Source organism: Anopheles coustani, chromosome 3, assembly GCF_943734705.1.
Source record: "Anopheles coustani chromosome 3, idAnoCousDA_361_x.2, whole genome shotgun sequence".
Taxonomy (NCBI): Eukaryota; Metazoa; Arthropoda; class Insecta; order Diptera; family Culicidae; genus Anopheles; species Anopheles coustani.
In genome coordinates this window covers 5,362,785-5,505,431 of record NC_071288.1, presented here as the reverse complement: position 1 = coordinate 5,505,431, position 142,647 = coordinate 5,362,785, and the positions used below count along the sequence as shown (strand labels likewise).

At 45.8% G+C, this 142,647-nt stretch overlaps 9 protein-coding genes across 10 annotated transcripts in view; 6 read left to right on the top strand and 3 right to left on the bottom strand.

Annotated features, from left to right (window-relative positions):
• Nucleotides 1–70, top strand: part of LOC131272849 (uncharacterized) — a 1,444-nt gene extending 1,374 nt beyond the window's left edge. The window contains exon 2 of the mRNA XM_058274718.1: nucleotides 1–70. This exon is cut by the window's left edge and continues 1,150 nt beyond it. Within this exon, the coding sequence (XP_058130701.1) occupies nucleotides 1–40 (40 nt within the window). The 3' untranslated portion in view covers nucleotides 41–70.
• A 524-nt stretch (nucleotides 71–594) lies between these two features.
• On the bottom strand, nucleotides 595–3,305 carry LOC131272848 (nibrin). Its single transcript, XM_058274717.1, has 3 exons — nucleotides 3,182–3,305; nucleotides 911–3,105; nucleotides 595–837 (listed from the first exon to the last, which is right to left on the bottom strand). The coding sequence occupies exons 1-3, from the start codon at nucleotides 3,207–3,209 to the stop codon at nucleotides 760–762; spliced, it is 2,301 nt and encodes a 766-aa protein (XP_058130700.1). The 5' UTR covers nucleotides 3,210–3,305; the 3' UTR covers nucleotides 595–759.
• Nucleotides 3,306–3,371: 66 nt separating this feature from the next.
• On the top strand, nucleotides 3,372–5,375 carry LOC131272178 (adrenodoxin-like protein 2, mitochondrial). Its single transcript, XM_058273832.1, has 2 exons — nucleotides 3,372–3,893; nucleotides 4,486–5,375. Exons 1-2 carry the CDS (start codon nucleotides 3,688–3,690, stop codon nucleotides 4,820–4,822), a joined length of 543 nt encoding a protein of 180 aa, XP_058129815.1. The 5' UTR covers nucleotides 3,372–3,687; the 3' UTR covers nucleotides 4,823–5,375.
• Nucleotides 5,376–59,443: 54,068 nt separating this feature from the next.
• LOC131258867 (cuticlin-4) lies at nucleotides 59,444–71,356 on the top strand. The gene is made up of 3 exons (XM_058260257.1): nucleotides 59,444–59,503; nucleotides 69,419–69,925; nucleotides 70,004–71,356. Exons 1-3 carry the CDS (start codon nucleotides 59,444–59,446, stop codon nucleotides 71,354–71,356), a joined length of 1,920 nt encoding a protein of 639 aa, XP_058116240.1.
• A 4,082-nt stretch (nucleotides 71,357–75,438) lies between these two features.
• On the top strand, nucleotides 75,439–97,366 carry LOC131261243 (signal peptide peptidase-like 3). 2 transcript variants are annotated; one of them, XM_058263222.1, is made up of 7 exons: nucleotides 75,439–75,497; nucleotides 78,143–78,556; nucleotides 93,802–94,413; nucleotides 94,484–94,606; nucleotides 94,681–95,329; nucleotides 95,547–95,667; nucleotides 95,741–97,366. In XM_058263222.1, exons 3-7 carry the CDS (start codon nucleotides 94,107–94,109, stop codon nucleotides 95,807–95,809), a joined length of 1,269 nt encoding a protein of 422 aa, XP_058119205.1. In that variant the 5' UTR covers nucleotides 75,439–75,497; nucleotides 78,143–78,556; nucleotides 93,802–94,106; the 3' UTR covers nucleotides 95,810–97,366. The 2 variants fall into 2 exon arrangements, with proteins under 2 accessions (XP_058119205.1, XP_058119206.1); XM_058263223.1 differs by having other exon boundaries at nucleotides 94,481–94,606.
• On the bottom strand, nucleotides 80,348–81,440 carry LOC131260388 (fatty acid hydroxylase domain-containing protein 2-like). Its single transcript, XM_058262091.1, has 4 exons — nucleotides 81,371–81,440; nucleotides 81,118–81,293; nucleotides 80,596–81,053; nucleotides 80,348–80,519 (listed from the first exon to the last, which is right to left on the bottom strand). Exons 1-4 carry the CDS (start codon nucleotides 81,438–81,440, stop codon nucleotides 80,348–80,350), a joined length of 876 nt encoding a protein of 291 aa, XP_058118074.1.
• On the bottom strand, nucleotides 89,985–92,426 carry LOC131261244 (solute carrier family 25 member 44). Its single transcript, XM_058263224.1, has one exon. The coding sequence runs from the start codon at nucleotides 92,359–92,361 to the stop codon at nucleotides 91,405–91,407; it is 957 nt and encodes a 318-aa protein (XP_058119207.1). The 5' UTR covers nucleotides 92,362–92,426; the 3' UTR covers nucleotides 89,985–91,404.
• A 2,513-nt stretch (nucleotides 97,367–99,879) lies between the features above and the next one.
• LOC131261230 (monocarboxylate transporter 14) lies at nucleotides 99,880–123,699 on the top strand. The gene is made up of 10 exons (XM_058263209.1): nucleotides 99,880–100,157; nucleotides 119,326–119,450; nucleotides 119,528–120,073; nucleotides 120,142–120,566; nucleotides 120,654–120,856; nucleotides 122,069–122,300; nucleotides 122,387–122,565; nucleotides 122,641–122,863; nucleotides 122,931–123,162; nucleotides 123,227–123,699. The coding sequence occupies exons 1-10, from the start codon at nucleotides 100,041–100,043 to the stop codon at nucleotides 123,495–123,497; spliced, it is 2,553 nt and encodes an 850-aa protein (XP_058119192.1). The 5' UTR covers nucleotides 99,880–100,040; the 3' UTR covers nucleotides 123,498–123,699.
• A 16,369-nt stretch (nucleotides 123,700–140,068) lies between these two features.
• Nucleotides 140,069–142,332, top strand: LOC131261235 (monocarboxylate transporter 14-like). The gene is made up of 4 exons (XM_058263215.1): nucleotides 140,069–141,665; nucleotides 141,733–141,912; nucleotides 141,988–142,113; nucleotides 142,181–142,332. The coding sequence occupies exons 1-4, from the start codon at nucleotides 140,069–140,071 to the stop codon at nucleotides 142,330–142,332; spliced, it is 2,055 nt and encodes a 684-aa protein (XP_058119198.1).
• Nucleotides 142,333–142,647: the final 315 nt, after the last annotated feature.

The window sequence follows — 142,647 nt, the reverse complement described above, 5'->3', positions numbered from 1 at the left end:
CTTTAAAAAAGAATTTGTACAAATGGTTGGGGAAGAGTAAAATGTATAATAAATTTGTCCTGATCAAAATGATATTGAATGTCAATTTCATGTTAATAGCTTAGATGTTAAACTATTTACGCTGTTTTAAGGCAGAATGCACTACGAAACGTAAATGTCTCGTTTTCTCGAAGGAACAGTTTCATTTATTTTTTCTTTAAATACATATATGTAGTTCATTCAGCGGTCTCTCTTAAATATTATGGATAAAGGTTATCGCTTTCAATTTTTTCTATTCAATAGAGAACCCAAAAATGCATCTTTATTTGTTTTTCCTATATTTGTAGCTCTTTTTATCCAGTATATCCCTAAAACATTTTAAGTTTATTCGACGTTGGATTTCTGTTATAAATTTTCCTGAATAAAAGGACCAATTGTCAGCCATCGACGGTAAATCAAGATTTGTTTTGAATTACCCATTCAAAATCTAGCCACGGGAACTTTAAATCAACCATAAATTGAAACAACAACTCGACCATGTAAATTATTTTTGGAAATGGGAGAGTTGGAGGTGGTTGTGAAGTCAAGCATAATAAATTATCTAAATTTACTGATTGAGGTTTTTGGAAACCACTTTTGGTTTTATTTAACATGACAGAATTCGATAACATAGTTAATAAATGAGCCCTGATGAAAAAAAAATTAAATGATAGATGCTTGCATCGTTAAGTAACATAAATAAATGGATTATAATAACGCATAACGATTCTTTTCCACGCATTATGCTGCTTGGCTCTCATCCAAAGCGCAAACGAGTTTCAACAGGACGCTGGTTTGCTGGCCTTTATAGTTTTGTTTCTGTAAAAAAGAACAGATTACGAAGGGTCAGATTTCATTGGCATTTGCGAACGAGTTCTTGCGGGTTACATACCTTAACGAAAGCTTTGAAATTACGCACACCATTCGGTAAGCACAACGATCGATCCTGTCCAACCAACATGTCGTTGTGCGTTGGTGGAAGATTGGCAACAAGATTCATGCTTCTCTCCTGGACCTGAAAAATGTTCGACATTCCTGCAATCCATCGTTTGTCTTCGGCAGCCATCACTCCATTCATTCCATCGGTCGAGTCGTGTGGTTCCAGCTTGATCTTTACTGACGACGAGAGCGTAGATGACTCATGATCGTCGTCGTTTCCGTCCAACTTAAAACCGGACATCGACGAGGACAACCAGCCGATGTTGGAATTTTCGACTGGTTTCATAAATTCCCGATAACGAGCAGAGATGCTGGCGCTGTTGGTTTGGTTGCTTTTTTGGGACACATCAGTGGTATCTATAGTGTCTGTGGGTGGAGTTTTGTTACTCTCAGGGGCAACTCCAGAGTCTGGCAGTGGTCTGGTATTGGTGTTTCGGCTGCTTGTTCCACGTCGCCGTTGGGAAGGAAGATTATCGTCCATGGAAAACAAATCATCCTCATCGCCAGCAGACGATTTTGAATTATTTTTTACCGCTGGAGCGGGCGCCGTGGACACCGTCGTTCTCGGTTTCTTACGGGGTGCTATTCCATCGAAGTTAAAAAGATCATCATCTTCCGCTTCAAGTAATATATTAGCACGACGACGCGTGGATGCTCGAGTACTGCTTGTAGGACGGTCCGCATCCGCGGCTGCAGGCTGCTGTCGCTTAACCGCTTGAAATCCGGAAGGAGCAATCGGCTGAGAGGAGACAATTTGTGGAGCAGATTCCACTGGAACAGTGTCCGAAACACTTGTAACTGGTGTGTCATTCTTCTGCACTTCCGTTGGCTTAGCCTTAGGAATACTCTTACTGGGTGAAGTGACTGTACCACGTCGGGGACGCTTCGGTTCTTGGAACGAATCCTTATCGGGGTGGGCGCCCTGCCCTTCGCTCGTTTCCTTTTCTGGGAAACGTTTTGATCTTCTTAGCCCTGACGGTTCTTGCATGGAAGAGGAGGCGATTGGCTCAATTGCCTTTGGGCATGTGAACTCAACATCATTTCTCATCGTACTAGGGAACGTTGCGGCTCTTTCTGATCCGTCGGTGCTGGGTTCCGTTTCAGGAATGGTGTTCTGCTCGATCTTAACATTTCTACGCCCATCAACTGTCTCTGAGTTCATGCTGTTCTTTGCCAGAATATCTTCCGTACCGAGCGGTTCCGGCTCGTTGCACACCTCCACGTTGAATGCAAATTTATACGATGGATTGCAGTACTTCTCCGTCGAAGCGTACAGAACGGCAAGCCCGATTTCCACCTCGGGTATCATGCGGAGGCCACGAGCAGTGAACTGTTTGTCCAACGAATCGAGCGATTGCGATTGCGACTGCGAGGGTCCGGCCTCCTTCAGCTTGATCGTCACTACGTTCGGCTTGACGAAGTGCGTTTTGGCGATCTTCTCACGCTGCGCCGACCGACAGATGCCTCCGGCCAGCTCAATGATGGTTTCGTATTGTTTGCCTTGCGTGGTGCTTAAGAAAATAAATTCCCTGTCCTTAAAGAGTTCGGAACGCGCCGATTTCGGTTGAAACATTTGGGGATCGTTTTTGATGTCGCTTTCCAAGCATGTCGGTACAAAATCGGACACCGGCGGCAAGGTTTTACCCTGAGCAACACATGCGCTAACCACTTCAAAGTACGCCGGGCTGACGACGGGCACTTGGGCGACTAAACACGTTAACAATTTGGTGGTAACGCTTATAGTCGGCATAATCAGGTGTGTTACTCCGCCAGCGAAGGTGGGAAGCACTTCCGCTTCTAGTTTTTGCAGTAGAGCTTTGAAAGCGTTGCTCATTGCAAGGGTAGAAGTGAGGCAACGAAATGAAACCCTTCCTACTGTCCAGAGGGAGGCGCAGCGACCGAACTGGACCATGTCTCCCACTTTCAGCAGCGTGGGCTGGTCCTTGCTGATGCACACAATTTTTGCAATGTTACCGTTCACGTAGGTCCCGTAACGGGAGCCGGTATCGGTTAGTTTGATTACATCCTTGTCCGGCAGTAGCATTGCATGCTGACGACTAATAGAGTCATCGTCCGAGATCACTAAATCCGTTTTTACTCGACCCACCGTATGTCCGAAAGGCTGTGCAACCAGATAGTAAACATGTTCTGAAAATATACCCAAGTAAAATGTAATGAAGGGTACGTTGTATAATGGGGCTGTATCTGTTGGAGTTGTAGTTACGTGTTTTTTTATTCGTCAGGTACCACATGTTGAATAATTTAACATTGAAAACTTGACAACACAAGTGGATAAGAACGAAATCTACGCACAAATAAAATTCAAGTGAATTTGATTACGAATTTTGTACCGCTCGAAATTTGACGTTTCGCTGTCACTGGTGAGACCTCGCACTCATTGTTGTTTGCTTTCCGTGTTTACGTCAAAGACTGTTGGTGTGGTAATGCGGAAGGCAATTTATTAACCAGCTGGACGTAACATATTTGTCCAAATTGATTCGCCATCAATTGGCAGTGTAGATCAGCAGTAGGAGCAAAGTGTGGTGCATTAGCTAAAAACATTTGTGAAGAAGTTTGGTTCGCGAGTGTGGCTGCATCTCATCCGGATCTGGTGAAATCTCCCGTCGCTGTCATCCGCGAGCGCGTGATATCAGAAGACGATCACCAACAACCGACGCAACCTGCTGCTTCCCTCTGTGCAATCACAGTAGATTCCAACGGAGGACAAACATGTTCCGACTAGCGGTTACATCACGCATTTGTCTGCAGCTCGTCCGAAGGGAGCTTTCGACCCTTCAGGCGCCCAATGCTTACGTGAAATTTGCACCGATCACTTCCGCCTTCACCAGCACCAGAAGGGCAGCACATACGACAAATGGCACCGTCAGCCCTGCGAGATCGTTGTCTACATCCCAGCCCAAACTGCAAAGTGAAGAGTAAGTGTACCAGCATGGAATAGATTATATGAATGCTTTAAATAATTTGTTTTAGTGCTATACTTCCGCTGGTCGCTTGCCAACTTATTTGATGGCCAACGATACCGCCTGTGTGTGCAATGTACATCGCGTAAAAGTGAAAGTTTTCACTAGGGAATGTTCAACACAGTTTAATAATCAGCACTTCCCTAAGCTAGTAAACACCCTGCTCGACCTAGACCTGTTGTAAGGTTCTAGTATCGGTGTTAGAAGTTCAATCTAACTCAAGTTCATGATTACAATTTTCATGTTTAGCCAATTTACACTCGTAATTGCTTGGGACGCGAAGAAACTACCAAGGTCATTCACATTAGGAGTGAAGAATCATTATTTATTCACTCAAGTGGTTGGATGACGAGGCTAAATTGCTATCTTCGCTATCTTTTTTTTTATGCCTTGGCAAGGCAAATAAGCTGCAAAAAGATATCAATAGATAACGTGTCTTTATAGCCTGACGTCTGATCGATGATTCATTCAAAACTGCATTCGTTTATCAGAACCCGAATCCATAAATGGTTATAATAATTTCAACCGTATATTTTTTTCCTTTCAGAGTTGAGGTGACATTCGTGCGAGCCAATGGGGAGAGGGTTAAAGTTAAGGGCAAGATAGGAGACTCACTGCTGGACGTGGTGGTGAACAACAACATCGATTTCGAAGGGTTCGGCGCCTGCGAAGGTACCCTCACCTGCTCCACTTGCCATCTGATCTTCTCCAAGCCGGACTACGATCGGCTGCCGGAGAAACCGAGCGACGAAGAGCTGGACATGTTGGATCTGGCGTACGAATTAACCGACACCTCGCGGCTCGGTTGTCAAATCACGCTGTCGAAGGACCTGCAGGGACTGGAGGTGCGCGTGCCGGCCACGATCAACGATGCCAGAAGCTAGAGGACCGTTGGTAGCTCGATATCGATGAACCAACTCAGGACACCGTTTTTCCCTTCCCTAATGCATTCTTAGAATGGCCCTCAGATTACTGTTATGTCCGTCGTTGGGAAGTATTCTTTCCTGTGTAAATAAACTCATGTGCGACGGATCAACCGAACAAATCACATTTAAATGTTAACGGAACACGAGAGTAATCGCGACGCTACGAATTGATATGATACATATTCAATTAGGGTCCCGTCGTCGCCAGCGCATATATTTTATCAATTTCCAGTGCTTGGAATCAGATTGACAATGCTAACAGAATCGCATATGAAATGATCCTAGTGAAGCAGCTTCATCGCAAGTTACACAATGAACACACTTAAGTATATCGTTTGTCAATAGTAAAATGCACTCATAGATGTGCACAACCAGGTATAGAAAATATTCATGGAGAAATGTGTAGCATATGTTCGTTAGAAAGATGTTTTTGATTAATTTTTGCTATATTTAAAAAAAACAGTGCAAAATCAAACGGTTCAAATAAATGGTTCTATTTATCAAATGGTAAGACTATGCTAAAGTTGCTTTTTACTGTTTTAAAACGTTGTTTAATGATTTTCTAGTATGTTAAAATAGGGTAGCAAGTTTATTCCCTTTTGTTTTGTGGAATTAAACCTCAAATATCGTATTCTTCAACATGCATTTTGTGTTGACCAGTCATTTCAAAGAGCAACAACTAGTTGAGTTTTGTTACTGAAATGTAAAGTAGTTCCATGAAAAAGCCATAGGTTCTTCAAAATAAGCGGGATATTTTGGGTATTACGTACAAACACCGCTTAGTCAAACAGAATGTTTTTTTAAATTTTTTTGGACAGAATTTATTTGTAATGTATTGTTTGATCGTTTTATACATCATTTCTTTTAGTTCCGAAAGTGTTACTTTTTATCAAGGATCGTTTATTCTATTACCCATCCCATTATCACTTGTTAATTTTCAAGATCAACAATTTCCATCTCTCTTGAGAGTAAAACTAACAAACCTACCACCTCAAATACTGCCCATGAACGAGAAGTTAATCTATAAATTGGCTTGACACTAAAAAAATGAAACAGATTGCCGGTCTGTGATGATCACACTCCCCGTCGCTGTGTTCGCATATGATTACGGATGAATAATTTGCTTCCCTTCTGGACGAGCCTTTCCATTTCGCGCCAAGACCATGTCACCCGTGGCGGGCCTGGAATGCTGGAAGGAAGGTCTGAGATCAGGCCCACCATTGTATGCCAATTGGATGGGGCAGCAAAAAGTTACGCCTCGCACGGGACACCCCCTGTTCCCATCCCTTTCCGCTACATGCTGCGGATCGTGGATGATCGTGACGAATCTGTCTGGCTCGCACCACCCACCGCGCGTCTACGAATTCGCCATTCCGGGGGTGACTGTTTGGAAACCGAGCTTTCCCCGGGTCGGTACCCTGAACTCCCGTCCATGGGAGTCGTCTCGCAGTAAGTGGAGTAAGCGATCCCGTGGTATCGGTCAGAGGTGAGTGGATGAAAAGAGACGCTGATTAGGCTTATCTATGCTTCATCTTTTTCATTTTCCATGATGGTGCTACGCAATGGCTAATGGGCGTTTATAATTCGTTTAGTTTTCATTGGATTGTCACACTTTCTCCCTGCATTGCTATGATTTTCCGCCAGTGTTTGAGCGCACTCTGGAAGTGGGCAAAATAGTGAATATTTTATTCAATTTCGTTAGTCCTATAAACGAATGCAATCAACGGTCGATTTAAATGTAACTGTAGCAAATAATTGTCGATGAACTGGCAGCGACCACGATATTGTTTAAGGCACACATGTTTCTCCAGCTGTGCTTCGTACATGCTATACTATAGCAGGAAAGTTTTCCTACCTGCCCAAGCGCTGTCTTTATTCGGTGGAAAAAATCCTAACCGGGCCCGCGGGTACCAGCGGCCTTTCACTTTCGCCCACAGTAATAATTTCCATATAGTCCTGGTGGCCCGTGAGCTTTAATTTAAGCTGCAACTAGCAGGAAACACGAAACATAACCAGACATGCAATGGGTTAGTGTCTCGCGCGATATGATCTACGAACGGCACCGTTTGGGGAAGCGGACGTACATATTTAAGCCGCGGATGTGTGTAGCGCTTAGTCTCCATGTCCTCGGGCCAAATGACCAAACACGGGGCGCAAGAGGGGGAGAAGCAGTTCAACTTTCGTCGAGTGTGGGCACAGAAGGCCCAACCCTGGCCCAGTTCCGTCCGTGGCCTAATCCGTATCGTCGTGCTCGAATTTTTTTAGAGAGTCCAGCGGAAAGAAAACTAAAACACTAACCCCGCTAACAAGACCGGTGAAGTCGGTGGCGAACGGGGTGTTAAAAATGGTGCGTTGCCCATATGTTCGAAGCGCTCGCTGGGTTCCGGTGATCCGTAGGGGAATGAAAGCAAAAGCAACCGCTAACGGAACCATTCTGTGAGGCACCGGGGATGGAGCAGCTTGTACGAAAGGATGCAGATAGTTTGGCCGGCTGGGAAAGCAGCAGGAAATTGACCCACTCTGGGCGGAGGGGTTTACAAGATGGCCCGGGGATGGTTTCTATCATTTCTCTCTTTTGCCGTGAACGAAAATTACGAGCGGCAGGCTGGCGGAGCACGGAAACATGGCTGGATGACAAAATCGCACCCGATCTGCACTAATCATCCACAACCAGATACCGCCCCTAGCCGGGAACGGAGAACACGGGCTTGGCCACGAAGTTGGTTAGTTGTCCTGTGGTTCCAGAGAGATGCTGAAATGAGGGAAATAGAAATGTGTTTAGCACGCATGTTAATCTGCTTGGTTGTGTATAAAGCATGACTCTTGCTTGCTTCACATTTAATTACACGCGCAGGAAATAATAGATCCAATTTGGTAATTCTGCAAACTCCTATCTGAAGTTTACACAGCTCACAAGAAAACCTGAAACATTTCGCCGAGAATTACTCTTCACACTTTTGGTAAGTAACTGCCGGACATTGAGGGACATGGTTTACGCAATGCATCGCTTTTACCGCTTTACATTGTTTTTCTCCATTTCACAATCAATTGCCGAGTTTCAACTAGGCGCAAGACATTAATACAACCGAAAGTGGGCCTCTCCGACGCTGTCGTGCTCATGCGAGCGAGAAGTGACAACTTTCTTTGCCGGCCACCAGCAGCTTTCTGGACCGGCTGGTGGTCAAGGCCAGTCGGAACTTCTTCTTTATGCTCACGAATTTCGTCCAGTTTCGCTGCGGGGAAGGATTCCCCTCGAAACTGGGGGAGGGAAAAGTGTTTCCCTCTCCTTGTTTTACTATTTCTTGGGTCAGTGCAAAGTATCTGGTCTGTTGGCCACGCGTTGGAATCATAGTAAAAGCAACATTGTTGTTTGCTTGGGGGTCGCATTAAAAGTAATAAAATAAAGTGGTAAACTGGAAAACCTATGTTGGTCACACCTCACGTCTCAGGCACTTGGTAAATCTTGTGGAACCTTGAGTACCGAGCGGAGTTATTTGACCATCAACTCGAGGCTTCAGGTAATTAGTATCTGATAAAGCTCTAACTTGTCTCATATTGGAGAGCAATTGAGACAGTTGGGTTTTCCCACCGTAAAAACTTACCTTACACTAAAATCCCTGGAGCAAAATTCGGTCTACAGGGTCGTGGAAGGGTCGGCGTGACATACGCGTCGAGAGAAAGGTCATACGGGTCTGTTGAACGCCTGCTTCCGCTTGCTAACTTGCGGCCATCTACAATTATCACTGCTCGGTTTTGTTTTGGGTTTTAATTTTATTATTATTATTATTAACAGAACTGTCGTTTTTTTTTTGGGAACCACTGAGGGGACACATTCATGGCGAGTGGGTTCCGGCCGTCCGTAGATCACAAAAGTCACACGTGGACGCATCCGGGGGGATGGTAATTGGACAGGGAATTTTCAACATGAAAACAATACCGGCCAGGTAATGATGCTCGTTTAATTTGCCCGTGACCGAGAGCGATGACGTCCTGCAACGGGTGCAATCGGTGGAAATTTCTCCACTCACGAAAAATTCGCCACGTTCGCCAAGGGACGAGACACGGGATGAGTTGGTGGTACGGGCGGTGAGGTCAATGGTGAAAACAGAGCTATTTAATTTTATGACCAATGATAACAAGGTAAAATTGTACCGCGTCAGCATCATGCCACCGGTACGCGGTGCCGGTTATGGAACGCTTCAAGAAAAGCCGAGAAATATGTGATTTTTTGTTGTTGCTTGTACCATGATTGTCCGGGTGGTAAAAGGGTCCTAAAGGGTGTGCCGGGGTGGTCGGATTGGTATTGAGTGGCGAATGCGGTGCGGGCGGTTAGCGGGTAATTTAATTTAATTTGAATTCTTTCACTTTTCCCGCTCAATGTCGGAGCTGATTGAAGCCGCTTCGGTTCGGTGTTTTGTTGTTCAGTCCAGTGAACCGAGTACATGCTTGATCGTATTCTCTTTGCTGGATATAAATTGATATACACCGAGTCAAATATTGTCCGTTTTTTCATCGAGTCGGATTGTTACAGTTCATACACTTTCTATAAATTTGCATATGCAAATGCGGCCAGGTATCGTTTGTTTTCATTAAGCTTCCAAACCAATCGATTATTTTGAGTGGTTATGAATGACATTGATTTTAACCCCTGTCTTGCCATGCCAAGAAAACGGCTTAAATGGTCACAGTGCTTTTTTAGGTTTTCTCTGATTTAAATCGATACTACGTCACATTTGGTTCAATTGGATTGATAAATTTAAAAAATATACACATGTAAGACCGTGTTTTCTGAATTTATGCTGATGTGTTTTTCAGCCTTCAAAATTTTAATTACTTAGATCAAAGTCCATTTTTCGTTTACCGTTTGAAAATTTCATTAACGGTTTTCGATCGGTATGAGACGATCCATCGTATGTCACAGAGCGTGCCACTTCCGTGCGACATGTGCGTCAGGATATAGCGCCGATGTATGTAGGCTGAAAGAGATCACAATGTGTCGGTGGAATCTTGTTTGTTTGGTGACCGAATTTAACCACCATCAGCGTTGGCCGATTTCACTCAGCGAAAACATCGAGAAAAACACATTATCACCGCGCAATGCCGGACAAAGCGGCGCGTGGTGAAACCAAAAGTTAACCCGCGAAGAAGGGTGATCCAACCGTTTTCGGGTGTGGGTCTGTGGTTGTATGTAGCGCGAGGCGCTGCGCAAGTCGGGATCGATAATTTCTTCTACAATTACCCGTTCTCATCGCCTTATTTGAATATGGGGACGAATTTAGCATGCGCTGCTGTAAAGTGTCGAAAGCCGGAAAGCCGTGTTCCGTATTCCCTCCAGACGCATACCACTGCCACACTTGACTGACTTCATCCGCGCCTCCGCGTACATCATCATCATCATCCGCCATGACATCAGCATTTTGGAGGGGTGGATAAAAAAAATCAAAATAATGGCCATCGAAAGCAAGAGTCGCGGTTCTATCGGGACAACTTCCGTGAGGATCGCATTTCTCCTTTTGCACGCTGTGCTTATTCATCGATGGCTTCACGTGCGTGGGAATGTGTCACAATGACCTCGCGACATGTTTTGCCTCCTGCTTCGGGTCAGACTGTGTTCAATTTTTCCTACCATGACCATTGCCGGAAGTGTGTTACGTCTCTGTTTCGGACCTGTTTCAAAAGCAGCCCAAAAAGCAGCGCCGATCATCTTCGGCCCGTCCCTTTACACAGGGCACGTGTTAGGTCAGTGATGGTGAAATCGAATACGTGAGAGAGAAAAACAATCTATTTAATCATCGATTTTGTTTAATTTCTCATCCAAAGCGTTGTATTGCGCGAGTCGTGCGCTAATTATGCAACTTCAATGAGGAAGTAAAAGCATGAAGGATGGAAAAAGTTAATCAATAAGGTAATTCTCACCAAATTGGTCGAAGTGAAATGCCATGCATTTTAGTCCCCATATTACCTATAACATTTAATTAGATAATGTGTTCCCTACTACGAACTAAGATTTATTAGGTCTTGCGATAACTATCATTTGCGTATAATTTGAAATTTTGTAAATCCATTCCTTTTAACGGTTACGTTTACGAGATCGGCACCACGGAAGTTATGCTCATAGAAACATAATACACATGCAATGCAGCGCTTCCGTCAACTCTTTTAGACAATTGCCGGCAAGCAACCACATCCCACACACGTGGGCCTAGGGAACCATTAATAATTCGTCCACTGCCCCATGCAGGAATGTGACAGCAAACAATGCTCGAGCTAAATGGCTCGGGGTTCGATTTAGATCTTACAAGCGCGAGACAACTATTTACTTTCACCGAGCGAGTGGTTCAGGCGTAGCTTAAAATGAAGCCAGAAAAGACATGGAACTGGGAAAACAATGCCTAAGCACTAGTGGAATGGAAGCATGGGGATACGTTGTGCCGTTCAAGATGCATTGTGGTGGATATTCGGTATCCATAATTCGTGGTCACCTTGTATCAACGCATACTGCGTGAAACCACTCGCGGTCGCGGACTTATCGAAGCGAAGGGTTTGTCATCGTGTACAACTTGGACTTAGATGAAAACTCAGAGATTTTTAATTACTGGATGCGCGACGGGCATTACGACCACGTCCGATCAGTGTCCACCGAATTGTCCCTTGGTCTATTCGGTATCGATTTATTTATACGGTTTCTTAGGGCTAGTTTACAGGTGGTTGAATAAGTGTTGGTAATGAGGCTGACCTCGTTTACAAAAGTTGTTTGTTGGTTCTATAAATGCTGATTGGATATATTGATGTTTGTCAAGAATAGTTAGGTTGTTGACTTCGATCGCGCAAAGGTTTTTGCGCGCATCGTTCCCTGTTTGTTTCATAACATCCGGCCAGCTGTGGGTTATGCTTACTTGGCTCGAATGCCCGACGCCGGCTTGCCATGGGTCATATTACTAGGGTGCAATGCTCGCGCACCATCGAGTCGCAACTTGTTTACGAGTTGCGCTGTTTCGATGCGTTGTTCGGAATTTGCTTATGCTGCATCTTTATAATTTCGGTTGAATCAAATATGAATAGATTGGCTTCGACCAATAAAAGTGTGTCTAGTTAAGATTGTGCATAGCGTATGCTACAGCATGTTAAACGCTGCAGTTCTAAAGTAGTGTAGCAAATAGATTAAGTTGTATTTTGTTTTTAATTTTACTACCATTTGAGATTATTATTATATACGAGTATTTTAAGTTAAGAAGTTAAGAAAACACATTCAAAATCAGTAAAACATTCCTTATGCAATATTTATTACAGTCAGAAAAAGACATGACATTTTGGTGCATTCGTAACCATTTTTCTATGTTGACAATAGGACCCAAAAGAAAATATGCTTGGCTACAGATTTCCTTCGTGCGTCGCACAAAAGCCATTGTACGGCATTGCGCATTGAGAAGGTACTTCCAGGTGGAAGCATTCGCAGCGTTTCCTCGTTTGACCGTAATTCAGTTGATCGGCGTCCTATCCGTCCCGTGTTACAAAATCCTGCATCGTGCGATCACCAGGAAGGCAAAAACCGTACCTTTAATCTTACGCGTCGGCCGGAATAAAAAGTCGGTAGCTGGCCGATAACACTGCCATCGGTCCAACATGGTGTAACGATTCGTGCCCGAGCAAATTGGGTTTCATTGTAAAACCAGCCTTCGCTTGTGTGCCCGATTGGTATGAGGTTTTCCTTCGGTGCCAGCCCGAGGATGAGATTTATTCGAATCGACGTTTGGTAACCGGCTCAAAACAGAGAGCAGCGTGATCGGCGAACGGTCAATTTGTTGCTAATTTTCCGGTGCTTTTGTTTGGTTTGATTGTGCTGATAAGATAACATCGCTCGTTGTGTTGTTGTTAAAGCTAGTCAGGAAAATTGTGGGTTGGCTGTTTTTTTCTCCTAAGATACATTCACTGGATGGAAATGAGTTTACATAAGATTAGTTAACCGTAGTCTGTGGGTTTTTGGAGCCAATGTTCAATTTCAACCAATAGATCAAACAATTTGAGAGTTCGGACTGTGAGAAGCAACATTTCTGCTATTAATTTAATTTTTTTATATCCGTTTCAAGAAACTAAACATTTAGTTTGAGGCAATTGGTTTTCTTATCTTTCTATTGTCTGTTGCTTAAACACTTTAACTAACATGGCTCGTTAACTTTATACTCCGCTTCTGCAAATATCGGTTGTGTAAAGACCATGTCACGTCAATTCCATTCCACCCCCATGAACGGTGACATGCGTCGGCCCGGCGCTTCGAAAGAAAGCCTCTGCATACTGACCTTGATCGGTACCAGGCCAACATAGCCAGGATAGCGGACGCAGCATAAACCGTACCGGGTAGCCAACGCCCAGCTCTGCCCAAGCGACCTGCTCTGGGCATCCTGCTTGCATGCCAATGCTGTTACTGTTTACACAACCTACAGCCACACACGCGGGCATACATCGCGAGGCGCAGCATGTAACTGCACGGAATGATCTCTCTCAAGCAAACTTTCATGTCACGTCGCCATGGCTCGGTTGGTAATTGGTGCCCCGCAAGAGCCGCGCGAGCCACTAATGCGCGAGCTAATCGATTGTTTGATTAACACAGTACCCCCCTTAGGCAGGCATGTGTGAGATGGTTTGTTACACTATCCTTTCCCCGGTTTCCACCACCGGGGCGCTTCGGTTTGGTTGCTTTGCTTCCGACTTCTTGCGGACGGGGCTTGCGTTCGCATTGGTTCAGCTGACGGGATGCATTTCATTCCGATGCAAATGAAGTGATTATGCTGCTGCGCGAGATGTTCATCCTCCTATCGACAAACGAACCAATTCACTCACGAGGAGTATCGACACATTATGCGCGCCAAACACGGATACGCACCTGAGCCTTGTGCTCGTTCTTGCAGTGGACATTGGTAGAATGTTAAACCCTTTCTCCCCATTGTTGGAACACAGCCTATCGATGAGAAGCTTAAAACTGTACATTATCTTATGCACGCACGCACGCACGAACGGTTACGCCCCGGTAGAGAATTGCGTTTGCAAAGTGCGGGACTTCGTGGACCCATTTTCGCCAATTCCATTCGATTGACACTGTTAGCGGTGCATACGAAAGTAGCGAAAGTGCATCAAGAAGAGGTGATTGGTATAAATACGGGAAAACATTTAAAAACATTCAAGAAAAAGGGAAAATTCATGGTTTCATGGTTTAATAAAGAAACGAGGAAAACATGAAAAATTGAGTAAAGATCTTTCGTGAAATGAAAAATTCTGCTACGTAACGAAAACGTTTTAACAAATCACACAAAACATTAGAAACAAACATAAAAGATAAATTTCGACTGGTTTGGATAATATGAATTTAATTTGAACAGTTATTTTGATAGAAACTTAACGGTTTAACTATGTTCGTCCGCAAAGGAAAAAGTCAAGCCAGACGAACATTTTGCCTTTTCAACCCCTCAATCCACGAACATAATAAGATTCCCGGCGGACGAGAGATGAGATGCACATTTCGTGTATATTACTTGCACCGGCACTGCACCTCCCTCGGCCGCGCGCGTCTGTGTGTAGCGCCTTTCCATTTCACATTTCCATTCATATGATTCCACCTTTTCCGAAAGGGGAAATGACTTTTTCTACTTAAGTTCGGTGAGAGTTATTTATGAAATGCATCTTTGAAAATATCAATCCCGAAAAGCAATTGCCGGAGTGTGAAAAGCTTTTTCCAGTTATTTGTCCAACAGGGGCAAATTAAAAACCAGTCACCGAAAACCGCCTCGCTTTGTCTGTGTTTAAATTGAGTTTAAATGTTTCATATGAAACTGCCTCGGCTTTTGCAGAATGTACCAACTTACTACCACAACTTTAACCATGCGCAAACGTTTTCCCAGTTACTCTCGAATACAAAGCAAGAAAGCAAATTAAATAAACTTTATGTATCCATGAACTTTTTCCTTTAGAATGTGTTTTCAACTTAAAAAGAAAATATTTGTTGTGGTAAGATTGCAAAAATGGTATTACATAAGAATCTCATTTTCAAAGAAAGACCTCTATTATTTAAGATTAAACATGTGCAATCACCTCAAACTGCTGCTTGTTGCTCGATAAACATTCGATCTCATTACATCGCAATGCGCAATGAATAAGATCCACGCCTGCTTAATTTAACCATCGTGCTCATCTTACGTACGTATTCAACTTTTGAATGATTTGTTGATCAATGAACAGTCTCTACCGATCGAACATAGGAAGCTAACGCTGTGCGCTCTGTATATCTTATTACAACCAAATCGTTCGTTGCGTACGATGCAATCCCGGCCCGCAAGGCAGAAGTAAGCCTTTTCATCAATCTTTCGGTTTTTGTGCGTGGTTTTTGTCGATGCGGCTGGGCGGGGCGGAGGCCACTCCTATGACCTGGAAACCGATCCGCGAGACGTGATTACACGTCGGCTGGCCGAAATGTTTGCGCCAATGTTGTCGGTGGTAAGATATGAAGCTTTTTTTATTCATCTCGTTCTCCGTGCAGTAATCGCAAGCGGTACGCCATAAATCATCATACCATCGAGGCGGGCCAACCGTGTAGTCCGGTGGTCAATCGGCCAGCCCTTGGTTGAAGATGGATATCTAACAGTGTCTGGTAGCGGAATGCCGAATGGAAGTGAGGTTCCTGGAGAAACCAAGTGCACCGAATGTGCATTCCTCCCGGTATCCCGTTAACTTTCGGATCGATTTTGTCCGCCTGCTATCGTAAACTGTCGAAAAGTAAAACGTAAACAGACGTGTCGAAATCTGTTCGAAAAAATCGCTTTGCGACACTGACACGAAGGCCGACCTTTGCCGCAAGGAACCGGTGGAATTCCTCCGCTTTCGATTTCGTTCCCGCTAACCACGTGTTTGATTTCGTTTTCTGTGCAACTTTGAATGAATGCTGGAAAAATAAGGCAACGATTTTCACCTATCGTGGCCCCCTTCCGGGAGATGCGACGGGGAAAACTTCCCCAAACTACGCCTCCAGGGAACAGGGGTAGCAATGTATCAGAAATTGTGACACGACACGAGCCTCCATATGCCCGTAAGATCATTATCGTTGGCTGCCGAACCCTTCCGAGGGCCGCATAATGAAAGGCGATCAAATGCGTTCGCGGGCCCGCTCGACGATCGCGGCCTTCGGGGAGGGGCAATGTTTGAGGAATAGTTCCGTGGGATTTACAGACGGGCAAACGAAATGAAAGTGAGTCTTTGGCGGAAACTGCCATGTTGTAGATGAATTAATTGAAGCCAAGGTTTTAGTGGCAGATTTAATTTTTACTTCTTTTGGAAGCTGGGAGTTTTACATTCTCTTTTTATTTTTATCTGGCGATAAGCTGATGTTTGTGAATCTATCTCAAAAGATAAACCGGTGAATTTTAAACACTCGTTAGCGTATTATCGTTCCGGTAGATTAGATGGTGGCTTCATTTCCATAATCGGATGATTTAGGGTAGACTTAAACAGGGAAAAAAAGATTCAACACAGCTTGTCAACATGAAAAGACATCTCTTTACAACAGATACATGTATATGCTTTTTAAAAATTCGTACGTTTTATAGTTTTAAGTCAGATGCATGTTTATAAAATTAAAGAATGTTTCGTTTTTAAAACACGACAAAAATAAAGCATTAGACGTTATTGTAACATTAACATCGTCGAATAAATTATCTGATGAATAAATAAATAACAACACAATCCTTCACACACCATTTGTCGTGGAAGCATACATTTTAAATATGTTAACATTTGCAACAGCTACGTGGTTCAAGTGTTCATTCCTCAAAAAGAAACCTTCTCTTAACCGTTTAAAATTAGGCAACCGTCCAACATACAACCATCAACTCCGTGGACCGATCCAGTAGCTGCAGCTCGGTTTCACTTTCGTTCGGCAGTGGGTGAATTTTGATCGCACCCAACCGTCCATCTTTGCCACCAACCACTTCGGCAGCTAACCCCGCGGCGCGTTAACGAGATCAATCTCTGTTTGGAAACACGAAAACCGGCGCCCTCCGGTGACGATAAGTCGTATCACTAGCGCGCAAACGAGCGCAATCTCGTTAGAGAGCGACCACCGCAGGCCTATCACCCCTCCACCCCCTCTCGCTGTTAGCCAACGATCGATTTTGCCTTTAGATGTAATTTTACCTCGCCCGGCGATTGGCGGGGTTTCCTTTCTGCGTTCTCTCCTTCGCGTGCGTTCATTTTGGGCTTATTTCGGGGAAAGTGCGATCTCTATTTTGGGTAATTAGAAATACAGCATCGTCACGCCGGTGGCTGGTGTGTGGGGTACGTGCCGTTTCGGTGGTGGCTTTCCAGCCGGGGCGACGTCAGTTTTCGCTCGCGTTGCGTATTAATTCGTCTGACTCAATCGAGACGCCTTATCAACCCGCCGGGCAACACGTGCGTTCGTGCGTCTGTGTGTGTATATTTGTAGCTCGGTTCGCGACAATCAGCGATGGAAACGGAGGAAAATCGAGAGAAAAAAGCCCACATCGCCAACACCTTGCTTCGTTCACCCCGTGGGGTTCGTCGCCTGGTTTTTGGGTGAAGTCGTTCGAGAGTGCGTTAATTAGAGTGCGAGCGGGAAGCGGCGCACGCCGTCATCGTGCGTGTCGGTGCCGTTGCGACTATGGGCCACCCCCGGGACGACCCCGGCCCGTTCGTACTTTGTGCAGCCCGCGCAGCCTCCGATAAGACGAATTTGCGACGGCGAGTGCCGTTGTTTATCAGCGATGCTTCACTTTCTCGAGCGTTGGGACTTGGAATGGTTGAGTTTTGTTGGTTGACAGGGGGTGCACGTACCCCGCCGGAGTCACTATCACTTTCAACCTGTTCGGCAAAACCGTCACCGTATGTTGTGGGGACGTTTCATTGCACGCAGGTATGCCAGCAGGCACGCGAGCATAAAATATGTGCTACAAAAGCACGCAGCTGAAGAAAAAGATGCATTGCGGTGTGGAAATGCGAATCAGCGATTGCTGTTGTGTGTGGAAAAAAAAATATTCAATTAAAAAATAAGTCACGCTAGATAAAATGTTCAGAGATTTGTTAAATATGTTTTTATGTTTTCAATCCCGGATTTACAGTTTAACCTTTTTTCTTTAATTCTTTCTCATGTCTTCATATCAAAAAGATATGTGCTCTCCATGGCTAAAAAACCACAAACAAAAACTAGCTCACGACAGACCGAACCAGTTATGAGGGATCATTTTCCACCGGTTTAGTTCTTCATAAATGCCTCCGGACAGCGTGGAAGTACAGTGTTTTATTGCGAATTCCTCGAAAAATGTACGCCAACATCGGGCAACCAGCCTGTCAACACCCGGCCAACAACATCCTCCGACCGGAGGCTAAGCTCAGCCGCCTGACCAGTAGTAAACTGGTGTGTTATCATTATCACTTAATGACGGGTGGCTGGCCGGGCGTCCCTCTCTCCCCATTGAGCCCATTCAGCATCGGAAACGCTGCTCCGCTGAAAGGCATCGCCTTTGCTCACCGGCATTATTTTGCCTATCGTTTAAGTGCTCGTATTCACGTTTTAAAGTGTTGTGCAGTGTTTGGACGCCCGAACCGGGTCAGGTTCGTGCGACTGGAAAATGTGCTGCCGGCCCTGATAGTGCCGCTTTTCCTGACGCTGAGTAATGACCGTTCATTTTTTACGATCTATCTTTGATTTATGATCGTACGGTTTTGTGCTGCAAAAGCCCGTTCCTGTTTGAGGCGCTTATCGTCGGCAGCGACAGTTTCATCGCGCGCCGTAAATGTTTGCCTTGGTTTTTTGTTTTTCTTTCCCGCTCACTAGTGTTCCTGGGGAAATGGTTTGACGGAAGCGTCGGTGGGAGAAAAAAAAGGAAGTGAGAAGAAGTAATCATTCCTCACGCATCTTTACGAAGACTTTTATTGCGCTGATTTTCCGTGGTTGCGATGGAACCGACGACTGGGTGTCGTGTACCTTTGGCGAAACGCTTCGGGACTGTAACCGATACCGGCGCAAAGCTCGATTCACTTTCGATTTTTTCCCTCTCCAACTCGGGGGGGAACATACTATTTACCCTGTTGGCTTCTGTGCCATTCGGATGTTGGTGTGATTCAAACCATTCATCCTCGATATTGATCGTAAACATTCAAATGAAAACCACAAATTTGCATAACGCCGGTGTGATGGTTTGTTAGACGGAAAAAGAAACATTCACTTCCGGTTGCTTCCAGTGTTGGTTTCTGGATCTCGTGTTGCGTTCGAGAAAAAATAAGATACAGTTGAACGATTTTTGATCCCCCCCGCGGTTTGGTTTTCGGGCGAAAGTGGCAGTTGATAATTGAATTTCGATCAATTTCCGGAGCGTCGGTGTGTGTACAGGGCCATTTATAGCGAGCGTACACATTTTTCTCCTCGTCCCTTTAGTTGGAGAAGCATTCCACAAAAGAAACAAGAAAAAAAAAAACCTATACCTAGTCGTAACGGTTTTGAGGAAAAATCACTTCTTACAAAACGGAAACGATTCACGTAGTGGCAGACGAAGACAGTGAGCCTCCGATTTTTGGATTGGAAAAACAGACACCGCAGAGACCGGCGAGGTTTTCCTTTCCTTCGATATGTTCGGCTTCGACGAGGCGTCACGATAACGCGCACCGTAGGATGAAATTAATTTCACTTTCTTTCACTCTCCGGCGGCTTTTGGGATGCGAGAAAACTTCAAACTCAATTTTACGAACTGCACACCGTGGCATGAAGGCAAATGCTTCCATTTCCATGCAATGAAAGGAAATTTGGAAATGTGCCTCCGGCCGAAAACTGCCCGCCGGAGGCGATAAAACGAGATTTCTACCGATTGGAGCAGCGCGACGCTCAACAAACACACAACAAACCTTTAGTAGAAAAAGAGAAATGATTTTATAACTGTTGTCACTTGTCGCCGCGGTCGCGCCAAGGTTGTTGCCGGACGCAAACGGGACAATGATTCACGGCGGATCGAGGGAATACTGACGGTTCGACTTCGATGACGAAAAACTTCCCAGTTTCTCCTTCACTCGTAAAATGATATTTTTATAGGTTACAATGTTCAAAATATATTCATAGATTTCAAATTACCCCACAATTTTGCCCACACAGACGACACCGAACGGGACTGAACGGGGAGGTGCCAGGATGTAAAAACAGATGGCGTCATTCGGCGTGCTCGAAAAAGGTGTGAAAGCTGTGATTGACTCACAACAATTGTCTGCACGGAAATGATTTAATTCTATTGTGGCGGAGCGTGTTGAGGAAGAGAGATTTTTGAGGTTGTGAAAAGAAGGAAAAACATACTAAACTTGCACTAGCGATTGTAAAAACATGGTTGTAAGATTTGAAGTGATCAATTCCAAATAAAAACAAAATGATATTGCTTACATGCTTCAAATTTATGTGCCTTTTAATTGAACCTGTTTGGATGTTTTCGTTTCTTTTTCCGTGAAAGTGCATAACGTCCATTATTTGTCGCATTCGGTGGCGTGAAGGTGATGTTGGTGAGGGCCCTCGTCGGTTTCCACCCGTTTGGGGGAAAGTATTCTCCCTACGCGCCAGTCTTCAAATGATTTTCCTCCGCCATGGTAAGTATGGCCGTGGGTTGTAAACCAGCAAATCTCTAACACCGCAGCTGATAGGTTAGACAAAATTTATCACTGTTTCAATCACCCTTTCCTTGTACGGTCGTGGCGAGTAACGGGGTTTTCTCCTCAGAAACATTCACTCATTTAGCAAGCAATCGAAACAATCACAAATTCGCGAACTGAAACGAGTTGGGAAGAAGTAACAATTAAACACGTTGAAACTGTCTCAATCTCCCCGGTTCCAGAGCCCGTCGGAGGTGGAAAAGTAGTCACTGCACGCGGTACAATAAGTGATTTGGAACAAGAAATTTCGTCGCTACCTGAAGCGACGAACCCGGTGGGAAGAGATGCGGTTTTCAAACAACCGACCCGAGATTCGAAATAAAACGGACATTAAAACAGTAACCTCTTCATAGCGAAATGGCCGAGTGTCTATCCGCTTTCCACCTGACCTTGCTTTGAGGCGACGACGCCCGGTATATTCACACCTCAAGTGGCATTTTACGACACAACAGGTATCGTGACCATTACCTCGGTTCGAGGACGTATACGTGTGCCGAAGTGTATCGATTTTGTTTTGCTTCAATTTTTCTCATAATTTTTCTCCTTGGCTTCGATCAAATAGAAAAAGAAAATAAATAAAACGGATGGGCATACAGTAATGTTAAAATAAAAGATGAAAAGCAAAAACCAAACTGTGCCAATGAACTGTGCCACAGTGCGGTCCAGCCGGTGCATGTGCATTTCGATGCAATGTGTGAAGCTCTTTGCAAGTTCCTCGACCCGCTCCCAATGCTTGCTTCCCCATTCCGTTTCGCTTTCGTGCCAGCAACGGATTTCGGAGCGATTCCCTAGGAAAAAAATAAGGCTGCTGCTTTTCCGCCTCCCTGGGAACCGTGGCGGTTTCTCCGGCACGGCATCTCGCACCTGCCCGGGACACCCCGTTTTGCCAATCCCTCCCCGAGCGAGAGGATGCAATTGCAACGTGCGATGAAGCGACGCGAGGTTCATCTTTCTCCGCTGGACACTGCGCCGGGATCCGCTTCGGTCGCCGCGGACAGTGTGTCTGGCTGCCGCCATGAACTGGTGCATCACTAACAAACCTCGCAGTGCATTCGTTTTATGTGCCTCTTTTTTCTTCTTCTTTGCTTCACTCCTTCTCCCCTCTGGCTGGTCGATCAGATGGTGCTGGTCAGTTGGCGCAACGAGGTGGTTTGAAAAATAATAACCGTTTGAGACACTTTCTCCCTTTTCGCGTCGGTGGTTTTATTGATACAGCCAGACCGGCTTCCCTTTTCCACTCGCCACTGCCCCTTTTCGGGAGTGAGGGGGAGAGGTGGGATCGTCCCCCGCGAGCGAACGATCCGTGCGATCGGTCCAAATCGATCCGAAATGGACCGGATTTTCTTTCCCGAGCATGAGGTTCTTTTTATCCGAAAACCATTCCCGCACCGCAGGTTGCTTGTTCGTTCGTTCGTTCGAGTTTTTGGTCTATCGGTGACAAGATCGAGCGCTGTCGGGGGGGAGAGAGGGTAGGCTGGAGAATGGTTTTGAGCGTTTATGATTCGAGCGGGATTAAATGTGTCCGAAGTGTAGGTAAATAAGTGAGCAAGTGTGGCGCTTGCCCGTTGGTTTGAAAGGATGTTATTTATGGCCGATGTTTTTAATGCGAAATTCCATTCGTAGCGAAAGAAACCATCGATGTTGTATCCCAATCTATAAGCGGGAAAAATAGCTTTGAGTTATATTTTTATCAAATTAGCGAACACATTTTTGTTTTACATTACATTCTACAACTTGTCAATTAAACTACAAAATTAGTTTATGAATAAAAAAATCAAGCAAAGGAAATGAAATGTAACGCATATTTAATATGAAGAGTTTCGTAGGTGGATAGACATGTTTCCCTAGGCCAAGAACCCGTTTGCGTAACTGACGATAACAAGCATTTGCGGTACGTTTCTCGGCCTTTTCGCCTGATCTTCTCCGACTCGTCCACTGTTTCGTGCAATTTGTGCTATCGATATCTTGTACAGCCCATTTGGCATACCGATGGATGAAGTTGCAATGAAAAAAAAACAAACGGTTCGCATAGCAAAGACCAAAAAAGAAACCCTCCGCAGAATGGTAGGCAAAAAATTGTCATAACCTTACCATGCAACGAAACTTTCCATAAAGTCTTCCGACCCAGCCGTGGCCGGGCTATCTTTGGACGTCTTGCAACTCTCCGTCCGTCCCTCTTTCCTTCCGCTGTGATGTACCCTTTTTTCGCCTACTACGCCATTCAATCGCAAAATAGTCTCGTTCGTCGCGTCGCGGAAAAACCGGTACCTGGTTCATTAACGTTCGCTATCGGCCATCGACCACGGATTCACCACACCGGTGTACCAATGCACTTGCAGTTCTGGAGCGAAGGGAGGGGTGGAGAAACTACGTTGTTGGACTGTTTGCAGAATGCGATGTTTAGGAAGCAAAATTGGGTAGATACATGCAGATGGTAATGTTCATTTCTAAAAATTGAGAGGAAATTCTTAAACTTTATTCAGATTCATCTTAGACGGTTGAACGGCTTATTGTTTTATACTGATCAATTTATTATAAAATAAAATGATAAATTTATCACTTTCTCTCTCTACTATTCCAGCTCATAAGAAGCAATTCCGTTTAATGATGAACTTGCTGAAACTGTTCAATCATCCATTGTCAATTTTTCATCGTAACCAATTTTCGTGGTAAAAGTTTCCTTATAAAAACTAAAAGAGGGGGCCATTTTTCAGAAGCTCTTAAACATTCCTTGTGATCGGTAATTTTACCGGTCTGTTTGGGATACGTGCCGCTTTTCAATCAATACACCGCAAGGATACCGACATAGGAAATTCCCAACTCAGGGCTTGGGCTACCCAATTTCCGTCTTGTCGGTTCAACCGAATAAATGCAAACTCGCCTCCGACGGAGAAAAACAAAAAAAAAACACACACACCCATGAAAACGTCAGTCAAGGGTAGGGAAGCAAAATAAAAAAAAAACAAAACAGAAAAAAAACCTGATGAAACGCAAAACAATATGCACGAAAACAAATATGCAAATGAATTCTACTCCGCGGGCCCTTGTTTGGCTCTCTTCCTCTTTCGTGGGATATAAAAAAAAAAGGTTTAGCTTGGGGACACTTGCAAAAAGGGAAACAGAATTGGGTCAACACTTTCATTTTGAAACGCAAGAAGCCGACCATCGACCACGGAACGGGTAACGTACATGGCGTACAACTGACATACAATAAAGAACAAGATAAGAGTGCGCCCATGCACACCCTGGGGAAATTAATGAAACGCCCCATACACGGCATTGGGTGGTTTTTCATTTGTAATTCAATTGTTAGACAAACTTGTAGGAATGTCCATTGATAAATGTGCAATTTCGGAAAAAAAAACAGTTGGCATCTTGTTTTTAATGATTGATTTGTGTCTATCTTTTTGCCCAAGTGAATGGGTTATGAAGTCTGTTTTTTATATGCTCTGGCAACGAGAAAAAAGATTTATAACAGATTCAAGATGGATCACATAACATCAGCTGGAAACTTTGGATTCGAACACACGTCGTTTGACTGGCAATCGTCTTGCTTTTTTTCTGTCGTCCACTCGGTCATATCAGAAGCGAAACAGATAATTAGCCATCTTTTGAACCCATTACGAGCAGCTGTCTTGTAGCATTTAGAGCATCAACAATGGCGAAATATAACATATTGTGGGTCTACTTTTTGCTGTTCGCTTTGGTTTGCGAAACTTAACATGATCTAGGTAGCCGATAGGAAAAGCCTAGTGTGGATGCATGGGTGTGATATAACGATGTCATACGGCGTATCAGTGCGAATCGGACGAAGCCTTTTCGTTCGGCATGCTTAGCCCGGCGTGACAATAACTCGGTCAAATGTTACATATGCATCGATGTGGGTGGGTAGTTGTCGCTATCACTTTATGATTTAGGATTGTATGTTAACGTTGAAAGAAAGGGATAATTTTAAATAAATGTTCGTTTTGCGAAAAATATATATCAAATGGTATCAATCGAATATTCAACCAAGTAATTGATAGATTTAAGAGAGTTTAACTAAAGTAAAACAATTATTTCTCGTTACCTGATGGCATCCTGTTGAGCCCTCCAGTTAATATTGAACCAGGTCTGCTTGCGAAATAATGAAGCCAACGGCTTTCACCGTAGCTGCACAACGACTTAGTCACTACCATCCTCCCACCAAGAGCCGAGGCTAACGCTGCTGACGTACGTCTTCTCAGCGTTGCATAACCCGGATTTTGCATTCCAAGCCGCTAAATCCGCAAACCAACGCTCGATCCGGTGCACTTGATTGGTCGGTGGGAAATTAAAGGCAAACCCCGGGGGAGGCCCATTTCACTTACCTTGGACGCTGGGCGGATGAGTCGTCGCTGTATGACGCTCAGATGGGTCATGTGGTGTAGATTTTGGCTGGCAAACATAGAGCTCCCGAGACATGCCCCTCTCAAGCCCGAATCGGTTGATTCATCGTCGAATAGGACGAGCCAATTGGAAGTATCCTCCCCCAAATGTCCCTTGACTAAACCACCGACCATAACGTGACCGATCCTCTGACGTCATTCTGCAATGAAGACATACCACCGCGGTGGTAGTAGAAGTTGGAAAAAACGGAAAAACTCATACACAGACAACGTTGAGTGAAGAACGGGAAAAATATGATGGCATGAAAGCGAAAGCGTAGCAAGCGGCGGCTACCGTTCCGCGGTTCCAAGAGCCACCACTATGTTGTAGCATGCTGGATCCGCGAGGTTTGGCAATGCTTGTATGCTTGCACACACACACACACAGCTGGACTGATTGCACCAGCGCCGACACGCACCCGATGGCGATCGTTCGTTCGCGCTCCTTCGCGTCGTGGAAAGCATTTCTCTTTCACCAGCCCACCACCAGAGGGCGCCTTCGGGTAAGCACCGATCAGCAGAAGCGGAAGGGTTGAGCCGGGGGGAAAAGCGGGCCACAACTTTCACGTCATATAAAATCTTCGGGCAGCCCGTTCGCCGGCGTTATTGCCTTACTGAGCGTCTGCGAGAGTGCACACGCGACTCCCGATTATTTTCGTTTCACTAAAAGTGGGTGGATTTCGTCGTCGGAGTTTTTTCGTCGGAATAATTCGGTTTTTCATTGCTTGGTGAATGATCGCCGGTGTGGTGTGATGATCAAGTGTACCGTGCGCTGTTCAAGCCGATAAACAAACCGATTGCAAACGGATAAAGTGCATCCAAGTGTGCAGAGTCGAGGATAATCCATTCGGGGGTGAAGGCGAACGGAGCGGGGTGTACATTTTTTGGGTGGTGTGGGTTTTCCGGACCCTCCGCCGAGAGGAACGAAGCAAAGTGTTCTCGTGATCCGAAGAGTGATCCTGTGTGATTCCATCGACCAACAAGGATAACGGAAATATTGTCAATCATCGACAAAAAAATTAAGCTTGAAAGTGAATTCAGCACTATACAAACGACTACTCTGTGTGTTTAATTGGATGACAATTGGTGGCTGATTGGTGCATTTGTGATCGTTGGAAAATTACAACCCAGAACGTTTAGCTGCAACGCACAGGTAAGGCTGGCACGAGGAGTAAATAAATTAATGGAGCAATAGTTTGTGTAAAAGCATAACAAAAGAAATTTTTGAGTGAGAAAACATGCTGGGTTTCATTTTAAAAGCAAGGATTGAATTATACTATCTTTACTATCTTCTGTATTGAAAAATTGGTAATAATAGTTCAAAGCTTCATGTTTAATACGCATAGAATACATTACACTAATAACATTTTTAAGTGGTTGATCATTTAAAAGAAAACCAATCAGCTTTGGGCGAGAAGGGGTTCGCTCCACATCCAGTAGGTGCATGTAACAAGCTTCCTACTGGCGCATATCTGCCGATCATTTACAATCGATGCGATCGATACGAAAATCGTGATCTTGTCTGGAGCAAACAAAAAAACAAAAAAACAAAAACTCAATCAACCTCGATCACCCTTTCTACGCTAATCCACTCGGCTCGGCGTGAGATTTTCATCCGACAACTCGCGATCCCATTTCGCCGGCGGGCGCATTAACGGATATGCGTGCGTAGAAGGAAAGGGCCGGCAGTGCAGTAGGATGCACACGATCGTATGCACATTTCGTGTTTGTGTGTGTGTTTGTGCTCCAGTTATGATTGGACCGGTAGAGAAATGCGAACAGAAGGTGGGGTTGGCGCAGGGAACGACATGACTTTCGATGGTTTCCTTCCCGCTTCCCGACCGTTCGTCACTCTCGCCGTTCGGCTGGAATCGTTTGGTGCCCTCGTTCGCTGGAGGTGTAACAATTCCTTGCATGCAATCCCCATCCCCTCCTCTCACCCATCACCACCCTCATACAGCTACTATTTCTTCCCCATATGCAGATCCGAGATGCTGGGCTGTGCTTCTCCACTTCGGTTGGATAAAGCAATCGAAATTAATAAACCGCGATATGCGGATCACGCACTAGCCGCCGGCAGGAGGAAGGGGAAGGGGAAAACGGGAATCTACTTTTTGTTTCTTTCCCCCAGCGAGACCCCATTGTGGCGGCTCCCACCCATTACGCACCGGATGATTGACTTTTGTTTCGAAGGATTTTGACGGGAACGGGAACGGGCAAGCGACGAACCTCCGCCGGGCTCTTCTCGGGATTCGGTTTTTCGGTGGCCTTGGACCGGGGAAGGTGGCTGCTTTTGCGTGTTGTTTTCGGGCGGGAGTTTCACTTACATCCCCCTTTGTGTTGTTTCTTTCTTTTCCCCTTTTGGGCCTCACTGCGCCGTCGAGACTGGATTGGATTAAATTACTCTCCATTCCGCAGTCCGGGAGGTGCAGTTCTTCCCGACTTCCCACCGGTGGAGGAGAAATGGCGGAGGTGGTTCCTCGATTTTCGCCCCCCCCCCCCCCCCTCCCCTTTGCATGTCTTTTGTTTGTGCACTTTCTTCGCCATGTGGCTGCAGTTGAGGTCGCACCGTGCGTTGCGGCATGCGCTCACTTTCCGTTTCTCTTCGCTGCGCATGCGCCTTCGCAAGTCTTTTGTTTATCGGCGCTGGGGAGACAACAAAAAGAAATGAAAAAAAAAACCACACAGAGGGGCCAGAGATAAACCCGACCCGTACGACATGCACCCGTAATGCTCGCCGGGAGGGCTCGAGAGTGCGCGGTTAATTTTCTGGGGTTCATTTTCTCCCATTTTTGGTGCATAATGAAACTGCATACGGGAACAGGGCCGACATCTTCCACGGAGCGCCCGTCATCATTCATTAAAAACAGTCTTGGGCAACAAGTTGCCGCTGCCCGGGGGGTGGAGGAAGTAAATACCGAACATAAAAAAAACGGTCTCTCCATTTCCCCCTCGCAACCGGCACAAGCCTCAGCGGAACAACAAAGTGCAACAGCTGTAAGCCGCTTCCCGTATGCACCTGAGAGAGTGCACTGCGCCGTGCAGTGCGTTCGTTCGTGCAACTTTCTGTGCACCGTGCACCGCCGCTGCACCAGAAGTAGGACGAAATTACAATAACATAATTTAGCGGTATGGTTGCGAGCGTTGGGCGCATCGGTGCCTGTCGCTTTCGATAAACGGCCCGGGGTAGGAACGTTTAATTAAACATTGCCCGGACTCTCACCTCCCAAGACCTGGGATTTTGGGGATTTTGGCATCGGTGCGGGCCCACTTGTTTATGTTGCTAGCATTATCACAATACTTAATCGACAAGCTATGAAAATGGACACATTTTCTGGCGCGCCACGATTGCAAACGTTTTTCCTGCTTGCCGAATTTTCTGGTGGCTTCATTAGCCGATGATTGGATGGCTCTTCGTCCGCGTCGGACTCTCTTTACTTATTTATTTTTTAATGCGTCGTTTGCAGTTTTTATTTCGCATTGGAGGCTCCCTGGCGCAACATGAGCTGCAAATAAGATAAATACCGGCTTCAGGGCAGGGAAAAATAAAAGGGGACGCGCTAATTAACTCGCTCCAGACATGGTTGTTTTTCAATTTTTCAACATCTCCTTGCCGCTCGCTCCGCTGCTGTATCGATGCTGGCCCCATTGTCGTCGTATTTGTTGTCATAATTTGGCGGTTCCCGTTTTCACATTCCACACAACTGGAGGTATTTAGCGAAGCATTCGATTTCGGAACCCGGCATATTTATTTTCCACTACGCTGTGTCAAATGTGCCTTTCCGATTTGTAATGTTAAAAAATAAATCACAACAATTTCATGTCCAACAACGCTCCACAATATGTTCGTGTGTGGGATGGAACTGATTTGTCTGCCACAGTTTATGGACAAATAATACTTTTGGTATGCCCTTTCTGCTATTTTCCACACCCTATCTTTTTTTTCGTTTTGATTAGAAAGTAAACAAATCGAACAAGCAACCAACAATTCCTACCGATGATTGATAGTGCTCTACGCTGGGCCACATCCGGAGCTAACGCTATTATGACCCCTTTGGTGAAACTGAGAAAAGCCACAAAAATGGCGGTTAGGTTTGTGTATGGTTCGGATCAACGGTCGGGTGTAACATTGTACCGCTTTTGAACCGGTCAGTTGTCACGAGCCAGCGACAAGTGCCATTACCACCAACGATGGAGCAGGTGGAAGAAGGGACAGAGGGCACCAAATAGGCAAGAGAAAGGGTATTTAAAAAAATCCTTCACCTTCACCCGGTTTTTGGAATCCATTCTCCCTGACCTCGATGGCGGGGCTAGCTTCAGACTTAGGTCACCATAGGACGACCACCACTGGAATGTGTACGTGTGTGTTATTTTCCGTCAAAAAGATTCGATTCTCTGAGCCGTTGAAGCTGCTGAATCCATTTATCTTTCGACGCTAGATATTTGCTCGGGTTCGTCGCTTTCGCCCTTTGGATCCGTTTCGGGTGTACGAGCGTTGAAGTCTTTTGTATCAATACTCTATTTTCGGTGGAGAAATGAGAGCATTTCGAGGACATGCTCAACCGACGGGGCACCGCGTAGGGAGTGGAGGATGGAAACCAAAGGAAACAAACAAAAAATCACGAGCAGAAAATTCCGAAAAAGTGGAAAGGCTTTCTGGGTGTGGGAGTTGAGTAAAAGTGGTAATAGATGATGATCATTTATCGAATCTGGGTTGTTGTTTTCCCGGCTTCCCCACGCATTTGGCCATACCCCACCACCACTTCGACAAAATGATCGATGATGAAAGAGGCGCATTGGTTTCCATCTCCCTCACTCACAGCCGGAGGAGGGTACGGGAGAAATTTGGCCCCTAACGAGATCGGTCTCCCCCTCTGGGAAACGGTACGGCATCCGTACGATATGCTCGTGAACGGTGCGTATCAGCTAATTTACTAAACAGTGCCGCAAAGCGAGCCAGAACTAAATGCTACGAAACGTGCTTTAATTGATTTCCGCATCATGCTTTAAATGTTGACCGGATACCGAAAGGGTTTCGTGAGTCGGGCGCCACCCGAATGACCTTCATTTGGTTCTGCACGAACCCAGGGAAACGTCGATCCACACGAAGGAAATGGAGGCGCATTTTTCGGGGTTTCCGACAACCTACAGCCGAAGACCAGCTGCCCATTACTTAGCCCGTGCGGATGGCTCGTAAAACTTAATGAATCGAATGCTCATAACGATTGCCGCCCGTTGGGAACCGATTAACATTGGAGAGTTTCATTGCTTTCCTTTTTCCAGAGGATTGTGATCAACTTTTTCGAAGGAATTAAACTAATAAAATAGGTCTGCTTGTACGTGCTTTCTAGTGAACCTTAATTATTTGGTTACTGAAATAAAGTTTATTTGGAGCTTTTCTCTTAAGCGAGACAGAGGTTTCATTTGTAAATTAAATATAGTTTGGTTTGTAATACGATTTACTTGCAAATCTTAAGAGTAGACATGGCAACCATACTTAACCCTTGAACTAATCTATCCCTACATGAATGTTTTGAAAGCTTTCAACTTGTGGTCTGACCATCGATGAAACCCTTTCCAACCCAGAAATGATTGAGTTTAAGAAATGAAGTGTTTAAACGTAGCCACTGGGACAACGCTCTTCACCTTTACACCCGAGGCTAATTTCCACACCTGCGTGTTAATAGGAAATGTGATCGTAAGCGGTCTCACACAGCCCGCATTATATCGATTGGAACATTTTTAAAAAAGAAAAGTTCTTCCACCGTTCCCATTTTTTGTCCTAAATTCGGTTACATGAGTTTCCATCGGGTCTCGCGCCGACCTCCGGGATGCAGCCGACACTGGAGCCCGAAACTTTCCCTACCAACGTGCTAACTGTGCCCGGTGGCAGTTGCACTCTAATAAATTCTTTTGGTTTTCCACTCCGAACGTTCGACACTATTGAGGGTAGCGATGTAAAAGCTATACGCAGAATTTTTCGAAAGTTTAGCTGCGTAGAATGAAGGCAGATTAAAGCCAGGATGGCTTTGAAATATTATTTTTCCAATTTGCAAGTCTTTACTCAACAATTGTGCTCTAATTTAATACCAATTCTGAGCAGCTCAGTTTTTCTTTCTACAATGAACTGAACTTATTCGCCAAACCGAGTCTCGTTGCAAAAACTTTCACTTTTCTCACCTCAACAACACCCCGATCCTCCCGTACGCCCCATTGTGCTGTCAGTTCTCGTGCAAAACGTGCCCCCATCGGTCGTCATCGGCCCTCGTCGGTGCTAAAGAATGGGGAGTAAAATATTACGTTGTACGGGCGGACAACCTCCCAACGAGAAGGAAAGAAGCAAAGTTCAACGCTTCCGACACGATCTCCATCGGACCATGACGCCACCGGTTTTTGTGCGGCAAAGGAACATGTGGCGGCTTGTGGCTGAACTAAGGGAACCCGATGGAAAGTGAAACTGAATTCTGCTACTCAGAAGCAATGGGACGAGTAGTAAAACCGAGGGGGGGGGGAAGAAAATCTCCGAAGGAAATATCTTCCGCGCCGATCTTCTGCTTCTCAACTTTCTTACCAGGCCGCGGCAGCCTGTTTCGTCTGTTTTGCTTTCAAGATCCGCCGCGATTCGTGTTCTCGCTCGGGGAAGGCAATTGTTTGGTATGTGTATGGGTCTGTGTTTGTGCGGTTTCCGGTTAGAGAGCTCGCGCGCGTTTTAGTTGCACTTTCGCTTTCGAAAGATTCAGCAGCTTTTGCGGGGGGTGGGTTGTATGCTTTACGGACATCACAAGCCGGTGAAATAAAATGTAATGTAATAAAGCGACGTCGAGTTGCGCTCTGGAAAGGTCGAATAGTGGGCAACCGGTATTAAAACATGTAAGCGTAACTAATGTTGAGCCTGTCGGAAAAAGAAAGAGGCAACATAAAAGAAGTAATAAAAAAGAAACAGCTAAAAATCAATCAATGATTCCAAAAGAGAAGGTCGTGGGTGGGTTAACATTCTTGTCCATGACGTCGTGCGGCGACGAATGCGCTACCGAATGCGTGCTTTTAGCGGGTGAAAGTGTAATACTTAGCACCCACCAGCATCACACATTAGGTCTTTAGCGCTTCGGATTTGCCTCGACAAATGTCGAAACACCTTCCGATGGCAATGACGCCATCGTCGATCGTGATCCGTTAATGTACGTCGTTTCGATCTGCAGTGTACTTGGGGTTGCCTTTCGGATGCGTTCGTATTGCTACACGCCGAGTTCCGGTTCGGAGGGTTGCGGTGGTCCACCCACGATGTACGCTGTTGCCGGCCGAGAGGAAAATGCGGAATGCAAAACAACTTTCACTTTTGGCCACGATCGCGCGCCAAAGAAGGGATGTATTAGCACAGCACTATTTGTTGCTCCTCAGAAGCAGAGCGAATCGTTTCGATGGTACTTTTTTCAATTTCGTTCCATTCCGTTGCAGAATATAAATCGATAAGCAACCGATGAACAAAAGATAAGGAGGAAAACAAAACGAATTTGGAAAATTTGCGTCAACTGATTGGGAAATGAAAATCCCTTCATTATTTTTTTCCCGGTAAAGAACCATTCAAATAGATTGTTTCTTTTTAATCCTGGCTTTGGTACGGAAATTTTCTTCCTCTCTACTTCTTTTCCCTCTTACCTCCTTGTAAATTGAAAAACAACAAATGATGCAGATAAAATCTTGAAAATATTCACGATCAAGACTTCATGATACGAACCGCCATTGAAGTGAAATGAGCGGAGCGTAAAGTCATGCTTCTATTGGATCACCTATAGTTTGGTGGTAAATGGGTAAAATGAACGAGAGGAAGTATAAATTAAATGCAAAACGCACATAAATATAGCTTTGCCCGTAATGGCGTGCACAGTTAAACGTTCGGATAGAGGAAAAATCACAAACGATGCGATCGGGCCGGCTGATAATCGGTCAGCTGGAAACACTAGATCCACCCACCCACAGACGGTGAACGCGCGAGGCGAAGAAATAGATTTTAATAACATTTTTTCTTACCGAAACCTTCGTTCGGAAAGAAAAACTCACGGAACCGGGAAGTGGGTCAGTGATGTTTTATACGATTTTCCCTCAGCTCGCTCGCTGCGCAGGGTTTACTTGCACAATTACTTGTTGCATTGGCATTGTGGGGATTATTAGTGCCGTGATGTTTCTATTTATTAATCGTAATTAAAGCCGCTTTTGCACCCGGTCCTATGACCGACGGAATGGTTTTGCTTTCTTATATAACTGCATTTTTTGCGTCGCAAGCTCACTTAGAGCGAAGAAAGATTTGATAGAAACGGCAATTAGTAAAAACTGAGGAAACCCCCGAGCGCTTGCTACTAGTGGGGAGTTGATTTTCGATCTTCGATAGTGAGAAAGTAGGTTGGAAAGCACGAAGCCATGATAAGCGGGTGGGTTGACTAGCTGATCGTTGTCCTCCGATAGCCTCTGTTCGGTGGGTGGAAAATTTATGTTTTTGAAGCGGTTTGTTCGAGTTTTAAGCGGATGGTCATGATTTAACGGTTCATTTTTTCCACTTCAGTAAAAAACTTCACTTTAAATCGTCTACAGTTTCATGAAATCATGTTCTTCCATTTAATGTTTTAATTTACTCCTTAACCCCCAGTCGATTCCGCCGTTGTTCAGAATTCATTAATCTTCGTTACTCTTCTCTTCACGATCGAATAACACATAATTGGTCACATCCACATACAGTGCTCAGCGTTCAGTAGCAGGTTGTTTTGATAATTGCTCTATTGACTGATTCGATCGTGTGGTCCTCTAACACAGCAAATCAATCATTCCTGGCTTTTCCTGCTTACGCTGTTTTACACCGGACAATTGTAAAGCTGCGCCGGCAATTAATATATTTTTTCTTCTAAGATCAAACATTTGTGAGAAAAACCATTCAGTTTCTTTCTTTCTTGAGGCAGAAAGATAGCCAATCTCCTTTCTTTATCGTGATTGTATCGAAATAGGAACATAAAACTGTAAATGTGACTATTCGGTGTAGTTTCATTGCCTAATAGCTCAGAGTGCTCGGCTCTTGAGAGGAGATTCTCACAAAACTAGTGAAAACTGATAAGCGATCTAATCGGACATTCATTAGTGGATAATGATCACCTTTCACATCGTTGGTGTAAATATGGTCGCAAATGGCACGTTTTGATTGTGGCATTATGCTTCGGATAAACGGTCGAAAAGCGATGATCTCAGCGTTTAGAAATTTAACTAATAACACCCGAGCGATGCCCCTCAAGTAGTGGGAACGAATTTATTCATTCATGTCCCCGACAACGACACATTCGTGCGCTGGCAGGGTTCGTCGCTTGGTGGAGAAAATATTTTGATTTTATTGAACGATGTTTAGGGTTCGTCGCTTGTGTTGTGGAAGTCTTTTCAAACATTATTTGGGTAAATGATCCTTCTCACCACCCCAGACACATTCGTTTGCAACCAGAAGAAGGTTCGCCGGTGTGATGTCATGTGGATGCCCTTTTTATTGTAGAAATGTGTGTGCCCCAATGGCATGTGCTGTTCTCATTAAGAGTATAACGTGTGAAAGTATGTGTATGGGCATGTGTGTGTGTGTGTAACCCACACAACAAACACAATGGTTGTCACTAGACACCGCAGAACTGAGCATTCTTCAAGCCGAAGGTGAAAGTTTGGCATTTGATCGGCAGATGAAGTGAAAAAAACCGCAGAATCATCATGCGACGGTGAGCGAGGGAGCGTTCGGGCGGGTGGCCGGGTGCGGGTGGACCATTTAAAGATACCCCGGCACGCTGCCGTCCATCAAGGAACGTGACGGGAACCATTAGACGGGCTGAGTGATGACTACGAGCTTCACCGGGAGAGTATTGATATAATTTTCCACCTCGGTCGAGCTCCGATGCGCAGGACGATGCTCCAGTTCGTTCGCGGTTCGTATGGCCTTTTTCTAGCGCTGGAAGGGTTTCCACCTGTACCGACACGTCCGGAAATCGACGTGACAGGACGGTTGGAACCGGAGAAAGTGTCGGAATACTGCAGGCAGATGGTAGCTTCGCATCGTCAGATGCTGTTTGTGGGTTGTAGCTCCTTCCCGGCATCTCACGGTGAATTCTTCCTGCTATTCATTTCGCTCCCAGCTCACCCATCCGCTTACACCCAAAGCGACAGAGAAGATGTATGTAAATTTTTCTCATATTCGTTTAGTTAATGAATATTTTTTCAACTCTGGCAAGGGACAGATCCCAGGGAAGCCCGTCACGGTCCCGATCATTACTCATCGGGCACAACGTCGATCGTCGATTGATTGGCACGACTAATGGACTGGGCACCATTAGTGTGTGTCATACTGGGGCGAGAGGATTTAGAACCGAAGGTGCAAACATACGATTAGTACTTTCATGTTCGACTATCCCTGGCGTGGAAGAGTCGTTGTCTTTAAAGGAATGAACTCTTATGGTATTCTCAAACATTTATCTTAATCATTTCCACGTGAAGCTATCTAAACGGATATTAATAAAAATGTTTATAGTTTTTACCAGCAGATGGGCAAATCAAAATAATTAATAGAACCCGATCTGTTGGTAGAGGACGATAAATTGCTGGATGATTTTATTCTTAGCCATAAAACGGGCTCCTATCATCTGACTTGCTGATGATGGCCACAAACAATTCCTCCAAGCAGTTACAATCTTGCCCCGCTCAAGTCATTGTAAAACGCTACAAACACTCGTAAAACCAATGCTTCGTGGTTTGGTCCCGTATTATTCATGGTTGGATTCAAATGAAAACGAAAGCGCATCTTCACTTTCCATTTCTCATGGCTCTTTTTCTTTTGTTCTCATTCTAGGTAATAAACTCGGCAGGAAACAGGTCCATACTATGCTGATTCATGTTGAGTCTTTCCCTGGCATAAATCGCGCGCAGACATTGGACTGGTATGGAAAACTTAGTATCTAATTTTACATCCATTCGTCGACCACTTACAGCAACAGCTTTTAAAGTGAGTTAAAAATTAAAGTTCCACACACATAAATTCCAAGGTCGTTGAGTTTATTCTCCCCATCCTCCCCCTTAGGGAGGGGTAAAGGAAAATGTTCATCGCACTTTAATGACCGTCAGGAAAAGGAAAAACAAAGGCTAACCAAACCCCAGACGAAACGGAACGTCGATCGTAAATCAATCAATGCGCAGCACGGGAATGATTTGGAAACGGCGTGCGTTTAACAGACTCGTGGATGGCAGAACACGTAACAAATTAATGGAAAATAATGCCCCGGAGATGGGCGCTAGAATATAGAATGCAGGAGGCGTTAGCAGTTTGTTCTTTTACCCAACCCCCGGATGGCTTCTTCGGAGGGTTTCGAAATCGAAAGTTGTTTACTTTTCTTTCTGATAGTCAGATAAATTGATTCTCGAGTTAGCTTCCAATCGGTTGGATAAAACTCTTCGTCGCAGCGGGTGTTTCCCAAAATGAATCTTCCAAACGCCACCCTGTGGGGGTCAATGACACTGAGATGGGTAGAGGTGAAATGATAAATAATAGGTTACAGTTACGTGGCTCCCAAGTCAGTAGTATGCTTGTGAAAAGGTGTTTTTTAGAAGATAAAATAGGGTATGCTGGAAGAATTTATATCAGAAGGAATGTTTTTAAACTTACTTGTTTTAAGCTGGTAGTTAATGTAGAGACCTTCGAATTACTTTCCGAACAAACCGACCCACCCTGCAAAACCTTAGTTCGAACGGAAGATGAAAGCGTTTAAGTGCTATCGGAAAAGCCATCAACAGCGTGTAATAATCTCCAGTAGAATTCCACTGTACGATCGCATGCCGCCACATTTTTCAACCCGGTTCAAGGTTGAACGTGTGATTATAGCACATTACCGAGGGGCTTACTCATAATTTGTTTTCTTCTGGATTTTCTAACCTACCGACTTTCCCCTTTTTCTCCCCAACCTTTCTTCCTGTCCCTCCGGGACGTTGATCATTTCGGTTGCTTTCCATTTTCTTTCCCCCCTAACGGCAGACGGATGGAAAGAAGCCAAATGGGCGAATGCGATTCGCGGTGAAAGATGTTTAGACCCTTCGAGGTGGGAGCATTGGTAGGGAGGGGCCATTCAGGGGGCTGGAAAGCACTTCCCATTTCTCATTTGACTCGGTTTATTTTCCACTCAGCGACCGGCGTGCGAAGGGAAGAAAAATCCTCAATCCCTGGTCCACTTCTTGATACATCTGTGTGATGGTGGTACATTTATTCGTGGTTGCGCCAGGTCAGTTCCTGCCCACAAAGAAAGAATGGAGCCAATCCAGCGCCATTCTGTTCGTGGATGGAGCGAAGTAAACCCCCAAATTTACGATTTGATGAAACAAAATACTTTCAACCAAAGAATCTACCAACTTGAAAACTCTTCACTCCGGCTTGTCGAGGTGAAGTTTAATTGCCGCTGACAAATTATCAACCATTAGGTAGTTCTGGACTTCGATCCCGACCAAAACCCCATTGGGGCTTTTGCGTTCGCTGTGAAGAAGAAGTGGAGGTGATCTTGTAAGTCTGCCGTGTGTTGACGTAGACTTTATCTTGAAACTCCTGCTCCATCGGTTGTTGTTTCAGCTCATCCCCAGAGGGTATGAATTCCTTTGGAAGAAGGTGGGTGTTATGTGGCGGCAAATGCCAGCCGTCGAATCAGTGGAACCCGGACGGGAGATATATCTTAATCAGAACGCCACAGATCGATTTCACACTCGCCCCAATCGTTGGCTATTATTTTATTAACTCTCACTTTTCAACATGGCGTTTCAGGCGAGTTCTGACCATGTCTTACCTTTCCCTCACTTTTTCTCTTTTCCACTGTAACTCGATAAGTGCTTTCGTGAAGATGGTTTGAAGATAGGAACTACATGTTACTAGAGGGTTTGGGTGCATCTTCTGCCTTTTGATGTTAAGATGGAGCTTTCGATTGCCTTCGATGAAGGCTGTTTCCCTGAAGGATACCCTGGGTGCTTTGTAACCCTGTTGTAATTTTTCTGACTAGAGAATTCTTGAGATCCCAGCTCTTCATCTCGCTGAGAGATTCGTTAACACGAATTTGGTACGCCTTTAGGTGCCATCTACTTTAACTTGCCAAGCTTGGGAAAGCGTGAAGGAGTTTTGTGTTGTGCACGGCACGCGCGCCCACCAGGTTCAAAGCCCTCCGAGGCGAGGCGGAAGTCGGACGACCTTCAGCTTGCCTTTCCCCCCTATTTCCAGGCGGAAAACCATGTTCCCCATCCCTGGCGCGTGCGTTTTAGAATGCCTGCGACTTGCACTTTCCACAGCGCTCCAGGTTGAACCTGCAACGGCTCACTTTCGCCTCCGTTGCGTTCTCTTTGCCGACAGCCTTCCCCCACCGACTAGTAGCGTCGTTCGCAGCGTTCATTGACCGCCAGCGCGGACAAGAGTTTTCTCTTTTGCGCACCGATCCATTGCGCCAAAGCAAACAGGTCCCGGGGGCCCGGGCTAACGTCACGTCGCGCTAGAGAAAAAAGGGTGGCAGTGGGCTTCGAGTGCTTCGCACCATAGCCCCGCACCATTTTCCGCACCACCTGCCCCCACCTCGGAGCAGTTGTTTATCCGCCCGGTGCGCGGACCTACTCACCGAGATTCCACGTCCGATGACCACCACATTACTGGCGGCCATTGGAAAGATCGTGTCGGTGCCGGAGAGAAGTGACAGAACCGGGACACGGGACCGTTGCCAGTGGACTCGTCGTACCACTCGTACCGCCGCCGGCTCCCCTTTCCTCGCTGGCGTCCTGGCAGCTTGTCGAGTCATGCCAAGTCAAGTGGTTGCGCTCGTCTTTCCATCGAACCCTTGGGAGTACTTAGCCCGAAGTAGGAGGGGAGCCTGATTTTGTGACGGCCGGCCGGACGGGGCTCGAAAAGAAAGTGAGCGTGAAGCGTGCCCCAAAGAGAGTCGTCGAGTTGTTCCGATGTCCGACCTCATCGAACCTAGCTCGAGCCACACTAATGGGCAAACATAATCCAACGTGTCAAAAGCGACTCCCTCGCGGTCGCTCCACCTTTAGTACTCTCCGGGGGGAACGAACAATTTGTTCACTGTGTAGGAAAGATGGAAACACTTGTTAGCGGGGCTCATTTTCCCCCCGAAACAGTTTCCCGTTTAGGAACCGTTGAATATTTTCCTCCCTGGGGACGCTTTTGTGCAGAATTTTCACGCCCATTCTCACAAACGTCAGTGACCGGGGGAAGGAGAGGGAGGGGGGAAGGGACTTTTACCCCATCTTTTTCCAACCTTATCACCAACCGGGCATCATAATCTTCATCATGCTCACCAGCAGCGTCAGCATCATTATCGACGTTGATGGAGCGTACCACATGGCATTGAAATTCAATCTCCCAAACCGAAACCAAAACCTCCTCCTCCTCCTGCCACCAGTTTCCTCACCGTCGGGGGAGCCCTCTATCGTAAATCGCTCAAACGAACACGCGCCGCGCACTAATTGCGCACCGGTTTATCGACGCTTTCTTCGCCCAACAACTTTCTCGGCGTCGCCAGCGTCCCTCTCGGGGCCGATCGACAGCACCAGCACCAGCAGCAACTTCTTCTCGCACTTCTCCATTTTCCGCCTCTGGTCTTTTTTTTTTTCTTCTGTTGTTGTCGGTATCTTCCCGCCTCGTACACGCCGGCTTTTCGGAGCGCATCGATAATATATGTGAAACTTTTCACGGGACCTAATTAAATTAGCGCAGCCTCGCGGTGGGCCCCACCCAATTACCAATTGAAACCGAACGAACCGTGGGGCTGAGCGGGTTTCGGGGATGAAACGACGGGACGATCATAAGATACAAAACAAACGGAGATGGTGGAAAAATTGTAAGCGTTTCGGGTGAAAATGTTACCACCATTCGATGTCGTTGTCGGTGGAGTCAAAAAAGCGTTGCGAAGTGAGAGTTGTGCACCTTTTGCTTTAATTTATACCTTTTCCTTCGCTTCCGTTTGGCTTTGGTTTGGAAAAGCCCAAAAAAAATCCCGCAAACCTGGTAGAGAAAACTGTTTCTATAAATAAAAGATTCACACCTCAGCCTGCACAAGCGGTGACAATTTGCTGGTTTGTGTCTCTATTTTACCCTGGCGTGTACTCGATTGTGGTGAACATGTTCGGCATGGCTTGCGCGCCTTGTAAAACATTCAAACATGAGTGCTTGCAAATCGAAAGATCACCGTGCGAAGTTTAATCGTGTGAAAGTGTGAACCTTTCGACGTGATGACAAGAATAACGATTTTAGTCGGGAAAGATGGCGGAAGATTGTCCGGATAAGCACCGGTTAATCAGTTATTCTACGACTTTTTGGGGTTTTTGTTTCTTGTTACGGCGTCTACTTCCCCGAGTGTGTTTATTTTCCACTAAAGTTGCTCAATTGGGGAAAATCATTTTTTTACTGTTTTCGTTTCGTACTTCCCATTTTCACAGTTTGCAAAAACCTTACGGATTTTCCAGCCACCAATTAATGCATTCCTTTCCAGTGATAACGTTCCTCGAGGGATAATAATTTTCCGTCAACACTGTTGCCACTAATTTCGCCGTGTTTCCAGTGGCGAGCGTCACCTTCACAGCGATCCTCCCGTTGGAAGGAATCCATGTAGGTGAATCGGACAAGTGCGAAGCGAAATGAAAAACCAACAAAGTCCAATGGCGGATGGTGGGCCAGTTTTCTAGCCGGCAGCCCGGATCGTTCATGCGATGAAACTAGGTGAACCAGATAGGCGTAGTGCTTCCGAGTGCTGATTGTCGTGCCGCTACCGCAATCCCTTTCCCCCGACCCATCTCGTCTGCTCCTTCCCTTTATCGTTCGTTGAAGTTTCCTTCCTTCGACTAGCTCCAACGGGCCCGCCTTAGGTTCGGTTTTTCCTTCCGGAACTCAATCAGCAGCATCAGCGTTTGCCTCCGACGTTCGAACGACCCGCCAGCGTCCGATGTGCAGTGCGTGTGTTTGTGTGTGATTGGAGAAAAAACGCGCTTCGATGAGGAATGATGATGAGGTTTTAATCATTTTTATTGATACGGATTAAGTGCATTTTTTGCGTAACATTGGTAAGAGCAGCGTTGATATTTCCTCAGTGTTTTATTGTACTCATCGCTGATTGAAACTGGTTTTCGTGATCACACAAAAAGCATTCATAGTGCTGAGGTTGTAGCCCAAAATGGCATCATTCGATTACTTCTTGTTTCAAGTGGCGTAAAAAAAAGATGGAAAGAAAGATAAGCTGAATAAGGCTACCGAGCGTAATATCGAACCATATAAGCTTGACACATTTTCCAAAAAAGGGATACCATAATTCATTTAAATTATCGAACAGAAAACTCATTACTTAAGTTCGATGATGACGGAAAAGTATGAAATATTAGCCAATTATGGAATGTCGTGATAGTTGCTTCAAATTAAAAACAAACGGGGCGTTAAAAAATATGTGACCATTTGTATATCCGTTCAAACAATGAACCGGTGAAGAACTTGTGTTGACATAGATAGAGAAGAGTGTTTAGACCATCAGCCATGCATCATAACAGTAGCGGACAGTAAGCCACTAAAACGAAGGTATTATCGGGTGTTTATCTTTACTGCAAGTCACCTTTACTGCAGTGGAACCCATAAAGTTGTTCAAACACACACCATGCTAGCTTGCCCTTTGTTTCATGCCCGCCCAACAGTGCACTTTTCCCGGCCCGGGAGAATGGCTTATCGGAGAATGAAAGTGAAATTACACCACACTTTCGCTAGACCGCATACAATGCGGGAACGTGACATCGCGAAACGGGCGCATTTTCCAGTGATACCGTATGTTAATGACACATAGGATAGAAGCGGTAGGAGGGGAAGGAAAGAAAGCAGGGATAGTGGTACTTCACACGGTTTCCAAACAATGGTGGTCCCGGCAGGGTAGTCGGCGCATCACCGGTTCGTCGTCTCCGGTCGCATCGACGTCCTTTCGGTGGCGGTTCGGGTTGGGTTCATTAACCAGCGCGGGTTTTATCACCAGCCCGAAACCGACGAGCAACATTTTAAGTATGTTCATCGCATTTATGCTTTCCCAACACAGCGTGTCGGCGTGCGCAGTGTGTTCCACTTTTATGCAACACATTTAAGGGACACAAATTGATTACCTCCCGCTGGGGAGGTCGCGCGAACGAGCGCCACCGGGAAGCCATACTCGTGTTTCACGCTGTTTTCGGGCGCAGCAGGCGTGGTGACGAAAAAAAACACACACATTGTTCGCTGTCATCGTACCGTATCGATTTAATTTGACGGTTGCGTATCACGTTTCACGGGTTCGAGGCAGGGTTAAATTTGATTCATACGCTTTCGTTTCGCCAACTCGCGACGGCACGACGTCTCTGTTTACGCAAATATTGTCACTGGTAGCATATCTGTGTTTGACGTCGCATTTTTAATTTGCACACACGGACGACGATTGTTGTGCTCAAATGACATTGTGTCATCCGGTGGGTGAATCACGACGCATCGGTTATATCACAACCAGCAGACCATGGCCCAGCGAGGAGAAGCGTGAGGGAAAGGCTGTTTTTGACTCCGATTGAAGACGAACTATTTTTGTTCAACAATGTGTCCTTCTTAGTGCGAAACGGTTTTGCATCGTCGCTTGACTGGAAAATTGCACGTACAATCTAGTGCCGTGTTGTTATGTCAAAAGAGGCAAAACCCAGTAAGAAACTACAAATCATTAGTTGGATTTTAGTTTGGTCCATCGTAATAACCTATGATACATGATACTCCTTAAAATCCAATCGAACAACACTGATTGGCATCGAGCCGATGCGGAAGTGAAGCGCCACGTTGGGAAAAATATCCATCGATAGTTTGTTTTAGAAAGTTTCGAGAAAGAAGTGTTCACAGCGTGAATAGCTGTTGGTTACGAAAACCGTCGGAAACATCCAACTGAGTCCTGCTCCAGTTTCGATCGCTTCGGTTGCGTCCCTTCCAACATGCCGCTTCCGGCTTTCCGTAACTCTCAGCTACCAAAACAAAACCAAAAAATCCACATATAAAGACATTGCCCACGGCGAAACGAAAACTAACTGAATTAGCTCGCCGTGTGATCGGTGAAACCTTGAAATCGCCCGTCCCGCGGGGCCGATGATCTCCGGGCGGGATCGCATGCGGGAAATTCCAAAACCGGTGGCCACATCGTCGCCGGACATCGGAATGCCGCGTCCCGGGGGTTTGCTCCCCAATTTTCCTCCGCGCAGCAGCAGCAGCAGCGTCTGGACGTGGAAGGGAACCAGTTCGGCCGGTTGCAGCACGGCGAGGAAAGTTGTGTGTCCCTGAATTTACTATCACTTTTTTTAACCGTTTTTTTTTGCCGGCCCGAGCGAAGCCGTTTTCGGGCTGGGAGTGATGGATCAGTCGACCGTGCGTCAAAAATATGCGCCCCTCGGTATTGGCCCCAAAAGTTCCCAAAACGGAAGCCCGCACGTGCAAGACTAATGAACTGCGCCAGGAAAAGAAACGCGCCACGATAGGGGAAATCCTTCGGGAACCGGGGAAACCTTCATTTATCATACGGAGTGAGGCACTTGAAGTTGAACTACATTCGCATTCGGCTCGACTGAAGGCAATACGGAATAATTTAAACATGTGGGTGGTTTCGGGGGAACACGTGCCCTTGGACAGCTTAATCGAATCCAAAGGTTGAGCGGATCGTATATAAACATAGTGGATTGATTAAATGCAAATGTAAAATAAATATGCTGCTCTCATTTCCTAGGTCAAAGAAAGCTTAGTGTACAAATTGAGCGCTTTGCGTCCACATAATGAAAAAGGTTGTTCCAGCTTCCATGGTTTCGATGATTTTGAAGTCAAGCGCATTCAAACGTGATCGCCTTGAAACAGGGGAATTTGTTTCACAATTCAGCCTACCCCCGGGATGGTTGAGGCAATCGAGCTGCATAAAATCGTTAAGGTTTTTCGCATCAAAACCGATCATTGTTTTCCTTGTGAGGGGGTTTTGCCTCCTTTTCAGGTGTTCGTTTTCTTTTATCACTTCTTTTCCTTGCGTTTTGCTTTCTTCATCCAAAATTTCACTGATAGTACCAATTGTCCGCACAGTTTCACCTCCGATGGATCGAACCCGTCGGCCCGAAAAAAGGAAAAGTTAATTTTATTTCGGTACCGATCGGTCGAACCGATGCGTCGAAGTCAATGAACGATAGATTTCAATGCCGAGCGACAGGCGAGGAGGCGCACCTCCAAATAATAGCACGTGGAAAACATAGCAAAAACAACCGTTAAAAGAAAGACGACAGCGGTGCGCGCCCGTGCAAACGAGCCACATTAACTTTCATCTTCCTTTATTTTTCCTAAACAACCGCCACATCTACTCGACATTAACGGGCGCGTTGCCGAAAACTGAAAGTGAAATTTCTTTCTCCTCCCCTCGGGTATGGACAATTTTTACCCGGCGGGTGCTCTGTTCGGGGAAAAAAAGGGGCGGATGAACCTTAGTTTTCCTACCAGCTGTTGAGGAAAGTGTTTGCCGGAGGAGGCAGCTAACGTTTGCGATGCTTCTGTTACGGTTGGGAAATGAAGTACATAATTTGGCGGAAAAAACGCCGAAAGAGTGCGCCTAATCACGCGCAGTGTCGAAGAAAACAGTAGCATCGTAGTTTGCATCATAAAATCCATCACGTACGCTGCACGGCCAACAGCAATAATTTTAGTTTCCAACGATCAACTGTTGAGGGTTTCCGTTAATGGAGTAGAAAGACTAGACAAGAAAACTATTTTTTGCACCAGTAAACCCGTGGGGTATGGTACAAATTATGTATGATTTATTCATTGAGGTGTTCCTATAAAATGTAAAAAAATTTACACAAAACTGTTACGGATAAATTATCAAAATTTCACAAAATGGAAAAATATGCAGGAAAAACCAATACAACATAAACTTGCCTAGATTATGTAAACCATGCTCATTGAAGAAGCTCTCAAAAAACACGTTTTCGTTTGGTGCTCTTCAAAAGAGGCGGAGAAAGTACAAACCCTTCGGTCGAGTCTTACACATTCTTTGTTGTTCCTTTCGTGCTGATGCTGTAAAGCTTTTACGTTATCTAAGATAATTCGGTAGAGACGGTAGTTTGGCCGTATGCTACAGACCAAAATGCAATCATTGATTATTGATGTAACTGTAAATGCCATCTCCTTTTCGGTAATGAAGCAAACTGAACATTACATGACGTGGCCTTTTTTTTGTCTGCCTTAATTCGAACCTCGCCTGCTACGATGGGCTACTGCACGGCGATAGGACGAGTTTGGCGAGGTTTAACATCCAAACGAGCCACAACTCCTGCCGCCCTGCAATTGTCTTTCCTTCTGTTTCACCAATCCTTCGCCACCGATTTAATTACAAACATTAATTCTTTCGAAAACTTTCGCTCGCAAGCAGCGCCCGATCCGGAAACGTCAATCATACGCCCGACGGAAGGCCGGAAACGATCGGAAAAGAAGCAGTCATATAACGTTGATCCGTTCGAATTCATCCTAGATCTGTTCTGTGTGCGAGTCTTTCTGCCACATCTCCGGGCAACGTTGACGAAGATGGTTCGGAAGTGGTTACTTGTCCGGAGGCGGAGTCCCGTCGTTGAGCAAACAAAATTAGAAATAATTGATTACACCCTTACCAGCGGTACGCATGTCTCATACGCTGCTCTCGTAAATTCCTCCGTATCCAATCGCCATTAGGAGTTCTTTTCTTAGACAGCGTTTTTTTTTCGCCCAACTTCTTTCGGTCGTTATGCATTCGTGTCACAACATTGTATTGTTATGGGAAAGGTTCGTTGTTTGCCTCCGAGTTAAGTCTTTCGTTGAACGGAGAGCGGACAGACTGTAAGAATGTAACTCTCAAGCGGCCAGACCTTTGATTTCCGTCTCGCGTTCTATGTCGTTTCAAGTGAGAAAAATTCCACCGAAAACCACTTCGTGTAAAGTGTGATAAATAGCGTAAAGTTCGTAAAGTACTTGCAGCCTTCTAGGAACGGAAAATGGGTCGAATGGGAATCAACCAAGTATTTTCTCCCGATAGCACCGATCACTATGAACGCATCAATGATTATTGTCACTCATATTTTTTCTGTTAGTTTCTTCTCCCTTTGCAGGTAAGCACATGAATCTGATCGGGAAAAGAGAAAGCATAATCGAGACGATGGATCTATTGGAGTGTCTTTAGTTTCGAGAGGTACTTGTAATAGCATTATTATCGGTATGGAACGACAGTATTTAAGGATAACGTTTGATAAATTTGTGGAACTCGTTGAAGCGTCGAAGCATCAACCAGAACGAGGGGAAAGAGTGGTGAAATGCCTGTTAATTATCTTCAGCGTCACAAATGCTGCAGCAAACTTCATGAAAAACGCACATACTTACAGCGATGAATTAAGTTCATAATATTAAGCTATTTAGCCACACACCGGACTTCCATCCGAAGCCAACCCGTCTCGAACGTTGGCTTCCCCGTCGGAGCACCCATTAACTAATTGCCATTTTCTCTCCGAAAGGCGGTGAAAAGCGTTGGTAAAGTCGCACCCTCGTAACACCACCGTTTCCTACCGGGCTGTTAACGGGCAAACCGTAACGGGATGCTCAGTGAAGCAGCTTCCATTAGAGCAGAAACATTGTGCACTTTCTAATGGTTTTTTTGGGTTTTGGGCAAACGTGGGCCCAACGTTTGGTGCTAAATTAAACGATCCCTCTCCCGGTCGACGCAACGAGCGTGCGAAAAACGCAACCCCCAGAATCCACGATCTGATGCTTAACGATCGTGACGCACGCAAGTGCAAAGGGCGGAGTTTGTTTTAAACTTTTCCGATTTGCGAAAAATCTCCCAGCAAATCTGCCGTTTTCCCTGGGTGAGAAATCGGTGGAAATTGAACAACCGTTCAGATGTGAAAAGCATTTCGTTCGGTTTTTTTTCTGCGTACATCCTTCCGGAACACTTTCGATACACTTATCTCGCGTTCGATTTATTTTTATCTCTACCATCGGTTTTTGCTACTTCAGCGACCGTTGCTTATCGTTGGCGCCTTTAACGTTGTCGGTTAATGATGGAAAGGTCAATAAAAATTGAAAGTTTTCCATGCGGAGTGTTGGGAAAATAGTTTAGTGCCAACTTTCTTCTTTGCCTATATTCTCTTTGAATCTCTTTGGTTGGTTTCCTACGGTGGTTTGCGGTTTTCCGTGTTTGATTTATACTAGCGCTAGTAACACGAAAATGCAGTCACGTTGCACCGGTCGATTGAAAAAAAAATCTTGTTAAAAATATTCCTCATAAGGGATGCTTGAGTCATGCTCTATTCATATGGGATATTTTATGCAGAGATTGATTTGGACTTTAATTAATGTGAGTTTGGCTACAATAATGCAGATAAACATAGTTTTACTGGTTTTGAAAAAGTACTTTATTGGATGTGTTGTTTAATTTCATTTAACATACTTCATTAAACTTTAATCTAAATCATGAAAATAATATTATTCTATGAAGCAGAACACAAACATTTCCTTAGATAAAACTTAAACTACAAAATAAAAAAGGGATGTTCAGTAAATGAACTTTAAATAAATATCAAACCATTAGAAGAAGCAATCTACCTGCAAATAGTAGTGCCTGCCTGTGTGCATCAAGGTCTTCAAGATGTAGGCTCAAAAATGATTAAAAATATGGCATTGGGGCAGGAATTCAAAGAACCCCACCAAAAGGTTGAGAAAGAGGCGGGTTTTCATCTCTCCAGATTAATGTCTATGAATGGTAGCACGAGCGGCACATTTATGAAGATTTAAAAGGTAAAGCGTGCAGCTCAGATGAGTTTTATAGTCATCAACGCCACCATTTGTCTTCGGAGGATGACCTAATTGTCGCACTTTATCATGTTTATGATTACATTTTGCCCGTGATTTCGTGTTGGGTGTAGTGAAATGTTTTTGGTTAATGATACCGATCACTTTTCAACAGAAAAAAGGTAGCTTTTAGTTTGGGTAACTATTTGAAAAGTGGTATAAATATTTTCGATGTCACTAATATTAAGCAGAATGAGCTTAAATTGTGACACAAAAGTAATTTACCTTAATGGCACATTTTTCTCTCCATTCGAAATGTATCCTTCCGTGTGACGACACTCTGTTCCGTTGCATCTCTTCACTCTCGCTACCACCATTAATCGTTGAAGGGAGCATCGAACCATTCGCCAGCTCAAGTTCGATTAGAAACGAACAGGTTCCGTCCGATTCCGATGGCTAACGGATCCGGTCTCCCTCCCAGCCCCTCCTCCATAGAGATGGCCGGAATCGATCGAGAGTGGCGTACAAGAAACGAAAATCTCGTCTCCTCCGTCCACTCAAACGCCCGGCGGCGTTGAACGTTTCCCCCGATCGGGCAGGCCGCTCACGTCGCTGCACTAAGCGCGCCCGTTGTTTACAATTTCACCTTCCAAATGATGTTTTGACGAGGCGCCCGATTCGAGCCTTTCCTTCCGAATGCGCCCGTCGTCAACCTCCTTGTGTTTTCTTGCATTTTTTTTGCCTTTGCTTGCCTCGCTTTGTCTCTCGCTGTCATCGAAACGGAATGCAAACAAGAAGGAGACAAATATAAACGAAACGCAAATAGTCCCTGCTAAACACCCCATCTGGGATGGGTTTTTGGGGAGGGGGAGAGATGAAATGCGCCCGAGGAATAAAAAGGCCACCTTTCGAGTCCCATTATCAGTGGGTCAAGTTTTCGTTCGGAAACAGGTTTTTCAGCGCTGTCCCAGAGGAATCACGCCGGCATGGGACGGGGGACCGCTGGTATGTCCAAGCCCGGGAAGCACTCCTGAACTAAACCGTGTACGCGCGCGCGCAAGGAAAAGGTAAAGCGCGGGTTGATGGGTGCCCATTTGTTGCTTTTTTGCTTTTGGGAAGATTTGAAACGTGCTCGAGTACATTACGCTGAATATGTCGCTGGATGCTTCAAGTGCAGACAGCCGTGTGACATATGGTCGAGCGCACTTTAAATTCCATCCGCGAGCCATTTCACTGAAACCGACGAGGGTGCAACGAGCCGTAAGGGATGATCGTGTGACCATTTGTCTTTCGTGGTCGCTTCTCTCGTCCGAAGAGTGATTGAAATGAAAGTGTGACTAAAACCTCCTTCTCATAGCTGCTCGCATTCAACGAGCCTTGCTTAGATTATTATTTTGTGTTTTTAATATGCTCCTTTCTCGTCAACATTTAGTTGAGCCCATTTCCGAAATGTGCCGCTTCAAGCTTTAGTGCATCATTCTATTTTAAACACTGACAGCATCTATTTGTCATTGGCCGCTCGAGGTGCTGCATGGAGAAATGCAGCATCTTTCTCGTTTTCGGGGGCGCTGCTTAATGGCACAACCTAAACATTACACCACATTTTTGGTTATGCTTTCAAATGCTCCTAACCACGGGAGAAATTTGATTGATACACACCCAAACACATTAAGGCTAGCGGTCGACGTTGCATACGAAGAAAGGACGGCTCCCAAAGCGTAAGATCGGGATGAATGAACACAATTCTGGCAGGGGTACCCTTTTTCCGTTCTAGTTATTAAACAGTAAAAAAGGAAAAACAGAGAACCCGCGCCTTGTCTCATTGACCGCCAAGAAAAAAAGAAAAGCTCCCTTAAATGGCCCTAATCAGTACCGGTATTGATCGAAATGTGTTGGCAACACAAAGCGGTGCCCGCAAAAGGATTAAACCGACCGATCATCGGTGGTTTGATCAACCGTGGAATCGACCGTAAACGAATTCATCCTGCCCAGGCGAATGTTTTCGGAGTAGAGAGAGTGGAACAAAAAAAATACGGCTGCCATCAAAAGGACTTCCCCCAGACAGTGTGGATGTGGTTAGGACAGAAACAGAATTGCTTTTAATATATTTTTAATTACAAACAGGGGAAAAAAAATCACTCACTTAAACGAATGGCGGTTTGAATAACGAAGAAGGGTTAGGAAACAAAATCCCCTTTTCAGGAAGGGTTTCGAAAACTTTGAACCGTGCGGGAACGTGCACAAATTGATTTAAATTCCTTTCTCCAGCGATCAGCTGAACGCGAAGAAAGAACGAACGGGCGAGTGGGAGAGAGAGAAACGTGAACCGACACGCTCAACGACTCGTCCCACAAATCGTCCTGCTCGAGCGAAGCGAACGAACTTGAGGTTCGTCGCCTGCTGGACGTATGCCGCGCGTTGAAGTCTTTTGTATCCTTTCGGCACGGAACCGCCCAACCGAGCTGAGCTTCCTCAAGTCGGTGTAGGGAATCGATGCGCAGCGTCACGGGGCAAGGTGTATCGATCTCGGCATGACGCGGGTGTGCACACAATAAATCAATCACCGTCATCGACGGGAATCCTCGCGCGCCCAAACGCGACTTCAAGAAGCGACGGTTAATGGTGTGTTGATCGATTCCCGGCGGGTGGCTTCGTGAGCCGGTGTTGCCCTTGGCCCACCTGCCACGACGATCCTTCCTACGACGAGCTACGAGAACATTTGTTGATGAGTAGTGTGAGAAATCTATCCCTTTCGGAGACCGATTAGATGCTCCCTGGGAGGGTAAAAGGACTACGGTCCGATCAGAAGTCTGCTTCATATCGACGCCTCGGTCGGTAAATAAGTATCATACTAAGTAAACCAACTGTTTACTAGACTTTCTCCCCGTTCCAGCGCTAACATGATCGCATCATCGTGGTACAATTTCACTTTCTTTGCTAAATGTTTGTGACGAGCGGGACAACCTGGCTCCCTGCCGGGGAATGGGTTGTTTATTGGCATTCCATAGCCACCAGACCGATCGTGGCAACAATTGTGGAAATGCACGGAAAGTTCGGCCGGGTTGGTCGGGTTTTTGCAAACAACATTCACTTCGCGCTGTTTGTCACTCGGAAATCCGGAAAATAAATAAACCAAAGGCATAAAATATCGCCGGCACGATCGGAATTCCGTTCGGCATTCAAACAGAACGATCTTCTGGTCGCAGCGTAAGTCCAGCATCCCGGCTATCTTTTACAACCCTGATTCCATACGGTCGAGCAAAGGCTTTTGGCGAAACACACTGTTTTTGTATCGGTTAAAAATACAGAAAACTTTCTTTTTCAGTAAATTGCTATCATAAAGAACCGCAGTTTATCGAACGTTCGAAAAAAAGTAAAACTTAAATACAATATTTATCGAAGCGATACTTATGACAGCCGCTGATATGTTTTTCTTTGCCGATTCGCACTCTGGGCAAGTTTAAGTGTAACGTAAATAAAGGTATCATTATTTTCGCATTACTACGACGTTGTTCTCTCGCCTCCCTGCATTGCCTTAAATGGTATCGGGGAACGGAAACATGAGCCCAAGCAGGGCCGATACAAGCGCATGCTTTCCATTAAGCTTCATCGCATGTCATTAGTTCTTATCAAGTCCAGAGGGATTTAACACAAGAACTGCACACCCGAAAATCGAACCAACAAAAGCGCTAAGAAAATGTGAAAGAAAAACCAAACCCGCTCGGTTCAATCCCAACTGGAGCGAAATCCCGGAAATGCATTGGTTTCACTTTTCAATACCTGCAAAAGGTCCATGGTTTTCGGCGGTGGAATTGAAAAAGCATAAAACTAAAACCAAAGGGGAAAGTATCTCACAGGAGGTCGGAACGGGAAGCAACGAGGGGTAGCAAAAGGAGCGCATGGTGGGCGCAGAAAAATCCGATACCGAAATCACCTTCCCGCTGCGCCATCGGCCGCTGCAGCGGTTCCAAAAATCAACAATCATCATTAGCCGCTGCTGCAAACGGCCTCAAAACGTGTGCGCAAGGGCTGGCCGGAGATCCGATGGGCGGCCTTTTTATTTTCCCTTATTTTCCCCATTGTCCATCCCCCACGCCCGCGGGGGGTAAAAGAACCGGCGGAAGGGACGTGCGACGAGAGATGCGGTGGTCTTGCGCTCGGTTGCGTGGAAACGCACGTGAATAAAAACAAACCCGAAAAACGGACAGACACAAGCGACGAACCCCTCCGCTACAACGTCGCTAAACGTCGATAATTAAATGACAGCTTTAATTTTTCGCTGCCTTCACTTCCGCCCGGCGTTCGGAACGGCGGTCGGGCGATCGGGCTGTACTGTCCAGCTGCAGATCGGGATAAATTAATACTGACAAATAACCACTGCCCAGCGCTTTGTGCGGCAATGCGATGGGAAAGGGTTCCGCGAGCTGTGGCTCGTTTTCGATTTCGGCCCGTTCGTTTTCAGTGCTGGTTTTTATCATATTTGCTTCAATTTACTTTGCCGATCGGCAAGAAATATCACACCTTTTGACGTGAGCGGAGGATTCACAAGTTGTCGGCAAACGCACAATCCAATTAAAAAATACAACGGAAAGTAGGTAACATATTTCAAATATGTTCCTACTAATATAAAATTCCAAACAATTCTAAATGCATTTCTTTACGAACCTCACTCACCTTCAATAGACACCGAATCTGATAAGCTTAATATGATCAGTTTGTTTCAATTATTAATTGGAAAATTACTCTCCAACCAGCTAAGGAAGGAACAGGTCCGCCAGAAACGCGACGAAAGGGTTCGTCGCCTCTATTATTATCACGCTCCGGCGTCTCCGCTGTACAAAATGAAACTGCAATCGTTCCCCGATCAAAATTTTACAATTTAATAGCATGTGATGATAAGAAAGATAAAATTAAAAAAAAAGATCAGGACAACTAAAGTTAAAATAACAATAATTACAGCCAACCCGAGCGCCGAAAAGTCGATTGAGTTACTCGGGCGCCCCGGGAACCCGGGGCCGGGCCTTCTTCTGGGGCCCCGGTGCGTAATGATCGGCGGTGAAATAATTATCTTTAACCGGCGCCCGCTTTCATCTTGCCTCGCGCGCGCGCTCTGTGACCCACATTCGCCGACTGGGGCAGCGTTAACTCCCGTTGATAGCTATTTTCCTTCTTTTAATATTTTATATTTTATTCCATCACGTTGGTTTTTTTCTGTTGCTATTTCGGCGAAGGCTCAGCCCTGCACGGTCGAGCAACGAAACCTAAGGGCACAAGTGGCGGCTCGATCGATGTTGATCGAATGCATCGGAAGAAGAAAAAAAAAGGCTCCCTGGGGGAAAGTGATATCGAGGCGGAGGTCAAGAAGGCAAAAGGGCGCTTAATGAAGGTTTCGTTGGAGTGTGATAAATTTCTTTTCCGGCAGACGGTGTGAGCACTATGAAACGAAACTGGGTGAAATGTTGACAGACCAAATGGTCGAGCAGTTGCTTATACTAAATTCAGTTTCCACTTGAAAGAAAAATCAATTGATTTTCAAAATAAACGTAGTTGATCGAGAGGAGAATTTTCAAAATTACCTAGCAAATTTTTGTTAAAGCCGATGGGATCTTCGAAGCTTCTCGAACTCCTTCCAAACGTATCATCATTACCACCTATTGAGCAATTTCTCCAATGGCCCACATCCGGAGATGGTTTTGTGAGCTCATCACGTTGCCACCAGCAAGGTCCTTCGCTTTCATTGTATTCATAATTCATTCCTCCAAACGACCATCTCGCCATCGCCATCTCACACAAGTGAGTCACCGGAACTGCAAACGGATCTAAGTGCTAGATTACCGATCGGATTCCGACATGGCACGGTGCGATCACGTAATGGAGTGATGAAACTCTTCTGCCCTAGTCTCATCCCTTCCAGCCCCGAACGGCGATCGAAAGTGGGTCAGCGTGCCTGCCCAGACCGCCACCGCCGCATCCGAAAAACATCGCTTCACTCGATCGATCACGCGCGAGGGGTTTTCCAACGACGCACAAACGGCCTGCGTGTGACCGCGAAGGGAGTGTCAGTCTGGTAGGGAAAAAGTGTATGAAGAAGGAGATATATGAAATACCATGGCGTAAATAAACTTTACTATTACCAGCGGCTCATCATAAAAAGGACGAGTAGCAACTCATGTGCAAACCTATTTGGTTAGTCATGCGTAGTTGTTCGCTACAAGTTGTCTGGTTGTAGGCAAAACAGAAAAAAAAACACACGAACACGCAAAACAGGGGCACCATTAAACGAAACGGAACAAATAAAACAAAAACCCCATCAATCCCGGACACACTCGCCGAAATCACCCACATCCGGCTGCGGTATCCGGCTTCGGGAAATTATGCAAGCGCAACGAAATACGCCTACCGCCCGCAAGTGTTGCCATTTACGTAGACACGACTTTTCCCGTCACCGGTGGTCGTCGGTGGCTAAAAAAAGGCAAAAAAAGGGTAGACTCACGGCATGGTTGGAGGAACCGTGAGCAAGGGAGGGGCACTGGGGGGCGAAAGTCAGCCAACTGCAGCCAAGGTCCGTGCGGGAAAAAAGAAAGTGCCCGGCCTACGTAAGCCAACCGTCGGGATTGGTTCTCGGGTTCGCTCCTGATCGATCCCGGATGCTTGCAGCTGAAGTCACTTTTGATTTTAAACCGACATACCAACATCGTGGTGATCGGCGGAGAGGGGGGCTATAAGGATGTGTCAGGATGGATGACATTGAGTGCCGAAACGGTATCGCCGTCTAGATTCGCTCACTTCCTCCCTCTCTCTCTCTCATTTAAATCCATTTCAAATTTCAACTCGCATGCTCTTTTTCACTCTCTTTGGAGCGCTTCTGTCTTTCCCTTAATTATTTACATCGATTTTTCTCACTTCACAACACACCGGGCAATCGGGCGGACTTCAAGCAGCCATCAAGCTCGAAACGTCCCTCAAACGCGAAACTTTCTCATTTGAATGATTTATCAGTGCGCAAACATCACCGTACGCTTCATCGTCGTCATCATCATCATGAGCATGATCATAGGAGGGAGTCTCGTCTATTAATAAAAAAGATCCCTCAACACTGACATAAACCTCCCCCAATCCAGTTAGCTGAACATTGGGAAGAAAAAAAAACGCAGATGGATGCAGAGAAAAAGCGCGTGGACGTCTATCGCCTTGAATTTCAAACTCGCACTCAACCCATCGCGTCTCCGTGAGCGACTTGTTCAACGCCATGAAAGCGTGGCCGAAATGGCCGACCGAATGCGCAAAAAAAAAACATTTAAAAAAAGCCCCAACTCAGTCATGCTCCCGCAGCTTCGCCCCACCGTTCGCTCCGAACTCACTCGATGAAAATGAAAGTGAGAGTCCATCTGCTGGGCGGCGCGGAATAGGAGGGCGGGGGGGGGGGGGGGGGGAGTTCGGGAAGTTCAGTGTTCGAGAAAGTTTTTCTGCCCCAAACCAGTGCCCAGCGTGTCGTGACGCTTTTTTTTCCCCAAGAGCGGGGAGCGCACGATGCGTCCGCCCGTTTTCGCTCCCTTTCCGGCGAAACGGCACGATGATCATTTCGAGTGAAGGCCACCGCGAGCCCTCGCTAAGGGTTTGCTTCCAGCTTTAACCGAAAGAGGGGAAAAGAAAGCGATGCGATCTCGCGAAGGAGCGTTGTAAAGGGGAAAAAGAAAGCGAGCAGATCAGCGCACTCGCATGAGCGGCTTCTTCGATCAAAGTGAGTGGCGCTTTGGATGATCGTCTACTTGGAGAAAGAGGAACTGAGAAAAGGAGCATTTCTTCAGGAAAATGAGTGGGGAGGGGTGGGGGGGGGGTAGGGGAGTGTATATGATCACGATCATCGCGCAGGTAGAAAGCGTGCACGTACTGCTGGCAGAGTGGGGAAAATGGAAAGCATGCAGCATCTCACACTCGGCCCCGGGCACTCATCGGCGTTCAATCTTGCAGCTTGGTTGGCTTGGCCGGCTGGTGGTCTGGACCGGTGCGGTTAGTTGGGCACTATTTTCGAAACGCGACGGTCGCACTGCGTAGCCGCATCCTCCGCCCGGTACATCGCGCACACTCCGCGAGGCGTCGAACACGTCTCCAACGGATGGTATTTTTTTTGTTTGTTGCAAACGGTTCAGGTTCGGTCCAGTTCCGGTTCGTGCTGCGGTTTTCCACCAAGCGTGGTTCGTCCAAAGGGTGCGTCAACGAGGCTTAGGGTCCTTTCGAAAATTGTTTTCGTCCATTGACCGATCCAAGGCACGAACGAGTGAAGTGAAGGTGGCTAACGCGTGTGTGCACTAAATAAAACCACAAAACCAACCGTACCCGTCAGTATCACCGATTCGTGATACGTGCTTGTGCTTTCGGAGTTAAAGTGTAAGTTTAAGATGGTCGTTTTACATATTTCAACTGAAACTAAACCATATGGAAGGTGCCTTCGCCGGAGCAGAAATTGATCGTGGTACATTTCAGCTAGCGTGCCTTTGCTACCAAACCAAACGCAAACGGTCCCGTTAAGCCCGCGTAATGCTGCAAAAATACGCCGGCAAAAATCGGCCCCGCCGGGCGATCGCCAGTGAAAACGATTCCCCCAGTGACCCATTTACTAGCGCGCCGCATCGGGAAAACCGTCTTCACGGCGAGCGGGTAGCAATTTGATTTTATTTTTATATATATGCTTAATCCAACGAACCGGTCGAAGGAAAGCCTACCTCCCAACAAGCGGCGCGAGCGCGTATGTGATGCGTATCGGGTGGGTGATCCGTTGGAAAAGCGGATTTTTCCCAAAACATACGCGCATCGCGATCGGCAACGCCACCTTGCCTCGTTGGCATCCCGTTGGAACGGCGGAAGGAGTGAGCGGAAGGGCCCGGGGTGTATGAGGAATGTCCCATTACGTTCCATTTTCCGTTTTGTTTGCTCTTTTGCGCCAGTCGTAGTGTGCACCTGCTGATGTTGCGATGACTAGGGGTTTTCCTTTTTTTTATATGTGGTGGTCGTTAAGCGGAACTAAAACGTAGTAAAAAAAACAATCACTTTGTCGATAAGAAGCGTGAAGCTGGTGGATTACCCGTTTTCTCGAACCTTTCCGGAAGTAAAACAAATCAGTGATCGTTTGGCAAAATCAACACACACACCGAAGCGGATTGGAAAGAAACGGGATAGCTCCGAACCGGGTGGAAGTGTTATTTTCGAACCGAAATTCATTGTGACCGTTTGCAAAATAGGATTGCTCTTCGAGAAATACAAAACCTCACCTCACCTTTGCCGGAACAAACAGTAGCAACGAGCAGTGAAAGTGCACCTCCTTGTTCGCTGTGTTCACACGAGCTGGTTGAAGGGTTAGCGAAGTATTAACCGTGGAAAAGGAAACCCACAATCTTGGTGCCCAATTATCGTCAATAATGATAACAAGTTTCGTGGAAAAGCATCGGGAATTTACCACAGCTTACACCAGTGTGTGCTTGTGCTTACACTTGCCGTACGCGTGTGTGTGTGTGTATGTGTGTGTGTACACGTGAACTATGAGCATTCCTGTTGTATCCATCTCGGGATGGCAAAAGCAACAGAAAAAACGAAAGAAAGCCAAACATTTTCTGCACCGTGAAAGTGACGCACTCGGATGTACGGATGCTGTTCATAATTTCATACCGATCAATCATCGTTGTAAATATTACAGACACACACGCGAAACAACGAACTCACTAAAAAACAAACAACAACAACCTGTGAAACAAGAATGCCACGGAAAAGCGGACAGAGGAAACGGTTGCCAGCCACGTGAACTATGCCGCTCTGGGATAAAATCTGGGAAATAAACCGAAAAGAAATCTGGCCACCGATCGGGCCAAATGATCGATCGATCGCAATGAGTGTGACTGTGAAAGTGAACGAACGACCGGTGGCACGGTTTTTTTTTTTTTGGTTTTTGTTTTCAAAGCGGAACCGGATCTGCTCGATCGCGATCGGGGTTGGTGTTGAACGGGTTGGAACGGTTCGACCGGACAGATGGGCGACGGAGTGGTTTGGAGAGAAAGTGGTTTTTTATGTTTGATTGGAATTACTTTTACCCAGTTTGAGTGCGAGAGTGGAATTAAATTGAGCGCAATCCATAAAATCCATTTTTGTAAATCGAAACAATAGGAAAGTTCGTTTGTAAAATAAAGCTCAACTGCTTGTAAAACATCGTTTCGAAAGATGTCCGGTGGGAACTTCTACTCAACCGGCAAGCAGTTTAAGTACAATAGCTCAATTAGCTCTTCCCAAATGGTGCCTTAATTTGACTACACCGACCAAACGAGCCGCAGACAGCACTTTACGGTCGGGTTCCAATCAACACGTTCTCACTTTGCGGCGCGAGCAAAATGAGCAGCTTCCGTGCGCAAAGCATCTTCATCATATTCAAATTCCCCCTCTCCCCCCCCGGCCCTAGCATAAACCGGGCACAGGCAGGCAAATAAAATCCGCCCCGTCATAAACAACACGGGCCACCAACTTGCCGACCCCATAATTCAGCGGCATCTGTTCCTCCTTTCTGCCTCGGGCCCAAAGCGAAGAAAAACGGTTGGCAAGCTTTAACCGGGGGGGTAAAAATGAGCCACCGGTGGCTTCTGTTCAGAACAGTTAGCGGGACCACATCGCATCGGGCTAGTTGGCCATCGTCGACGGCCGATCGTTGCGCAGTTGTTGTTGGCCTCCCGTTGGTTTATTTTTTGTTTTTCATGCTGCTCGTCTGCCGGCGCAACGTGCGCGAAAAACGGCCCGAAGTTCTTTGGCTAGCCAAATTACACCGGTTACATTACGTAATTTGTCATATTTTAAAGCGTCCTGCGGTTCACCGTGGTGATTTACCGTTTTTATTTCTTCAGCGACGTGCCAGATCATGGCGTGAACCATTAATTTTGCTCGTGTTTTGGCACGTTGGAAGCAAACTGGCCCAAGTCATTCACCAAATGAAGACTTTAAATCCATTCCATCGCGTAAAGTTTTGGTGATGAAAATTGATTAAAATTTGCAGCTGTGTGACCGAGAGCTATGGGGGGAAATTAGAGCAATCGTTTCCAAATGAAGGCTCAATTTTTCAATCCATGTTTCTCTCTTTATTCTTATGTTTTCACTAGCACATCGATTCTATTTGGTGTCTATTAAAATTATTCAAACTTATGGCTCTAAATACAGCTCACACGACGCGAGGATTAACACAAGAGCACATTTAAACAATAAAAAGGCTTAGCAATCTTAAGCCAATATCAATGTCATCTTAAAAGGGATCAAATTATTACTTCGTTATTGATGGGTTTTCGGGAAACGAGTCACGATTTCTCAAGTTATTTCTCAATCGCATCTCATCGAAAAGTGGTGAATTTTAATTTTTCGTAGTACATATTACAATCGATTTAGGCGAGTTTGAGATTGCATTAGATCGTTTGATTAACATACCTTTCATTTTCTCTTTCCCTTCACAGACAACGGATACACATACATCGCCATACAAACAAAGAAAAAGAAAAGTGACGATACCGAATAACGAAGCGAAATCTAGCGACGACAAGGGAACACATCCTGTCCGGCAATTTTCACATTTACCTGAAACGAATCGAACGATCGACAACGACAAAAACGATGGCAAACCAAATGCGATCCCTGGTCGCAACATTCGTATTACTTTTCACAGTACTTGAGGTAAGTATATTTGGTACACTATTTACAAACGATCTCTTAACTGTATCTTAACAGAAGGGCTGTGTTTTATGCGCTTTACTCGAGCTAAAGTGAAGCAAAATTCCAGAACATCAGCTATGAAGCATATGTTTGAAGGGATTGAATCGAACCGACACCATCCATCACGTCTCTTCAGTGCCTTAGGCCACATTTTAAAGACCATATCACGGTTGTTACGGTGGGAAACGTTAGCGTGTTGCTCTTTCTTTCTTATTTTCTACATGAAATTTATCTATTTTCTACCACTTCGGTTGGATTTGCGAGAGCAGAGAAAACATGAAGCAACAAAGACTAAACCGTTGGTTCAAAAATGCGAACAATCAACAGTTACGGGCTCTAGTCCAGGGTCTCGGGTCTGATGTTGGGTGCAAAACGTTACACCGTGCCCTTTTGGATGGCGTTTAGAAAGAGGAAATTAATCATTTTTATCGTAGATTCGGATAAGAGAATGTAACAAAATGTGTTATTGCACATACATCTTTTCCATTTGATTTTCAACCCCAACAGTGACATGATTGAAATTGATTGAAATGATGAATTTAAATTGAATAATTTCAATCTAATGTGTTCACTATTATACAACATTAATAAGACGGTACCTCTGCAAACATAGATCTAGGCCAACGCGTGCCGACACGGAAATAGTTTATTCGATTTTCAACACACTCGGACTCGGCTATCTTGATCGCAACGTTACGTAGCGGTCATCAGCTGTCTTTACCAGTTTCTTAACCGTGGAGAAGGGGAATACGAATAAGAATGCGTATCCCCAGAGTATTTCGAAGCGTGGTAATGGAAAAAAACCGCAACGGCCAATGGTAAGGATAATGATAACGATTGATTACGCTTACGTGATCAACGCGGGCCTTACGTGATCTCTCACTTGAAACGTTGACGTAATTTTTAGCCACCGGTGGTGTAAAAGTATGACTCGTGAACCATCCATGTAGGCAATGATATGAATTTTGGAGGCAAATTTTGTGGAACATGACTTGTGTGATGACACTTACCTCACCGGCATAATGCCACGTTGTGTTATAAATCGTGCCGTTCGAGCCGAACTTAACGATGAAAGGTTGTACCCGGAAACTTTTCTCCGCTTTTATTACACTTGCTCCACAAAATTGAGCCATGTCGTATCGTAAAGCCATTACAATCCGTGTCCCAATCTGTACTGAATCATTGGGCAACAAAAGGAAAAAAAGAACAAACGGTTAGCAATTAGTCTGTGCGAGGTTTTTTTTCGAATGCTGTTCCACAATAAAAAGAAGCGTACAACGAACGGCACGGTAATATAAATGCAGCGCTAAATAACGAAGACGGATTAGGTTGTCAGGCTCGTTATGGAACAGTGTCAGCAGATGGGCATAGTGAAGAGCGAACTGTGATCGTGAAATAAAAGCCATGGGAAAACAAGCGCGATGGGAATGGCGGTGGAAAATCGGCCTCCCTTGAAGCTGCACTTTCCAGTGTGTTTGCTCCCATCGCGATGCGACAGTGACAAAATAATCGAATAGGGCTCGGAAGGGTTTTCCGAAAAGAAAGTAAGATAGCTCAATCTACGAGCAAAAACCCAACAACCTTCTCGCCAGATCACGTCCGATGCATCCAAGTCGCAACGCATTACGGTAAAACTGCACATCGACAGTCGGCACACCGTGTTCCCTATTTGCCAGTTTTGATTTCTTTTTTGGTTTTCGAAAGAAAAACTTTCTCCTTCACGTACCACCGATGCAAAACAGATGGTTTTATACATTGTTGTGTTGTTTGTTTCCCGTTTTTCGAGTTGTGTTTTGAGCCGACAATGTTTGCCGCGAAAATGTGGGTGCGAATTAACACTGCACTTCCTTCCCCTTTTTCCATTATTCCCTTTCTTGCTCGGCTTGGGAGGGGGACGTTCGGTTGAGGAACGCAAAACTCCCACAAATTTTGCGCAAAGTGGAAAGCCGCTCGGAAAACACCGGTTGGAAAGCTAAGATATTCGGACCGGTGGAGCTGGAAAACCCTGGATCGTTCCCATGCCCTTCCGTGCAATTTGGGAGAGTCGAAGCCGGGGGAGAATGGGCAATAAAATATATTCTCCCACGGCGGGAAAACCCTACGGAGTGGAAAACAACAGTGGAAATCTTGGAATAGGCGTTGAGTTTGAAACATTTCGGTCGAAATGTGTTGGGCATCTTTCGTTGCGGCACACGGAAGGTGTCAGCATCGGAAACTGTTCGTGCTTGTGTCCTCCAACCTCACCCGGAGAGTATAATTGTTTATGTTCATATTCGTTTTGTTCATTTCACGTCCATTTTCACCTGCTTCGAGTATTGGGTTTTGCACTCTTCTGCTTCGTTTTCTCCTTCATAATTTCTTAATAACTTTATCCTGTGATTATCGTCTTTTTGTGTGTTGCTGTTTTCCCTCATCTTTATCATTTATCTTAAAACGAGCCAGCGCTTGGGCAGCGGTAGATAAAATTATCTGCGCTTCCACCTGCCTAGGTGGTTGCGAAATTTCTCTTTCCGTAAGATATTTAAAACCGTTCCCGCTGTCTCCTCCGAGAGATTTGGAGAGATTTTTCCATCTCGCGGTACCACGCGACTTGGCGAAGGGAAACCGGCGGCCAGCCGTCCAATTGCGATGGAAGCGCGAACAGTGTAGCAGACTAATTTCTGCCCATATATAATGATTGTTCGGTCCGTTGCGGTGGTAGTTTGGTGGCTTTTGCCGTGGCTGTTGCGAAATGTTGCTCGCGAGGCTGGATTATGTTTTGTTTTTCACCGCTAAGTAGCGGGAAATTTAGCGTTCGATTTGGTGTGGAAGAAAGTGCCACGCGACAAGTGTTTTGTTTGGTTTTTGTACGTTTTGTTGTTCGTTTCCTTTTCTTCGTTCGGTGATAGGTAGTACTTATATTTTTATCTATTTATGGGGTTTGTCGTACCTCTAAAAATTAAAATTATATTTGATTCAAATCGAAACTAAAAACCCTTTTTTCTTTATAACGACTCCACCGACTAAATAATTTTATAAATACGTATAATAAATTTGTATATTCAGAGCAAAATTTCACACTTCCGACCGTTACGTTGTACTTACCAATCGCGCCTTTCTTCACGCACAATTGTCGATCGGATAATTTTGCCAAAAATACAACGCCCGGCGGCTGTCCGGGATAATACCGATTGAATGTCAATTTCCCTTGAGGTCGTAGGTCCAATTTCGGCTTTTTGCCCCATCGTCCGCAAAAGAAAAAAAGCAATAATGGACACATGTCTCCCTTTCCCATCGTCGTTGACCGATGAAAGGGAAAAGGGTTCAACTTACCTCGGCTGGCAATGTTTCTGTTGCTCGGTGGATGTTCTTTTACTTCCCACTCCCTGGCTCTCGGTGTTGGTGTCCGGTTTCAGTGAAAGTGTACTTCCCAGAACGCCGCGGAGTGGTACCTTCGCTCGGTCGCATTGTATTGGGATCCTTCGCAAACTTCAAAGGTTTCAACAACGGGAGAGGGCTGAACGGCTGGGCTTTTCCGGTGGTTTCCCTTTTGCACCCTTTTTTGTGAGCATTTTTGCCAGTTTGCTGTAGTTCATTCCGCACGGCTCGATACACTCGGCTGAACCCGTTATAGATGATATACGATTACATCAGCGTGACCTAATTTAATTCTCCCGGCCGGTTCAGCTGCTTGGCCGCGTCGTGTTGTGTTTCTTACGGTCACCTAAAGGTGTCTCTTTCAAGTTCTCCCAGCTGTTACTTCCGTTGTTGTTTTTAATCGCAAAAAAGCCGCATGTGATAATTTGTTTCAATTTACCTTTCTTGTTCAAATCAACCTTTTCGTTAATGATAAAATTCCGATGGATAAAATGTATCAATTCTTAACGGTGTTGGCTTTTCCTTCTTCTTTTACCAATTTACCGACCAACGAACAACGGCTAATCGAAACCCCCATGAATTAAACACACATTAGAAATCGTTGCACCGAAATGCCGATCGATTCGAGCAGTTCCGCCCGTTGAGCAACATGGACGATGCGCCGGTTGGCTTTCTAGTGCGGACCCTTTTTTCTCTCCTCCGCCTGTCTGTTTTCCCCCCGACGAGTAGGAGAAAATTTGAAAATTGCATCCAATGAGCGATGATTCACTGTGCATTGTTTTTCCCCGACTTCATCTAATTGCAAATCAAAATGGAAGAAGAAACGAAAACGTCGAGCTACGGAAACAAACATAGCCCCTGGTTGAAGCCAACCAACGGGAGCTGGTGGGCTTTTTTTTTGTTGTTTTCTCTCCTGGTTTTCCACACGTGAAGATCGTGGAAAACCTGCCGCGTTGCGCGATTGAGCATTGGATCCCATCTGGTTGGATACGTTTCACATCTACGAGCTGACGATTTGTGAATCGTGCCGATTATATCTCCGTCCGCGTGGCTGAGTGTATTTGACAGTCTTTGTGCGTGTATGTACATGTGCAGCATAAAGGCAGCTAGGCGAGTAGAGAAGGGTGGGATGCTTTCGGGTGAAACGCCTTGCGAGAGAGTACCGCGCGGAACTTTCACTTTGCTTTCCACTTGACGTGTGGGCTCGTAAAAGGGAAGATTGTAAGTTTCTCCAAGCGCGCCGGAGCAGAATCACCGATGTGTGCGCCTCAATGCCGGCCTTCTTCGCGTTACCGCTCGGGGGGTCACTTACTTCCTCCCTGTCCCCTATCCCTGACGGTGGCGCGTGCGGAAATCGTGGATTAGAACAGCGAGCTGGTGGTCAGATGATTAGGGAAACGAGATCTCTTCAGCTCGCGTGGGCAAAAAAGAGGAAGAGTGCAACCTTCACACCTGCCGTGCGAAACTTTCCATGGAGATGTCATTCCATTTCACCGGTTTGAAAGTTATGATAGGAAGAATGAGAGATGAAGTATCAAAGAATTTATATTTTTGATATTTATAAATATTTCATTCAAGAGTTTTGTGGTAGTTAAATAAGTTTAATGGAAATTGATTGCTGTAAATCTACTTAGCATTTCGATATTATTATTATTATTATTATGATTCCTACGAACCCGTCATTTATACTATGTATTTAAACACGAAACACCCTGATTCGTTGAGGGCAGCAATAGAAATCGATTTCTTGTGGCGACCTTTTCCCTCACCGCAATCTCCGGCGGATTAAATGGCGCTCCTTTTTCCCGGCTACGATAGAAAATACCATCCACTCGATAGAAAATAAATCCAGCCAAAATTATAGGGTTTGCAATATCCAAAACCCGTGCGCTTCTCGCCGGAGGATAATCCACCCCATGAACAAACTATTAAATCATTCACCGGCAATTAGCGAGCCTAAAAAAAAGCGCTCGACGATCGATCGAGCGCTGGTTTTCGACCATTTTCGAATATTTTAGGTTTTCCACCGCACCATTGCGCCCGTGTGTGGTTCGCGTGTATTTGTGTGGTCCTTCTGCGAAAGGGGGTGCGGTTTGCCGTTTTTGGGCCGGACCACCCTTCGAAGCTCGAAGCCCAACCCTAGGCTCGGTTTGCTCGGTTTTCGCCATTTGACCCAGTTCCGGCGTCTGATGATCTTTGCTTTCGTTGCTTTCTGCGGCGCAGTTCGAAGGTGTTTGATACACGAAATTAATTATTAGAGTTTGAACACACCCTGTAGAGAGTGGAACGACCGGAATCACTTTTTCTTCCTCCGTATCGCTGACGAAACACGATCGAGAAAACAGCTTAATTGTACCCTGTTTCACCAATCGGGCCGTATCTAAACTGCGCCAATACTCATTCATATTGCCATTAAATGTGGGGCTGTGTTTCTGTTTTTAATCTTCATAATAATTTGATCGGAAGTTATTTGAGGTTAGTGAATGTCGTAGCACCTGGTTGCCAAATACTCTACTAGTTATATTTCAAGCTGGGCAAACGGTTTACCTAATGTCTAATAGAAACAGGTAGCATACAAATTCCTTTTGAGTAAAGTTATGCATCATTATTTATTTCAAAAAAAGTATCCTTCATTCTGGACACACTGGCAATAAAATTGATCTGCCAATTGTTTGCCAAAACGAGGAGCAAATGAACTACGGGAGAAAGTTTTCTCCTTCAAGAAAGCCTTTTAAAAAAGCAAGACAAACTTGTTATCATCTGCCACATGGCATTATTAATGACAAGTGACGTATTAAAGAAATGCCACAGGAAATCTAACACATTGTTGCACCTAGTTAGAAGGACCGGGTAATTGATTTGCATGCTTATGCTGAGGGAACCTCTTCCGTCCGGCAATAAAAGTCCAATATGTATGCTAATCTACACTGATTGATGGCCCACCAGGGGTCGGCACAGTTTCACACACGGCAAGCAACAATATTATAGATTTATCAGCTTTACCACCAAAGTTTGAAATCTTAGTAAATTAAACTATGATTGAATAAAATCCTATGTCTCATGGATACGTATTTTATTCGCAAGTTTTTGATTACCGAACCCTGACTTACACAACCTCGATCGATCGATCAATTACGCCTCAATCGATCTAGCGATGAAGACGCGCCTAATTAACACTCTCTCCTAACACAGTGAGAGTAACCACTCCGTATTCATTAAGGGGGCCGCTTAGTGCAGCCTCCAAGAAGCATACTTAAGACCTTGGCCATAAGTTTACCCAAACAATGACGATGGCAGGCATTTGCTGCTGTTGGTTTATTTTTACGCCGTTAATTTACTGAAGTGTTGCTGGACTCTGGTTCCACAGCATCTTTCACATCGCATTCATCACATCGTAGAGGGAAGTTGTAGCTCCAAGAAGCATACTTAAGACCTTGGCCATAAGTTTACCCAAACAATGACGATGGCAGGCATTTGCTGCTGTTGGTTTATTTTTACGCCGTTAATTTACTGAAGTGTTGCTGGACTCTGGTTCCACAGCATCTTTCACATCGCATTCATCACATCGTAGAGGGAAGTTGTAGCCCGTTGGAAGCCGGGTTTACTAGCGGAAAAACTAGCTTCGATCGGAAGTGCAAACCAGTTGTACATTGTCAACCTAATTTGATGCTGCTTTAATGCTCTCCTACTCTCACTCTCACTAACGACACCTGTGTGTTCCTTTTCACCTCGTCGCTTTTCCGCATGTAATCTGATAGCCCAGCATAGGCTGCGGAGGTACCCTTTCGGAATCGAACCGATGGATTTATTTATTTACCTATCGCTTGCACGCTTGCATCCTAACGGACCTCACCGCAAGTGCGTTCGAATCTTCCTCAACCCAATCGTTGACTATGTTGTGTGCGAATTGAAAATGGAGAATCTTTGCCATCTCTCGTACCTCGTGCGCGGTTCGGTTTGGCGAAACGCGACGCAATGGTGCGTATCCGAACCGATCGGGAGAAGAAAGTGTAACGACGATACCGAGTGCGGGTTTCTAGGGCACTACCGTCGACGTCCGCAATTATGACCATACCTGTCCCTGCGTCCTGGCTGCAGCAGCATGTGGATTTTGTTTTTCCGCTACAGATGCTCTGCGCGTGGCAAAAATATTGTGAAAAAGAAGAACCCAACGCCTGCCAATGTCGTTAGAGCCGATCGAAGCGCTACGGAAACCGGAAACACGCTAGTCGGAGGGTACGAGCGAGAGGAAAGCGAAATGAGTGATCCATCGTTTGACTCCGCACGGGACGAAGCGGTTGGCCACAGGACGAACGCAGCGAAACGGGAGCTTTTCGTCTGCAGAAACCACTTTTTGCACCGGTTGTGCCGATGGCTAACGAAACAAGATTTTCCAACCAGCCCGTTGGCCTTTAAAGTTACTGGTAGGCGGAAAACGGGCTATTCGGTGGATTTACGGCCTGCTTAACAAATTGTCGTGTAATGCTATCCCGGCACTCTCACTCACTAATTTTGTTACATTTTCTTCCTTTTAGCAGGGCCCCAGCAACATGCATTAGCTTTTCCGCTTATCGTGAACAAGCATTATATACATTGAAGAAAAATTAGCCAATTTTCAGCACATTTTATCGGTGTGGAAAGGAGAAAGTCGTTCGCCTCCCGCCACATGCATGTTTGCACAGTTTGAGCTAGCGTTTTGTGCATCTTAAATGGATTTACAAAACCATCGAAGGGCAAGACTGATGGAGAATTTTGATTTAGTATTCACACGAACGCCCTTGACGAAAGCCTCCCTCCGCTAGACATCGGGCGAACATCGGACGGATATAAATCGATCAGCACGTGCAATGAGCTGCATTGTTTTCCACCATCAATTGCATTTCTACCGCCGCTTTTTCTTTCCGAACACAATAGCTTGGGTGTATGTATGGGAGTCTTAATGCTAAAACTATGCTTTGGAGAGTGTTTTGATGGGGTTCCATCCTAAATACCTCTCCGCGCCCTTTCGGTGGCCCCCTCCAACGGAAAGCACTTTCATCCTACCCGAGGCTCCGTAATTGGGTTATCAGTCACGCATCTTTAAGCGCTACAGTGTTCCTTCATATGGGCCGCTTTTACGTGAATGTGTGGAGAATATACCGAGAAGAGGGAAAAATAGCTCGCACAAAAATAATACATAAAAACGGATTTGGAAAAAAGCATCTCATACATTTTATGACCAGGCGAGTAACAGTGAAGAGAAGTGGAATTAATGTTTTCCGAAGCTGACCTACAAATAAGGTGCGGCGCTCCGAAATGTTTAGTTTTTCCGGCATGAAAATAATTAAATGAAAAATTAATCAGTGTGCTCCAAATCAATAGAGAAACGGTTCAAAAGAATAGAAACGCACAACACAAATACATTCGTACACCGGAAATGTGCACAGGAATCATGTGGAAAATTCTTTGTAGTGATCACAGGACAATTTTATTGACTCTATCGTTTAATCGTTCATCGCAACGTTTAAACAATAACAAACAATCCAACAACGTCCCGAAGGTAACTGGAAGAAAAAAAAGGGGGAAAATCGACGAAGAAATGGTTAATGTTTCGCAACTCATCATCAGGGCTCGTAGGGACGGCGGTGACGGTAAACGAAGAGAAAGCGTTTCCACCATGTGTTCATACGGTACGCGAGATCAACAACGGTTCGCAAAGGGGAGAATCGTGGTTTTTATTTTCCATCGTCTTCCTCTCTTATGTTTCTCGATGCACGCCAGAAGGCCGCGCCACCGCATCATGTTTGGTCGAGCACTACGCGTCGGTTTCCGTCCGCCAGCTCGCAGGGAAAATCTGTACCGGTTTCGTTTAATTACCGTTTTTTGTAGAGGAAAAGCTCCACATGCTTCAGCACACAGTACGCTCGATTCCATGCCGGCGCTGATGGTGGCATTTTTATTAGCGTGCGGTCAGTGCAACCATGGTTGTGAGCCCCTGAAGGAAGGACTGATGGCATATTCACGGAGGCTCAGTGGACACTTGCTACGCATTGAATGATGGACCGTCTCCGATTCATCTGCGGCTCAAGAAAAGGCACCAGGCTGCCACTCATAATGCTACCCTTGGGTCCGTTGTTTGGTGAGCCGAAGGAATAAATTAAATCGACTTAATTCGCGGGTATTGATATGGAAACGGTACCAACAGTAGAAAGTGCGCGCAGTCGATCAGTTGGAGATGGTCCAGACGTCCATTGCGTGTTCGATTAAAGGAATCTACACTTCGTTGCCTAGATATTGAACGTTCCGATATTAACATATATACCATTGCAATATGTGCGGTAGATTAAATCTTACACGAAGGTTAATTTCAATTTGCGTAATGTTCAATAACAGTACAAACACTTGGGGTGCTGGACACTTGGCATAAACGACTTCCCTAAGATAAACTTATGTTCACAAAAGCTCAAACAGTCATGCGGACTTTTAACCGAGTGGAGTAGAGTTAAATTATTAATGTATTTGTTTTCTTCCTTAACCCAGAATGTCCACTGTGATGCACCTTTGGTCGATTCGGCAGCCCTGCCGCTGGAGCACAGAGCCATCTACGGTCCGCCAGCACCATCACCAGTATACGGTACGCCTGGTTTGCTGAGTGGCGGCGGAGGTAGCGGTGGCCACCTGGGAGGCGGCGGGGGCGGTGGCGGTGACGACCCGTGGCCGCTGTCCGCCTCGAACGACAGCCCGCAGATCAAGCATCTGCAGGTGCAGTGCGAGAAGACGCACATGCGCGTCAACATCGAGTTCGACCGGCCGTTCTACGGAATGATCTTCTCCAAGGGTTTCTACAGCGATCCGCACTGTGTGCATCTGAAGCCGGGCACCGGTCACCTGAGCGCCACGTTTGAGATCTTCCTGAACAGCTGCGGCATGTCCAGCTCGGCCAACCACAATGCGGCCAGCTTCGGTGGACCGACGCCGTCCGGTAGTTACGTCGAGAACACGATCATCATCCAGTACGATCCTTACGTGCAGGAAGTCTGGGATCAGGTAAGACCCACTGACCGAAGACTACCGGATCATCGTCTCTAATGCTGTGTTTGATTTCACCGTCCGATTTTTTTTTAGGCCCGCAAGCTTCGCTGCACATGGTACGATTTCTACGAGAAGGCGGTCACCTTCCGGCCGTTCCAGGTCGATATGCTGCACGCCGTCACGGCGAACTTCCTCGGCGATAACCTACAGTGCTGGATGCAGATTCAGGTCGGCAAGGGTCCGTGGGCCTCGGAGGTGTCGGGCATCGTGAAGATCGGCCAAACGATGACGATGGTGCTGGCGATCAAGGATGATGAGAACAAGTTCGACATGCTGGTGCGCAACTGCGTCGCCCACGACGGCAAGCGGGCCCCGATACAGCTGGTTGACCAGCACGGTTGCGTGGTGCGGCCCAAGATCATGAGCAAGTTCCAGAAGATCAAGAACTTCGGTCCGTCGGCGTCGGTCGTGTCGTTTGCCTACTTCCAGGCGTTCAAGTTCCCCGACTCGATGAACGTGCACTTCCAGTGCGTGATCCAGGTGTGCCGTTACAACTGTCCGGAGCCGAAGTGCGCCGGAGGCGACTATGGACTTCCGGCCCTGACCGGCAATGGCATTTCGGGCGAATACGGTGCACCGGGAGCGCTGAGCGGCGAGTATGGACCGCCGCACCTGTCGGAGTACGGAGTTCCGCCGGCGGCCTACCCAGATCCGCGTCACCCATCGGACGCTTCCGGAGCCTACTCGGAGAACCAGGACAGCGTGGTGCCACCGCCGCAGGCTCAGACTTCCGCCAACTCGGCCGAAAACAAGTCGGACGGTCCGATCAATGGCAACGACAATGGTCAGTCCCAGTCGCAGTCCTCCAACCCGACGTCGAACGACATTCACGATCACATCAACATGCCACCGCCACCACCCCCAGGCCAGACGTCGTACGTCACCGTCACCAAGCAACAGCAACAGCAACAGCAGCAGCAACTGAAGAAGGACGATGGACTGCCGAGCGAAAACAGTGGCAACCTGGTCAGCCTCGGTGGACGGCCACGTTCGGTCGAGGGTCTGGACGATCTGCGAGGTGTGCGCCGACGACGGGACACGATGTCCGTTGTGATTCGACCGCGCATCTACAAACGAGACGCCCAGGAGATGACGGACGTCAACACGGAGCGCATCATCCAGGTGGTGGCGCCCGGCGACGTCAACTTTGCGCTCAACAACGCGTCCGGAAACGAAACGGTCGTCATTCAGTCGCAGCGCACCGTTGACCCGGAAACGATCTGCATGTCCGTGCCGAGCTTCGTCGGTGGACTGGTGATGCTGTTGCTCGTCCTCGCCGTGGCGTCGCTCGTGGCCGCCTTCCTGTTTGTGCGCGTGCGACACTTCGATCGGAAAGGTACGTCCGTCTGCCGGCCCCACTTCGTACTGTCGGAGCTGTGGACCTAAGATGTCCTCTGTGGACCAGCCAATATGAAGGCGAACCATATGACTACTATCCTCCCCACCGAAACGTGTTCTTATTGTCCTTTCTGTTTCTCTCTCTCTCTCTCTGTTTCTCGTTTCAATTTCTTTCAATCTGCGCCATCTGTTACTCATTCAACGCACCTCCATCGGGAATTTCACAATCAAACGGCACACTTCCACTACATCGGCACGCACTGGCAAAACCGGAACACTGCAGGCAATCCTTTCTCCGGACACTAAGAATCAGTCTGCGCAAGACGCATCGGTGGGTAATGTGTTGGCACACTCGACACCAATGCAAATGCTCACCATGATACCAGAGTAAAACCGCTCCACGTTTGACCGATCGACAACTAACAACGAACATGACGACGACGCACGGAGCACACGATCACCGATCATCTCGACGGAGCACATCATCATCGGGGACAGCTACTCCTATTCCAAATCCCCCAGCCCCCTCCCCCTCGAATCCTTCATTTCAACCGAAAGTCATCCTCAATCCTAAGGCGTTACATGTAAAGAAACCCTGTTACCTGGACACATATCATATGCAAAAAAACATGCCAGGAAGTTGATCACTCACTCGGAGAAGTATTAGGTTAGGGCTTCTGGAGATCGTGTATTCCATCTCCGTGGAGATCATTGAACCGAAAGGGATCAACAAGTAGGTCAACAAAGTAGGCCACCTGCAAAAGTGGATCTTAATAGAGGGACGGGGAGGGGATAATCTTGAAAGCAAACTAACCCTAGTGCACCCCATTCGTTCTGGCGTGGCCAGCTCGAAGACACATTCTAGCACTCCTCCGTAACCTCATCGTTATCATCTTCATCAAGTCCTCCATCGCTCGACGCGCTAGTATTCAAACACTAACAAGATTGCCTCTTAACTTATTGCGAACATTATTATTATTGCTACGATTATTATTATTATCATTATTGTCATTACCTATTGGTTACTATTATCGCGACATCCCCCTGTTTCTGAGCTAAGCAGTACGAAACCAAACGAACGTGTATTACCATACCACCAACACTTAATTTATTGCTATCCCTCATTCTGTCCACCCATCCTCTGGCAATCAGAAGCGTCCTCATTCGAGGTTCGACCCTCTGGGAGTACCTCACCGACACCCCACCCGGTACATGTTCATCGTACGGCCTTAGGTTTGTTCCGTTAGGCGACGGAATTTCCCAAATTGAACTTTACTGTTGAAGTAGCTGTGCAGTTACCTATGAGGTGTGCATGAGCCAGCCGATACATAAGGTTCTAGATGAAGACGAAACCGAAAAGGGAACCAAGTAGCGAATTCCACTTCCGGCGGCGAAGCAATTACAGAAGTATTATAACGATATTTGTCCAATGAGTACACCTCGAATTGGCAGGACTAGGTGGACAATCATTGCACCCTCCGCCAGGAATCTCTGCTGTGGTCCCTTTTTCGTTGAGTCTATAGTTTTAAATGGATCCTAGTTAGCATCATAGGGTGTGTGCGTTTCACTTGGGGGGACACTGGGCATTCGCACTCGGACGCCGGGGCGTTTCTTTAACAGGATCGTATCGCGCCCTATTGAAAGTGTATCTTTGCTTCAAAAGAACGTTTATTTATTCACTTCATTTTCCATCTATTTTTTTCTTCGCCACATGCGCATGCTTTAGCAGTGGTCACGTTTTTGCTTGATTTTTCCCTTTTTTTTATCCCTCGAAGCCATGGCACAGTCGTGGGTGGCTTTCACTGTAAGCACTATTTTCATCTTGCCTCTTGTACTATGGTTACTAGAGCGTTCGCATAGGAAATTGTATAGAATTTGTTCAACCGATCAGATATCGCTACTAGTCTGAACGAAGATATCTTGGCTCGGTTGGCGTCTGGATACATTTTGTTTCTGCCTTGATGAATATAAAATATAAACATTAAAATCAACTCACAAACTAAATTAGCTGCACAAGACCGTACGTCGAGGTATTGATCCCATATATTTGCATCGCCCTCCCCAAGGAACTCATGCAGGATAGAAACTAAATGCAGCAAAACAAAGATTAAGCTGGCAGCAGAAGGTGATCCGTATTTCACAGGACGAACCCAATGGTGGTTTGTGCAGTAATATAGTATTTGATTGCGTTTGAAATAAAAAGAAAAAAAAAAACAGTAAGACATAGGGCAAACCTGTCAGGACCGTTTTTCAAAGCAGTAGCGACGACGTAGGAAAAACGAACATAGAGGAAAACAGCATGGAAAGACTAGTGATGACTTGTTTATTTTTTATAAGAAAATTGTATCTGTTTGTATTGGGTGTTTTTTTTTTGTTCTCTTCTCTGAATCTAGTGGAAACAGGCAGATAACATGGTATGTTGTTGTGAGTTAGTAAGCTCGTGAAATCAGTTTATTGTAATTGGAAACTTTGTTACAGTAACTTCCTTGCGGATAACAGTGACGTGGATATTATTGTAAATATTTATTGAAAGGAAAGATAGTTGAAGAAAATAAAGTGATTAGTAAAGATGTAGATGGCGGCTTTATTTTGTATTCACAAGCTAATGAAAGAATCATGCTTTGATGTTTCAATTACAACAGGTAAGTATTTTGGGGTACGAGAGAACTGACATTCCACGTACTCAAAGGAAAAAAGTCTTGTAAGCCCTTCATGGGGCAGGCGTGACCAAAAATGTCGTTACGCCAAGAAGAAGTATTTTTCAAAAATTTACATTGTAGAGAGTTTGTATTCCATAATTATTGGATGTTATACTTGATATTTAAGAAGTAGCTTGGGCAACAGTTTAATGTTATACAACGAAATGTTACGGAATATTAGAAAAAATAAATGAATTTCACTGAAGGCTTTAACATTTTTAAGAAATGTTGTTTCTAAAGGGAAATTTACAAATTTATTTCGACTTTGATGAAACTACTTGAAACGTGTAACCGGACATTCAAATGTAGATGGGTTTTGCTTGTACCATAATTATAGCTGATGTCAAGTACAGGCTTTGCCAGCAAATGCCCCAATGCCTCCTCTCATATGATGATTTATATTTAATATCGTAAGATACTTTCGTCCCTATCAAACCTATGTAGGGGTAAGCGGTAAGACTTATCATCATCATCAAATCGGTTGAAAGAATCAATAGTTATTAAAAAATTGGCAGATTTTGGCTTTTTAGTTATCGTAGTTTATTCACCTTGTTCCCGGTAGAGTGCTGTCTCTTTTCCACACAATTAGTTTTCTCAAAAACTAGAAAGTATGGATGGATCCAATGTTCTACAAAGTTGTTTATTTTGAAAAGACCTTTCATTTGAGGGGTCACATGTGCAAATCGGTTAAGCGATCATGAAGTTATTACCAAATTTGTTATTTCAGCAGAAAATACGAACCAAGGTATCTGTACCTTCGTCCCATTCAAAAGTTTATTTCATAAACTTCGATTTGAGGTGGAATCTTTGTTGTATCAAGATGTTTGTCTTCACAAGACCTTTCATTTGAGGGGTCAATTGTGAAAATCGGTTCAGAAATTAACAAGTTATGCGAGATTTGGCAATTTTAGGCACTGCAACCAGCGGAAACAACGACGGCCAGTTACTCTGGGTAAAATGTAGCTATCTACTCGACTCATAGGTACCCTGGGTAAATTGTAGCTAACGTCTCGACGCATAGGTTCATCGGCAATAATGATGCAGTATATGAAAAATAGTTTATCGGAGTATATGTTTGATGGGCAAACGATGTTTTAGGAAACCAAATATTGTGAATTTTCGAAATATTAAGCAATATATTAGTAACGAAAGTACCTGCTTGGTAATATTTAGAGTAACTAGTTAGTATTTTTATTATCCATACCTAGCTACAGTAGCTAGTTATACAGTTACAGCTCCCTTTACTACACTAAACCAGTCGTGTTTGGTGTTTGAGCGCTGAGACGATACAGACGTGTCTCTGCTGCGGTGCGTTGAAAATACGAATCCTTCGAATCCTCGGTGAAAAGAAAAGGCAATTCGGTGCAGTAAAGTGAGTTGAGGGTGTATGCGGGACAAATTTGGCTTTGCAAGTAATACAGCATATTAGGACCCTACGATGTTTTCCCCAGTGCATAAAAATGGATGATTTACCGAGTGTACCTACATTAGTATGGATGTAAATGCGTGTGTTGTTTCGCTTTTCCCTGGCACGATCCGTTGTTTCCTTTCCTTTTTTGTTTGCATTGCGTATGACAGCTGGTCCTTCAAGCAAACAAATGGGACTGGCGCTGCTGTATTGTTTCGCAGAAGAAACAATAATGATTCGAAGGCATTATTCACTAGAGACAGTGCGCAAGTGTAATTCGCGCGATGCACGAGAGTTCCAGGGGGGGGGTCCGCGACAGCCGAGCGGTAGCGCTGGTTAGAAAATCGGCCCATGAGCGCCGGGGCTCACCACCTCGACGGCGTGGGTTCGAATCCCAACCGAGACCGGACCCTCTCCTGTACGAGAGGACTGACTATCTACGTACAACAGGGAAACAAGTCTCGTAAGCCCTTAACGGGTGGGTAGGCATGACCAAGAGGTCGTTACGCCAAGAAGAAGACGAGAGTTCCATTGCCGATACCTGGTAGAAGTGGCTGGGTGAAATGTTTTAATTTGCAATGTGGGTGCAGTGTTGTTTACAATTTCCCGATGCACACAGTGCACGCTACTGAATAATATTGGCCACTAGATCGATCGGTATACCTGGCAATGCATTTAGTATTTAGGGGAAACGACATCTTTACCACGGAAGCTGTCAAAAAGCATCAATTTCGAAGGTGTTCGTTAATTTGTGTTAAATGTAAACATGGTGTACACATGAAGCTATGGCCAGTTCAATGTTCTCGCCAAAGGCACATAGAAGAACGTTTTTCGGTTAAGACGACTGCATATCACCAATCCTGCCTTGCATTTTCCAACGGAATAGGGAAGCAATTTGGAGCATTGGCACCCCCTGGGGGGTGCCTAGCAGTTCCGTTTACCTGTGTGTGTGCGTGAACAGCAACGTGTGTGTGTGTGTGTTGTGTGTGTGGGCTGTTTTGGAAGCGAAAGGAAGGCAGAAGAAGGTGGTAACGAGCGAAAAGAAAACTGCCTAGCTGATGAAAGCGGCGCTGGCCCAGAAAACCGAATGGAGGAAGAAAAAGTCGTGTAAAAAGTAACACTCACAACAGTGTGTTCGCCGATCACCATCGCGGATGGGTTTTCCTTCGAACGCGTACCAAACCACGGTGTCCAACGTTATTACATTCCGGGTTTAGATCTCTATTAGATATACTTTGGATAGTAGCAGGCAAGGCAGCATGTTTGTGCAATACTTTACTAAATATACTGCTTGTGAAAGTTTTCTCCCATGTAAGGTAGTCAAATTGTTTTTTCGTTTGCTCGTAATGTAACCGAAGAAAAGGTCACAGTAACCGACGAATTATCGACGACTTCTTTTCCTCGGTGCTACGTTGATGAAAGAATCCCTTCAAGGGTGTTCGACAGTATTGTGAGACGTTGCTCGAGTGAAAAATATAAACAAATGAAACAGCGAAGCAACTGACGAGGTCATTAAGCTGCTTTACTGGTGCTTCCAATATTGTTTTGCCGAGGTTGTTGTTGCGCCTGGTAGGGTTTTGAGTGGTAATGTTTCCAGCGAGCTTAAGCACGCTTCCGTGTTATGTATATTTTCCAGCATCGGAATGGGGTGGGCGAGCTGGGATACTTTTTTGTATGCCTTTTCGAGCGCGTGGGAAGCAACCGACTGACCCGCACGAACACTGTTGATCTTTAATGTTGCACAGAAACAACGACGACCAGTTTTACGAGAGCATAAGCCTCACAGCATGGCGAGAGAAAGGCAACACTGGAAAAAGAAAAAAATCCACGACAACGGCATCGACTACTCTCTGGTAGATGGTAGGCTTTTGTGCAACCGCGAAACTAGTATGCCTTGACGGGCGACTTCATATTCGCTCGATCCTTGCCTTCTCACGGAGAAGAAACGCCAGACGAACGTTCGTCATTCATGTCGAGCCGTGAATGGTGGAGTAAATTCAACGCCAACCGTCGTGCTATTCGTGGAAGTTCCATTGAACATCGGGGGAGGGTAGTAGGGCAAACAAATTGGCCAAAGTTTGTGCCCCCCGCTTCTCCCACCGCAATCCTTAAGCCCCGTGTACTAATTGCTCGAATAGTAATCCTCACGAAACAGCAACCCCCGAAAGCTGCTTGCTGTGGCAGGGTTGTTGATGTTTGCTTTGTGAGTTTAATTGTACCACAATTAGAACTGCCGACATGTTTGCCCCGGAGACGTTTTAATTCATTCACGATCTTTGCTGAATACTTTAAAAAACATGGGAATGGAAGATAGAAAACATGTATTCCGCGAAAAAACTGTTTTCTTTGCTGTACGCAGTTTTCCTATGAATGAGGTTGTCGGAACCGATCGCAATATAAAACAGCTTTCGTAGCGGGTTCCTTCATCCCCACCCAGCCCTTCCTTCTGCAAACAAAACGAATCGTCAAGTCAGAAGAAACACCATTTTGCTTCGATTATTACCCAATCAGCTGGATCAGCGCGAATTGACATCGGTACGGTGGAGCCCATTATCCGTACGCCGTGTGCGCGAGTGATGACGCGAGTTTGTTTAGTGGTGTGTGGTGCAAAGGAACGATAGAAATAGTGGGCCCAGGCCCCCCGGTTTCGTCGATGCATTTAAATAAAGTGAACCACGCGAAATTTTAAGTAACCTTAAGCTTCGTTAATCTACTACCCTGTGTTAGTGTGTGAAGGTATAGGTAATTAGAAATGTACTAAGGCTTCCCGAGCAGTGTTAGAAGTGTACACCGGCGCTAGTAAATAGTGTTTGGCTTAAAAGTTCCCAGCGGAACAGTTTCATTGTGGCGAAGGTTGGAGTTGAGGCCGGCGAACACGGTGTGTTAAAAGTAAAAAGGAACCACAATCCTAGACATCATAAAATAGTTCCCCATTTTTGCGAACTGCTTCACCCCGATCGGAAAAGGTCCCGAAGCCATCCAGCCTTCCAGCCAAACGATCATCAGCTGGCCTGCGACGATCAACAACTGTAAGAGCGTGAACTGACCTGCGGACCTGAATTATGCTGCTTCGGAGACGGCAGCACGGGACGAGACAGTCGATCGCCGGTCAATAGGAACCAGTTTTTTCGGCGACCAATGGTAAGCATCGGAGAATTCCTATTTTGACCGTTTTTTTATTATTGTCCACGGCAGGCCGAATGGGGTTATCTCTAAGCCCGAACCGATTGACACAGATCTTGTACTCAACGATCACTTTTGGGGTTGCGTTTTCAAGGTCTGGCGGTGAAAAGAAAAGCATCATCCGTGCGAATTTTGGTTTCTCTCTCTTTATGGTTTTTTTTCTAATTTTTTGTATGATATTTACGCAAAACGAAATTCGTGATTATTTGAATATTATGATGTTACACACAATCAGTTTCAATCCATTACGATATGTTCACTTTCTATCTCAACGATCGATGGTGAAAGATGGGGAATTTAAATAACTAAATTAAGTATAAGTTCCGTATGGTAGGTTGGTTTTATGTGCGAATAAAAAATGAAAGTTCCATCCATCATTAACCATAATGTTAGCAAAATGATTCACTTTCATTCGTTAGGTATTTTTCTATGATAAGTAATAAGCTCATTAAACTTAAGAAGAATTTTTATGTACGCTGTTGGGAGAAAGAGTGCACAAAACATTTCCTACTTAATTCACCCCCATTAACGCCCACACTTATAGGAAAAGTGAACGCCGAGTGAGGCTTACTTACCCGCACACACTCATTACCATCCTCCAGTTTTCCAGTTCGGTACATGGCCACGCTTCCTCCTATGTCTTTCTCCGGTGTGCATTTCTTTGCAATGCAAATTAACGCATGCTGTACGTGGCGCCGTTTTCCACCACCATCATCGCGGTCCCCCATCGGGTTGGAAAATGGAAAGTCATACGGAACGCCCGAGGGGCCGAACACACGCTGTGTTGGGTGTGTAATAAAATCTGAATCATTTTTCAATCGGCCAGTTAGTGGGGGGGAGGCTAGGGGCGTAAATGATGATGCCGCCCAGTGGAATACGTGGTAAACAAAATAGAAAAGTGCACTTTTTCGTTCATCGGAACAAACCGGTCCCGCCCGCCCCCTTGCGAAAATCTTTTCCGGGGGTTTTGGGGAATGGCGGTGGTCGGAAGTGCATGCAACTGCTCGCATCTGCATCGCCGGATTTAAATGCACCGGAGAGTGGCACCTTTGGGGCATTTACTATTGGAAAGGGAGCCTCCCTTCCCGCCCGTAACGATGTGATCGTATTGGAATCGGCCAATTGGTGGCACGTGGAGCGATATTGAATGTATTAATTAAAAGAGGCTTACGCAGCCAGCGTAGGTGTGGGAGGGAAAAAGTATCAGGTAGATGAAGTTTTCCTTCAGTTCCGTGACAGGTATGTGGGTTGCAATATACTTAACAAATTCCCTGAAAGGAAAGGATTTTGGATCCTAGAGGTTGAGGAAAATTATAGACTGTTTGCATTAAACCACAGGGTTTATGCTTGACGAAAATCGTTAACGACTTCCGTAAACATTCCACAGTTGGAAGTATAAGGAGACCATCTCAATTCTTTTTGTTTAGCGACGAGTTTTGTTTCTCTTTAAAAGAGACTTGATCGGATACTGTTTTAAACCTTTAATCAGATTATTAAACACTTTTACTACAGAAAACCTTCAAAATAGATTTAAATTTGATGTTTTCAATGAATTGCAGAATCAGCCTAACGATGTCCGATAACAAATGGAATGAAGCAAACGATTCCGATACTCATCGATAATCCATGATAATAGGACAGATAAGGAAAGAGCGTGCTATTTTAAAAGCCCTCGTGTGTGGATTATAAAAATATGGCATCAGGAAAAAGGGAAATATTTAACTAAACGTATATTTCCACTTTGCTACACTACTTCATCTTCTTCTTGTGGTGCTGTTTCTTGTCGTCCGGCACCACTTCGCGAGCCGATTTGCTGCTCAGCAACATCTGGTGGCGCTGGTAGAATCGGGACGACCGGAACTGTGAGTCGGTACCGTGTAGCCAATCGAGCCAACCGAACACACCGTAGCACTGGTTGAATCTGTTGGAAAATGGTGGAAAATTTGAGGTTGCTGATGGGTTTTCCGCCCAGGTCCAGGTCCAGGTCCGATACTCACTTCATGTGATGGTAGTCGTGCGCCTCGTTGCTGCTGAGGAACGGCACATGATACCCGGAATGGCCGGTGATCGTGTCCTGTATGACGAACGTCAGCCAGATCGCGGTGGTCAGGACGTGGCTGCGCATCAGCTGGGGCCCCAGCAGCGGGGGAAGCAGATTGCCGAACACGTGCTCGATCGGATGCGCGTAGATGGCCGCCCAGGCGACCGGTGCCGTGAACTCGTGGTGCTGCTTGTGGATCAACCGGTAGAGGTGCTTGGAGTGAAGCAATCGGTGGCTATAGTAGAACCCAAGCTCCCAGCCGGCGGCCGCTATGGCCAGATCACGCACCAGCTCGTACAGCGTTGGGAGGGTGCGTACTTCCATCGGTGTTCCGCTGGCCACCAAGGCACGGAAGCCGAACAGCGTTATTGGAACGCTCAGTAGAAGCTGGTTTATCAGCACCGTACGAATGATCTACGAGGCACGCGAGTTTTAACGGTGATGTGCGGATCGGTTTTAGCAATTCCTATAGACTTACCTTGCGAAGGTCCGACCACTTGAGGGGTTCATTGATTCCCGGTTGATTCTTGTACTTCCGTAGCCGAGCGGGCCACTGGAAGAGATCCATGAACACGAAGAACGATCCCAAAACCCAGTAGAGGCTGTGGACGTAAATCGATAGGCCCCAAACGTACAGCATCTCAGGATCGTCCCCTAATGAGAGGTGCGACGAAGGAAGAGTCAAACTTAAGCCAACTGATCCAAATCGCGTCGCCCAATTCGCGACTTACCGACGACGTCCAAGAAATCGTCCCATCGCTGTTGCAGGTAGCCGCTGCTCTCACTGACGTTCAACTCCATCCCGGGGCCACCTTGGGACACTTCAATCTGTAGTACACCCTATATAACACTCCTTTGACGTACCTGCTAGCCTGGTTCTAGTTTTCAACACCTCTGTAGCAAAGGACGATGCTTTGCCAAGCGCGTACAACTAAGCACTGATGGACCTACACTTTACGGGCTCATCATATTCCGCGTGTTCTGGTGTCAGTATGTTGTTACTTTGCTTTTCCTCTCACTGAACCGAGTTGATACGCGCTACGTTTGGGTCCGGTTTTATTGGTATTAACTTCCACTTGAATTATTCCCCGCGACTAAGCCACTCGCAGCAGCGATAAGATAAGAAACCTTAGCCCTTCCCCCGGGGGAGCAAAAACGCTTGCATGATTCGAGGGTTTCGTCTGTACCCAAACAAACGCATTAAAAACTGCTCTAAATAGAAGCAAAAGGAAGAATTGTGCATCGCCCTAGCGTTCTTTCTTTGCTTTTCTCTCTCAACCACCTTACATTTGGTGAAAGGGTAAAACATTATTTTATGTTACTGTAAAACATTATTTTATGTAAAAAAACGGAATAAGCACGTTCGTAATTGGCTACCTTTTTTTGTATCTAGTTACAATCTAGCTCAATTTAAATAAAAGTGTGTGTTATAGTTTAATACTCGATTTATGATTGACTTCCTATGCTCTCTTCCCTTGTCTTCATATCATTATATCTACTTTATCTTGTTTCAAAAATAACATTGTAGCAAGTCACTCATATGTGTTTAAAATATGCTTCCGGAGCATTGAAATACTTTTCTTTTCCGCTAGCGAAAGTGAGACCGAAAGTGGCAACCACCGGTAACGTTTTGCGTTTCGGACAGTGGACCAACCCTCGTCTTGAATGGCCCCCAGTGGACACTACTAGCTGCGGCCGGAAAGCGTAACGTAACCGATTTGCATTTTCATCCGTTCCAATTCCGTTGGCGTCCACCACCGTACGTACGAATGTTTTGATTTTGCTTGACCAGCGCCGGGTCAGGCACACGGGGCAGTGGGAAGGGAGGGGGCTGGCTGGGTGGATAAATCTGGCAGCATTTATTGCCACGCTCACAATCAATCACTGTCAAATCGGTTCGCGTAGTGGCCCTTTCGATTGTTAGTGGCCGGGAAGGGACTGCGCCCTGCGATGGGTTGGTACGGATAGCGAAAGTAATGTTGGTTGGTTGGAACCCTCGGAGTGGATTAGGTTACGCGTCGCAGTGACTGGGAACCCTATGAAACCATTTAGTTCAGTTTTGTTCCCATACAAACACTAACCGATCGCGAAAGTGTCATTTAAGTTTATAAGTTTGTTCAAATGGCTTAAAATTTTAAGTTCGCAGACATGAATTTGTTTCATAATTGGGTACGATTTGAAGTCTTTACGGGAGCAACCTAACTGCCCAGCGATCAGTTTCTTCGCAGAGAAAATAAGGCTGCAAGTCTGCAAAGTATAATTTTGCCTTCCATTTTCCCTTTTTCTTTTAACAATATTATTGCGCAGAGTAATGTTTAGATTAACAAATAAAACACAAGATATACAGATAAGGTGAAAACGTTATACAGTTGTGAATGCGAAATGGAATTTAAATATTTTTACAAACGTTGTAGATAAAGGTAATGAATGTTTTTCTATCTAGCATCACTCTTAACTTTTTTATTGAATTTGTTTTTTTTTCTCTCTAGTCATTATGGAATCTTACTTCTAAGTGCATTAATATATGGTTTTAACTTTGAGTAATATGTTTTGTTGGAACCCTGCGCCGCCTTAAAGTTTTTCGAATCAGTCAATAGTGATTAAAAATGCACAACAACTATTTACTGATTCTATTATTCGATTGCGATTCGAACCTTTGCCCTCCAGAAGTTGCGAATATGAAAATGTTTGCTTTGCGCAAACGCAATCGGATAGTGTTCAAGGTGAATAAATAAAGAAGCTGTTGCTTGGTTTACGGATTTGTTGGCAAATTAAATTTCTTGTTGGACGTCGTGTATGTAACCATGAGGAGCAAGTATTTTTTATAACTAAGCTCATATATATCTCCGCTGTTATGATGGCAGACAGAAGCAAAACAAATAGCCTCCCACTACAAGGAAAAGCTCAATCCATTGATCCTCATTTCATTGAGGCAACCACCGTTTTTCCACCACCAGACGTTTCCGGTGTTAGGACTGGCAACATACACAACCGTACGCCACGCGAATATTAGCTTCGTTCGTCCGTATTGTAGGCGCACGGTTTTTGTTTTGTTTTTCTTTCCATTTCTTCATGGCGCATTTTCCGCCGCTCCTCGCATTATGCAACTTATGCTCCACATATTTTGACAATCATTTCCGTCTACCGCCGGGGGGCGAAACATACGCTGCGCCCCTCGCATTGACCCCCCCCGTCTAAAAGTCCGTGTTGGGGGGAGAGGACTTCTCATATGCCCTATCGCCCAGAAGCAGTTGGGTTTAAAAGGAGGTTTTGGTTCGTTGTCTGACCGCCACGAAGGAAGGCAAAGAGAGGGAGGGTAGTAGGTGAACGGTGGCCCGTCATGTCGATTCCCATTCCATTTGGTGTGGAACGCTGGCAAGATGGGACATTTAGTGGGCTCGCTTCCCTTCAACCCGATCCCCGACGGTCCTCAACGGATCGAATACTATTCGTGAGGTCTGGTGGTGGTGGTGAAATTCGATCACATTTCTCCCGGGTTCACCGCCTCGCGCTGGGGGGGGGGGGTGAAAAAGGTATCACGTTTTCCGTGTGCCGTCGACCCGATGATGGACCTCATGTGCTCCTCGTGTGGATGGTGGTTTTTTAGCCGGGTAGTCATTTCCCCATTTTGCTAAACGATTCCGCGGGAAACCATGATATGCCGTACCGCGTGGAGTTAAGTTCGGTCCAGTTCGAATGTGAAAGATCGATAGTTGTTTTTTTTTCTCTTGCCGTTTTCCGTTCGAGTTGTTCAGGCTTTACAGCGGCCCCGACCGTAAGGCAGAGGCATTTTAAAATCCTTACTGAACACCGGAGCTACTCCGGGACAAGCCTCTTATGTCACAAGCGTCGTCGCGCGTTATGTAGCCCAAGAGCTGGTACATACGTACTTTTGCATTTCAATTTGTATTCGTACTCATGTTGTTGTTTCGGTTTTTTTTCAACAAAATACAATAAAAGACGTGGTGTAGTATTGGGATTTAATGCTTTTAATTTCGTTTGTTTTGCCAGTACGAGTTTTCGTTGCTCCTTTAGCGATTCCACGACAGGCTGAAATTTGTTTAACATAAACTGGAGCAGATACAACTTCACTTTCCGACACGCGTGAACCGTGAAATGGCAAACAAGCATCCTGCGGAGAAGGAACGGAAGGGTACGGGGGGGCGGCACGACTACATATACACTATGTCAGCGCGCTGTTCATTTCACTCATCGGGTTTTGCTTCCGGTTACGGTTCCGAAGCCCGCGGAAGCGGACTGGTTCGAGCGGCGGGCCCCAATGGAAATTAATCGAGGGGCTGCTTTTGCACAGTAGAGGCAAGATCAGACGGACATGATTGCGATGAAAGAGAAAGTTCGTGCCCAACCTGCTACTAGTAGGGGAGGAGACAAGGCGTCATGGGCCAGACTCGCGACCAGCGCGCGACCGGATTCAGTTTAATTTCGAACTGGTTACCCCGAGTGGTGGTCACTTTTCACACGCCGGTCTGGTCGTTGGTTTCCTCTAACTGCTCCTTTTGAGGGAGAGAGAGAGAGGAGCGTTGCTGTGGTGTGGTAATTTTTTCCCGTCTCTTGAAAGGGGCTTTTCAAAATCGAATGTTGTTTTAAGATTTGTCTGTTGTCCTGAAGCGGAGCATAAAGACAGGATTGATGTGTTCATGGATAAGTGAACATTCATTTCACCATAAATAACCAAATGTTTAGGGGCGATAAAGGTCAACAAATCCATGTTGCCCATTATGCGCATTATTTCTATACTTTTAGAATGGAAAATGAAGTTGACAAACGGAGAGTTAACATCCTTCAAATTTGTGTTTCAGATAAAAAGTCTTAAAAATTATTATTGTGAGCAGACCTATATTCTGCACTGAGCCAAATAATTTAGGACAGCATGTTTAATATTCCTTAAGGTCTAAGCAGGCCGTTTGGACTGACTTTATGTTTCGAGGGCGCAAACAGCTTTTGTTCAAATGCAAAACAAAATGGTGGGACTCCGTCAGATGATCAGGGTTAATGTGGGTCCCCACAAAAGGGCAAGGTTGGCAAGGCTGGTGGACACTCCACCGGGGTTAGTCCAGCGCGATCCAAGCGGAAGATACGATTCGCTCTTCCGTCACCCAGTGCTCGTTCGGAACGAATTTGCAACAAAGTGGGTTCACTGATGATCATCACAAGTGCACGCATTGCTTTGAGGCACTTTTGCCCCGCAATCGCTTTTCCATCCCCAAACTTTGCCCGTGCCGGTTCATGGTAGCATAAAATATCCAATTAGCAGCATTTGCATAACGACAATAGCTTTTCAGTTGTGTCGGAGTGTCTTTGTTGCTAATGTTTGTCGTAGGTGACCTAATTATGGCACACGGAAGAATGGCAGAAAAATCAGTTCCACTTTATTTCCTGGCATTAGGAGCTTAACTGGGTTTATGGTGGATTACATCGTGCCCTCCATATCCCGGGTCGAATCTAGCGATCAATAGCATCCGTTTGTCTGTGTGTGTGTGCAAATAATGTGTGTCGATGACATAAGCGAACCGGAAAAGGCTGGTGGCTCAGGAAACACTATTCGCCGCAAATGGGGAAGAAGAATTTGAAATTTGGATCCATTTTTGGTCGACACCAACGGTAAGCATCACCGGCATCATATTACGTGCACGCGTACGCCGGGAAGTTGCCATACATAACCCTCCGGTCGGTGGTAAGAAATAGAAAGAAAAGTCCCGCCGTTATTTCTTTCCTCGCGAATCGTGCAAACGATGTGTTAGGAGTTTCCACTTCCCACTTGAAACCGACACACTTTGCCTCCTCTCAACGATCGTTTATGTCATTCTCGTGTAAGAGAAATTTTCCACCTGTTTTTGTATCCGCGCCATCGCGGTTGATGGACTTCAATTCCATTCAAACGTTGTTCATCGACGGAAAGGGGGAGGGTAGTTTAAAAATATACGGAAGGATTTTTTTCCGGTCGTTTATTTTCACTACAATTATATCAATCATCATCGAACGCGAACATGACTAATTTTCTCGGGTGTGAAATGGGATTGAAGAACAACGAAACCACAATTGTCGACAGGTGTTGGCATCGACGCCCGCCCGAAAGTTTGACGAATGGCCTGGGGGCTTGCAGCGATGCGTTAAATGGTGCCTGAAACGTTGGTGCCATGCAGCATAATAAACGTGACATAATGTCGTGGAGCATTGTTACCGTTATGCTTCGAACACAGTCGTATTTAACCAGGCACCGAGGTAAAGTATGCGCAGCCAACCAGTACACGAGGAAATGATCTGTAAACGTGGAAGGACGTGATCCAAAATAATTTAGATTATGGTTGAAAAATGGAGCCATTGTAAGCACCTCAAAAGCACATGGCATGATGAAAGGGGCTGGTGTTTACAACCAAATTATTTTCCGATTTTGAAACATGCATCTCACATGAGAGAAATGAGATTAATTGTTTGGTTTTAGGTTTTAAAATTTGAAATAATTTAGGATTTGATTTATTATTTCTAAATTTTAAACTAAATTTCATAATATATTTTTTTGTTAATATTTCCAACATTATTTACAATTTTTGCTAATAATTTCTCATCGTAGGATAATGGCATCCCATAATGACCCAAAAATATTAAAGATGAAATTCAACACCTATTGAAATGAAACATAAAACTATGTCATCGAATTTAATTATCGATTCCTATTTTAACACCACATTCAAATCCGCAGTCCGATTGGCTATACATGTTCGGGAAGGGTCGAATTGATCTCCGGCAGTAGAGTAGCTATTGTTGCCTTAGTGTGTCGTACCTGGACACTTAAACGCAACCACGGTGAGGCAATCCGTCGCTCTTGCTCGAAGAGAAGAAAAACGAAAAGTCAATCAACCAGACCAGCAGATAGGTTTTCCTCGTTCGCACAAGCTTTTCTCTGACCTTTTTCCCGATTGGTTTTTCGCTTCGTCGCCTGTTCTTCTTGTGCCACCTTTTCGACATATCTCCCCCCATTGTGGCGGATGGATGGCGAAGGAAAAGCCCGAACTATGTCATACCCGGCCGCTGGATTTCCTCAACATCGCAAGGGAACCGCATTGTGTTTCGTCAGTCATAACTTTAAAGTGGCACTGTGCTCAATCTACCTTTTGCTTGGCGTTGTTTCCTCAGTCAGCCACTCGGAAAATGGCCAAAGTTGTTCGACGTGCGAGATGGTAGCTAGTTTACTACTACTACTACTGCTTGTTGCCGGGTTTTGTAGTAAAACATCTTAACCAACGTGTTCAATCCGTCATATTATACCCCAATCGCGTTCATTCCTTCCGTCTCGGGCTGCAAATGGCATCGTAAAAGAAGAGCCGAATTCTATTGTTTCACCATTGAAGGAAGGGGGAGGTGCACGCAGTTTGCGTGGTGGGGTCATCATTTTTCCCGCCATCACACTTCCATTCTTTCTGGGAGAGGGGGTATTCTGTTGATCATGATGATGATGTTGCCGCCACCGTTGTGTGTGTTTATGAGTGTGTGGCAGTTTTCCATTGCAGCATTTCCCAGCGGAGGGCCATTGTGGGAACCAGAGTGAAGAGCAGAGAAGCTGGATAAACAAACCTGCACAGGTTTGGCACAGATTCCATACCAATAAAACAGAGTGTATCGGAGAGTAAAGTAGCCAAAGGGAAGACGTAGAGAGACGGGTGGAAAACAGATCTCCACCGTGACCAGGGGCAGCATTGTATTTGTGTGTTTAAGGCTATTCATCTCTTGGATTGCAGCAACAGGCACCATTCGCTCTGGTGGCCGGTCCAATCCGTTTTTCCTATTTTCCCGACCACCGGCATCAATCCGACCGGGGGGTTTGCGTGCGAATTTTTAATGGTCATTTAACGGGTTTGTAGTGCGTTGATGCTGGGGTAGCCATTTTAATGTTGGTGCTGTACGAAACGCTAGCCGCTGTATCTAAGCAGATCGTAAATGGACCGCGCTGATTGGTAAAGACCCCGCCAAGAAAGGGCGATCGACTGAGCGATTAGTACCATTCTAAAGATCAAAACATGCTGACGGGGTCAATGGGCAATATTGTTGATGCCTTCGTTACGTTACGTTACGTTACGTCTGCAAGAAAGGCCATCTTTGATGTATTATGTGAACAAAAATTCTAACCTGAAGATACCGCTGTTGTGTTACTGAAATCCTTATTTCTTCCATCAGCAGAACACAAACTTTTAAATAACTTCTTTTTGCCTGCCAAACTTTATTCATTGCATGTTTCTAAACAAATCTTATTTCTCCTCATGAAAAACTGGTTAACATTTTTGTTTAAGTTCAGATTCCCCCAACGGCTAGACTTTGGGATATTTTTCATGTTCTTTTCGTTGCTATCCCGATCCATGGCCACAGATACATGCCGAGTGCCAGTCATTGGACTGTAGGCCACTCCCTAGCAAGCAAGAGCACCCGTTGCCCTCGAACAATGATGAACAATCCATTTCTGGTGCTCTGGTTTTGTTTTTGTTCCATCCTAATCAACCAGCATAAAATTGGGCCCTTTCCCGTGTCGTGTCGCCGTCTTATAGTGGGGTGGCCCCGTGACCCAATCTTCCATCGGTGACACGAGCGGTAGCAGCAACACGAACCGAAACGGGAACGTTGGCGCGTGAGAAATGGTTTAGATTTTTCCTCCCTCAAAACGGATGGGAGAATGGGTGGTGTGGTGGTGGCGGTTTAAGGTTGATCCATTTCCCGCTAATCTTCGGTAGGTTTTCCCTTAACCCAACGGGTTGCATTCTGTGTTGTTGCACGCCCTACTCGTTGGCGTGCCCTTTTTTTGAAGGTTCTGAAAGTACAATCTTGCCCTGCTCATAAAACCGTCCGCCTTTCGTCATTTCGTGAGGCTTTTGTTTTGTGCAAGAGGTGCGGACTTTTCGCTGCCCACAGATTGTTTTACTGCTGCTACGGGGGAAGCAGGGGGGGCTGCGGTGAGTTTGCGAATGGGCGCCTGATTTCGAGATTCAATTGCAGATCTCCACCGGCAATTAAACGCTAGTAAATGGATCCCGAACAAGTCCGAATGTTTTCATCATCGATGGACGGAATGGATGGATATGGGCAAACGTTAACATAGAGAGCGCAGGAGGGAATAGGAGCCAAAGCCTAAGAATCGCATTTCTTAACGGTGGCGAAGAAAACAACAATGCTACAAGAATGAATCTTTTCAACGATGCAGTTGCAACAGCCACAACGAAAGAAGAGTTTGTACTTAGTTGCTGTTTTGTTTTTCCTATTGTTGTGCCCATTTTTCTTTCATCACTGCCACAAACAGTAGCGGGGAGAGAGATGGTAACGCAACGAGTTTTTACGGCTCTACACTTTACACCAGCGTTTTCCTCGAGTTTTTATTTTTGCTACATTTAACCACTCCGTCGCTGGCGGCGTTTCTTGTACGAACGTCCAATGACGTGGGAGAAACTGAACATCTCCTACGCTTTAACATAAATAATTACAACGAAACAGTCGCGAACTTGCTTTGGATGGGGCGCTTTTAAGTGTGTCCTATATAATTTCTTCGATTTCTGCTACGCGGCCTACGGTTGGTCTCGTGTCTATTGCTTGCTTTCTAACGTTTAACAAATGAAGGGCTTTCACTAGCATAAACCTTTCCCAATCTGTTCATTACGTTTCTACCGTCTGATTAACCTGTATATGTGCTGATAATTCATCAGTCGACCACAGGAAATCGATGCTAATCGGTCGGAAGTGTAAGCATCAAAATTGAAATAAATATAATATTGAATTAGGGAACTATAGCCGAAAGAATCCGCTGTTAATAATATCTCGCCAATATAATGTGACTTACAATACACACTAAAGTAGTTCATAAAATAAGTCTAAACTTAAGTTATTTATTGTGTACAACTTTACAAGTTGGCAAATATGTTAACACTTATCAGCAACAAGTGGTAGTTACTTTTCTTCAGTAAGTCAATTAGCAACATAATATAAGGAGGTAACGGTATGCAACTGGTTTAGTTTATTACAACTAGCATGTTTTTTTTGTTTTTTGGTTTACGTGTAGCGTTTCTTCGTGAATGTGCTTTCCGCTATTCAACAATGGATGTAAATTTGATTGTTTCGACCTAACTTTTCCACCACTTTGATGGAACGTTGAAAACTCGTCTTGCAAATATATTATTGAAGTTTACTGTAAATTACAAAGTGATAACAATTTCTTCATAAGGTTGCTCTGTATGTTTTCGTGGTTAATTGAATAAAAAAAATGTAATGAAAGGTTAAAGAAATGTTATGGTTCTCACGTTTCAAATTAAGTTCGGGAGGTGTTACTATTTCTGGTCCGTTGTAAAACGTAGCTTTTCTTGAAACACACATAATTTCAGGTTTCTATATGCCCTACGCTGTTTGACAGCTTACATTACGCAATCTATTGCACATCGATTAAACCTATCTTTAGCTATGCACAGTCAGCCTCTACTCAGTGCTGTTATTGTTTCTTTTTCTCTTATTGTACCACTGCTCACAGTTTGCTGGAACGGCCAAACTAAGCTGCACGTCTAGTCGAACAATTCCCTTCTATCCTTGGCTATAACTTTATGTTCCTTACGGCTACAAATCCCTGGTGAGATATACACACACTCACAATGGTGTAACGACTACGAAAGAATGAACGTTTGCTATGCTGCTAGTGATGCTTATAGCGTTTTATGCTGTACAAAATCGATCCTTACGTTGCTAGAAATGAGCGTGCACGCCTAACGCCGCCGACGCGTTACCATCTAATCATGTGCCGGTACTGCTCGTTGACCGAAACCCGCTTGATGGTTTCGTACCCGAGGATGATACTGAAGGAAAATGCGGCCGACTGGACCAACCGTGCCGTCAGCCCCTTGAAGAACATGTGGAAGTGCTCCTCGTGCCACAGCTCACGGAAAGCGACACTCATCGAGTCGAGCCGCTGCACCTGTAACCGTGCCCGGACGATGTCGAGCGGGTTAGTGATGATGGTGGTCGTGAATCCCCCGAAGCTGCCGGCCACGCACTGCACGAAAAGGTGTGACACCCACGGCGGTACGATCTTCAACAGCTCGTCCTGGTAGAGGTGATAAAAGGCCCACCACATGGCCGAGTTGGGCACGTACGCCATCAGGCTGGCGGTGTAACCCCGGTAGAACCCGCGTACTCCATCACGGCGCATTATTTCCCGCGCAATATCGCGCGTTATCCGTAACCGGCTGCTGCTCTTGTCGAAGTTGATGCCAAGCGGATTGACGGCGCCTCCGTGGGCGCCCATCCCGAGCACCATCGCGTGCTGGGAGATGACGTCGAACGGTACGATGATGGTCTGGCCGACGAGCGACGCACAACCGCCGGCGACGAGCGATTTCATGCGCTGGTTTGCACCGTACTGGCCGAGCACGTGCCGGACGCCCTCGTACGTGCTGATGTAAAACACCCCGCTCACGATCTGCACCGAGGAGATCCAGAAGCCCCGGTACAGACCCGGCACACCCTCGGCACGGTAGATTTTGATACCCGCATCGATCATGCCCTTGTACACGTCGTTCCGGAACTGTACCTGGAGCTGTGTTTTGATCACCGTCAGCGGAAACAGGGCACAGCGCACCGAAAAAGAGCTCAGCATCGAAAGGGGGAAGAATTTCCGCTTGTCCATCATGTCCCACTCGATCGTGCGCAAGAACGGGCCGCTCGCGTTCCCGTCCACCATGGTTGCTGGGTTGAGATTATAAATTCTTTGAGTACACACGCTAGCGTCAGCTGATGATCTTCCGGGTTCTCTTCAAAGGCCAGCTGTATCGCTGACTGATAATCACTGTCTAATATTTGCGCGTTTGTGTGTGTTCAATTTTTGTGCACAAGGTGTGACGTCACACCGGGAACCAGGCGTATGGTGAAATATTTTGCGTTTGCATCATTATCACGGATTGCGTGAGGGAACAACGCCGTGTGCCGTAGCTCACCGTCCTCGCCGCTAAGATGGTGGTTGACCTTGTAAAGGCAGTGCAAGGCAGCGACAGGTTTCACCGTCCTTCTACGACTCCTTTGTCGCTATTGTTTATGCGATTCTTGCACTCGGCGGATGTCTAAACGACGAGCGGACGTAAGAATCCTGTGGACAACGGAGAAAACAAAAGAAACCATCAGTCATGCATTTACCAGCAATGAGTAGCATTTCCCTTTCGACGGTGACATCGATTACTTCGATCTGCTCATAATTTCTACCGTATCATCGCGAACACAGATAGTATTCTCTCGGATACTGTTTATGTAATGTATGTTTGTTCCGTCCACCACCTTGTGGGGTGGAGTGCGAATCCGTTTCTCTTTCACTCTTTCCCGCGTTTGCGCCACACTATGGTGATGGTTTCTTTTTCCTTCGTCTAAGTCTAACTGTTCACCAACCATGGTTTTCCTATCGTGCACTTGTTCGTTTTGAAACGCACCTTTGTTTTATGCTGCTTCTACACCTTCCACATTGTCTAGCGCTCTTCATTGCACACGGGATCGAGAAAGCTGCTTTTTAGCCCAACTTATGCTCTACGGTTTGGTGCCACGAGTCGCAGGAGTGCTAGATTTACGAGACCACTAAATCGAGCCCCTGCGACGCGGATGCGTACCTTTCGTTCTGCATATTGTGTCCGCACTTGCAATATTATTGTAGAATTAATCTTTTTTCGAGTATCACACTCCACGGGTGATGGAGAAAAGGTTTGTTCGAGACGAATGAAATAACATCACAAACGCTAGTCGAATCAATGACAGCTGACATCGAAGGAGAAAAAAATGTGTTGACGGTGCTATCTCTTTCACTTCAAGGCAATATGTAGCTGTCATGTTGGTGCTGCAGGGCTGTGCATGCGCCGTGCAATTTATGGCACGAATCGTTCGTGTGCTATAAAAGTGTTGTTTGGTGAATTCAGCCCTCTCGCAGGCAAAGTTTTGATGTCGATACGAATTATGCAAAAAGTAGCATAAAAGTGATTCATGTTTCAGGATAAAATGTATTTCTTCAAGTAATGTTTTCTACTATTCAGTCTATGTCGAAGACGTCTTCGTGGGACAAAAAGAAACATGTTACATTTGTTTACATTCCAAGTTTTTTTATGACTATTGACATATCAATGTTATTTTCTTCTCTTTTCCATAGATAACACATCTACCAGGTGTAGAGATAAACTAACCAACCATCTGCCACAGTTTAACGGATTTGAGGTAGAAAAAGCGTCCGGTAAGATGAATTTAGGCGTGTAACTATTCGTTATCCGGTTGTGTGCACACCGGACGTCCGGGGAAGAGCCGTAGCGCGGGGACAATCGTTTTCGGGAACCTCTTGTTCGGTTGTGTAGTGCAAGCACTATAGCAAGCAACAGCAGGCACACACTTATCGAGGTAGATAAAAACGACGCATCACCGCGTATCCACCGCTCTCTTACCTGGCTCGGCCGTACCGCCATGTCGGAAGGATTTGGCAACGGCCATCAGGAAGCAGCAGCAGCGGCCGCAGCAGCAGCAGCAGGACAACTAGTGGACGACAATATTCTGGTGCACGGTGACGGCGACACACACGAGTATCAGTGGGCGTACGGAACGATAATGGACTCGTCCCGCGTTTCGACATGTCTCATCTCGATGCTGCTGATCGTGTACGGTAGCTTCCGGAGTCTCAACATGGAGCAGGAACAGCGGGAAAAGGAAAAGAAACGACAGAGCGAAAGCATGAACAATCTCATTACTGGCGAGCCGGTTCAGCAGGAGCAAAGTAAGCGGCACCGTTTGGATGTTGGCAAACAAATGTGCAATGCAAATGTTTCCCGTGGTTTTTTTTTCAGATAAATTCGCCACATTGGACACGATGCACGCACTATGTCTGCCCCTTGGCGCATCAGTTTCATTACTGGTGATGTTTTTCTTCTTCGATTCGATGCAAATGTTGTTTGCCGTCTGCACAGCGAGTAAGTTCGAATGCTACAGTCAACAACTCGATGGTCACCTATTAACGTCCACAATTCTATCCGTTCCCTTACAGTAATAGCCACCGTTGCCCTGGCATTTCTCCTGCTGCCGATGTGTCAGTACATCATCCGACCTTGCACGGATGGTAATCGGATATCGTTCGGCGTGTGTGGCCGTTTCACGGCGGCCGAACTGTTCAGCTTCTCCCTTGCCGTCTCCATCGTGTGCATCTGGGTGCTGACGGGCCACTGGCTACTAATGGACGCAATGGGCATGGGGCTGTGCGTAGCGTTTATCGCATTCGTGCGGCTACCGAGCCTGAAAGTGTCCACGCTGCTGCTGACCGGTCTGCTCATCTACGACGTGTTCTGGGTTTTCTTCTCCTCGTACATCTTCAGCACAAACGTGATGGTGAAGGTGGCCACACGGCCGGCCGACAACCCGGTTGGCATTGTGGCACGCAAGCTAAACCTCGGTGGCATCGTCAAGGAGCCGCCCAAGCTGAACCTGCCGGGTAAACTGGTGTTCCCGAGCATTCACAACAGCGGACACTTTTCGATGCTCGGTCTGGGTGATATTGTGATGCCCGGCCTGTTGCTTTGCTTCGTGTTACGCTACGATGCGTACAAGAAATCTCAATCGACACAAACGGCCGAAACGGGCGTACCGCCACCAAGAGGAGTCGGATCAAAACTTACTTATTTTCATTGTTCCTTACTAGGGTAAGAATAACATTTTTCTGTAAATTTTCCAAACGACTGAAATTTCGAAAACACTTTCCTAGAGTTGTTTCAAGAAATTATTGAAGGTATCTTATTTTACACATCTTATGTTTATCGTCAGAGGAACTAGTCCTACTTTTGCAGAACATTTTCAATGTTATGCTTTAGAATTCTCGTTTCTCAAAACAAGAAATGATAAGAGATTCCTTTCTTTCAGTTACTTCCTCGGATTGTTAACCGCGACTGTCAGTTCAGAAGTATTTAAAGCGGCCCAACCGGCGTTACTCTATTTGGTACCGTTTACACTGCTACCTCTGCTTACGATGGCGTATCTAAAGGTACTATCATTGCAACTCTACTGAGCAACAACATGTCCAAGTTACAATTTCCAACATCTCTTTTCCCCTACAGGGCGATTTACGGCGCATGTGGAGTGAACCGTTCATCATACAGCAAGCGTCGAAGCAGTTAGAAGTATAAAACACACTGAAACATTGTTACTGGAAAGCAAACAGACAACGGTACGCGATAGTATTAAGTGATCAGACTCGAAAGTGGATCGTAGCAAAGTGTACGAGATAGCAAAAGTGCAAGCAAATAAACCGACCGCGCCAATTAGCTACGGTATGTCATATGGACGGTATATCCGGCACGTCGCATAGGAGCACGATCGAACAAATGCAAACTATGAACATAAGATTCATCGCAATCGAACTGCAGCAGCATTGATCGATTGCCACCAATTTCCACGCACTCAATCTCTCGGGGGAAGGGAAACCCCTGGAATCACCGGGGGGTGTGTCACGAGGGTGTTTAGGTTACTAAGAAAACAGACCTAGAGGGAGGCGGGCGGGCGCGAGCATATGGCACCGGAAATCATTTAAGATAATTCGAAAATATTTGAATGTGATTAGGCATTAGCGATTAGTAGATTGTTTGTGTGTATGCTGTGCGTGTGACAAGCAAAAGTAAAAGAAAAATGAGTACAGGAACAAAATGGCGCCGAACAAAACACACATGGTCCCTGAATTGCAATCAGATTTGAGCTGATGCACGGAGAAAAACATATATCCCATGTGCAAGGATGTAGGAATGTGAAAGTGAATTAGTAGGAAATAGGTTATAACTCATTTTACATCATATGTACACACAACGTCTATACCAACACTCGAGTCACGTTTCGGCATGCAGTGCACGCTTCCGTTGACTGCCTTAGTTTAACGATAGATTCATTTGTGTTCCATTGAGTTTAAAACATATTTGTCTTTTCGATTGCCGAATTATACTCTCTCTTTCTCTTTCTCTCTCTCTCTACGTTATGTATTATTTGGAAAGCAAAATTGTATGCCGGAAAAGATTGATTTGAAAATTAGATCGTCCTATGTTTAGTACCGTGCGAAGTGGGAAGCCGAACTGACAGGAAGTTTAAGCATATTCATCTTCATCTGCTACATGCTTTCATTGTCCGCTTGAACCAAGTTCGAGAGACTTTGCGACGAGACCATGTTAAACTTAACTGAAGAGAATTGTTAAGTTGCGAAATAGATTTTGAAAATGCTATGTAAAGAAGCGAAATATCATGATTCAGAAAAGGACGATTTGCTTCCCATTTTTACATTTCAACAAAAACGATTTGCGTTTATCGGCTCCCAAAGAAAAAGTAAACACTGGAAGCAATCTACTATAAGGTTTACTGACAAGTGTACTAAATAGAAGAAAATCACAAAAAAGTCCGGTATCATCAGTTTAGCAGTAATTGATAGCATCTTCTTTTTGCTCTCCCAGTTTCATTGTAATGATCCTACTCCTAACGTAAATGTCCGGTGGTATTGCTTGCTTTGTGTTCTATTGAATTCAGTGCGCGGAACAAGAGAACAGAACCGAACTTCGATATACATAATGTGATAATTTTTTTCTTCTGTATAATTTCTTATCTCCGCCTGTCTCGAATGTATACTTTATAAAGATTTTTTTCTATAATCAAAAGTACTGTTAATAATAGTGAAAAGAAATATAACTTTTAATTTTTCCAGAAAAGAATTTTAACAAACGTGTGCGTGGTTGTTTTTTTGAAAAATTGCTTAAACCATGTTGATGACGATGTTCAGAAACGACCCATAAATGATATTGCGTGAGAATGAAAGGGTATAATGGAACAAATTATTTAATATCATTCCGATTTTTTCCTATTTTCGAATAGTTTTTACAGTTTTTCTTTAATAATTTTATGGAACCCTCATTACCAAAGTTTTTTCCAGTAATGATTATAGCAAATCATCATCCAAGACAGCTGATGATGATCAAAAAGAAAGCAGAAATTAGGAAGGTGACTCCATAGCACTGCCATGGTAGCCATTTTGAATTCAATTTTTGACATTACCTATTACTGTTTGGTTGATAACATAAGCTCGATTAAATGAAATTCTCATCAAGGACTCGACATGGTAGAACTTCTTGCATACCAAATTATGACTACGAAAAAGAAGCCAATTCTATTGTACATTTCATTTTTTATTTCAAGATTTGATTGACGAAACCACGATTTTCACACGCCGATTGAAACAATTATTGATCCGGGGTCGTTTAAAAATTAGATTTTATCCAAAGGCATCAAAACCTTCTTTTGTGGCCGAACTTACCTCTCCTTTATATAAACTTTGGGTCCAAAACATGCGATGTGCTTTTTGACAGATCCTTTTCCGAGGATCCTTTTGAAGGGGAAAGCCTCTCTTTATCCTTGTTTTTACTCTCAAAAACCACAAAGACCTTTCCTTTGAGATGACATTCGTAAAAATCGCTCCGAGTACTAGCGAGCTACAAACAGCCGACGCGTTAGGCACTGCGGTAGTGTCCATTGGACTGGGTGGTCGTGTTTCGTTCGTCGTCGCGGTCGGTAGATGGTTTTTGTGCACCTGGAGGGCAGAAAGAAAAACAAAACGATACTTACAACCAATATGACGCGAGTGTCGCAACCTTCCCAACGATTCGTGCCGTTTCCGCCGTTAATCCTTTAATCGGTACCGTCTCGTAAAATTTACGCGCCACAAGCACACGAACTACTGATATCAACTATTATCGCCACGCGGATATCGTGTTGACATATTTGCCTCGAAACGAAAAAAAAAACAGCGGAAGCTCAACCGCGAGGTAGCCGGCACAGATGTGATAATCAAAGTGACAAACCCCAAAATCGGCAAAGGGGAACGGGTGTGGGATACCTATCGCGGTATCCCGGCGCTATCGCTTCACCCTATGATGGGGCGAGTTTTTTTTTTATTATGGTTCTTAGCTGGACGGACAAGAGACGCTGGAAAGTAGGTTTTTCGGTGCTTTTGATAGAGCAGTTGCAGTGGTCCCGCTGGGTATCGATGATAGAATCGAGACTTTTGAAAACAAAAAATACAATTGCAGGACGTAAAAGGCTAAAGTACGGAACAACACAAAACAGCAGCATAAAAAATATCAGTTAGTGAAGGATAATCGATTGATGGTTCTGGGTCGGTCGGTTGCACTGTTTCTTGCCCTCGAATGTTTGTTTCACGTCGTTCGTTTGGTAACGCGCGTTTCCACCGAGAGGTGTTGTGATGTGTTACGGGGTGGGGTGAGGTGCATAGGTCCAGTCTGTTTTGCGTTCCTCGGATTGCAGGTTATCAGATTTCAGGTTAAAACGGCTTCGCATGCAGTCTCGTTGCAAGAGTACGGCGGTCTTCCGATCGATTCGCCTGCCTGCTGAGGTAACGCTGTCTGTAACGCTATTTACGCCCCTGAAAGGTATACAATCCGCAGTGCATCTTGGTTCGCGTTCAGCCACCACCTACCAACACCAACCAGGCGGGAAAGCAGCAGTAGCCACCCCAGACGGTGGAAAATTGTATTTCGCTAGTACAGGTGGTATCAAAACGGGAATCCTTGCCAGCTAATTCACCGTCAGCCATTTAGTGTGTCCCCGTTCTGCGGGTGTGTGAGTGTGTTAACAGGGAGCCGCGGCTGTGAAACGTTAGATTGCCCGCGCAGGTCGATGGTGTTGGTAGTGGGTGGCAGCCCCCGTTTGCTACCCCCTATCGTCCAGGATGCTTCACTCCCCTCGGAATAGCGCGTTCATCATAACCGCCCGGGAACAACTGTGCGCAACTGTGTGCCCGTGTGCCTGTGGGCCAATCTGAAGAGTGAAACTAAAAAGCCCACCAGCAGCAGCTGCCGCCGCGTCCCGAACCCTTTCTCTGGTGTGTAATTGTGTTTTCATTATCGGTGTCCAATTTCTTCCCGCAGCCATTATTTGCCGCTGGCTTAGTCGGCAGTTATTATCCTTCCCTTGCTGGGCTGGGCAGTTGCAACTGGGGAGCGAAGCATCGCAGTAGCTTGCGAGTTTTGTACCGCAGTGAAACAAGAAAGCAAACACCAGCATCATCACAAGAGAAGTGAATTTCTTTCCGTGTGCACCGTGTCGTTCGGAATAATTTACGCAACCACGCCGTGGGAAGTGAAACAGTGACCACCGAAGGCACCGATATGTCCTTCGCCGGAAGCGTACGGGGATAAAAAGGAAAGTCGTGCTGTAGCAGCGGGGAGCAGCCAACTACAACGCACGCACCGGGGACGACGCGCATTCCACCTCGCATATCCTTCATCCCAAGATCGAACGGGATTCGATTTTGAAGTCTCGCTCCCGCCACTTGGAGGCGCCAACTCGGGTGCGTGAGCAGGGCGAAAAATGGGTCAAGCCGCGAGCCAGGAAGATGCGGAGCAGGAGGGACAGGCGGAGGGCGCGGAGGAGGACGACGACGAGGACGGAGGCATCATCCCGATGCGCTCGGATCGCTTTCTGGTGGTAAGCAGCCCAGACCAATTCATTCATAAGTTAAGACGTACATTTCGTTTTGTTTTCTTCCGTTTTCGCGTTCGAAGCAGTTTCCCGCTGGTCCTTCCATTTTTCCCCTTTTTCACTCGTTTCGGTGGCCGTGGCGCGCGTGTTGCGTGTGCCTTTTTTTTGTGTTGCCTATTTGCGCATACACCACGGAATGCCATCTGTGCCGGCGAACGGACGGCGTAGTAAAATGGGGGAAATGGACGAACGCAGCAAATTTCCATCCGACACCAGCGGCGAGTGTCCTGGCTTGGGTCAGCATGGCTGGGCGAGCGGGTGGTGGGAAGGGGCGGGTGCTAACTCATCAGTAGTTCACGAGTTCGCGTCGTAACCGGACGCGTTAAACAATGCTCCACTAAACGCTTTTCCCATAACCGCCGTTAGAGACGACACGCGTTCGTCGTGACTTGGTTTTCCACTCACTCTTTGCCTCCCTTACCCCCCTTGCTCTGTGCTTACCATACGATGTATACATACAAATGTAGTTCTTATCGCGATTTTATGTTTTCTTCTATTCGTGAATAGCTATTGCTTTTTCTCAGTTCCACTTGATGAAAACAAACCTAGCGAGAAGAATACGTTTTCTGCTGCACGTGCAACAGTCCGTCGATTAAATGATTCCCATATTAGCATAACTAGTGTTTTATATATGCATGGATTAAAATGTGTCTGGTTAGTTAAAATGTATCCTTTGTTTGATAGTGTTATAAATTCATTCACTTCTCACTTAATTCTGCCATAACTATATAGGAAATATTTAAAGCAAAACGAAGGCAAACTAGTTGATTTAACTAGCTTGCAACCGTTACCTATAATCATTGGTGTCTAACACAACAATACAGAGCAGTGAAATATCGTTCAAGGTACTTGATTTGTACATGATTTTCACTTCAATGAAACATGGGCGTATTTTTCCAGTTATTTAAATTGGATGAAACTATCAACAATAATTTAATCCTTTTAAAGTGATGCTAATGCAAATAAATATGAATGTAACTAATATTCTGTATCATTTTCAATACTGGCATTAGTTTTAACCCATACTAATCTTCAAAAATGTGATTAAGATATGATAAACGCATGGTAAACCTTTTTTTCATAAAACTTATCACATTTATCGTAAGGAACAATAAATGTTTAATCCATCCATGAAAGGTCTGATTGTAATATTCATTACTAAACTTTTCCACAACTCGATCAATGTTAAACTGAAGACGAAACTGATATTTTTGATTTCCCAATACGCTTAAACAATGGTCCAAAATAAACTCTTCTCTGATAGCTATGGGCATGGAGCATTGAAAAACTGGTAGTGCTGTTTTGGACAAATATGTTGAAATGTTCGATATTGATTGGTATTGATCAAAACGCACTGCTCCACATCCAGTACAAGCCAATGTCGAACACAATATCACTCAGCCAACTTTCCTTTACCCAGAATGAATAACTGGGAATTTTTCGCATAATGGTATAAGCATCCGAGTGTCACAGCACATCAGAAGATGGTGGACGAATGGTACGAAACGATATGGTACGTTGCGTTTCTGGGCGTCGTCATCGCCGTCGTAATAGCAGTTTACGATGGGGGTTGAATTATTAAATAAATACTTTTCGTCCTTGTTCGTATCTCAGCGGGGATCTCCCTCGTGCTTGTCGTGATATCGTTGGTCACATTTATGATTTTGCGTCGATCCTTTCAACTATAAACGAAACAATATTTGATATTCAACGAAATTGATATTTCGTTATTTTAGAATAAAAATATTAGAAAAATACGATAGGTTCAAATAGTTTATGTTATAATTACTCCCTATTTTTAAATATAACAATAAAGCTGTACTTGGAGTGCTTTATAAACAGCCTCATATCCCTCAGTGGGCTTGGTGTGCAAACAAGTAGACAAACAAAGTGCTGCTCTTACAATTCCAATCCGTATACGTACAAAGAACCGGCCTTCAGCATCAAGCGCACAAATAATTATCAATCTCCAATGACGTCGAACGATTGGAACGATTGGGTGAACTTCATAATCCGGTGTACAAATATTTTCATCGAAATTCCGCCCCGCAGCCAGCATCACGTTAAGCGCAAGCCCATCGCGGAGGTTATCAACTAGGGGAGCAAAGAACAGCAGTCACTTAGCGTGAAATTCGGGGCTCGATCAACTACACCAACAGCGAATTGATGATGTATCAACCTCTTTTTTCCTTTCTGGTGTTCACAAAACACATTTTGAGGTCGCAGGCGGATGTTCGGTGTTAATAAACTTTTTTTCAAACGATGTCTACGAAATTAGGCCTCACAAATAAGGGGGGCGATACTGGATGAGGAGGTACCCCGCTGCGTGGGGAAGGTGTTAACTTGTTATATTTTTATATTTAATTAGATGCTTGTTTTCTTATCTCGTAGATAGGTTGTGGAACGAAGGTAATATCGCACATGGTCTACGGTCGACTCTGCAGGGGTTCTCCATGAGGGTGACGGATCTTTGTGCAAGAGGTAAAATCGATTGTTGCTTTCGCCTAAAGATCCTCGTCTTCCAGTGGAAGAAGTTGGCGAAAGTGGCCAGAGTGTTTAAGGGTGGAGAACAGAGCCGGTTTATTGGACACTTATCGAGCAGTGACGGTTGAGAGTCCTGTTTGCCTTGCCAATTGGAACGCGGAGCTTTCCATATGCTGTTGATACGGCTGGACCGTAAAACTCGTTTCTTGGCGAATCAAAAAGGAGAGGACCGTTTGATTAGAGGCTGGTTCAGCGATCGCAACCGTTTAACACATACGTCGTCTAAATCAACAATTAGCCATTGTGCCGTGGTGAATGCCGAGCGCGTGTGTATGTAGAGTCTGTGCGAATTCCACCATCGTGACGTGTGGTATTGATGTTTGGCGAACAAATTAATAGGAGGTGAGCGCCATAGTTACACTAGTAAAAAATCGCTGATAGTGCTAACTGCCTGGTACCATTGGGAAGTGGTTGAGGATCCTTTAGGTCTGGATCAAACTGTCGTTGGGCACCATGGGCTATATTCGTAGCAGCATAGTTGCCAAGCCTTGCAATTCGTGTTTCTATTTGGTAATGCAATTCATGTCCATAAAGTTGTCTAAGTGCATTGCGACCACTCACCGTTTAGGGAGGTTCTAACAATTATTGACCTGGGTAATCTTAATGGTCTTTTTGGTAGTTCACTCCTTATTTTGGTAGTATAATTTATTAGTATTTCCCACCGTATAAAATACGGCAACCATCATAAATTACTAGCAGAGTGATAAATACTTGAGCTATTTTCCAACCGACAGTACTATCATCGGCAAAACAACAACCTCTCACATCTTTTGGACGGTGACGTAGTCGATCCGATGGGCCGAGGTGGCGTTTAATGGCTGTTTGCATTGCGGAATGTGTTAATTGTCGAATTTTACCGAGCCAGTAATGTTGATTGATGTCGTTAGATACCGATGACGATTTTATCATCAGACCAATGTTACGTAGTTGGGTCTACAGTAAAATATATTCACTTTGGATAGTTGTTTTTAAAACAATTACACTTGGTGGGTATGAAGAATGAATTCTGGACTCAGTGAGTTCGAATAGAAGAGTCGTACGATGGAGAGGAAAAGTATAGTCAAAAGCTAACTTTACCTTAGCTGCCTAACCTACCTGAGATACTCAATCCTAGAAATCTTTCCGATTCTTAAGGCACGAGAAACTGGTGCTAATTTGTACTTCGTTTGGAACGATTAGGCAGTTAGCAACTTGACACGACTCCTGCTGTATTCTTTCAAGTTTCCATCCAGGAACGTTCTATTTCCGTTGGTAGTGATGCTGTTCGGCACGCGTCTTAATCTAGACGCTCTGATTAGCAGTTGCGAGGTGCTTGTTGTCTTAAATGAACCAGCCAAAAGCAGCCGCGACTGGATGCCGATGACATGTGGCAACGCAAGGTGATAAGCACTAAAATTCAGCGAAGCTTTGAAGAAGGATGTTTTCAGCTAATTATATCGCTAATGGCGGTATGTTGCTTTCAACATTCGAGTCAACGTTGCTATAAACATCCTGTTTCGAAGCTCGTATGCCAACTACTAGGTCATGGACTCAATAGATGTTAGTAGCGTTAGCCTACTGTGTGACCAATGCGTTACGCGTTAGTACGCTTTAGTAACGGCTCTAGAAATAAATCCATCGATCGTCTCACAGGACCTAAGCATGCTGTTCTATTTGATTTTTTTTTTTCAAATTTAGATCAACTGTAGTAACTGCAGCAAAATCACCATGGACGTCAAAGCGCCGGAATCTTAAGTAACTTAAGAATTTAAGAAAAACAAATTTATACAAGACTATATTTTGTGTTACTTGTTCTATACTAAGCGGGAACATATTTATTGTGGCTAATTTTTGAAATGTGATTTCGTGATTTTTTTCGTAACTCATAGTACATTCGCTAAAATCCGTGATGTCATGATCGTGACGCATTAGACAACACATACACGGCAACATAAACAACACGGTCAGAACGCCGTGTGTGCTGTTTTAGTATACAGCTCCATCGTCTTCGTCGTGGTCATACACTACCACCAGTGAGCGAATTATAGTACGCTCTTCAAATACTTTTCAAACGCCGCAGTATCGTGCTGTTGGTGTGCCCTAGAGGGTATCGCTTGCAATCTCTACTACTTGCGTGCGCGATGCGGGTGTTGTGTTTTGTTATTTATACCCAGACTACTAGCCGCACCGTCGGATTGTGAGTGCAGAGTGATGATGGCGCGGAACGGGAAGCAGAAAAAAAAGAAAAATGGTCCACCATAAAGCTAACCTCCAACACTACGGCTCCCCACATCGACGACGACGACAACGTCCCGAGGCGCGTCCACTAAGAGAAACGGTTGGCGGCAAGATATAGTGGACGAACGCAGTTGGACATGAATGGTGGTGTCCAAAGCCACCCTCCCTCCCTATGTCCACACGTTGGTTCCATAGTCCATAGACACATCAAGCATAACTCCACCATTCACGCATACATTTTCGCTTCACTCTCTGCGCACTTTTTCTCGCTCACTCGCAAGCGCGCCTCTCTTTGTCCCACGTCCCGATCGCCGTTTCTGTACGTGGGGCCGCCTAGTGGATGGTGAATTTTCCGCTAAATCAGTTTTTCGAGCACCGTCCGCCGTGATCGTCGTGTGCCAAAACAGTCGTAACTGCAGTGCGCTGGTACGGAAGGCTGGTTTCGGGAGAGCACCAGTGTCGGATCGTGTGTGCCCTTTGATGGTTGGTGGTTGGTGGAAGCTGACCCGCCTTCCGAGTGTTGTGCGGCCCAGTGTGCCAGACGTGCGATGTGCCGACTATATACCGTCGAGTTCTAGATGGATCTCCGGTCAACTCACTCTCTCACTAGTCGCTTATTTGTTATTACACTCAAGACACTATGCTTTATCCTTCACGAATGTGGTTTTAACTTTTGAGGAAGAATTTTCCTGCTTCTGCTCAAACAGTGGACCATATGCTGCGCAGTAGCGGCCAGTCCAGTCAGTCAGTAAGGGTGGAACGAGGGGCCGGGTTTCAGAATAAATCGATCGGTTTTCCGTCAGTCGCCGTCTCGTCACCGTGGAGGTGTTTTAGCCACGCTGTTGCGCACCGCGCGTGTACCACAGTGCGGCGTGTGTTTTAATCCTCTTGGCGAATATGGTGTCCCACGAGCAACACGGGTGTGTCATTATCCGCCCCCTTTAGCAATTACGGCACACTGCTCAGGCCGTCCGTTGGTAAACATTTCGGTTTCCAATTTAACCGAACCGGTAGTCAGTTGCCAGTTCTCGCCGTAAGCTCATTTACGACCCGCAGACCGGGACGGTTGCATCGATCGTCCGTCGGTTTCCCATTTGCAACTGCACTCCAGTCGGCGCGTGTTTATTGTTCCTCGACCCCTCGAGGGATAGAATAATCTGTTTTCCGTCTTTGTGCATCGCTTGTCTGGTTCGGCGTTCTTGCGACGGAGGATAAAGAAACCGCTGGTACGCTCGCCGTCGTTCCGTGTCGTTTCTCGCCATTAAAACCCTTTCTTTTCAAAAACACCCGGTGGTGAGTTTAACAACTGTCTCGTGTGTTTGTGAACTTGTGGTGAATCACCATCCGTCCACCATTAACTTCCCTTTCGTGTGATATCGAATCGTTGTTGCCGGGAGTGCGCGGCGCATAAAAAGCGGATAAAAAAAGAATCTTTCTCTTGCGAGCGGCAGACGCAGCAGCAGCATCCAAACACATGAAAAATAAAACACGGATCTGGCCGCCCGCGAGCTGCCTATCTTCTGTTTCAGCGATCGACAGCTCGAAGAGCGTTGTTGTTGCCGCTCTATTGGCAGCAGTGGTATTGGTCTCGGTCAGAACATTGCGATCGACAGCGGTCCGCGACTGGTGTGATCTCGTGGCCATTGTGTGGTAGTTTGGTGGCCCAAATCCGTATCGGTAGGCTCACTCTTTGTGGTATGCTGATCTGCTGTGCGCTGGTAATTCCGGGAATTTTTCCCTGACCTCAGCATTGTTCATGTTATGATAGCTCTCAACGCGGGCAATGACCACCAGAAACGAAAGATAGCCTGCAGTCCCCGGGGGTTTACCACTTTTACTAAAATTAGAAGTCGATTCAAATATGATGAGTATGATCGTGCGTTAGGCAATAACAATGTTACATGCGGCAATTTTGGTGAAGGTAACGAACTGATTACGCCTCTTCTCGCGCCCATCTTTCTAACAGAATTTGACAGATAGCCTCTGGTTGAAAACTCCCCGACGACTCGAAACAACAGCTCTGGCAAACAAAGCAAACAAACAAGCTTACCAACTGATATGCCTTGAGCCAATAATATATGCCACCATGCTCTTGTGCATACACACGAACTCGTACACCGTCTCGGCCGGGTGCCCCAAGCCAAGTGTTGAGAACAGCTGTTCTGGTCGCGCGGTGTTGGTGAGGACAAAACAACACTAACCGGGGTTCGAAAAAGCGTCAAAACATGACCGTTTCAAGCGCTAGGACGCACGCTTTGACGGTGGCCTAATTATTGTGCATGCAGCGTACGACACCGATACAGATGGGGTGCTACACTGGGTGTGTTGGTGCGACGGTACGCAAGTGTGCTCCTCCTCTTAGTAGAGCAATACACTACTTGTTGTACACTACGTGTGTCTTAGTAGCTGCGCGAATTACTGCATTCGGGAATCACCCTGTGCCGGTGGCCGGTTTTACGTCTTTATCATTTTGCTATCTCGCGGTTATTTAGCGGGCTGTAAAATTGGCGCAATTTACTTTTTGTTTGTTTCGCTTCTCTACTAGATTTTTGTGTTTCGGTGTGGTTCCTTTCTTACGATGGGCTTATTATTACTGCCGTGTTGATTCGAGCTGTTTGTCACCAATAACGCTGCTGCTCAATATTCGACGCACCTCGTCGTTCACCGAATTAACCTTGCACGCATTATGCATTTGCGCCGGCGTGTTTAGTCATCGGCCAGATGACCCCAATCTGCTGCCCCATCCCAAGCTCTTTGTTTCGTGTGTGGTGTTTTCTAGCCCCATTTCCCCACACCGCAATGGAGCAAACACCGCGGGTAGCTTTAGTAGAAGCTCACTAAAAACCCCTAATTTCGATAAGCATTCGATACGACATCGATCGTGACCCCTCCCGGACGCCCTTTTGTGACGACGCTAACCCTGCGTTCCCCCGGTCGGTGATGAAAGTGGTCACATTTTTGCCGTACCTTGCCGTGGTGTGCACTGTATGTCAAACAATTACACATCACTCGCGTGAAGTACATTGCGATAAAGGCCTGGAGCTTGTTTGTAGACGGAACGGACGGCCGTGGTGTCACCGCTGAGGACGCACTTAGGCGCGTGACAATGGCGATATAAGTGTAACTTTGACTCAGCGGTTCTCAATCGCTGGGATCAGTACAATTTGAAGGCTCTTTACAATTCGGTTGATCGTACCTAATACTTTATTTTGCTTACTAAGCACAAAATAGATGATAATAACAATTTCTTCATAAACGGTTCGCAACTTTCTGAAGCGATGCAACTACTTTGTTATTTTTAAATGGTATGGCTTCCCTACGAGTAGACTGACTGTGATCGATCGACGGTATCATAGATCGATCGTCAACCGTTCGTAAAAAGCAACTGAATAGAGTGCAATAATTGACGTAACTTATTCAGATTAGTACAGCTTAGGACACGTATTTAAAACTACGATACAAGATCAGATGGATTTAAATTTTTAAATTAAAAAAATGCAGTACAAGAGTGACGGGAAGTTTGCGAATCTCTGCTCACACGCCGTTGACGGTTCGCTGTGCGATAAAGTACTACTACTAGCTGTAGCAATAGACACAGTTGGGCCACGCGCTATTCCATCACAACGCACATCGTGGTGGCGTCGTCCTGAAAGTCCGCTTCAGACATTTCTTTACTCTCCACGGGGGGGAATTTCGTGCATTTCAGAGCCCAGTGGTTCAAATCTACGTTGTCCCAGCGCGGTGACCATTTCTCAATGATCAAGATTTTGAACGCTTAGTAGCGGCAGTGCACCTGATGACGGTTGGAGGTTTTTTTTTGCTTTCTTTTTCTGTTTGCCAATGTAATCGCAACGTGATTAACCGTTGGGGAGTTCCAAACAGCAGCGACGCGGTTAGGCTGTCGCCGTGGTCGTAAATCATGCCGATACACTCCACTCCACACCCTACTAAATTATACGCCACCCGGTCAACGTGAGCAGGAGGTGCCGTGTCGCCGGCTGTAGGATTTTGCTAGATGAACGCTCGGCAGCCTCTGGGCGGTAATTAGTTTGGCTTCGAAAAAGGAATGCCGGTTTTCAACACAGCTCGTTGGGATTGAGTGGTTCAATCATGAACGATTTGTGGATCTTGTCGGTTCCCTTGACACTGCCACGCTAGGGGCCGATATTATTAGTGCAAGACATTCGTGCCAGTGCATCTAGTTCTAGCGTGCCGGAGTTTAACTATTTTAGGATATTCAAATCAATGTTCGAAACTATCACGGGCGGTTTCGATTTCCAACATTGACAACCGTCCTTGACTAGCGACTCCGCGGCGCTTAAGGAAGCATGAATAATGTACCATCTGTTGCTTGGCTCCAGACACGAGACGCGCCTTTGGAGTTCGATGGTAAAGGGTATGCTGCGTCTCCGCTATTGCCAAGTTCACCGTGGTACGATCAAGATCAGTACCCACTAACCCCCTTTTTACCGTGCGACATAAACACAACTTCAAGTTCCCGCCATATGGATCTGCTGCGTTGAATACTGGCTACCTTTAGCTATGAGCGAACACCAAACGGCGCCTTCAAACTGCACCGGATAGCATGTGCCGGGTGTTTCGGGGGGGCATTTGTAGTCCCACAACACCCGGTGAAGGTTGCTGGCCCGAAACCGGTCCTAAAGCCAACCGTCACCGACCGTTCAGAGGGGCGAGTTGTGCCGAGGCTAATGAATATGCACACCCCCACCCCCGGAGAACGGGGCCCCATGGGGCCGGTGGGGCCTTCAAGGGTGGCCCATGTATGTGTGCACCTTCGAACAGTGTGGCGTGTATATGTGTGTATGCGTGTGTCGCGTTCATGAATGAGCCTCCCGCGTGTCGCGCTCCGATCGCGCAAAAACACAACAAACAGGCGATCCTCGCGGTATCGCGATCATAAAATAGTAAACAGTGTTGTGGGTACCGTGGTGCAGGTCACTACGGTTACGGATTGAGCTCCGCGTACCATCGAATTCTAAAAGTTCAGTCGTTGTCCAGATCGTTTGTGCCGACTGGTTAGTTCTTAGTCCTCGCCGCAGGCCAATCGAATCGTATGCAGAACATGGATGAATCAATACGTCGAACCTGTCATCCAAAAAACCGAAGATCACATGATAGTTTCGTGGTGGAAGGCTACGTTTGGAGTTCGAGGCCACTGGCTACGCTCTGTGTGACCGCCCGTCGCGACCGGTAGAAGAGCCTCAATAATCATTCACCAAATGGACAGTTGAATGGCGAACACTCAGATTAATCTGAGCCCGGTGTGGGCAATAACAACAACATCGCAAACCACTTCTGGTGCTAACGGAGAGTGAAGTTGGTTGCTTCTCGTGAATGGCTCTCCAAACGCGAGTCCCGAAACGATGCGATATCCGTTTATCAGTCATAGTAACGCGCTATGTTGACCCTCGAAGCAGCAAGACATGGACTGGATGGATTGCCATCGGCGAGATAAGATACGGCGAATAATTGTGTCATTAAAGCTGTAAGCTTCCATGTCCGAAAAAGTGGCTCTGGAACTCGCATACCAACCAACCCATCTGTTGGGCATTATGACGACGGTGGCGTTGACCGTTGGTGAAGAATCATGAAATGATTGTGTGGTTTGAGATGGTGTTGCAACTTTAGAAGGAATCCCTCCCTGTTACCTGTGGCCTCTGTTTCGAGGTGAAGGAGAACTACTACGTAAACTTCTGCAGTTAGTATCTGCTAGTTAGTATTGCTACTTGGGTTGTTCTGACTTTTGGCTGGCGTCATATGCAGTTGGCAAGCTTTCTCTCTGCTTTAGTCCATCTCGTTGCCACGTCGAAAACGCATGTGTCCTTGTGATGCCCAGTGCGTCAAATACGAATCTGAATGCCTCGACACTGAACTTACTTTACCAGCTGGCCATTCGATTGGCGTGATACGGTAGCCCATTCATGCGTGAGACTTGGACACGTGTTTTGGTTCGGTTAAACGCTAATGGAATGCAGTACACATTCTTGCCACACGATCCATTTAAGAAAACGCTGTGCCAACTACCTTGTGCGCCCAGTGTGTGTCAAGGTGGTTGCATGTTTGATTTCCGTTTTTTTTTGTGTTTGCATTACTGACGATTTCTTCGTTGTGGGGTTTCGCAGCGCGTTTTTTCGTTTCTGTGTTCTTATCTAGACGTGAAGTAGTGGATTATGAATCGATTCCTAAGCGGGAAAGGCTTCCAGAATCCGCCTGGATTATCCAAACACCGCTCGGAGTGATCTTACAACGGAACCAGTGACTATTCTTCCATAACCTTTGTTTGATCGATGTGCCAGTGAAAGTTGAATATCAACAAAATTTAAATACCTTACTGAAATTCTACAGATTAGTGTGCTCTTTGGCGTCGGTGAAGTTCGAGCGTTATTTCGTGCCCAAAAGTGATCAATGGTGACGTTCTGTGGTGCAATAACTTTTCTGTGACGATCGTCAATAACTCAGCGACAAACTGTGAGCTTCCAAACACGTTAAACGGCCTACTGAGCTGATTATAGTGAGCTCTCCAAAAGTTTTGGCGGTCTAGGCTGAACAAGGCTCACCTTAGTTGTAGTAACCGCAGCTAGGCGTTCTTCAACATGGCCAGTAAAAAGGCCCGACGGGTAGGTGTTTTACTTTTAATTTTCTTTTCCGTTTCGTTTAGTTAACGCACTGCTGCGGGTGTTTGAGTTTTAAAAAAACTTAAACTTTATTTCCTACAACATATGTGCGGGTTAATACCCAACTATCGTGTTCGGATGCTGGATACCAACTGATGATCGGTTCGCGATCTGGATCGTTGGTTCACGGTCTTCTGATTCTAGGTGGTCCGCGTCGCTGCGGGAATCTGCAATCTCAGCATAATGCGGGCGGTCCGCGTTGCTATGGGAAGCTGCAACTCAGCATAATGTTGTGGTCCGGGGGCCGCGTCGCGATGATCGAATGTTGACTCACAATGTATGCTCTGGCGATGTCCACAATGTATGCGATGGCGTTGTCCACAATGTATACGCTGGCGTTGTCTTGACTGTTTTTCTCGCAAGGCATGGAAATTCGATGATGAATGTGTGAAAAATCGAATAAAATTCCACAATTATAGGAATCTCTAGAGGACGGTCTCTAGAGGGACAATAAATTCCACCATCGATCGATGGCGAATGCGCGAACCAAAACACTCTACCTTAAGTCTTCTTCGTGAATAGTAGTAGGATGTGGGATTAATCTTCTCAACAGCTAGTACTCGAGTGCGAAAGGACTGTTTGTTCTCGAACCTCTGAAGGGGTTAAATTCCTGCTAAAGGCGTTAAGGCGCGTGGTCGTATAGTAGATCACTTCTCCTTTCATCGCACAACAGGGAAAAGGTTCCAGTTCCAGTTTACCAACCCTACTCCCTACCACAAAATTGCCGGTGTCTGCATGTCTGAACATTGTCGGTTGAATATTCTGCTGGAACGGGGGACAAACGGGACGCAACCGGTGCCGGTGGCGTAGGGCAACGTTGCTAACATTGACCTGGATTTTAGTTCACTTTTTCATCCCACTCCTCCGGTCGGTCGTAAGCTCACTTTTACGCGCGAACGAAAGTTGCCCGGTGCTGGCTTCAGCGGAATGGGTATGAGTTCACGGTGGTTCGTTGCATTACGCCATGCAGAGTCCCCCATATCCAGCGTCCCGTCGTCGGCGGCTGCAGCGTCGTTTACTAACCTTGACTCGACTCGTCGATATCATCGGGATATGGTTGTCATTTGGAAAGGCCGTCTCTCTGTTGCCGACGTGCGTGGGTGTAGTGTGTTTTAAACATTATTGTTTCTCCATTTGTTTCTTCACCGCTTTGTCACGCGAACACGTTCTTGTCCGATGCACTCGTATCGCTGGTATGGAGTGGCAAGATGAATGCATTCGAGGACATTGGGGAGCTGGCTAAAGTTGAATGGTGAGATGAAGAGTCTGCGATCGATCGAAGTGATTTGTTTGAATACCAAATTTGTGGAGTATTTGAGCCATTCTTTTTCTTCCTAACCGCGATCCTCTTAATACCCTGTGGTCTAGTGAAGTATTATTCTTATAAGACCTGAACGAACTTTTAACAATTTCGATTCAATCCACAAATCGTTCCGACCATTTTCTAAGCTCTCGACTTTTGAGAGCTCCATCCAACGCTGGCGGAAACTTTGATGGCCTATCAGCAAAACTGCGTCCTCCGTCCGCCTTCTACCCTACCTCGCACGGAGGAAACGCATGTCGGCCCAGTTATCCGATAAGGGATGACGCGTTTCTATTGTGTTGTGGAATCATTCTCTGGTCAAATTGTGGATGGGCTCGGGATGTCGGTCACCATCCGATCAGTTATCGGCAACGGAGCTTCCATAAACAGCGGCATCAAAGTTCAAACACCGAGAAATATACGCAGCCCCTCTCGGAAGTCCGTTACAAACCCTTCGCACGTTGAACCGATGCGTGGTGGCCGAGTTCAAGTGTTGGTAGAAGCGATCCCATCCTTCCGATGGTGGGTTTCGCAATCGATTGTCTCGATGGGCCAATCGGAAGAATGGTAGAATTTGTGCCACTTCCATCCATCTCCGCTGCATATATCTCTGGATCTGGTTGCTAGAACCCCCGGGAAGGAGGGAGGCTTTCGTGGGAGATGTCGCCCCGCCTCGTTATGCTGCCTTTCGCCCACCCGTCAGCGTTTACACTTAGTCGACCCTCCACTTGTACATCGCGCTAATCACTCACACACAGCTGCACTGTCCGCGAGATAGAGCGATAGAGAGGGGATGAGGGTAGTCGCAGGGCGCAGCAAACGTTGGAGCGATATGGCGAATGGCGGTGGACCGATTAATTGGCTTTTAAATAATTTCCAGTACGAAAATTCCGCCATTCCGCCGGCGGTGTCAGTTGCGTGCCGATATCATCTCGCTCCACACACATACACAACGCTCGGGTTGATTTGGCTCGCGAAGTGACTCGTGTGCTCTCGCTGAACCACGCGGAGTTGAAGGAGGATAGTCCACGACTTGACTCCAATCAATCGTGGTACAGTGTCACACTCGGTGTGTTGTTGCTAGCAGCAGCAGTCGCAGCAGCAGTGGCTTAAGTCCAACCCTTCGGACCGTCTCGCCCTTCAAAAGAGAGAGAGAGAGGGGCAGGGAGTGTTTGCGAAGTGCAAGTGCACGAGAAAGATTCTTATTTAGTGCCCAACTGCTACCGAAGACAGTTGGCAGCTACTTCCCGCCAAAGGACCGGTTCAGACAGCAGCTGCTTGTTGGTGATCGGTAGTGATCTAGGCTTCAACCCCTGAGGTGTGGCGTTATGTGCAAGAAGTGCTCCAAAGCGCGGTGAATTTAAATCGTTCTCAAGTTCTAAAGTTTTATCAATTCGTCGTGAATCATGTCGACGAGCAAGGCGAGCAAAAACACGGTGAGAAAAAGGGTACTCCGATGGCCTTCTACCGTCGTCGATGCTGGCAGGGGCAGCAGCAGCGGTAGTTTCACGCACGATCGCTCGAAAAAGATCGGGCGAAAGTGATCATTTATTTAATTGGAAGCGATTGAGATGTTTTGCTGGAAGTTGGCCAAGTTTTCTGCAGTCAAAGAACCCATTTGGGGGAAGAGTGGTTGGATTCGGCTTTCAACACCCCAAGGTCCACTCGCATGTTACGCAACCGGGTTAACGCTTCGTGTCTAGGAAAACTCTTCATCGATTGATAAGCGTTGTGGAGTTGGTATATATGACATTGACGATGCACCGAATTAAACACACTTGGAAGCGAATTGGTCTTAGAATGGGGGAAAACTTCTCTGACCAGCTTCAAACTGTTGCATTCATGTTCGATTTGATCATGGGATCTTACTGCGCTCCTAACAATAGCGCCATAAACATGTCGCTCCGCTCATGGACGGCTGAAGTTAGCTGAAGGGCCCGGAACGTTGGATCTTGAATGCGGTTGCGCAAACAATAAATAGAAGAAGACAGAAAAGATAACTGATAGAATACCTACGGTATAAACGGTCCAATGTCATCGCGATAATGATGAGCGATAAAAGCAATAATAGTGAGCATATTAGTGAAGAGCTGCTGACAGCATAGAAAATGGATCGCACATTATTCGAACGCTCATCTCGAGTGCGAATCTTATCGGGCACACGCGGGGTGTCCGCGGCCACTTCACGCAACACCAGCATACACACAGACATATAGTCCGAGTCATCAATCGAAACCCTTCGATGGGTTGGCTGGCTCGTCGAGTGCGGGTGCCACGATAATCTCGATCGCCCTTCCCGCGCCGATAAAAGAGACCACTTTGTCTTCTACCCCTCTCCGTTGTCAAGCAAGGATGGTTCACCTGTTGAAGTGCCTTCCTGGACATCGAGCTTTTGATCGATGCTGCTGCTGCTACTCTTTCACTTCGTCGAGAAGTGGCAAGGGGTGGGAGTTTTTCCGACCTTCGCGCCGGAAGATAACTGCCCACACGTGATTTACCAACGGCTGGCTGGAGGCCAGTGGCACATGCTGAACGAAGGTGCACGAGGCACGAACGGTTGACAATTTATTTAGTGTCAGCATGATTTTTTGCTATGCTTCATTTGTTACCTTTATTTCCCTACTTCACGCACAACAATGCACATCTGATGTGATCTGACGTTTTGATTACGTGCGTTGGAGCGGTCCCGGCATGTAGCATATTGCAAACTAATCCGTCCAACCTGTTCCGTCCGGTACATCCCACTGGACGGATGATGTGTTCACTTGGATGGATTGGGTGGAAAATGAATGCACCCCACCGGAACAAGGGGTAGGTTGAGGCATCGATCTGATTGATGTGATGCCTCTCACGTCGCCTCGTCGCCAACAATGTCCCCGGCTGATGTGTAATTAAAACATTTTTCATCTTAGCTGTAGCTGACTACCCTCGCTTTTTTCTTTTCTTGTGAAACTGTTGTGAAAAAAGGCGCATGACCAATGATCGTAAATGGGAAAATCAAGGGAAATTTGTCCCAGCAAACATTTATAATGTCTTTTCTCGGTCCCCAAGACAAGAAAATTCGTGTGCAATGAATATATCTGATATGAAAAGTTTAACGCAAACGTGCCAATTTCTCTAGCGCTGATCGTAGCAACCAGTTTCTCGGGTAAAAAAGCACTTTTCGATTCAAACAAGAACCAACAAAGAATCTATTTTAGGTCTCTTTCTTAAGTTTCGTACTCTAAAAAAACCGCTTGCTTTTGTTTGTTGCGGTTTGTAACAGAGATAAGAAACGTTTAAAAAAGTATTTCACATCCAAACTATTTCTTTAGTTTGTGCTATTCTCGTATTCAATGGAGTGTTTATCTCTCAGTTATAGCGAAATTGGTATACTATAAAAAATAACACATAATTTCATTCATTGTGACGTTTCATTCACTCAATTCTTTTTTGATTAATTTGTTTGTATGCTGCCAATATGTATCAGGAAACGTGTTGGTGGTGCAAACACAGACGGCACACTTCTACTGTACGCATGTTGTCGGATGACTCATTCCAGCTGCGATCGAACACCCCATTCCATTGTCCTTGTTTCTAACGACACTCCGTCTGTGCCTTGTGCCAGAATGGGGCGGAAGTTGCAGACGGTGCAGTTGCATGTTTTAGTTTTTTTTTTCTTCTCTTGCCTCAGCAACGCAGCTGCACATTTGCACTGCACTGGATGGCCAATCGACGTCGTTGGCAGCGAACGTGGTCTCCTCCTTCTCCATCAGTGATGTTTTGGTCGAGAAAGCGAGACGATAAATCGCATCACTAGTGCATCATAATTGTTGTCAAGCCCTAGTCCCCAGACATGGACCGCGCGTCCATAATGCGTGTTAAACCTATTAGTCACACCATAGGCAGTTGTTTCTTCATTCGTTTGGTCATTGACATCATGAGGCTCATGTTTGCTTCGCATACCATCGCTCGATTAACAGAATTACATTGAATGAGCTTCGAGCTGGGTTTTCTCAACATTCGCTTACGATATGTCACCTTATCTGATGCAATTCCAAAGCAATCACTTGAGATTTGCAATTGTTGGCAACGAGTGAAGGTTTTACTGTCTTGAACTCATTTGCCAGACATCATAAAGTATATATATACCTTCCTCTCGCTACCCAGGATTTGATGCGCTTACGAGAGGTGAGAACTTCATCCGGTGGAGAACGCAAGAACGAAAATCAAATGAACTATGCACTCACCTGTCATTGAGGACAATGTAATCCGGCCTAATCGCGCTTGTACCGTTAGTGGTATTTCGTTTCGTTTTGTATTTTTTTTTAACTGCCAATTCCTCTACCATGTCTATTCTGAACCACCTGTTGAAGATTAGTGTGTGATGTTTTTGCTCCGGGGAAGTGAGAAGGCAAAATTCCCTTGGATATTGGGACTCCCGGGAGCTGCGAGGAACCACTTACTACTGTTCTCCCTGATCCTTCCGGTCCTCGAGTTGAGTACCCATCTTCCGTCTCTCCGACGGGTTCAGGGTTTACTTTTCGTTCGAGAGATTTGTGTGTCTATAAATACCACTCGACAGTCGCGCACAAAAAAACCCTTGTAGATAGCTGGGTTTGGTCGCGTGCCACCCGCATACCACCGCAGATAGATCGGAACAACGGTCGGAACCACCAACGGTCGTGTCCATCGGCTGTCCACCGGAACCGCCGGTGCCACCGGTGTCCCAGGATAGCCATCAACGGTAGCAGACAATGCGGCAACAGTTTCGATCAGTCCACGACTACCTTTGAGGTGACAAATTGACAGCCGAGTAGGCCATTCGAAGCGCCCCAATAGAACCACGTACTGGGACGAAATTTTCCACACGGTCGGGTGGAAAGAAAGGTGGATGAGATTTGTTTTGCGTTTGGAACATAACTTTCCTCGGTTATCGATTTCTTTTCCAATGGGTATTTTGGAGCGAGGTTATGGAGAAAAACACATGCTTTCGAGAGGGAACACAAAAGCTTAAAATAAATGTTGTGAAACATTCAATCATGTTAAAACAAATACTAACAGAATAAAATACCACAGCAAAGCGATTATTTTTTCAAGAATTACATCACATAGTAAAACATTTGCAGGGCATTACCATAATTAACTAAGCCGGGAGTTTAGTGAAATAAAAAATGGATTTATCAATTATTTCACGCTGCTATGATAGTTTGCGTTTAGTTTGTGGTCCATAAAGCGTTGTGGAAGGTGAAAGTTTCTGGAGTACGTGCACGATTTGTATCGATGTTGAATTGGGTAGGATTTTCCTGAGCTACCAAAAGGTCATTTTTATTCCCAAGAACGTGTATCACATCAAGATGGTATAGTAGAGTTCGGTTTGTCTGTCATAGAATGAAATGGCTTGATGCTATTTCGTCATTTCAACCATCGGAGGCTGTTTCCCACCGCACATTCTCGTCCGTTTGGAATCTTCCCTGAATCACCGACAATTCGCTTAATTGAACTGTGGTGGCGAAATCGTGCCGTTTGACAACTCACAGTGCCCGCTAACTCATGAGCATGGAACAATTCGATTGCTCCTCGGACTATGTGTGTGTGTTGTGCAACGGATCTCCTCGAGAACAAACTTGGGACTTGGGAGCGGGAAAACGATGTTCGTCGTTTCCATTTGATGCAACTTCATTAACATCGGTTACGAACGTGCCGATGTGGGTTCAGCCGGGAATAGGAAGGCGGGACAAATGCACGGACACGAGCGTCTCAAATCGCCATGATCGGCATTTAAAAAATAAACAGCGAAATGCTATCCTGCTGGTCAACCATATCATTAGGGAGGCGGGTAGCACGGGATGTACGACACTTCACTCGTCACCGACCGAATCATTTCTGTGCCACACAAATTCATTAATGCTTGTTTGTTTCAACTAAATTTAGTATCAGCGAATACAAAACTCTGTTTGCGAAGCGGAAGAAAGTCGTACGTCGGTTATGTCATAGCCTACTCCAACGATTGCGCCGACGTTAGTGGAGGAGGGGAGGTATTGTTTTGTGTCTCTCAAGTGTCAAGTGTCAGGTGGATGATGATGGATGGATTAAAGCCAATCGGGTCGGTATCTTAGGATCCTCCCGGTCACTGTTGATAAGACCTACAGAATGGGCGCTAATCACATCGACGTAATCGAAAAAGCATCATTGAATATTTTTCGGGAAATTTGATCGCCCAACACGGCGTGTAGGAACGAAGGGCAGCGGTAATGCATTAGGGTAATAGGCTACTTGGATGACATGTGTTTCTAGGGGGATGCGTTTTAAAGTTGGGTTAAGTAAATACAATCTGGACTAATGTGGAATCGTTTTCTGCACCTTGGTTCCACAGACGGACAGCGACATTGCCTGCGAGGAGGCGGCAAGGCTGACTGCGGACCAACAGGAAGATCCTTCGCCCGATGACGATGAGGGAGGATGCGAGTACCATGACATGCCGCCGCCACCGGACGGTGGGTAAGTATCCTGGGCACAAAACCTGACTGCCGATACCAGCCTACTGACTACCGTGTCGTTCGTTCCGTCATTTACAGATACGGCTGGGTGATCGTGTTTGCCTCCTTCATGTGCAACATGATCGTGGACGGTATCGCCTACACGTTCGGTGTGTTCCTGAACGAGTTCGTGGTGTACTTCGGCGAAGGCAAGGGCACGGTGGCGTGGGTCGGAAGTTTGCTGAGCGGTATGTACCTGAGTGCCGGACCGGTCGTGTCGGCGCTGGCGAACAAGTACGGCTGCCGGGCGGTCTGTATTGCCGGCAGTATAATCTCCAGCGCAGCGTTTGCCCTGAGTACGCTCAGTACCTCGGTGACGATGCTAATGTTGACGTACGGTGTGATGGGTGGCATCGGGTTCGGGTTGATCTATCTGCCGGCCGTCGTCGCCGTGGGGTACTACTTCGAGACGAAGCGTTCGCTCGCCACCGGTATCGCCGTGTGCGGGTCCGGCTTTGGCACGTTTGCGTTCGCCCCGCTGGCCAACATGCTGCTGGAGAACTTTGACTGGAAGAACTCGAACCTGATTCTGGCCGGTCTGATCCTCAACTGTGCCGTGTTCGGTGCCATGATGCGTCCGCTAACGTAAGTCGCCATTGTCGCTGGGGAATCGAAACGACTTGGATTTCAACATCTCACTATCCCTTGCGCAGGTACCCGAAGGAGGAAAAGGTGAAACCCCTGATGCAGCGCATGTACGAGGAAAAGCGCCTACAGATGGAGCGGGGCTCGATCGGTGGGTCCTACTTCATGGTCCAGCTGCCGGACGGTACGATGGAGAAAAGACTGAAAGCCCCGCTGAACGCCGACCCGGGTGTCCACTCGAGCCTGGCGCTGGACCAGCTGGCGGCGCAACAGGGCGGAATGCACCCGGTCGCCACCCTGCCGACGATTTCCGAGTTCAAGGCGCAGGAGCAGAACGGCAGCAGCGGCTCGTCGTCCGAGTCGAGCCAGATCGAGATGAAGAAACCGCTGAACAAGAAGCGCAACACCAACTCCGAGTCGGACGCGGCCGACTACGGTTCGGACAACCTGCCACGCAATGCCTCACAGCCTGCCTTTACCAGCCATCAGTCGGGTATGGGTTTTGAATCACGCATTCAACTAACCTGATCCTTATGAAGTCCTCTCTCTTTCTCTCTCTCTCTCCCTTTTTCTCCTATAGGTATCCCCAAGAACGGCTCCGTGCCGACGTTCGATCGCGTCCGAAAACACTCGACCGGAGAACGGTTTAAGCCTTCGCTGGCGGCCATCAAGGCCAGCTCGCGGGGCGATGTCGGTAGCAACGGTGACGTACGTAAATCCATGCACCTCAGACTCTCACGCGGCTCTGTCAACGGAAGCAAAAATAATAACGCTGAGGAATTCGTTAGTAGCTCAATTTTGTTTACTTCTACCCTAAAACTTTCCTATATAGTTTTTTTTTATTTTGAAGTCGATTATTAGTCCAATTATTTTACGAGTGGTCAACCCTAATATTTCTTTCCTTTTTTAAAAATAGTTTGTTGGTTGGTTATAGTACGGTATATTCTGTAGAATGGTGAATAGCCCTAACAACAATTGCAACCCTTTTCACTTACATTCGTGCTATCTTAATGATGGTCACGACTTATGGATCCTACAGGATAACCAGATAGTTCTGCTAGTTTTTTTTAAAAATACTATTGATCTACAACAATCTGATCTTTAGCTTTTCAGTATCAACTAACAACTACCGATTAAACCCTACTATCTAACATGACTTAAAATTGTTTTATGGAATGCGTTTAATAATTGGATACTAATTGGATCTTAATAGAAAGCATGAGTGAAACTTTATACGCTTCCATAGCATCAACAACTTAACCAAGGGGTTCGAAGTTACCCTTTTGGGTTTCCGGTAATATCCTGGAATGGAAATTCTATATGACGATCCTAATTCCCTCGTTACCTACCTCTATCCTTCGATTAGTAGAATTGGACCGACCAACGCTACCGACAAGTAACAAATCAGCGCTATTATGGAGCTAGTCCTTTTTGCCGGTTTGAGTAGAACGTTCATCCGTAATCTGCATTCGCATTGCATACGCAAGCATCCGGTTTCGCACATAATCACAAAATGGCCAATCAGAGGGCGCTCATTTGCTACGCTGCGATTGATTAACAATGCTTTATCATAACGATCTGAAGAAAATTCTTCTCTTTATTATTTGAGTCCGGGCAGCATTAATCGATGCAATTGGCATTACATCATAGGTTTACGTTTTGTAGATCAAGAAGCGTTTCTATAACTGACCATCGAAACATTTCCACTGTCATCGATTCATGCTGGTTGGGACAAAGTTTACGTCCGTAGAAAAAAACTAGTTTTAATTAACCATCACCAAATTTATGATGTAGTCGAAATTTAAGTTTCATTGTTAGCCCGTAGCAATCGTTAGTAGAACACTCCCATTGGTTTTATTTCACAGTTTTCATTTCTTTCGGTTTCATTTCGCCCTGCGCTTCATTTGCATTCATCTTTAGACTTCGATGTGATTTAAGATTGCAGAAAATAACCGTTGTGTTTACCCTACCACACTTTCGAACACACACACACAGGACGACGGCAGCATGTTTACCTCAAAGGCCTCCCTGAAGGCGGACAAGCCAGTTATGGTTCGGCCACTTTCGCGCAAGGATATCTTCTACTCCGGATCCGTCACCAACCTCAAGGAGTTCCAGTCGCAGAAATCGCTCACAAACTACCGCAATTCGGTCGTTTCGCTAACCAAGTTCGAGAAGGAACATCGTAACGACGTCCGGGACGATGTGGAAAAGGGACGAGAAGAACGTAAGTGTGGTGGGATGAAGTATTGAATCAATGTATCGAGCGTGCGTGATTGATGTATTTTTTCTTCTACTCCTCTGCCTCGCTAGAATATGACCTCTGCCCGTGCCTGGTACTGCCAGAGTCGTTCAAGAATGCGATCGGTGCGATGATGGACATTAGTCTGCTGCGTGATCCCGTCTTCATGATGATTGGTGTATCGAACATTTTCGGCATGGCCGGACTGTACGTCCCGTTCGTATACCTGGTCGATGCTGCCGTGCTTGATGTAAGAAATAGTCTACGGTGTGGCTAAGTTGTTTTACTTAAATGCAACCTTTCCATTCGGCATTCCGCATTGTAGGGAATTGAACAAAATTCAGCGTCGTTCCTTATTTCGATCATCGGCATCACCAACACCGTGGGAAGGATCGTGTGTGGTTACGTGGCCGACTTTCCGCAAGTGGACGCCCTATTCCTGAACAACATTTGTCTAGTCATTTCCACCGTGGCGGTCGCACTGACGCCTTTCTGTCACAGCTATGCGGCGTATGTGGTTATGGCCATCGCTTTCGGAATTGCCATCGGTAAGTAGTTATCATAAGATGGCCTCATAGCGGAACAAAAATTATATCAAACGTACCCTTCCCACAGCCGGTTACATTTCACTGACGTCAATTATCCTGGTCGACCTGCTGGGCCTGGACAAGCTGACCAATGCGTTCGGTTTGCTGATCCTCTTCCGTGGTGCCGCCACGATCGTCGGTTCGCCACTGGCGGGTGCCCTCTACGACGCAACACAGTCGTACTCGATACCGTTCTTTGTCGCCGGCGGTCTGTTCGCGCTATCGGCCATCACCAGCTTCGCCGCACCGGCCATGAAGAGGTACTGTAGATTAAGTAAATCGATAGAGTAAGACGTAAACAATTCACCATCCTTTTGTTTTTAGATTCCGCAAACAATCGGAAGCACCAGTGCACGTGGAGGTGCTGACGCCGATCGACGAGGAACCATCGGAGGACCTGGCCGACGACGATCAGCCGATCACCATGGTACCAAAGATTATACAAACCGCACCGAGCCCGTCCACGGAGCAGCCAGTTACTTCGAATATCACCTCAACGACCACGATCAACAACGACGATCGGAAACAGCCGCAGTCGAACGGAAGCGCCAAGGAAGCGGACAAGGAAGTGAGCCAAATGGAGTCGGTGGTCTAGCGCTATTGAGAGAACGACAGAAAAAAAGGATAAACAAAGAGAGAGAGAGAGAAAAAGCGATGTTGGATAGATTTTTACCGGCGTGTTTACTAACGTCCACGTTGTCCATTAGTGGCGTTTCGGGAGTTCCAGCCATCCTTATCCCCGCAAAACCAGCCGAGGCGATGTAAATGGATGCTGCTGGGTAAGGTCGAAAGGATAGGCAGAAGGATAAGATGTGTGATGTTACGGAGCGGAAAAAATGGTTTCGGTTAAATGTCCTACCGACGAAGGGGGTTTGAAGGCATGGACCTACGGGGGTCAACCCAGGGCCTGTGCGGGTCTAGGTTTTTCAAGTAGCTAGTGTTAGATTTACTTTATATACACGTAATGGTTATTTTGTTTTGATTATGTTATTTTTAATTGAAACAAGAGAGTTTTATCAGCGCAAAAGAGATTCCCTAGGAGCGTGTGTGTGAACGACGAGGGCGATAAGGTGGAAACCAATGAAACCGGGGAGGGTTTAGTAGTTAGTAAAAGCGATAAAGAGTAATTGATGGAAGGATAGAATCGAACAAACAACACAAACTTGAGTGTCATAGTAAGATACGAATGGAGGTTTAAGAAATACGAATGGATGTTGTATTGGACTGCACGTGCAAAGCATAACAAGGAAACAAGAGGAAACAAATCGCACGTAGAACGGCGGCAAAGTGACTATTATCTAGATGTATGTTTTGTTTTGTTCTAATTTTTGATTTGTTACTTTTTTTTATTCCGATCGCGGGCACTAGTATGGTCGGTGACCAGCACCGAGGGCTGTTACACGACTTGGAGATGAACTTAGTCGGGTGATGGCAATGGGGCGAAATGTTTCCGCCCGTTTCCGCCCGTTTCCGCCCGTTTCCGGATGTAGTAAGGGTTCTCTCAGTAGGTGTGTGTTAAGTTTTACCACTTCCTGCCCAGTGGCAAGTCGGGTAGTATCGTCGTTAGGTACGCGCTGCGCTCGGTACTTAGAATTTCCAAGAAAGAGAAACATAGTACGAAACGGTACGCAAACGCATGGAAGCAACGCTTGACTGGCTGATTTCTCAACTGATGATACGTACCGAAGAGGTGAGCAAATCTCTACTCCTTTAAGCTTAGCCAGCCATAGCAAAGAAAACATATATAGACGCCGCCATGAACCACAAAGTAACAAAAAGGCATTCGCCAATAATGCGACATAAGTGAAGATAAGTCAAAGCAAGACCCTCCCAACAGGAACGCAAGTCAAAGGAGGATCCCAATTAGTAGCCGTGTTGTGAACTGTGTAATAAAGAAAGGAAAACAATTGAGTATTAGCTTCTTATGAGTTGTAAATAGGAGTGTGGGATGGATGGTGAAAGAATGTCGAATCGATAGGGTTTACAAATCCGTGAGGTATGGTAATGTTCAAACACCACCTGCCCCCACACAACCGTCCTCTTGGGTTGGTGGTGCTGCGTTCTACAGTGGCGCGGAACAAAGGAAAAAAACACTAAAGCCGCTATTTTCTAGCTTACTTACTCGTGCGTTAAAGAAAGGTACAAAAAAAGAGTAAAGGATGTGCAGATTTGAACCACCATTAGTTCAGTGATAAGGAACGTGTCGCGCGCATTGCCAACAAGCTACTTGCTCGCTTAACCATATACACACTCTCCCACGTTCAGTCACGTGGTAGAGCCTTTACAATGCTAGAATACTATTGATTCTTTGGCAGGATAAGAGAGTAAGCGAAAGGACCCTTTTTGCCGACTGATCATTACTAGACAAAGCAAACAAACAGCATATTCTTTCCTAGAGCATCTCATACTGTGCGGATGTACAAATAGAACAACGAGCTTTTGCTTCACTACTAGCTACGGTTTGCACATAAACATTCGCACTTACACACACACACACACATACACACGAAGAACAGAAAAGCATTGGAACAATATTGCCATATATGATCGCGAAAGAGGAAGAATGTATGATGAAAGTCTTATGTTTCCCGCTAGTGTAAAGAGGGAGAGAGAAAAAGAGAAAGCGAGATAGATCCTGGCGATGGGATTTAGGTTTGAGCAACAAACTTTTGGTTCAATGTTCGGGACAAACACGTGTTTTAAAATCTAATTTCATAGTCATAGTCATAGTAGGCATATCTTTAAGAGGAGCATCATGTGACGGAAGCACACGTTTTGCGTTTCACTATGCTTCCTATTATCGACGATACGCACTCGCACATGTCACTTAACTATACGTTTTATAATGTAACTTTCCAAAACAATTTTAACCCGCGGAAAAACTCCCGATTTTCGAGAATATTGTAATTCGTACTTTGATACCTTCAATACCACATATCAGGAAGGCAGAACACTTTTGAATGCTGCTAGTGAGAAGTACCTTTTTTTGTTATTACTTTCTACTATTGTACAATGTATTTTCCCATTCTCACTCTATCGATAGGCGGGTTTGTGAAAGGTAGTGAAAGAATGAAAGCAGTTCTTTGTGTACAGGTTCGCGGTACCCGATTTTGCGTATGATAAGTAATTATATTTAAACACAAAATGTTACGAGTAAGCCTCCGAGTACGGGGAAGTGCTCCGTGGAGGATTATTTCTTTTATTCCAAATTATCCGTTCAGATCGTGTGTCAAAAGTTCGATGCTCAAACTATTGTGCCAGTACTATGGTAGTGAACCTTTAAAATGATTGTTTTCGCAGTTGGCAGTAGCTCCAGTGAAGAACGAGCGAGAACACGCAGAAATGGAAAAACTCAATTTAATGACGAAATCAGTGCAGTATTTGTAAGCGAACAAACAAATGTTGTTGAAATAAAGTTGATAATAATTGCAAACATTGATGGTCACATTGTTCTGAAATTCGGTCGTCGTAATTTGATTCAATATTCTTCACTTGACTTTTCGTAAAAATCGCATTTATTCTTCAAACCGTGCAGATTTAATATCGCAATCAATTTAACTATAATTTACCCCCAAGGGTTATCTAGCGGGTGAAAACTGTTATACGACGATCAAATGCATACTTTCAGGGGCTACACAATTTTAAATTTGTAACATCTTTTCCAAAAACCGTTTTCGAAACAAAACCACAAAAAGACGTTGCTTGTATAAATTTTAAGACAAACTTTTGGGTGTAATATTTCACAAAAAACGCTTTAAGGGGATTGTCCACACCATTGCCAAAACACGAAAGTTTGGGTATTGTTTACAAGATCTGCTAGTGTGCCAGATGTAGCTCTCCGGCCAGCAGTTGTGTCTGATATTTGGCTGGATCTTTGAACTTCCTGATAAGATAGGCCATTTGGTCTGAACGGTGAAGATGGCAATTCTGTTTTGGACGCGATCACATGCAAATGATGCAGTCTGAAAAGCAAACAGAATTTACTGTGTTTTTGGTGCAGACAGCGTTCAAACAGCTTCTTGGGAGGTTAAGCAAATTGCGAGATCGTCACCAGATAAGATTCGTCAGGGCCTTTATTTCTTGTCTCTATACAGTTGAAGATCGTTTACCAACTGCAGGGTAAAATCTAAGCTGATCCTCACGGGGAACCGTTTCAAAAACAATGTTTTAGGATAAACTTTAACATCTTGTTAATCACTTTCGATTTCGACATTTGACGACATCACTTTGTGATGACGCATATGGAGCACGTAAGTATTTACATAATTGGCTGAGAGTGTTTCGCCTTTCTGCTACCGAAACACCCGATCGACTCAATTCCAGCTGAGGCCGGTTTTACCCAATTACTTCGAAATTGCAGCGAAAGTGCATCGCCAGCACGATCGATCGATCGCACGATAGGCGCCGACAACGCGCGCCGTGAAAAATGAAACCTCTGCAGAACGGCCAACACCGGTCTACTGACCTCTGGTGTTGGCCATCGGGTCTGTTTTGCTGGAAGTAGATCCGGCCGGGTGGGAGCACGGTATGTTCCCTTCCACGGTCCTGGAGGGAAGGGGCTGTTCGGGCACATGATCGTTAAAGGACGGGCGAAGAATGAGAAACGGCCCGAACGGTGGACTATGGGCGGAACCTCAGTGCGGGAAAAACAATGAAAAAATTGCAACAACCACCGTGAAGTAACGGGGTAGAAGGTAAAGTGAACGTGTCGAAATTTATTGCGCCGAATTTTTATGACTCCAAACTAACCCGAACCAGACCGAAAACACGCCAATGTAATGAAAAAATAAAACAAAAAATGGTTCACTTCAACTGACCCTAACCTCAACGGTCCATAATATCTGCGCCAGCACAACCTATCACTCATGGCTGTCCACTTGATCCTTCGGATCTTCTCGACTCTCGCGCCACGGCTTGATCACACACGTACCAACAGACCTGCAGATGCTGAAGCTGCTAAAAACAAGATAAAATGTATAGAGAACATACGCAAAAAATGGCACAATCCCCGTCCTCGAAAGGTTGATTTTTTGGAGCTTGCTGTGGCTGTGCTTCATTGTGCTCGCCGTGGTGATCCGTTTCTTTTTTAGTGCTCCGTTTTTACCTCCAGTTCCTGCCATGGTGCGGTCACGGACGGACATTATACACCGTTCACATTACGTAACACACCCCCTGGTAGTCACCTTCATATGAAGTTTCTGTCCTCTATCCGTTTCCACCTATTTTGGCCGCAGGATTTCAACAAATTTGTGCAGTTTTGTTTTATTATCCTTTCGGAACGACAGCGGAAGTCGATCGGACGGCCAACCGAGCTCTATTTACCCTTCCAATCGAAACTGTGGCCACACTGGAATTGATTGAAACGGCACGCCGCGTGCTAGCAAAACGAGGTTGCTGCTAATAACTGTTCAAACGATCGCCACTAGAACGGTTGAAGGTTTCGAAGATCTTTGCACGTTTTTTCGCACGCCTCTCCGTCGAAAGCGGCTTCCAAATGACGTGGTACTACGTCTGAGATGGTCATGTTTCGCTATTCAAAACCACGCAGATCGCACTCCACTCAACACCTCTGATGTAGATCATCTGGTAGATTTAATTTTGTACTGTAGTTCCTGGATCTTATTTTCTAATGGCGCAATATTCATTATTCCAAAACGATAGGATGTCGAAATTTCACAAGCTAAAAGCATATACATTCGTATAACAGTCCTAAAACTGATGGTCCACAATAACCAGAATGCAATAGAACTCTTTTGGATTTCATTTGTAACATCCATATAAGTATGCTGCTATAATGCTCCTACTATGAAATTCAACACCCTTATGATGATCCTGAATGAAACTTATACAAGAACTCTTACTCCAAATAATATTTCACAATTGAAAATGTGAATAAATTTCTCTTCCAAGCAGTAGCATCAATCAAGAATCGTTGTGTAAGATGTTTCACACTAAGTTATGTTAGATTTACATCAAATCTAACAAGTGGAGTAAAAATAAACTGATCTTCTAGTCGCTTCATAGCTCGGTAAACAAGTTTTGCTCTTCGGCATACGATAGAAAGGCGTTCTTCCACTTCTGTTTGTGAGTAAAGCAATGTTTGTTTATTACTGCGCCGGTTCTATCGCGTCGACCGGTTTGGGGACTGATAAGATTGAAGAGTAACTGGCACCACCCGGCTAATAATGTTATTGATTTAGAGCAATAGAGTGCCTTTAGAGCCCAGGATTGGTTTCTCGTTATTCCCGATTTTTGACACTATCAGTGCACCGGTTCACTTCCGCCATGGACGGTTCCGATCGTACCGACGGAATGCAATCCTCATCCCCTGAGGGCGATAGCGCCATGAGAGATCGTGTTGCACCACTCGTCGGGAGGACGCGCTGGCACCAAGCGCCCGATCGTACCGTGTCAGCTGAACCGACGCGGCGATCACGCCCTCGTCTCGGTCACCGGTTGCTGATAGTGAACCGAGAAGATGGACCCAAATCTGTCCGTTATCTCCCTCTCGGGAAGCGAATTAACAATGCACACCATAGGCACAGCGAGGGAGACGACTTTCTCCTAAGGCACGGCAGTGATTGTTAGCATAAGTCGACTGATTGTGTGCCGCGCGCTAACGAACCCCCTGCTTGGACCATCCCATCTAAGCGATTTAGAGCCAGCGGCTCCATGTTGCTTACTCACTCGAACAACAAGGAACGATGCAAGATAACCTCTTTCTTTACCTTCCATTTTTGCTCACCACTTAAGGATCATACAATATGAGGCGAGCTAGGCGACAAGAAGCTTAATTCAAACGCATCCAAGAAAGTAGTACTCTTGACTGAAATACTTAGTTTTACATTTACGTCAGTTATAAAGTGTACAAAATCAGGTAAACCTCTTCCAGCTAGAATGTCGTGCACCTGTACTTAAGCGAGCAACAGATGTAACGCCCTGTCAGATGATGCAAATATACTTTACTACGCGTGGACAAGCCCGCTCGTCGCTACTAGGACACTCTATAGACAAATGGATTAGCGATGACAAACTAAACACTATGCCTTTATGCATGGAAACGGTGCAGAAGTAACCGAAATGACATCTGAAACACCTGTAACCTGGTGGACGGTGGAGTATAGCGTATATTCTCATCGTCTTGTTATTGACACGTCCGATATGACGGTATTTTATTTTCTCATGAAACCTTAATTTGGCCCTATGCCAATACTGAACAATCCCCGAAAAAAGTTGTACGAAAAATAAACAATGGCTCTGAAGGCGGAAGTTCGATTTGCCTTCCAAACCGACACATTGAGCCACGGTCAAGTCGGGGCTTGTGGTTGACAAATGTTTGTGTCTTTTTCTGTATTATTTCCCGACAAATTAGCATTCATTCCTATGGTGTTAATTCAACACAAAAGTTTGGCCAAGGGGTTTGGTTCGCGGGCGATTTAAACGCGTTGCGGTGCTGTGGATGCTGGATGTTTTACGAGGTCCAGAGCTAAAGGTATTACTCTGAAGGTCGGTAATGGGCGGAATCATGAGTTCCAGCTAGAATTATTACACTTTGAAGCATTGATCGTTAAATGTCGTGCCAAGGTCCGTATATGCGAGTGGATTGATTGATTGGAAACAGAAATAAAAAGGCTCTTGGAGTAGGCCTTGGGCTCAAGTTTTCAAAATCGTAGTATCATGTTTGGTAATTACATTGCTTTCAGAATCTGTGAGTTGTTCATCCCTGCTTTAGATTAATCGGTATTACTGGTTCCCACACAAACATTAATCTCACATTTTATGTCGTCACATGATCTCGTACGGTGTTCGGAAGTTTCCTATTGGCTGCTGATTCGAAAGACCTTCAACTGTTTAATTCTTGCAGTCAAATACTCACTTACTTTTATTTTAATTGTTTCATTTTATTCATGTTTTATTGCTGTGATATAAAATGCCGTATTCGTGGCGATCTTACGCACTACGTCGTTACGGCGCAAAATGATTTGTAAAATATAAGGAAATGGAACGATGCTACAGTTCGCACCGAAGGTGAATTATTTTTAGTTCTGCCCAAGAACCCAGATTTTCCCCTTGTGCGTGGCTCGAAAAATGATTCTTTTTCTGTCTTTTTCAGTTGTTTGCCCCGCGGTGTGTAGAGTAATCTCATTTTAAAATGACTTCCTGGAGAATGTTTCAAAGTTAGCGGCTAAACGTTTTACAAAACAGAATAATTCACGTTCGATAAAGGTGCAACCCGTTACGACTAAAGTCGGTGGTGGTGAACAGGCTTTCGGCATTCAACTTTCGCGTTTTAGAATTGAATAAAAATACTACGCACATTTAGAACACCAAAGATATACGCATTCCCCCGGCGATCTCCCCAAAAGGGCAAAGTAAAGAAGCGTGGCCACGTCGCGCAACGCAGAAGTTAAAAATAGCATCACTCCTGCGGGGAAATTCCTCATGCAGCTGCACTTGCACCGAACTGCTGGGTCCGTTGCAGCGAAGCCGGCTTAAGATGCGGCCCAATGCCCGGTTCCGTACGCACTGGCAATGACGTTGCATCGAAAAGGCGGCTTTTGCTAAACGGGAACGCTGAAGCTGGTCTTTCGTCTGCTGGTTGGGTTCTAGATGAAAAGTACCCAAGAGAGAGAGAGAGAGAGATGAGAAGAAAAGTGATGAAGTCGAAGAAGCATAAGGAATGAAGAAGGAAATTGCATTTGCGGATGCATTTGGTCGGCCGTACGGGGACTTGGCGGATAACTGATGGGTGCCAGTACATTTCCATGACAGTCGGGACCAGACGCAGCATATACCCAACATCGAGGAAGATTGTTTCGGCCACATGGTTTGGGTTTGTCCCGAAGTTCCAAGAATTCTGCGGAGGATTTGGAACAATAAGGGATGCAACAAATAAAGGAAGCAATTTGCACAATGTTAAAGACATAAGGCGCAGGCGCTTTAAAGGGCCTTCAGGGACGCACTTGAAGCTGTAGCATTTACAGCCTCTTTCAGGTCGGGGTTTTGCTAGGAAAAACCCTTCCAGACCTTCCTGGAATACCAAGTGGAGGGTCTTTCTTTTTACGTGTTCAAAACTTCTTATTGATCGAGTTTAATCACTATGAAGATGATGGAAAATATTTTATCATCAATAATGAAATACATACATACATACATACATAATGTCCTGTCTAGCTAAAAGATGAGTTGCTTCCTTTGCAATTAATTAGCATTTTGATTAAACGTGAAACAACTTCGTTGGTAGCATGTCCTATCAAGATATTGATAGAAAGAGGCAAGTAAAATGAAATAGCAGAATCTGAAACAGTGATGAATGAAAGAACAAATACACAAACGCATTCTCTCGCGAAACATTTACGCAACATGAATACTGCATGAATGGTTCTATCCCTCGAGCCAAGCCCATAACCCACCGTACAAGTGTAGATGAGCTTCTAGAGGTGGAAACACTATGCACTTTGTGAGCGATTTGTAGTTCTTTTGGTTTCATTCCTTCTTGTCTTTTATGATCTGGCGGATTTTGCCGTACTGTGTGTGTTCTTTTTTGCCAGCGCGCAGTGTTGCTATTGCGTGTTCTTTTTCCCGTTCTCATAACTTTTACTTCTCTATGCCCATCTTTAGCGCGCTTTTCATCTTCGCGTTTTTCCTCCCTCCCTCTTCGTTATGCTTCCTTCTAAGATCGTTCTTGTCGTTCGTCCATTCAAGGCACGTTTTTATTTTATTTTCTCATGTTTTTCTTTTTGTTTCCTAAGATTAGAGCCGACCGGGACCGATATTGACAACACCATGCAACATTTTTTCCGTTTCTCGCTACACGCTTCTAACAATTTATCGGTTCTTTCATTTTCTCATCTCGATTCGCTGTTGCTTGCTTGCGATCGTTGGTTTCCTTTTTTTTGCCGTATTTGCACACTACTCTACACCGGGCTTGCACAGGCAGCCAAAACCACATTCCTAATGTTGTTTTTGTTTATTTGCGAGCATTTTATTTTTCTTTTTTATTTCTTAGCCACTCTTTTTTTTTACTACTTAAGTCCTACACTGAAATTTGCAAATGGACTGCATGATCGCCATTTTCGATCCACACTTTAACTGCTTCACGATCGATAATTGACACCGTTGTAGCAACCTATGTTTTATGAATATGTTGTCGACCACTTGGACTATGTTGTGTGTTGAGTAACTTTCGCATTATGTTCTGATGTTTACACCTCTGGTAACGTGATGGTGTCGAACCGATCAATCGTTTCACGTGTAATCGCTCTTCATATTCAAATGTGAACAAGTTGAACGATTTAAAAATGTTGTAATGATTCGACATGAGGCAAAAAACTCAATTTCTTGTTTTGTCTTCTCCTTTCACCGTCCTTGGCATCTGATCTATTTGCGCTTAGTAAACAATGGCCATTTAGTGTGCTTCAGTTTGTACAGAGTTTTCGGTAAGTTTTCACAACGATGTTTGCCTCTTCTGCCTGGTGTTGATAGTCAGTTTTCGGTGATTACTTCATTTATTTATTGATGTTTTTACTCGTATCAACATTTTCAAAGCAAGATCTGAAAATTTGTGCTACTTTCAAAAATATTGTTTGAAAATTTGAATGTTTTATAATATTTTTGATATTTTCAATCTGGACAAGCGTGTTTTAAGGAACTACTTGGGCTATTACATTGTTTATCTTATTTGTTAATGCTTGTACTAAAGTATGCTGCTAAACATTCCGCTGAAAGTAGCACCACCTACCGCAGACCTCAAAGCCGAGGGTCCACACGTTGAGTGGTTCGCTCTCTCGCGCCATGGTGTGCGTGCCCTCAACCGAAGTCAGGCAACGTGTTGTCGATAATCTTGGCAGCGAAATTCGAATGGGCACCGTCGCGCCTTAAGCGCCAGTTCTCTTGCGGCAGCCAACGGAGCAGCATCTCTGAACACGCGCGCGCGCTACGAACATCGCGACGGAATTCCCTTTGCCTCTGCAGACGTGTACAGTGAGAAAGTGCTGTTGTGTTTCTGCGCCTACAACCTCGCGATCGCACGCGATCGTTGCACAGCACTGCAGGAGGTACCACTATATACCAACACACCCCGCGACAAGACGATCGATCGTCAGTCTGCCAGCAACTCGGAGGACGAGTAGTCGAACGTCGACATTGTGCGCTATCTCACGCGGCTTAATACAGTTCGAGTATAACGTTTTTGCTGAATTCGAAGGATTTACTTCGATGACGGCCGGTGCTTCGATTAACAAAGTGATCCCCACAGCTTAGGCATTGTACATTTGGATTAAAAGCAGAAGTATTTAAAGGTGAATGATTTTCTCAAAATCTTTGAAATGTTCCTACTGTCTATCCTTTTTTGGTAGTTTAATCTGTAAAGCCATTTTTATCTGGTTTTACACATAGACGTTCCAACATAACCTCTCATTTGCTTTTATGCGCAGCCCCTCTGCTTCAGCAACTCCTTCTTAAAGGGCCTATGTTTGGGGAACTCAAATGTCTCTGTTATCACTTTCTGGCCTTTCTTATCGCCCAAAAACGAATGTTTTTCTAATGCAAACACACTGCGCACGACGTTCGAGAGTGGGAAAATATATAGAGAAAGAGCATAAAAAGTAGCTCGTTTCAGACAGTTCCGACGACGAGCTTCAGTTTCTGTTCCGCGTGTGGTTCCACTGCTATGAATTTGTTACGTTGTTTCACCATCTGTCAATATGCAAACCATTTGTGCTTATTAAAAACAAAAAAACAAAATCGGTGGTATTAGTGGCGACATTTTAAGATCCGCTCGCGAACCGATCGCATAAATCGTGAGTCGGATAGGCGACGATCACCGCGACCCCGCGAGCAGCTAAAAATGTGTTTTGTGAGAAAAATTTAAATAAATTTCCCATTCACCGGTTCGGTGACTATCACTTTGTTTTCTGTCTCTTTGATGGTCGCCATCGATGCCCATGCCAAGCAACCCTTTCATTCCATCGTTTTCATTCGTCAGTGCTAGTGACACCCGCCTTTTTACGTAGCGCGTTGGAAGCGGAAGTTTCAAATGAAAACAAACGAATTTCGAGTAGGCAAAAATTGTGTATGCTAGAAGCATAGCGATCGTGTAGGGAAAAGTGTGCAACTGACGAGATTTTTCGGTACAGTTGTAGTCTGGAGTTCTGCCGGGAGTGGTGGAATGTTTCGTACGTGAAAATCCGTCGAATTTCTCCCGGCCTCACATCGCGGTCCAAGGGCAATAAACCTAAAAAGTAACTTCAAGTGGTGTCAACCGCGACCAGTGAACGTAGCCGTCGGAAAGTTCGAGACAGACGGCACATAAAACTCCGAAAGCACAAAAAACAAACGCATTCCCTTCGACCCCTCGTGGCATTTGATCGCCCCAAAATCGTCGAATCGCTGATACAGCAGCGAGGGTAGGTTGAACATTCTGTATGCTACGGTCCGTTCGTTTGATTCTTTTTTTTTTTTGGTTTGTGTTCAATGTACGCCTGTATATGGATTTCGCCGTCTGGAAATGGAGTTCTGAGACAGTAAAAGATCTTCAACACATGTGGGGCTCGCATGATCGCATCGTCGTCCCGGCTTTGGGGGGACCCGCTTAAGTAACAGAGCGGACCTGTGTTTATTTTTGGGCGTGAAAGGAAAAAGATGGCGCGATTGCGTGGGGCATTGGACCAGAGTCCACACGATCGACAATTTACAGCTCACTGCAGGAGCAGCAGCAGCAGCAGCTCAGGAAATGGAATTGGATTTAATTGCTTTTCAAAATTCGCATTTCATTTACCACCGATACATTATGGAACAAACCCATTTTTCAGTCATCTTGCTGTCGGTTGGGTCCATCACCTCGAGAGCAGCTGTGCAAAGTGCCGTGTATCAATGCGAGACACGGTTTTATACCAGACAAATCTGTCATATCACTCAGTCAATAGACGTCGTCTGAAGACTTACTCCAAGAGAACTTTTGATGTCGAGTTTCAGAGTACTCAAAGTATCTCTATTTCTTAATTCAGATGGAATGCGGAGATGTGTTAAAATACTAACTAGGCAATGAATAATTTGTATTATGTAGCATAGTTTCTTATGTTCGATCGTCTCTATCTAAGTCTTGAGTAAGATGTTTGCGCCTATGATCATTAGCTGCCAATACGTGCGATACGCGAATAGATTCGAAACATTAAATTATATTTGATTTGAAAATAGATCCTTAAAAACAGTGATTCAAGAATTCGCTACATCCAATCCCGAAGTCCTTTTCCAGAATTTGATTGAATGATTTATATAAGTTATGCACTTCGATGCTTTCGTGACGTGTGGAAAGATCTCCTTAACGTTTTCATTGCTCTTTCCCATTTATAGCACATAGATCATCCGCCCAACCTGACGCTGTTGGCGGGTCCAGAAGGCACGGTTTGTGAATGGAATTTCCCTTTGCGTGCAACATTGACCGATCGTTCGATGCTTCCTCCCAACCCGCCCCCCGCTCTCCCTTACGTAAACTGACCGACATTCGGTCAAACCTATAGACCCTGGAGGTCTTCACATTCGCCTCGAGCAGCAGTTGGCAAGCTGAGGTCAACCGATTGCTGTTGTTGCTCACGTTTTCTACCGTGCCGGTGCTCTCTCTCTACCTGCCCTCTACCGGGAGGCCCCCATTGGCCAGATATTGATCTGGCGGCGATAAGCACCGGTCGATGCTGTACCGTACACGCGGCGCCCTTCTTATCAGTGAAATTATTCTGCAGTAATAATCATTAGCAACATTTGATTCCGAGGCCACAGGCACACAAACATTCATACTCAGGTGCTGATTTCCGATCGATTGATCGAGAATCATGCTCAACTTTCAGCTTGGGATTAATCCGTCACGTCGGCTTAGTGCAAAACTGGAAATTGGACATCGAGAGGCATTCCGGAAAGTTCACCAGGTGTCACTGGAGGAGTGATAGGAAGTTTGAAGATACAAGATTTCGAAAATGGAGATATAAAACAGGTCCGGCTGGCATCATTCCACGGTTAGCAGTAGTCGCCTTTCTCGAATCTATTTATATCTCCACAGGCGCCGGTTTTATCTGGATTGATCTATCTTGGCGGTTCTTCTGAGCCGGTTGCGTTGAGCAAAGCCTCCAACCCGGAGGTTCAGCAGTCCAAACAGCGTCCGGAGTGCTATGACCTACAAGTAGGCAGCGTCCGGCAGCGTGCTGTCATTGGAGGCCGGCGATGTCGGTATCCATGGAAACGCAAGTGTATCGCGGGGGGGGCTTGTACTGTCCGAACACGCACAGACTGTGTTTGTGTGAGACCGTGTAACGCTTCGGCGTATCGGTCGGGTGTTCGATGGACGCCGCCTCGGTCTCGGTTGTAATTGACTTCAGGTGCCTGCAAGTGCCAGGTTTCTCGCCAAGGTACGACCTTGACTTTGAGACTACGGTCGAATGTTAAAGAGGGGCGGAGAGTACTACAAACAATGAAGAAGTAGAAGCAGTAACACCCTCCCCGCCCACCAGCTCCTCACCAGGTTTGGGAAGCAAAAGTGGTTAAACAACTTGGCCGTCTGTTGATCTGCGCGTCTGGTGCGCCAATCGTCGACCGCGATGTAATTCGCGTAATCGTTCAACAACGTGCTAGGTATTAGCCGGGCAGCCCATGTCTCGGCGGGTGTTCGATTGATCGCTAACATACGATGTTGGGCATCGACGTATGGCCGGTGTGTGTGTGTGTAGATAGAGAGGATACCGCACGGAACACGATCGGATCGACTAATGCGCACACCAAAAATTCGTGTTCCGTCTATAGCGCCACAACCATACCGCCACGCATGACTGGCCACACTCGCAGCTTGGTTGGGCCGGACTGGCGTTCCAACTAACAGATACCGAACTGAAAACGGTTGGGCGGTGGAGGCGCGTGCTGGAAATGTATAAAACATTCGCTAATGACACGATCGCCGCTAATGGTCGCTCGTTGCCTGCCACCAAGACACTGTTGTTGTAGGTTGATGGGTCTTGTACTGTTTGGCAGCTGAGATTTTGAAGTTCCAAAATGTTCACAACACTGAGTCATTTTTAATAAACTGCTTCCAGACATGGTGAAGTTCGGATATGAAACTCGTTTCTGTGGCTACAAAACTTCTGGCATTCTGTCGGTTCCGGGGAAACCAACGCCCACGTTCACCTCCTTCACCCGGTTGCCTAACAACAGGAGTTCGATACTTTTTGGGGGGAATGCAGCCATTACCTTTTTTGGCAAACCCTCGGCCAACCGTTACCGCCACGGATGGACCACTGCAAATAGTGAGCCACTCTGAAAATTGGAAAGGAGAACCTCGTTTTTCCTGTTTGTGCAATGTTGCAAGGCAGGTTCTCGACCAGACCACGCATGGCCGGAATGTTATGCTATACGTCCATCACGTGTAGCTCCAAAAGCGACCATGTTTAAAATGTGCATTTCAAGTATTTCATGGAAATTTGAAATTCACTTGGAATTTCTTTCAATATATCATGGTTGGAAATTCGTGCTCCAAAAGACTTCATTGCGTTGTTACGCGGGAAACCCAGCAGTTTGGTTAGGTGATCTACACGGTGCACGCTTACCTACGACTAGCCGGATTCAACCAGATTGATAGTAGTTCGCGTTCGCGAATTTGGAAGGATTTCTCCAAATCGCATGATTCAGCAACCATTTTCCATCCTCGTGCAAGTGACCTCCGAAACCGTCCTGCGTGTGTGTGTAAAAAGCAGAAAAACAATGATTTCTCTTGATTACATGTGTCTCTGCGCCATTCATTCGGTCGATGATGGTGGTGGTTATTTATTTTTATTTTTTCGTTCGCTCCAATCTTCCAGAAGAAAATACTTGTTGTTGCGCTCAACTGTTGTTTGCGCCTACCAACCACCTGGCGGCGGCAAAAACGGGTGGGCAAGAAGCAGGCGGACAGATGGACGGACGATCGGTTACGCACGACTTCCGTGTGACGCCAGTTAACGGCGCAAAACGGTAGACTAGCGTACCAAAAGTCCGCATTGGGGAGTGAACAAGCGTAGGCCTTTCGTTTGACAGCCCGAAAATGGCTTCGCGAAAGACTAGGGGGGAAAGGAACCGACCATCGGAGGTGTAGAAGATGGAAGGTGTAGACGAGTTTTTATCACAAAAATTATAAATATTAAGCAACCCCTCCCTTCCGCATGCCCGGGGTACCCGTCCGGCTTTGGTCCGTGTCGTGATTGCGATAAGATAAAAAGAAACGTGTTTGAGCTGCCGTACTGCACTCACGTCCAAGAAGTTGAACAATCTGGAAGAAGGAAGTCATACGGGGTGGAACCGGTGGCCATCTGCCTCTTCGTCCGCAAACCTATGCGCCTCATTGGCAGGTGGTAAATCAGAAAAAGAAAAATAGCCAAAAGTCAACTCACCCAAAACTACCGCATGAGTTGGCGGAACACGCGGGACAAGCACCATCACGTGAAGCATATCGCACGTAAACGTGTCGCGGGGAAACCGGTTGACGGTCACGAGTGTTGCCTGAGTAATATCTGGTTGTGTTTCAAATTATTGATCGAAATTTGGAATAACCCAGAGCATTTCGACAGCCCGTCATTAGTCACCAATGAGTTATGAGGTGTGCTTTGAGCTATCAAGGAAACAGATAGCCAACGGGTTGGAAATACCTCTGTTTCCGGGAACTATTTTTCTGAGTTTTGGAGCATATACCGTATGATTCAGCTTAGGGTTTAAGCCTCCGGTGAAGTATTCATGGACGCTCCGTCAATAGCTCAGAAGTCACAGTATGTTTAGATACTGATATGTTTGTTACCTAAATTAAATCTACGTTGGTTTTATGGACGTGGCATAGGTAGGGGGTTGTTTTAAGTAGTTAGCAAATGTGTTGGCATAATTTCGCCTCGTTGTTCAATGAAACATTAGAACCAAAACCGTTTCATTTTAAATGCGAGTCTTCAGCAACGGTTGATTTGAGATCCAAACACCCTGTTAAATTTGTTACGCCTTCGAGGTATGCAATAGACAATGCGTGTACTGAGGAATTTGAAAATTGTATGGACTGATATTTAATTTTAGTCACTCTTTCCTTTCTCGAAAGTAAGAACTAAATATACCGAATCGTTTATACCCTCTTTGTCAATGCTGATTGCTTACCGTTATATATGCTTCCAGATGCCACCTCAAAATACGATCGAATTGACGACCAAGCCGGACGGAGAGAATGGAGCCACCGGCAAGCTTCTGGCCCCCAACGGCAACGGAAAGGTGAAAGAGGAAGACCCGCCGACGACGACGCTGATCGTGCCCCCGGATGGTGGTTGGGGCTGGCTGGTGATGGTGGCCTCGTTCTTCTGCAACGTAGTAGTCGACGGTATCGTGATGAACGTGGGCAGCTTCCTGCGTCCAATCCGGGACGAGTTCGGTGTCAGCGAGGCCGAAGTGGCGTTGGTCAGTTCGCTTCTAAGCGGTTTCTACCTGCTGACCGGTCCGTTTGTTAGTGCGCTGGCCAATAGGTGGGGTTTCCGGATCGTGACCATCCTGGGTTCGGTGGTGGCTGCGTTCGGTTTCTTCGTATCGCAGTACGCCACTAACATCGTGTTCCTGTACGTGACGTTCGGATTTATCGGAGGTGTGGGCTTTTGCTTCATCTACGTGCCCTCGGTCATCACCGTCGGGTACTACTTCGAGAAGTGGCGTGCGGTGGCTACCGGAATTGCTTTGTGCGGCTCGGGTGTCGGCACCTTCATCTTCTCGCCCGTCAACGCGATGCTGATCGAGTCGTTCGGTTGGCGCGGTGCGCTGGTCGCTCAGGCCGGAATCATACTCTCCTGCATCGCGTACGGTGCCATCTTCCGGCCAATCCAGCCAACGGAGGTGACGGTCACGAAGGACCCGGATACACCGGCCGACAAGGGTATCCGGCTGGGCGAAGGCTTACCGACGGTATACACGCGCCCACTGCCGGAAGGTCGGTATGCGTACTCCATGCCGAACAGCTCGCATAACACCTGGATGGGAGCGAATCCGAACTACCAATACCCAACGGCGGCCGAAATCTTCCGCCAGGGCAGTGGCCACAATCTGGATCGGCGACCGTCGCACACCTCCGGCCAGCTGGTCAGCCACAACCTCCAGAGCACTACCAAGAAGCTGGAGAAAATTCAGAAACGTCTAGCCGGCCAGATGACACCAGACGATACGATCCACGCGCACGGATTCCCAACGGCGCACCACGAGCTGAATCCGGTCGGCGAGGCGGACGAGGAGGAAACCGAGAACGGTACGCTGCTAGTGCCACCCGAGCAGCAGACCATCACCGTGACGACGGCCTCGACACGCCGGCATACCGTGTCCGGTCGGCGACCGAACGAACCGGCCAGCTCCCGGCACGGTTCCCGGCGAACGCTGAATGATGGCGCACGTCCTATGTATCGTGACGATATCTTCTTCACCGGTTCGCTAGCCCGTATCCCGCAATATCAGTCGCAGACCTCGCTCGGATACCACATGTCCGTGACCCGAATGCCGACGCAGGCCGACGTCGAGGAGACTGAGACGGAGCAGTGCATGGTATGTCCGGAAGCCGTTCGCCGGACGCTCGCTACCATGTTGGACATGTCCCTGCTGAAGTCGGTGTCCTTCATGATGCTAGCGTTCAGCGGGTTCCTCACGATGATGGGCTTCTTTGTGCCGTTCATCTACGTTAAGCAGCGTGCTACCGCCGGCGGCATGGCCGAGGACGTGTCCACCTTTATCGTGTCCGCCATCGGTAGGTTTTTAGGTTAGACTTCACGTCGGCTGCAAAATCCGTGACGCTTTTTCCTTTCCACCGCTAGGTATCTCCAACACCATTGCTAGGGTTGTGTGTGGACTGCTGACTTCCTTCAAGGACGTGAACGCCCTGCACCTGAACAACGTTGCCATTACGCTCGGAGGCATTGCCACGATGATAAGTGGCATCTACATTACCGAGGCTTTCCAATTTACATACGCCGGTATCTTTGGTATCGCGATCGGTAAGTAAAAAGATGACACCAGCACCCCAATGCCCACTGGATAACGGCGACCTTTTCCTCCACCCCCGTTTTCAGCCTGTTTCTCTGCGCTGCGTTCCATTCTCGTGGTCGACCTGATGGGATTGGAAAAGCTGACCAATGCCTTCGGTATACTGTGCCTGTTCCAGGGTATAGCGGCGTTCCTTGGTGCACCCATTGCCGGTAGGAAGTTACTTCAACATGGGTTCCCTCGCTAGCCAACTAACCAACTTCTTTACTTCTCATTCAGGATACTTTACCCAGCTAACCGGAAGCTACAACGCCTCGTTCTACATCTCCGGCGCCCTGATAACGCTTTCGGCCGTCCTCTGCTACCCGCTCGGCATGGTCAATCGATGGGAGAAGCAGCGTGCCGCCAAGAAAGACTCGCAGAAAATCTAGACACGTACTTTGAGGTTTCCTTGGATCTACCCGTTCATAACCTAACCTTCGATGAGAGCCGATAGGACGAAAGACATAACTTCTTCTCGTAAATAACACGGACAATTGGAGCGAAGGAGTCTAAATTCAGTACCGATCTAGACTGGATACGTTCTAAATGATTGGTTTGAATTATGTGCTTCAGGTTGATGGCTTTTATTGAACTTGTATGACTGTAATGCTAGAGCTTTGATAAGTATCAATCTTTACAGCTTTATCTTTATGAGAACTATCTTTATAGCCGTACGCATGTCCTCTTAATGGCACATATTTAAA

Excerpts from the sequence above, each read along its gene's own strand:
- LOC131272848 (XM_058274717.1), bottom strand. The coding sequence starts at position 3,209 with ATGTGGTACCTGACGAATAAAAAAACAC. Across the intron at positions 3,106-3,181 it reads CCTGACGAATAAAAAAACAC|AACATGTTTACTATCTGGTT; the intron begins GTAACTACAACT and ends GTATATTTTCAG. Across the intron at positions 838-910 it reads ATTTCAAAGCTTTCGTTAAG|AAACAAAACTATAAAGGCCA; the intron begins GTATGTAACCCG and ends TCTTTTTTACAG.
- LOC131272178 (XM_058273832.1), top strand. The coding sequence starts at position 3,688 with ATGTTCCGACTAGCGGTTACATCACGCATTTGTCTGCAGCTCGTCCGA. Across the intron at positions 3,894-4,485 it reads CCCAAACTGCAAAGTGAAGA|AGTTGAGGTGACATTCGTGC; the intron begins GTAAGTGTACCA and ends TTTTCCTTTCAG.
- LOC131258867 (XM_058260257.1), top strand. The coding sequence starts at position 59,444 with ATGGCAAACCAAATGCGATCCCTGGTCGCAACATTCGTATTACTTTTC. Across the intron at positions 59,504-69,418 it reads TACTTTTCACAGTACTTGAG|AATGTCCACTGTGATGCACC; the intron begins GTAAGTATATTT and ends TCCTTAACCCAG. Across the intron at positions 69,926-70,003 it reads TGCAGGAAGTCTGGGATCAG|GCCCGCAAGCTTCGCTGCAC; the intron begins GTAAGACCCACT and ends ATTTTTTTTTAG.
- LOC131260388 (XM_058262091.1), bottom strand. The coding sequence starts at position 81,440 with ATGGAGTTGAACGTCAGTGAGAGCAGCGGCTACCTGCAACAGCGATGG. Across the intron at positions 81,054-81,117 it reads AGTGGTCGGACCTTCGCAAG|ATCATTCGTACGGTGCTGAT; the intron begins GTAAGTCTATAG and ends CGTGCCTCGTAG. Across the intron at positions 80,520-80,595 it reads CACGACTACCATCACATGAA|ATTCAACCAGTGCTACGGTG; the intron begins GTGAGTATCGGA and ends ATTTTCCAACAG.
- LOC131261244 (XM_058263224.1), bottom strand. The coding sequence starts at position 92,361 with ATGGTGGACGGGAACGCGAGCGGCCCGTTCTTGCGCACGATCGAGTGG.
- LOC131261243 (XM_058263223.1), top strand. The coding sequence starts at position 94,107 with ATGTCGGAAGGATTTGGCAACGGCCATCAGGAAGCAGCAGCAGCGGCC. Across the intron at positions 94,414-94,480 it reads GCCGGTTCAGCAGGAGCAAA|CAGATAAATTCGCCACATTG; the intron begins GTAAGCGGCACC and ends TGGTTTTTTTTT. Across the intron at positions 94,607-94,680 it reads GTTTGCCGTCTGCACAGCGA|TAATAGCCACCGTTGCCCTG; the intron begins GTAAGTTCGAAT and ends GTTCCCTTACAG.
- LOC131261230 (XM_058263209.1), top strand. The coding sequence starts at position 100,041 with ATGGGTCAAGCCGCGAGCCAGGAAGATGCGGAGCAGGAGGGACAGGCG. Across the intron at positions 100,158-119,325 it reads GCTCGGATCGCTTTCTGGTG|ACGGACAGCGACATTGCCTG; the intron begins GTAAGCAGCCCA and ends TTGGTTCCACAG. Across the intron at positions 122,301-122,386 it reads GGAAAAGGGACGAGAAGAAC|AATATGACCTCTGCCCGTGC; the intron begins GTAAGTGTGGTG and ends CTGCCTCGCTAG.
- LOC131261235 (XM_058263215.1), top strand. The coding sequence starts at position 140,069 with ATGCCACCTCAAAATACGATCGAATTGACGACCAAGCCGGACGGAGAG. Across the intron at positions 141,666-141,732 it reads CTTTATCGTGTCCGCCATCG|GTATCTCCAACACCATTGCT; the intron begins GTAGGTTTTTAG and ends TTCCACCGCTAG. Across the intron at positions 142,114-142,180 it reads CCTTGGTGCACCCATTGCCG|GATACTTTACCCAGCTAACC; the intron begins GTAGGAAGTTAC and ends CTTCTCATTCAG.